This window comes from Gorilla gorilla, chromosome 7 (genome assembly GCF_029281585.2).
Source record: "Gorilla gorilla gorilla isolate KB3781 chromosome 7, NHGRI_mGorGor1-v2.1_pri, whole genome shotgun sequence".
NCBI classification, from domain to species: domain Eukaryota; kingdom Metazoa; phylum Chordata; class Mammalia; order Primates; family Hominidae; genus Gorilla; species Gorilla gorilla.
Window position 1 is genome coordinate 17,056,193 of NC_073231.2, and position 144,179 is coordinate 17,200,371.

Below are 144,179 nucleotides of genomic sequence, written 5' to 3' on the forward strand. Positions count from 1 at the left end.
CTTGATGTATAACACTATTTCATCAGAAGAAGCATGAGATGCTGGTGGAGACGTTTAATTTTAGCCTCTCATTCTTTCCTTTAAGTATGATTCAGCCAATTTGTTTCAGGCTTTTGGCTTCATTTGAGGAAGCAGATGTTTAACCTCCTGTTCCTTGAGCTAGTAATCTCTATAATTAAGAGTTTTGAAAGAATACTGGAAGGGGTACAACCTAGTTCTTGGATAAATTTATATCTGTGCGTGGGAAATGTATTTCCTTCCGATGCTTTAATTGTAATCTGGAGCATCTACAGCATTTGTTTAGCATTTAAATTTTAACAACAAAGCTTCACTTGAAAAAAAAATTGCAGATTCTTGAATGACTTCTTTCCAAGTAATCTTCTATTTTTACTTTTTTTATTTGCAACCTGTGAATTCTTTTGGACAATTTTGAGGTATAAGTGTACATTTACCTAAATGTATAAGTCAGGCTAAGCTCAAAGTGGCTTGGCTCTGCTATATGAATGACAAAACCCTGAAATTTCAGCAGCTTTACTTCTTTAAGAGACAGGGTCTCACTCTGTCACCCAGACTGGAGTGCAGTGGTGCAACCATAGCTCACTGCAGCCTAGAATTCCTGGACTCAATTGATCCTCTTGTCTCAGCCTCCCAAGTAGCTGAGACTACAGACACATGCCACCATGCCAGGCTAATTTTAATTTTTTTTTTTTTGTAGAGAAGGGATCTCCCTGTGCTGCCAGGCTTATCTCAAAGTCCTGGCCTCAAGTGAATCCTCCCATCTTAGCCTCCCAAAGCACTGGGATTATAGGTGTGAGCCACCACCCCCCGCCAAATCTTGGTGGTGTTAAATCAGTAATAGCTTTGCACAAAGTCATTTAGATCAGTTGGCTCTCATTTATTTTATTTTTATTTTATTTTATTTTATTTTATTTTATTTTATTTATTTTTTTGAGTCAGAGTCTCGCTCTGTCACCCAGGCTGGAGTGCAGTGGCGTGATCTTGGCTCACTGCAACCTCCACCTCCTGGGCTCAAGCGATTCTTCTGCCTCAGCCTCCCAAGTAGCTGAGATTACAGGCATGTGCCACCACACCCAGCTAATTTTTGTATTTTTGGTAGACACAGGGTTTCACTATGTTGGCCAGGCTGGTCTCGAACTCCTGACTTCAGGAATCTGCCTGCCTTGGACTCCCAAAGTGCTGGGATTACAGGCGTGAGCCACCATGCTCTCTGGAACACAGGGCCTCCAAGGCCACTGTGGCAGGAGAAGAGAGGATAGAAGGAGTGTATGGGATCTCTTATAGACCAAGACTTAAAGCAACTTTCGTTACTTCTCCCCAGATTCTAATGGGCAGACTTATAGCCAGCTTAACTGCAAAGGAAGCCGGGCATGTAGAAAAGTCAAGGGAGGTGTGGTCAGCATCATCAGCTTCTACGTTAGATAGAAGCATTTAAAATAAGTCTTCAAAATTGAAAAACAAGGGAGGAAGAGGATTATTTTAATAGTGCACCCTTTCTGTTTGCTTGACATGGCTTTGACACTGAATATCAGAAAGGCACTGATTCTTACACAGAACATGTTAAACACTCTCAGGTGGCTACGTGTAGAACAGGCAGTGGGGATGGGCTGAGCCTGAAATACAGTCAAGAGTTATGCATGGCCCCTGTGAAGGGAGAGACAAAAAGAAAACAGGCAGCAAAGTTGGGGTGTGAAAGAGAGAACAATGCTCAAGGGGGACGCACTTCTGAAAAGGACAAGAGTAGTTAGATTTTCAGTTTCAGAAACTCTTTTTCAGGCCGGGTGTGGTGGCTCATGCCTGTAATCCCAGCAGTTTGGGAGGCCTAGGCAGGTGGATCACCTGAGGTCAGGAGTTCAAGACCAGCCTGGCTGACATGGAAAAACCTCATCTTACTAAAAATGCAAAAATGAGCTGGGTGCAGTAATGGGTGCCTGTAATCCCAGCTACTCAGGAGGCTGAGGCAAAAGGATCGCTTGATCCCTGAACCCAGAAGGCGGAGATTGCAGTGAGCCGAGATGGCACCATGGCACTCCAGCCTGGGCAACAGAGCAAGACTCTGTCTCAAAAAAAAAAAAAAAAGAAAAAAGAAACTCTTTTTCACACGTTGATCTTTCCCTCATTCTTATTCCCTAAGATTGCCTCAATATTCCTCACTCTCCATTTCTCTACTTTACCCACTTCTCCTAGTTGGTCACCACCGGAAAAGCAAAAAGAAAAACCTTGAAAATTTAATTCAAGGGGAAAAAAGAGGTAGATGATTAAAGACAAGTTAATGTTACCTCAATTTTTATAAAGGAAAAAGGAATATATCCAGGGACAGATAATTAAGCCTCATGTCCGTGTCCGTCATGAAGGATGCCGAGATGAATGCAATAGAGTCTCTTCCCCAAAGGAGCTCACAGTTGGGTAGGAGGAGGTGAACTGTAACTATTATACAACACGACATGAACATAAGGGCTCTATATGCAAAGCATAAGGGAAGCTTTAAAAGCACGGCAAACATTATCTGCCTGGGAGTGTGGGGGACGTATCACAAAAGTGATATTTGAATGTGTCTCAAAAAATGAGACGGCAGCCCCTACTGGGAAGTGAGGAGCCCCTCTGCCCGGCCAGCCGCCCCGTCCAGGAGGGAGGTGGTGGGGGTCAGCCCGCTGCCCGGCCAGCCGCCCCGTCCGGGAGGTGACGGGCGCCTCTGCCCGGCAGCCCCTACTGGGAAGTGAGGAGCCCCTCTGCCCGGCCACCACCCCGTCTGGGAGGTGTACCCAACAGCTCATTGAGAACGGGCCATGATGACAATGGTGGTTTTGTGGAATAGAAAGGGGGGAAAGGTGGGGAAAAGATTGAGAAATCGGATGGTTGCCGTGTCTGTGTAGAAAGAGGTAGACATGGGAGACTTTTCATTTTGTTCTGTACTAAGAAAAAATTCTTCTTCCTTGGGATCCTGTTGATCTGTGACCCTACCCCCAACCCTGTGCTCTTTGAAAAATGTGCTGTATCCACTCACGGTTGAATGGATTAAGGGCGGTGCAAGATGTGCTTTGTTAAACAGATGCTTGAAGGCAGCATGCTCATTAAGAGCCATCACCACTCCCTAATCTCAAGTACCCAGGGACACAAACACTGCGGAAGGCCGCAGGGTCCTCTGCCTAGGAAAACCAGAGAACTTTGTTCACTTATTTATCTGCTGACCTTCCCTCCACTATTGTCCTGTAACCCTGCCAAATCCCCCTCTGCGAGAAACACCTAAGAATGATCAATAAAAAATAAAAAATAAAAAATAAATAAAATAAAAAAAAAAATGAGATGGGTAAAGTCAGAGAAGTTTCAACTGATACAACTTGGTCTAGAAGGGCGAGCCCAGTTGGATGTGGGAAAATGAGAGGGGCCAAAGCTAGAAATGTAGGCTGGGACTAGACTAGAGTGTGCAGGTCCCCAAAAGCCAAATTAAGATATTTGAATATTATTGGGCAAATGATAGAAAGCCATCACAGGTATTAAATTAAGGTAAGGAGAATGATTCTACAGGAAGTTTCCCAAAATGGTGTTTGTAGGACAGTGTCCCTTCCCAGTGCTCTGGTCAGTATGGTTTAGGAAACATGTCATAACGGGTTGCCTTCTCGGAAACTCATAAGAACATTAATGAGCATCGATATACATTTGAGAATTTTTGAAATAAAGAAATGTGTTAAGCTTAACTCAGTATGTACAAAATGTAGTTATTAGTCTTTTATTTGTGTGTAACAAATGACCACGTGTTTAGCGGCTTAAAATAAAGCCTGTGGCTGGGCATGGTGGCTCATGCCTGTAATCCCAGCACTTTGGGAAGTTTAGGATGGAGGATCACTTGACCCCTGGATTTTGAGACTACCCTGGGCAACATGGTGAAACCTCATCTCTACAAAAAATACAAAAGAGATTTAGCCAAGTGTGGTGGCCCATGCCTGTAGTCCCACCTACTCAGGAGGCTGAGGCTGGAGGATCACTTGGCCCCTGGATATCGAGACTAGCCTGGGCAACATGGTGAAACCCCATCTCTACAAAAAATACAAAAAAGATTTAGCCAGGTGTGGTGGTGCATGCCTGTAGTCCCAGCTACTCAGGAGGCTGAGGCTGGAGGATCAATTGAGCCCAGGAGGTCGAGGCTGCAGTGAGCTGTGATTGTACCAATGCACTCCAGCTTGGGTGACAGAGCAAGACTCTGTCAAAAAAAAAAAAAGCTCTCTTAGTAGCTCACAGTTCTGCAGATCAGAAGTCTGCCACAGCATCATGGGTTTCTCAGCTGGGATTCTCACAAAGTTAAAATCAAGGTGTGGGCCAAGGGGAGTTCGTGTTCCGAGACTCTGGGGGAAAATTCACCACCAAGCCCATTCTCTTTTTTTAATTGTATAAATTTAAGGGGTACAAGTGCAGCTTTGTTACATGATATGTTGCACAGTGGTGAAGTCTGCGATTTTAGTGTAGCCATCATCTGAATAATGTACATTGTACCCACTAGGTAATTTCTCATCCCTCACCCCATCCCACCCTTCCAAGTCTCCAGTGTCTATTCCACACCGGATATCCTTGTGTATACACTGTTTAGCTTCTAAGTGAGAACATTCGGTATTTGACTAGCTGTTTTTGAGTTGTTTCACTTAAGATAATGTGTATATATGTGTATATATATATATATATATATACTCACACACACTGTATATATATGTACGTGTGTGTATATATATATATACCACACTATATATATATTTACCACATTTTCTTTCTTTTATTTTAGATGACATCACCTTATTATCACTGCTCCCTCTCTCCTCCCTCTAGGAGTCCACAATGTCTATTATTCCAGTGCTTATGTCCTTGTGTGCTCAATGTTTAGTTCTCACTTATAAGTAAGAATACATATATATCACTCTTTCCTTTCTTTCTTTCTTTCCTTCTCTCTCTCTCTCTTTCTTTCTTTTTCTTTTTTTTTTTTTTTTTTCTGCAGTTTCACTCTTGTTGACCAGGCTGGAGTGCAATGGCACTATCTCAGCTCACCACAACCTCTGCCTCCCGGGTTCAAGCGATTCTCCTGCCTCAGCCTCCCAAGTAGCTGGGATTACAGGCATGTGCCACCACGCCTGGCTAATTTTGTATTTTTAGTAGAGACGGAGTTTCTCCATGTTGGTCAGGCTGGTCTCCAACCTCCTCCCTCAGGTGATCTGCCTGCCTCAGCCTCCCAAAGTGCTGGGATTACAGGCGTAAGCCACAGAGCCTGGCTGTATTGCATTTTCTTTATCTATTCACGCCTTGATGGACACTTAGGCTGATGCCAAATCTTTTCGATTGTGAATAGTGCCGGAAATCAGTTATTTGATATTGTAGAACTGAAATCTCGATCTACTTGCTGGCTGTCAGCTGGGGGTTGATTTCAGCTCTTAGAGGCCCCTTTCACAGTATGGAGGTTTACGTTCTGGGCTGACCAGAGCATATGTCTCTGTCCTTCCTTCTCTGACCAATGAGGAAAACTTTGCTTGCAAAGCATTCATGTGATTTGGTCAGGTCCACCAGGATAATCTTTCAATCTTAAAGCCAATGGATTTGAGACTTAAATCACATCTGCAAAATCCCTTCACAGCAGTAAGTAGATTAGTATTTGATTGAGAAACCAGGGTTCAGGAATCTTGGAGATCCTTCTTAAAAGTCTGCCTATCTTTTTTTTTTTTTAATGGAAAAACTTTTAGCATATTTCAAAATTTTTAGAGGTTTTAGAGGTGCCCAGTTTAGCAAAAACTGAGTTGATGTTGTAGAAAGAACATTCTGGAGAGGGCAATGGAGGGTGGAGCCATGGGAACATGGAAATCAATTTAAAATCTACTGTGGCTATCAAAATGAGATAAAATTAGCATCTAAATTACAATTTCTTGGAGATAGAATTGATACAACTTGATGAGCAAATAGGTAAAGTAGGCAATTGAAACAGGTTTTTAGCCTAAAAAATTGGGTCAAAAAAATTTGGTGGTACCACAGCAGAAATGAGATCTAGAAGTGGGATTGGCAAAGGGAAGATAATTAGTTTTTCATGTGTTGAGCTTGAGGTCTTGTGTTAGGCCTTTCTTACAATGCTATAAAGAAATACCTGAGACCAGGTAATTTATGAGAAAAGAAGTTTAATTTGCTCATGGTTCTGCAGGTTGTAGAGGAAGCATAATGTTGGCATCTGCTTCTGGGGAGGCCTCAGGAAGCTTTTACTCACGGTGGAAGGTGAAGTACGAACAGGCACTTCCCACAGAGAAAGCAGAAAAGACTATATCTGGCCAGGTGCAGTGGCTTACGTCTGTAATTCCAGCTTTGGGAGGCCAAGGCAGACAGATCACTTGAGGCCAGGAGTTTGAGACCAAGCTGAGCAACATGGTAAAACCCCATCTCTACAATAAATATAAAAATTAGCCAGGACTGATGGTGCACACCTGTAGTCCCAGCTACTGTAGAGGCTGAGGTGGGAGTATCACTTGAACCTGGGAGTTTGAGGCTGCAGTGAGCCATGCACTCCACTGAACTCCAGCCTGGGTGACAGAGCAAGACCCTGACTCAAAACAAAAACAAAAACAAAAAACAAAAAGCCAGATCTCATGAAATCCCTCTCACAAGGGCAGCACCAAGAGGATGGTGCTAAACCATTCAGGAGAAGTCTGCCCCAATGATCTAATCACCTCCCACCAGGCCCCACCACCAACACTGGGGATTTACAATTCAATGTGAGATCAGAGGGAACACACATTCAAACTCTACCAAGTCTGTAGTACAGACAGGAAGAGAAAAGTTTAAACCTCTGAGGAAACAGCGGCTGAGGATATATTTCTGGGAATCATCACAATGGATAAGATTTCCTCAATTTAATGAATAACAGAACGGAATAGGACGAGGATGGAGTGAAAAACAAATTCATTAATATCCAAGCAATGTCAAGTTAAGTCCATATAATCATTTACTTATTAGGGCAGGAGAAGGGTACAGACAAATTTATCTTAATATTAACAAAATATTTCACAGAATATTCCATGATATCCTTACATATAGATGAAAGTGACACAAGGGCTATATTAGTCCACTTTCACACTGCTGATAAAGACATACCCAAGACTGGGCAATTTACAAAAAATAGAAGTTTATTGGACTTAAAGTTTCACATGGCTGGGGAGGCCTCACAATCATGGTGGAAGGCAAGGAGAAGCAAGTCACATCTTTCACAGATGGCAGCAGGCAAAGAGAGAGACAGCTCATGCAGGGGAACTCCTCTTTATGAAATGATCAGATCTCGTGAGACTTATTCACTATTACAAAAACAGGATGGGAAAGACTTTCCCCCATGATGCATTTATCTTCCACCGGGTCCCTCCCACAACTCATGGGAATTATGGGAGCTACAAGATGAGATTTGGGTGGGGACACAGTGCCAAACCATGTCAGGGCTTTGAGAACTACATAAACAACTCTATTCAACAGTGATTATTAATTCTGCATTATCAAAGGAATCAGTGGAAAACAGCCCTGGCCTTGGTGTTGCAGAGTATCTAGGCTTTTCCACCAAAAGGCAGTTCATGTAAGAGATTAAACAAAATACACACACATGGATTTCTTAATAAATGGATAACTAGTTGTATGACATTGAACCAGTCAACCCACTTTCTAGGTCTTTGTGTCTCACCAATATGTATGTTGCATTCAGTGTTCTGAAAAATCCTTTCACTCCAAAAAATTCTAAAGGTTATAAATGACAGGGGGTGGAGTGCCCTCTTGCAAAGCATCACACAGTTCACATCTTTGCTCTGCCTTGTTTAACATTTTTATCTATGATTTAGATAAGTACATCTGTAGCAATTTCATAGTTGAAACAAATCTGAGAGACACAGCTAAGTGACAGATGGCAAAAATCAACATTAAATTGCTGACAGGAATCTGGAGACAAAAACACAAATAGCCAATACTTTGTCTAACTAAAGACGGTTGCTAGAACTTAGAATATATTTTTCAATAAATATAACATGAAAGATTATAATATGGGCTGAGTGTGGTGACTCATGCTTGTTATCCCAGTGCTTTGGGAGGCCAAGGAAGTTGAATTTCATGAGGCCAGGAGTATGAGACCAGCCTAGGCAACACAGCCAAACCTCCTATCTACAAAAAATAAAAACAAAATTAAATTTAAAAGATTGTAATATGGTTTTCAGACCAAGCCCCAAAGTCCTATTTGGTCAATTTCGGAGTTGTGGGTTACCCTAGCTCATGTCTGGTGGGACTCCCATTAGGTTGCAGGTGGGAACCTCAACTCCTTTCCTGAGTTGTCAGTTTCCACCTGCCACTGCTCTCTGACTTACTGTTTTCATGCTCCCAAATCACTTCCTATCTCATTTCTCTATGTATCTTGCCCTCAGAGCAAAATTTTCTTCTACAATGATCTTGACTAGATGCTTTTCTCAAATACTTTATTATTTTTCAAATTTTCAAAATGATCATGCTCATACAATAGAGTTATGCCTTTCATGTTGTGGGTGGAGGGTGGGTTCTAAAGCCAGTGTGTAAAGGTGAAATATCCTGTAGTCAAAACTACCATTGAGAACTCTGTAGGAAGCCACCACATTGAAGAGTGACCTATGGTAATTGTGTAATTCCAGCATAGCTGTTCCTCCATGTTGGAACAGGTCATTGTTTCTTCAGCTAAGCACCAGATGAAATGGTTGGCTTGCATTCAGAGGTCACATTGTACCCCAAAAAGTACACATCTTAAAACCCTAGACTCACACTGAGCACAGCCAGAAGCTCATTCTGTGGGCCACTTGGTTTTCAATTCCCACTTTGTCCTCACCTTTGAGTAGACAATCATTGAGTAGATCGTCACTGGAATGGTTTGAAATCAACATGCGTTTACCCATCTATTTGTCTATTTCAAATGCACCCCTGATGGGATGGCATTGTACCACCAGGAGGTTAGAGAAAGATGGCAGACTGAGCAACCTATCCCTCTAATATAGTTTGGATGTTTCGTCCCCTCCAAATCTCGTGTTGAAATGTGACCGCCAATGTTGGAGGTGGGCCTAGTGGGAAGTGTTTGGGTCATGGGAGCAGACTGCTCAGGAATGCCTTGGTGTGCTCCCCATGGTGGTAATGAGCGAGTTCTTGCTCTATCAGTCACTGCAAGATCTGATTGTTAAAAAGGGCTTGGTAACTCCTCCTCTCTCTCTCTCTCTCTCTCTCTCGCTCCCCCTCTCACCATGTGATATACCTGCTCTGCATTCACCTTCAACCATGAGTAAAAGCTTCCTGAGGCCTCATAAGAAGCCGAGCAGATGCTGGTGCCATGCTTTTACAGCCGACAGAATGGTAAGCATCTTTTCTTTATCAATTACCCAGCCTCAAGTACTTCTTTATAGCAATGCAAAATGGACTCATACACCCACTGCATCTAATTCGCTAGAAATAACATTAAGTACGTATTTTTAATATGCCAGTAAATAAGACTGTATGGTCTCAATTGAACAGAAGTTATGGAAAATGCCTAAAAGAGATGAAATGTTTGACTGGCGGATCATAGCCTAAAACATAAGTAACAGAGCACGGGAGTGGGAGTTGGGTTGCAATGCACCTTGAGCTTAGAGGTGGTGATTGGAGAGCAGGAGAGAGAGGGAGGCAACCATAAACATAACAGTTGGGGCACAGCAAAAAGAGCATCTAGGCCAGGTGGCCACTTCCTGTCTCCCCAGTTGCACCAACCAATACACTACAGAATCATCAGTCCTCATGTCCAGGAGTCCAACTACTGGCTTTGAGACCCAGCAGCACAACCCATACTTTCTTAGCAAACTCTGCAGATAAGCTAGGGTTCAAAAAAACACTAAACTCACCAACCAGGCTAAAAAATAATCAATCATCATCAAATATTTGAGGAAAATGTATACAATGAAATATATACACAACAACATTTTTTTTGACCTGAAAAGTGGCAATTTAAAAATTGAAAACATCTTACATTGATGATGTGGAATAAGAACTTTCTTACAGTATTGGTAGGAGTAATGTTATTATAGCCATTTTTTGCTGGTCATTGAGCAGGGTTTTAAAAATGTTTAAAGGCACATACCCCTTTAACACAGCAATTCCACTTCTTAACAAGAGCGAACTTTTAAAATTATTTTAAACTAGTTCTTTTGTTTTCATTAAAGTGATACCTGTATGTGACAGAAGGAAAAGGAAATCAAGCCATTTAGAAGCTTCTAAAAGGGAAAGTTTAGAATCTCCTCATCTTGTTCCATTCCCCCGAAGGCAGCACTTTCTCCAGTTTCTATTTGACTGTGTTTTTGGTAGTAAATTGTACAACTTAATATATCCATTTATTGATTTTTTGAATGAAAAATTTAGTATCTACTTGAAAGATGAGAAACATACAGTTAGACTACCTTCCACTACCTCTCCCTGCCTCGAATGCCCCATTGCATTGAGAAATTAAAGTGATTAGAATAAGTTCCACGGATATAGCAGCGATTACAGACTCCCAGAGCTATCTGCATTTCAAATGTTTCCATGCAAACTAATTTCCAACCGATAGAAAGAGAAAGAGGAGACAAGTCAAGTAGAATTTTTGAACAGGTGGATGTGCAATGGAGAGGCTCTCCCACTCCAGGCCACCTCCCATCCCTGTCAGAGGGCAGCCCTTCCCTTCTTCCTCCAAACCCCATCATCCGCCTCAAACACAAGGCCGTCCTTTCTGAAATGTTCCCGCTAGCCTGGATGGTATGGTTATTTATGCAATATTTCTAATTTTTCAGCTGGGAACTCTCTTTATGTCAGCCTATCCATTTGCAGAATGTATGAGGAGAGGGCAGGAAAGATTCTCCCTCCTCCATGATCTCTTTAGTAGTTACCACCAATGAACACCTGAAGGTGCTAACCTGCTTCCACTGCATCTATTTTACTGAAATCAAAGCCTGAAAACACCACTGATATTTCAGCCTTCCTCAGGGGTGGGACCTGCCTAGCACTAAAATCTCCCTGTCAGAGAAGGGTGACTCAAGCCCGGCACTCGTCACTGTAATTAGATTTACAAATGAGTGATTGCATTAGAGAGAGTACAAATCTTTTCAATTACCTTGATTTAATCTCTTCTATTAACTTAATAGAAATCTTGGTCAGAGGAATCCACCAGGAATACTATGTCATTTGCTCATTAAAAAATTGCATCACAATAACAAGAAGGCTATGATCCGACGAATGCATACGGCTCCCAAGCACGGCATAGTAATACAGTTTTATTTGTTTCTTTCTACAGATTTAAAAAGGAAGGAAGGAAGGAAGGAAGGAGGGAGGGAGGGAGGGAGGGAGGGGGAGGGAGGGAGGGAGGGAGGGAGGAAGGAAGGAAGGAAGGAAGGAAGGAAGGAAGGAAGGAAGGAAAGAAGGAAGGAAGGGAAGGAAGGGGAAAAGAAACCCAGCTCAATTAAGAGGATTTCTTAGCCATCATTACTATCAATCTATATAATTAAAGTTACGCCTGGCCTAATCCGACTTTTTAATGACAGTGGATTGCAATATAATATCCTAGATGTCTGTGTCTCTTCACTATTCTGATTCTATGGCTCCTACATGGCTATATCCTGGTGGGCCTGTTTGTGAATGCGGAGTTTGATTTATGGGCTGTAGAACATGTTGAGTGGGTTGAGAATTTCCTTACTGAGAAAATACAATCAGACCATGGCCCTTGGTCCAAACTTCTGGACCCTGGACTCAGAGGAGCATGTTATACTTGGTACAGTGATGTATAGGAGGTGGGATAGATAGCCCTAAATACAGGGCCATATTTATAATTTAGTGAAGCATTCTCTGAGGCCACTTTGCTTTCCTGTGAGAAGACAGAAGATTTTGGGGGAGGAGTAATCAGGGTATTCTTCCACAAACAGCTTCAGTCGGCTTCCTGGGATGTTAAAACCTAAACGCAAGAATCGTATTCCAAAGTTGCACACAACTTCAGTGGACTACAAATTTTAGATCCCATATTTAATTTCTTCTTTATGCTTAAATATTTGTTGAATTCTTTCTGCCACAGGTAAGGCACGTGCATTATGGCGGCTAGGAAATTGAATAAGGCAGAAGGTCTATCTCGAAAGGGAGTGTGGAAGGCCTGGCACGGTGGCTCATACCTGTAATCCCAGCATTTTGGGAGGCTGAGGCAGGCGGATCACTTGAGGTCAGGAGTTCGAGACCAGCCTGGCCAACATAGTGAAAACCCGTCTCTACTAAAAATACAAAAATTAGCTGGGTATGGTGGTGTGTGCCTGTAATCCCAGCTACTCGGGAGGCTGAGGCGGGAGAATCGCTTGAACCTGGCAGGCAGAAGTTGCAGTGAGCCAAGATCGCACCACTGCACTCCAGCCTAGGTGAAAGAGGGAGACTCTGTCTAAAAAAAAAACAAACAAAAAAACAAACAAAAAAAAACAAAGCGAGTGTGGAGACAGATCTGAACTAAAGGAAGGGAGCAATATTTGGGATAATTTGGTGGCTGGCAGACATATGCACAGTGATGGCTGAATATGATTTAGCAAGGCAAAATTTCCAAATTGGAACTGTAATAGGTAGGTGCAGCTTTAAAATGAAATCTTAGCATTTGATTCTGAAAGGAGTGTTTTCCCAGATCTGGGGGCTGAATAGCAGATCCAGTAGTGAGGTTAATTTAAAAATCCATTCCAGTGTCTGAGTTACATGTACCTAGTCCTGCTAAGTACTGCCAATCATTTGAATCAATAGCTAACTTCCATCTCTGTCAGTAAGTAAGTGCTTCAAATGTCATAAACTAAGAGCTGCCTGATGAGGACTTCAAAAAAGGGTCTGACCGTCTGGCTGCACCCCTCCAATAAACAGCTTCCATTTCAAGATCCTCACAGACAGATGAGATAAAGGCAATTTAATATGTCCTTGCTGGAAATCATTTGACACAAGCATCTCTCTGAAATTCCTGGAACCATAGACTAATAGACTTAAATATTTTACTGCTGTCAGGTTGGAAGGCTCTTGGAACATTGAGTTTAAGCAAGAAAATTAAGTTTAAGCTTTTTAATCTCTTAGTTATTCTGGGGGAACTGGCTGATAAGGACAGTGAGATAGGCATGAAAATACAACAAAGGAGACTTTTAGATCTTTTCGATTGTGCTTTGATACATCAGCATAGTCCGCTATGTTTGGCTCCCAAGACAACCAGTTTAAATAATCACAGCCCACTTGCTGGTCCTTGTCAACCAGCATGCACTGAACCCTAATATGTGCCTGTCCATGTGCCGACAGGGCAGGGAACACCAGCCAGAGTCAAACTTTGCTTCCTTGGGAATGATTTCCAATTGTGAATTAGCTGTTTTCCATGATCTTAAAACATAAAAAAGATAAAATCAGAAATCGTAATAAATGAGAACTGAAGGTCAGGAAGAGCAAGAACTGATTTCTGGCCAGGTGCAGTGGATCACGCCTGTAATCCCAGCACTTTGGGAGGCCGAGGAGGGAGGATCACTTGAGGCTAGGAGTTCAAGCACAACCTGGATAACATAGTGAGATCCCATCTCTACAAAAAAATAAAAAAATTAACCAGGTGTAGTGGCACGTACCTGTAGTCCCAGCTACTGGGGAGGTTAAGGTGGGAGTTCAAAGTTGCAGTGAGCTAGGATCACACCACTGCACTCCAGCTTGAGTGACAGAGTAAGACCCTGTCTATATATTTTTTAAAGGCCTGATTTTTATTAATCACATACTATGTGTTAGGCACTAAGCCAGGCAGATCACATTTGATATCTCACTGAATCCTTCAAATATCCATAAAGGTAAATAGTCTTACTAACTTGTTGAATGATATAAGAAAAATGTCTTTGTCCTTTAAAGCCCCTCAAATGTTACCTAGGGAGCATAAATTCTGGTCACCTGAGGGTCTGTTTGCTGATCTTGAGATGGGGTGGAAGCATATTACATATTAGAGATGCTAGAGCTGAACTGCCCTGCTTAAGAAAGGCTGAGGGAAATAGAAAGGATTGGAAGAGTAGAGGCAAATCTGCAGGGGAAGAAGAGGCTGTGTGAGGATTCATGCAGGGAGGAACAACAGGCTGGCCACTGAGAAGAGACATTAGGAGGGGAAGTAAATATTTACCGAGTTTTTAAAATAATACCGGGCATGGTAGTTCATGCCTGTAATCCCAGTACTTTGGGAGGCCAAGGCGGACAGATGACTTGAGGTCAGTTGTTCGAGACCAGCCTGGCCAACATGGCAAAACCCCATCTCTACTGAAAATACAAAAATTAGCTGGGCCTGGTGGCGTGCACCTGTAGTCCCAGCTACTCAGAAAGCTGAGGTGGGAGAACTGACCTTCCTAAATCTCCTGTGAGTGCTTCTGATTGGTGGAACCTACATCCGTCCCATCCAGAACCCCAGCTACACAGGAATCCAGGGCATGTGGTTTTCCCTTTCTGGTCTCTGCAGGACTGCGGAGCACTCTAGAAAGAGGCTGGAAAGGATCCTGAGCGCCAGACCTCAGGACTCATTCATTGTCCTCCCCTACTTAACCACACAACAGCCAGAGTCACCCTGTTACACAGTCCTCGCTGGACACCGCCCTGCTCACGGCCCTCCTCAAACAGCGTGCCATCTTGCTGAGAAAAAGATTTCAAGTCCTTAGCAGACTTGATTGACAGCAGGCTCTGCTTCTACTCTCTTTGCTCTTTTTCAGTGGCCACCCTAGCCTTCTGTCATTTCCTGAAACCTGCTAGAACACGCCTGCTTCTAGAACACTTGCTGTTCACTCTGCCTAGAAAGGTTTCTGCCCCAGTGCTCATGTTGCTTGCTGTCCTACTTAGGTTGGGGGGGCGGGCCGGCGGGAAGCTCCGGCATGGCGGGCTGCAGGTCCCGAGCCCTGCCCCGCAGGGAGGCGGCTGAGGCCGGGCGAGAATTCGAGAGCGGCGCGGGCGGGCCGGCAGTGCTGGGGGACCCGGCGCACCCTCCGCAGCTGCTGGCCCGAGTGCTAAGCCCCTCACTGCCCGGGGCCGGCAGTGCCGGCCGGCCGCTCCGAGTGCGGGGCCTGCCGAGCCCGCGCCTACCCGGAACTCGCGCTGGCCCTCAAGCGCCGCGCGCAGCCCCGGTTCCCGCCCGCGCCTCTCCCTCCACACCTCTCCGCTAGCAGAAGGAGCCGGCTCCGGCCTGGGCCAGCCCAGAGTGGGGCCCACACAGCGCAGTGGCGGGCTGAAGGGCTCCTCAAGCGCGGCCAGAGTGGACACCGAGGCCGAGGAGGCGCCGAGAGCGAGTGAGGGCTGCTAGCACGTTGTCACCTCTCAACCTCATCAAAATGTAAGGGTTGCAACTTTGTTTAGTCATACCCAGGACTAAGAACAGGGTTCAGTCCATGGCAGGGGCTCGATATGTATTTTTCAGGAAAAAACATCAAATAAAGTAAAATAGTAAAATCAAAATTCAAGCTTTTCAGTGAAACTTAACATTTTAGATAACTTGAATTTACCTTAGCGAGCTTGTCCGCTTTCCACTGCTTGAAGACCTTTTCTGAATAAGTGGATTATTCAGTCCATCATGATAAGCCCCCGGGTGTGAACTATGAAATGGAGAAATCAGTAATGAAGTAAATGTAATTCAGGTCCACCCTTCCTTATTCTCAATTCTGACCTCCAAAAAGCTCTATCAACTTAAAGTTTAAACAAAATTTTTTTTTTCGGGTAATGTATTATCTTTTTTTTCATGGAATACTGTTTTTACTTGAAAGAACAAATCACAGAAAACTCTTGGCTATTGGGCAGACATTTTCTTTAAAAAAAGGGAAAGAAGTGGTCGGGCGCGGTGGCTCACACCTGTAATCCCAGTCCTTTGGGAGACCGAGGCGGGTGGATCACGAGGTTAGGAGATGGCGATCATCGTGGCTAACACGGTGAAACCCCGTCTCTACTAAAAATACAAAAAAAAAAAAAAAAAATAGCCGCGCGTGATGGCGGGCGCCTTGTAGTCCCAGCTACTCGGGAGGCTGAGGCAGGAGAATGGCGCGAACCCTGGAGGCGGAGCTTGCGCTGAGCAAAGATCGCTCCACTGCACTCCAGCCTGGGCGACAGAGCGAGAGTACGTCTCAATTAAAAAAAAAAAAAAAAAGGGAATGAAGCGGGCCTGTTGCTTCAAAGAAAACAACTGACCGTGTTTATTGCTAATGAGAAGATTTAAGCTTTTGTCAGGTGGGGGGGGGGGTCACATCTGTAATCCCAGCTACTCCGGAAGCTGAGGGCAGGAGCATCACTTGAGGCCAGGAGTTCAAGACCACCCTGAGTAAAGTAGGGAGATCCCATCTCTAATAATAAAATAATAATAATAATAATAATTTAAGCTTTTTAATGAAACTTAAAATTTTGGGTAACTTGGATTTATCATAATGAGCTTGTCAGCTTTTCAATGATTGAAGACTTTTCTAATCAGATCAGTGGTAATATTAATGAATGTGCTATCTTGATTTCGTATAATAAGATGTGTTAATATCTGGAAGATCACCATAACTCAGTGAACCAATGTTTGCCAGATGATCAGTGAATCATGTTACAAAATGCATGAATAAAAGATCTAATTAAAAGTACAAGACAGATCAATGGCTTTTAAAGTATCCAAGTAAAAAAATTTCATTGACAAATTTTCAGATTCAACATTTTAGCTAACCTCTATGAAAATACTACTTATCAAGTTATGGTGCAGTAGCAAAGAAAAATAACCACACTTATCTGAAATGGCTATTAAAACACTCTTTCCTTTTCCAATTCCATACCTGTGTAAGGCTGATTTTTTTCATATACTTCAATCAAAACAACATATCACAGCAGATTGATTGCTGAACCAATATGGGAATCCAGGTCTCTTCTACCAAGCTAAACATTGAAGAGATTTGCAAAAATGTAAAATAATTGCAAAAATGTAAAATAATCTTCTCACTAACACTTTTGTTTTGGGAAATATAGTTATTTTCCTAATACACATACAATACATTTTATCGTTATATTTAATTAGTTAATAAATATTTCTAAATTTTATCAGTTTTAATTTCTTACATGATAAATATTAACTGATATATCCCACATAAGCAAGAGCTCTCTAATGTCTTTATTAATTTTCAAGAATATAAAGGGGTCTTGACACCAAAAGGTTTGAAAACCACAGTTTTAAAGCATCTTACCAAATTAAACTCTACATTTAATGTAAAGGAAATCATAATGTTGATGGTACATTTTATGCAACTCAGCCAAATAATTCTGAAGTTTATTTGGGAAGGAAAATGTTCATGACTAGCTGAAGAAATTCTGAACAAGTAAATCAATGGAAAGAAACATCCCTACTCATAGTAAGCCATCATATAAAACATAAAAAAATAGCAGTTAAAACTTTGTGGAATCGGCCGGGCGCGGTGGCTCACTCCTGTAATCCCAGCACTTTGGGAGGCCGAGGCAGGCAGATCACCTGAGGTTGGGAGTTCGAGACCAGCCTGAGCAACATGGAGAAACCCCGTCTGTACTAAAAATACAAAAAAAAAAAAAAAAAAAAATTATCCAAGCATGGTGGCACGCGCCTGTAATCCCAGCTACTCAGGAGGCTGAGGCAGGAGAATCGCTTGAACCTGAGAGGCGGAGGTTGCAGTGAGCCAAGATGGGGCCATTACAGTTCAGCCTTGGCAACAAGAGCGAAACTCTGTCTCAAAATAAAATAAAACAAAACAAACCTGTGTGGAATCAGTACAAAAGTAGATAAACACATCAATAAAATACATTAAAATGCAGAAATTGATCCTTCAAATATAATTATGAAGACTTATGAAAAGAGGCCTTTAAGTAGGGAAAAGGTTTTACAATAAATGATGTTGAAATAGATTCGGGGCAAAAACAGAATGTCATATGTTGTTTTGGTCAAGGTTCTTAGTTTCAAAAAATAAAATTCCTTCAAACTAGTTTAAGGTAAATGGAACATATTAGAGGGTACGTGGAGTACACAATCCTTGCAGGGAATTCATGAAGAAAAAGATTCCAGTCTTTATTTTAAGGAATGACCAGCAAAACCAAACCACAGAACTAAACAGCCCGAGGAACTGGTGCATATACTACAAAAGGGGAAGCTGCAAAAATCAGAAGTTTCTACCACAGCAGTGACTTCAGAACCACACCACTTCTCAGGAAGCTGCCAAAACAGGAATCCATCTGCCTGATGAGAAGCGGCCACCATAGTTGTTGATTTCAGACCTTGCTACTTCCACCATGACCCAAACCTGCAAAGTGAATGCCCCATGCCCTTTCTTTCTCTCAAAATAACTCAGTTCAAATCAAAGTCTCTTGTGAGAACCTCTGATTGGTAGAATGAGACTCGCATCCCTAAACCCTGGTTCTATGGAAGTCTGGAAGGTCAGAATGGTCATTGAGACATACTGCTTTTATGACATGATCCTTATCTCTCACCATAGCAAAAATAAAGAACAAAGCCATTACACAAAAATGTAGGCAAGCATTTTTATAATCATAGGAAGGAGAAAGATTTCAAAAACAAAATATGAACCCCAGAAGTCACTGTATGAAAAAGATTAATAGCCTTGACTCCCTAAAAAGTGAAAACTTTTAGATGACAAAAGATAAACAAAATTTAAAAGTCTCATAGCTGGGAGAAAATTTAGCAACATTTATAGCAAAAAAAGGAGGGTTTAGAATTAATAAAAAGACCTTACAAATCAGTAAGAAAAAGATATCCAACTCTATGAAATTGGGGAAGTGAAATGAGCAAGCAACGATATTCGACTCTTCTTGCATTGCTAGAAATACCTGAGACTGGATAATTAACAAAGAAAAGTTTTTAATTGGCTCACAGTTCTGCAGGCTTTACAGAAAGCATGGTGCTGACATCTGCTTGGCTTCTGGGGAGCCCTGAGGAAGCTTTTACTAGTGGCGGAAGGTGAAGCAGGAGCAGGCATGTCACATGGCCAGAGCAGGATTAAGAGAGAGAGAGTGGGAGATGCCAGATACTTTAAACCAGATCTTGCGTGAACTCACTCATCACTAAGGGGATAAGCCATTCATGAGGGACACACCCCCATGATCCAGACATCTCCCACTAGTCCCCACCTCTAACACTGGGGATTACATGTCAACATGAGATTTGGAGGGGAACAAATATCCAAAGTATTTCAGTGATATTTAAATAAAAGCTACTTTTTATCCTATTTGTATAAGGATATAGTTGTTTTGCAATTGCACAGAAATCTAGAGGAATAAAACACCCTTAAAAGAGGCTACTTCTGGGAAGGAAAGTGCAAGTGAGGGGAGAAGGAGGTTGTCAAAAGGGCCCTTTCTTTTGTACATCTTCCCTGTTGTTTGAATTTTTACAAAAATATATTTGGGTATTAGCTGTACAGTTAAACTATAAAATCTTATTTTGCTGTCTTTATAATAGTTAGCAATAAACATATATTTTTGCATTTCAGGGTATGGTTGGAGGCCATTTCAGTGCAATAACAACCATGGTGGGCTTTTTCAATGCTTAGATGTATTTTCTGAAATCAGAAGATTGTGTTTATACTTTGGATAATTACAAATTCTTGATAATTAATTCCATGCAATTTTTACCATTTTGCTCATATGATATACATTTCTTGATTTTGTAATTGGGAAATAAATATTTTCTTTATTACATTTTTGAGACCAGGTTTTACTCTGTCACTAGGCTGGAAGGCAGTGGTGCAGTCATACCTCACAGCAACCTCGAACTCCTGGGCTAAAGTGATCCTCCCACCTCAGCCTCCTGAGTGGCTGGGGCTACAAGCACAGGCCACCACCCCAGCTAATTTTTAAATTTTTTGGTAGAAGCAGGGTCTCACTATGTTGCCCAGGCTGGAATGAAACTCTTGGTTCAAGTGATCCTCTTTCTTTGGCTCCCAAAGTGCGGGGATTACAGGCATGAGCCACCGTGCCTGGCCTAGTTTGTTTTCTATTTATAGTACTACTTACTGAGCCTTCAGCAATAGAGTAGGCATCACCAATTGCCATCTCCCTCACTTCTCCCTAAATAATGATATTCAATTTTTCACCTTCATACAAGCATAAATTTGTGACTAATTATAGAAACCATAAGGGAAAAAGAATATACGGAGGGAAAAGTGTCCAAAAACCCTGTCCTTCCTGAAATAATTCAACGGTATTGATTTAGAGCAGTTGAATCATTACCACCCCTTCTGTAAATATATCAGTCAAGACAGAAATAGCTTCTGAGAACTGAGCCTCTTCCTGCTCAGAAGTGCTGTGACTGAAGGTAACAAAAATCATTAAAAACTTGAAATTGCAACAAAAGGAATTTAGATTAAATTTAATGACAAATTTTCCCGCTGTGAAAGTTATTAAATACTTGAAGAATTATAAAACTGTGAACACCTATATTTAAAAAATGCACCTCTCTCAATCATCATTAATAATACTTTAGCCATTCCACAAACATTTGTTGAGTATCTACTATGTTCCAAGTTCTGTGCTTGTCACTGGGAAGTATAAAGATGAATGAGACATGATCCTACACACAGGGAATGTATCAAACCTGTGAGAGAAATGAAATGCACTAATTCATTCATTTGTTGGATAAGTATTGTAAGTGCCAACCATTGGGCATTAGGGATATGATGGTGACCAGCACTCAACTATGGATGTGGAATAAGGGAAGAAAATTCTGTGATGGGTTACAGTGGAGCAAGATTATTTTGCCTGTGATATGAAACAAAGCTTTATGTAAGGGGCATTTGAACTCTCTCATAAGTACAGTTTTAATAGATAAAAATATGGAAAGAGGAAATCTCAGGTTGAGAGAACAGTATGAGGGAAAGGAAGAGAATGTGATAGTAGAGGGTGTGTTGGTATGTACCTGAGGCAGAACTGAAACTCAATACATGATAAACCCAATAGAATGCTAGAGCCTATCACAAACAACCCCTAAATCTCAATGGCTCACATCACAGTCAAATTTAGAATTCAGACTGTGATCTTCTACGTGGAGATTCATGAATCTCTTGGGTCTCTCTTCCTTACTAATTCTACCTGTATTCAGCAGACAAAAAGAGACAGAGAATGAAAGAGCAAGAAAGAGAGATCATGACATAGAGGAGGCTGTACAGAGTGAGGACTAGAACTTGCCATGCATCATTTCTGTCCACATTCTATTGGCCAGAACTAAGTCACATGGATGTGGTCCCACTTAAACACAAAGGAGACTGGGTTATGTAGTCTCCTGAGTGCCCAAGAGGTAACTGAGCCTAGTTTGTTGATCAATTAACGTTATCTCTGCCACAGAGACAATATTATCTATAAAGACCAATTTATTTAAGAGGACTATTGTTTAGTGTTTAAGTAATTTGTATTTAGTTATTGATACATGAAACATGAACAACATTATGTTCGTTGCAAACAACTTTTTTTTAATTTTCTTTTTTTTTTAAGAGACAGGATCTTGATATGTTGCCCAGGCTGGAGTGCAATGGCAATTGACAGGCACAATCATAGCACAGTATAGCCTCAAACTCCTGACTTCAAGAGATCTTCCCACCTCAGCCACCCAAGTAGCTGGATGGAAGCGAATATTGAATAACTATTTTACAAGATGCACTCGACTCTGAAACTGCAATAAATGATATAATTACTGAAGGTGCTTACAATTTAGACAAGGGAGAAGACACACAAGAGTGAGAGAATTACAATATAATATGGCATATTTTAAATGACAATATACAAAGCAACACTTTATATGATTTTAATTTATGATTAATATAATGCTATTCTGAAAAAGAAGCAAAATATATTGTTATTTGGATTTCATTACATAGTTTTAAGGTAGGCTTATCGTATTCTCCAAGCATAGACAAAATATATTGGCCTTTAAAAAATCAGACAGCCGGGCGCGGTGGCTCACGCCTGTAATCCCAGCACTTTGGGAGGCCGAGGCGGGCGGATCACGAGGTCAGGAGATCGAGACCATCCTGGCTAACACGGTGAAACCCCGTCTCTACTAAAAATACAAAAAATTAGCCGGGCGTGGTAGTGGGCGCCTGTAGTCCCAGCTACTCGGGAGGCTGAGGCAGGAGAATGGCGTGAACCCGGGAGGTGGAGCTTGCAGTGAGCCGAGATCGCGCCACTGCACTCCAGCCTGGGCGACAAAGCAAGACTCCGTCTCAAAAAAAAAAAAAAAAAAAATCAGACAAATGCAAATGAAAACTGAAGACCTTGATAAACAGACAGTATTATTTACTCTCTAAGGAAAGATACAATTCACATAGCTGTCAAGGCGATTTAGTCAGTACACCTGAAAAAAGTTACTTGATCTCTTGAAAAGTTAAAAAAAAAAGATTTTGACATTTCATTTGAATCATTTACATTTCTCACATAGAGAAAGTTTACCATAATCATTAAGAATATTGGCATTAGAGTTAGATGCAAATCATTTCAAGTCACAGCCCAGCTGTTTGTTGGCTTGGGGCTAGTTCCTTAACCTCCCTTAACCTTGGTTTCCCCCATTTGTGAAAAAATAGGGATCATAACAATAATAACACTAATGCTTCCTCTGGATCTCCTGAGGATTACATGAGTCAAAGCACCATTGTATTTCGTCCACCACAGGGCACATTATAAATACTTTTTAAATGAAAGATTATGAGAATGTTAAAAATCAATGTTTTGTAGATTATTTAACAACACGATATGTTGCACAACAAATGCAATTTAAAGTAAAAATGAATACAATGTAATCCCAACTTTGATTGACACAGACAGACAGAAAAGAAATGCACCAAAATATTAACAATGATGTTTGTAGGTGGTACAATTATGGATGTTTTTATATTCCGGGTCATACAATTCTGAATCTTCAGAAGTTTAGGGGTAAACATTTGTTTCTTTTATTTGCATCGTATTATTTCTAAAATCCCTTACATCTCTTAAACTTTGTATGCATACATAATTGCTTTATTAACATGATGTGATTCCATCTGTTATTTTCTCCTAAAGACAAGACCTCCCCGAGGAAACTCTTGACTTTGCTCTTGCCTTAGAATAATTGGCCAGCAACATTAAAAATTCATCTGCTGAGAAGCAAATAGGTGTTTTGTTTGTTTGTTTCTAATTTTTTTCTTAGTCAATAGTAAAAACATAACATACCTTTTCAAATCCTCATTTTTTCCCCTTTTTTGTCTAATATTTCCTGGATCCTGAATGAATACATATTGGAATAATTCCAAATAATTTCTAACGTTAAATTTTACTGACATTTAAACATGAAAATTGGAAATATCAAACTCTAGAACCCCAAACCATTGCAGAGTTTCTTTAAAGATGAAGCTAAGGTATACAGAATGCATACATTTATTTGGCTTTATACATTTAGGTATAAATTGCAATCTTGAGAAAAAGTGTTCATTTTTGTTTCCATTTTAAATAGCTTTCTCTCTTGCATGAACATTTCTTTAAACATTTGTTAATTGACAGATAAAATTGTCTGTAGTATATATATAGTAGAATGACTAAATCTAGCGAATTAACATATGCATTATCTCACATAGCTATCATTTTTGTGGTGAGAGCACTTAACATTCACTAACTTAGCATTTTGCAACAATACAAGATGTTATTAACTATGGTCATCATATTTACCATAGATCTCTTGAAGTCATTCTTCCTATCTGACATTTTGTGTTCTTTGACCTATATCCCCACCACCAAATTGCAACAAAAGGAATTTAGATTAAATTCCTTTTTTAGATTCCACGTATGAGTGAGATCACATGTTTTTTGTCTTTCTGTACCTGGCTTATTTCACTGAACACAATACCCTCTAGGTTCATCCATGTTGTCACAAATGGCAGGATTTTCGTCTTCTTTTTTTGAGACAGGGTCTCCCTCTGTTTCCCAGGCTGAAGTGCAGTGGTATGATCACGGCTCACTGCAGCTTCGACCTCCTAGGCTCAAGCAATCCTCCTGCCTCAGCCTCCTGAGCAGCTGGGACTACAGACACACGACCGCACCAGCCTAATTTTGTGTGTACGTGTGTGTGTGTATGTCTGTGTGTGTGTTTCGGTAGAGGCAGAGTTTCACTATGTTGCCCAGGCTGGTCTTGAACTCCTGGGCTCAAGTGATCTGCCCCACCTCGGCCTCCCAAAGTGCTGGGATTACAGGTGTGAGCCTCTGTGCCTGCCTGCCTTTTTTTTTTTTTTTTTTTTTGGCTAAACAGTGTGCATGAACATTTCTTGAATCTTAATTACAAAATTACAAGTTAATCTTTGTGTAAACAAAATTTTCTTTTAACATGTGTTAAGTTTGAATATAGGAAAATTGTGCTTGACATTTTTCTTAAATTGTGTGCTCCAGGTTATGCTGATCCGATCTGTAATCAGATAGAATTGAGAGAAGTGACCTATGTTACCTTACGGTTGCCTGTATACGTCCTGAATAGTAAATGTAGAAAAGGTTTGCTGTGGGGAAAGAAAAGAGCCACTGTCCAAAATCATGGATGAATTCTCTCCTGCAATTAAAAAAGTGATGGGCCATCGGAGAAATGCAAATCAAAACCACAGTGAGATACCATCTCACACCAGTTAGAATGGCTATCATTAAAAAGTCAGGAAACAACAGGTGCTGGAGAGGGTGTGGAGAAATAGGAACACTTTTACACTGTTGGTGGGACTGTAAACTAGTTCAACCATTGTGGAAGACAGTGTGGCGATTCCTCAGAGATCTGGAACTAGAAATACCATGTGACCCAGCCATCCCATTACTGGGTATATACCTAAAGGATTATAAATCATGTCGCTATAAAGACACATGCACACGTATATTTATCACGGCACTATTCACAATAGCAAAGACTTGGAACCAACCCAAATGTCCAACAATGATAGACTGGATTAAGAAAATGTGGCACATATACACCATGGAATACTATTCAGCCATAAACAATGATGAGTTCATGTCCTTTGTAGGGACATGGATGAAGCTGGAAACTATCATTCTGAGCAAACTATCGCAAGGACAGAAAACGAAACACTGCATGTTCTCACTCATAGGTGGGAATTGAACAATGAGAACACGTGGACACAGGAAGCGGAACATCACACACCAGGGCCTGTCCTGGGGTTGGGGGAGTGGGGAGGGATAGCATTAGGACATACACCTAAAGTAAATGATGAGTTAATGGGTGCAGCACAGCAACATGGCACATGGATACATATGTAACAAACCTGCACGTTGTGCACATGTACCCTAGAACTTAAAAGTATAATTTAAAAATAAATAAATAAATAAATAAATAAATAAATAAATAATGGAGGAGCCAAGGAAACTTCCCACCTGTCTGGCCCTGAGCAGTGACTTCAACCTCTGCGCTATTTCACCTGCAATCTTCTCCTGCGAATGGCATTTTCTCCTGTTTTGTTGTTTTTGTTTCCTGATGGTAATTTATTTTTCTTTTAGACAAACTACAAGAAAAAAATAACTTCTCTGACCTTTAGTGGCTGTCTTGACTGCTCAGTTGGATCTTTAAAATGCTTCTAGTCATCTTTCTACTGATAATTGTTATTTGTGGCAACCTCATGGAAGAAGCTAAGGCACAAAATATAATTTTAAAGCGTTTACTTGAGCCAAGATGAGGACAGCTGCCTGAAAGACTCAGACCCAAGTAACTTTGGATATGAGCTTCATTCAACCTTTCTTACAAGCAGGTTTTTAAAGGCAACAAGGCAGACAAGTTGTCAGGAATTCCCATTGGTTTACAGAAATGACAATGATTAGTAATTGCCTATATATTTTTGAACTATAGGATATTAGTTATGGTGTCCAGTGCATGGCATTGTTAGGTTAATTTACAGCTACTTGTGGCGACAGTCAGTCTAGAGCAAGCAGATTCAAGAGATGATTAGCTTAGCTCCAGGGGAGAAGTGGAGCCTGACTGCTGCCTCATTCCCTTGCCTCTCTGGGCCTGATCATTTACAGGAGGCTTGCATTCCTCAGATAAAGTTTCTTTTCTTTCTCATTTGCTTATTCTGTTTCCTTTTCTTCTTTCAAATTAAATGGGAAGAAGAAAGTACAAATTCCAGTTCAACAGGTATGTGCAGTCTTATGCCGAAACTAGGACGCCATTTTCCTGGATTATCCATGAAAACATTTTTTCATGGTCTCCAAGGCGGATTCCCTCTTCTGGTCTCAGCTGGATCCCTCACATAAATTGGATGAAACCAATCTTTGCCATCTCTTTCTCGCGTTACTTATACCTTGACTTGACTCCTATTCCAAACATAACCAGTTTCATCACCAGTACAGAAGGTGACACCATCGGAGCAGGAAAGAGAAATAAGAGCTGCAAAGCCTGTGTTGTGAAAATACTAGGCTCATTCTTTCTCCAAACACCTGAAAAGACTGTGTATTCTGCCATTTCCCAAAGTACATTGTCATATCACATCAAAGAACCCCAGCCCAGGAGGGGACACTGAGGTGTCTGGCACGACTTCCTGTCTGATGTATGGGTACCCTCTACAAACATCACCAGTAAACGAGCTGCCCTCTTCCTATGCCGATCCAGAGACAAAGAGTGGTGCCTCTTGCAAAAGCTCTGCTTTTATGCAGTCCAAACTTTAGAAATCTCTTCCTCTAGTTTAGTCTAAATGTTCTTCCTCGTAACTTGCATTCACTGGTCCAAGTCTGCCCTCTGGAGCATCTCAGAATAAGTCTCCTTCCTCTTCCATCTCACAAGTTCTTCCTAAAATTTCAGATGAATTAAATAGAAGCTTCTACCAACTATTAACTCCACACCCAGTCTTTTGAAATGCAGCTTGGAAAATGGGAAATTTTCCTACTGAACCTTAAGATCATAAATGAATGCAATAAAGAAAGCACCAAATTCCTTCTTTATTTTACAACTCTACAAATCTCTAGGGATGACATGAGCACAGGTGAGTGCACAAGTACACACAATGCACACACACACACACACACAGAGTGACCCTATTTCTCCATTTTTCCTAGAGCTGACTTTCATACAAACCCAAGATTACCATTACGAATAGGTAGATCTAATCAAGACACTTAGCCAGGGAGCCAACATTTGCCTTCACCTAACAAATAGAATGTAAATACAATAGGTAATTTATTTTTGACCTAGACATAAAATAGCTTTTTACAATGGAATGATTTTCACTCCAGATCTAAGCAAAAATGCATTTTCTTTTAAGAATTGTGGGTGATCTCAGTGATTATCTGACTCAACGCTCTCACTTTTTAGATAAGTAACTTAAGGCCCAGAGGTCTTGATTAAGATCAGTGTCACAGAACTCTGGTTATTTGAACTCTGAGAGGAAGGCTGAAGAAGATTAGTATTGTCTTGCTTGCTCTCAGAAGATAAGAGCTGTGCTTTGACAATTGCAAGTAGTTTTCGAACAAAATTTTCTTATGGCACAGCTTTCTGAAACTATTTTACAATGCGTTAACTTCTAGTAACATACATTAGGATCTAATCTTAAGTATTAATTTATTTGAAAATATCTCAAAACTTGTATCCCCCCAAAAGTTAAAAAAATATCTCCACAGAAAAATAAAAACAAACTATCTCAAAATTCACCCTTTATTTTCCCCAGAATCAAATCTCTAGGGATGACACGAGCACAGGTGAGTGCACAAGTACACATAATGCACACACACACACACACACACACACACACACACACAGAGTGACCCTATTTCTCCATTTTTCCTAGAGCTGACTGTCATACAAACCCAAGATTACCATTACTAATAGGTAGATCTCATCAAGACACTTAGCCAGGGAGCCAACATTTTGCCTTCACCTAACGAACAGGATGTAAATACAATAGGTAATTTATTTTTGACATAGACATAAAATAGCTTTTTACAATGAGAATGATGAGGTCATTGTGACTTCTACACTTGAAACAATTGGACTTTCTTGTACTTTTGCACTTGAGAATTTAAAATAATAATAAAAAGAACAAAAGAGTACTATGTTGGTACTGCTCCTCACATATTTGATTGGTAACAGCAGTGATGAAATAGCAATAAAATTTAGGAGACAAGAGTTGTGGCTATAAATAGGGATATGCTTTGCTCGCAAACTGCATAGAATCCCCTTCCCTTTAAAAAATATATAGAAGAGGCCAGGTGCGGTGGCTCATGCCTGTAATCCCAGCGCTTTGGGGGGCCAAAGTGGGTGGATCACCTGAGGTCAGGAGTTTGAAACCAGCCGGACCAACATGGTGAAACCCTGTCTCTACTAAAAATACAAAAAAATTAACCAAGCCTGGTGGCACGCGCCTGTAATTCCAGCTACTTGGGAGGCTGAGGCAGGAGAATCACTCAAACCCGGGAGTCAGAGATTACAGTGAGCCGAGACTGCACCACTGCGCTCCAGCCTGAGGGACAGAGAAAGTCTCCCTCTTTTCATATATATACATGAAAATAAAATTCCATCACCCAGAGAAAATCACTAGTCACGTTTTTGTATGGTTGTCCAGCATTTTCCCCTACATATATGTAAATATACTATATAATGTTAAAATATTGCAGTGAAACTGCTTTTTATTTAACACTGCATTGTATCTCCAGGTCATTAAATTGTCTTCAGTATCATGGCTCTGCATTTTTTGACATGTAGTTGCTCCCTTATTTATATAACACATTCTCTGTTGGAGAAATTTATTGTATTTTTTTGCAGTTTTTCTTTTCCTACCATGACAAATAAGCTCATCTTTTCCAGTCCTTGTTCGTTCAAAGCTGGAAACAAACAACACACACACCCAAATCAGACCTGAGATTCTATGCACAAAAGTGCTTCTTGAAACAAATTATCTAATAGTATTGTAAAAAGAAAAAAAAGAGATAAAATAAGCCAAGTGATATGTGTCACTCAGTGTTCCAGCGAAAAGCTGACTCCAAAAATTACATGATCATAATAGCAGAATGATGAAAGAGCGACAGACAAAAGGTAAGAGCATGAGGATGAAGAGGTAATACTCAAACAGCTTTGGAAATGGAGAGGAAGCTGGCAAATGACACAAGGGACAGCTGGAGGATGAACCAGTTTCCCAAAGGGCAAAAGAAACAATGTTGTTTGACATCTTCAGCAAACATTCCAAGCTGTAAGGAAGAGGGATGATGGGTTTGTGTTGGTGATAACAGCAAAGTATTAAAGCATGCCTAAGAACTTTCACCATAAAGCAACAATTATTCTTGGTAATGCTACCAGGATAACAAGTTTCTACATATTGTCATGCTGGCAAAGCAAATAGGGTGTATTTAGAGATTAGATGCCCCATGGACTTGTGGTCATGGAAACAAAAGCAAACAGCTAACATGGCTATGTGTTGAGGTCAGTATTTGAGGGAACATCCGGTGTGTGTTTTATTCAGTATTGTGTAGTACAGAAAAGATCACACATGTATATGTCAGAAGTAGATGCACATGTTCTTTTGGCTTTTTTTCTTTGTTTTATTCTTTTTTCATTTTTTGTGTTTTTTGTTTGTTTGTTTTGAATTTTTTTTCTTGATGCATATGTTCCTTCAACAGAAACTTATTCAACACTTCCATGTGCAGGGCTCTAGACTAGACTTTGAGGATCTAAGGCTGAATCCTACACAGTCCTCCCTCTGGGAAAGTGATGAAACCTGTGAGCTCTCCTAGCAACTCTGCAGTCTTCCTTCAAGGTATGTGTTGCAATTTGAGGTTGCACATTTTAGTTGTGATATTTGTGATTAGTTGATTAATGTTTGTCATCCCACGAGACTGTAAGTGCCATGAGGGTAGATATCTTATCTGTTTTGCTCCCCATTGCTTTTCTCACAGACTGCTCAGCAATGAATCTTTGTTGAATAAAATAATACTTTATACAAAGGTTAGTGATAAATGTTGTAAGAAGGATCTAGATCAAGAACTGATAAATTCTTAGGACAGAAAGATTAATCTAGACAAAAGCTTTCTGTCTGGAATTATCTTTTATGGAAGAGACAGCCTTGACAATCAGAAGAGCAGATTAAGCAATTAGTGTAATCATCTAGGTGGGAAGTAATGGGACATAAAGAACTAGAATAGAAACAGTAAGAAGGGAGCAGAGTTGATAAATAAAAGCAGTACAGATACAAAATTGTCAGATGGTGGTCACGTATGGGCTATGAAGGGCAAGAAGAAGCAGAGTCTAAGAATGTGCCAGGTGACTGGGAGGACGGAGATTGTAGAAGAAAGAAAAGGGCAGCTGCTTTAGGTGCACGGAGGGCAAAGGACCTCAGGTTCGAATGTGTTGAGGTCACCCTGATGGAGATGTCAAGCAAGATGAGAGCATGGGATCTGCAGGTTTATGAGAAGACCAATTCAGAGAAACAGATTTTTGAGAAATCTACACAGCGTTTTTCCTTGCAGTTAGAAAGGTGGATGAGGTTGTCTAGGGAGATTATATAGAGAGAAAAGCAGAGGACCAAGGACAGGTGCTTGAGAAATGACGAGACTTGGCAGGACTACTTTTTTAAAAGTTCAGGAAGAAAGAGAAGTGGCATTTCTCTTTTTCGTGCATAAAACCCTATGAGAGAAGAAACCATCCTATGCCCAGTGCCAGGAAGTTCCCTATGTACCTTGAGAAGGTCTTCCAGGTTTCACAGGTGTGGAAGATATCAGTTCCTTGGATAAAGGCAGCAGCTACACACTCTCTGGCAGCAAAATGGCTGAAGAACTGAAGGGTTTAGGATTTAGGAGACGGCTACTGGGACTCCAGCCCGTGAACATCCCAAAACGACAAAGGCAGCTCTTCGTTAGCATGTCTGTCTCTAAAATGTGCTGACTAAAAAACAGCTGTGAGCTCTTAGATTCTCAGTCCATTCTGACTGGGTCACTGTGGGGAATCCTTTAAAACCAATGAGGCCATAAAGCTTGAGCTTTGCCTATCCCTGTTGTTGGAATATTTTGTCTCCAGTCTCCTAAAGATCAGTCTGGGAGACTGGAACACACCTCACATTTTCTTCCTGCAATCTGAAGCTAAGCTCACCCGGGTCTACCATTCAGCCTGGTGATGATTCCACTTCCTTATGCATCAAGATGTTATCATGCTAAACTAGCTAAAATCACTAAAAAAAATGGGATGACTTGGAAAGGTGGAGAAAAGAGGGTAAAAATACAGTAATTTTTTTGGTAAGTCTCCATTAAGCTAATAATAGGTAAGCACCCTCAATGGCTAAGAGCCAGTACCTTAGACCAGGTCCTTGAATAAAATAGATGGTCAAGGCTGAAGTGAATGAAATGGTGACATAAGCATCATGCAGCACATTTTGAGGCTTATGGCAACACATGCATATTAATGCAGATATGTGCATTGAGTTCTAAGTGCCAAGGACTGTGATAGCCAATGAGGATAAGTAAAATAATGGTCAAAATCTCTAGGAAAAGAACTTACGTGAATTCCTTACTTAAACGCCATAACTTAAGAGACTTCAGGTGTGCAGTATTTATTACATAAGCTGGAGAAATTTCATGCTTTGCTAGGCAACAGCCTTGTAGTCCACAGGACATGCTAGATAGCTCCTTTGGTTGATTGAATTGGTCACATTTGGAAAGTGTGCAGCCTGTGTATAAGGAAGCATTGGGGCTGCCTTGCTCAGAAAGAGGCAGTGAGTAAGGCAGGCATTCAAGGAATCATGGCCGGCCATCTGCAGCCTTAACAGGTGTATGCCAGACCCAGGGAGTTGACTAATAAAGAAACTGAGTTAACTGAGAAAGGTCATAATAATATTATATAGTACTGTTGCTCCTTGACTTATGATGGGGGTTACATCCTAATAAACCCATTGTAAATGGAAAGTGTTGTAAAATGCATTTAACACACCTAACCTACTGAACATGATAGCTTGGTTTAGCTTACCCTTAAAATGTGCTCAGAACACTTACAATAACCTGCAATTGGGCAAAACCATCTAAGACAAAGCCTATTTTATAATAAAGTGTTGAATATCTCATGTAATTTCTTGAATCCTGTACTAAAAATGAAAGACAATGGTTGTATGAGTTCTAGAAGTATAAATTCTTGTGAATATGCATTGCTTTCAAATCATCATAAAGTTGAAAAATTGTAAATGAACCATCGTAATTCAAGGAACATCTGTATATACAATATATATAATACATTCTGTCATATATAAATATATGTATGTATATAACACATAATACAATAATTTATATTATATAAATATATTAAAATATATAATACATGTGAATATATATTCATATTGCATATATATTTACCTTGCATATGAATATATAATATATAAGTATATAAATTATATGCATGATATAATAATAAAATGTAATGATAAAGAAACTTAGTTAACTAAGCAACATACAGTGAAGTTAAGTGTAACATTAGAAAAAAACAGAAGGCCGGGCACGGTGGCTCACGCCTGTAATCCCATCACTTTGGGAGGCCAAAGCGGGTGGATCACGAGGTCAGGAGATCGAGACCATTCTGGCTAACACGGTGAAACCCCATCTCTACTAAAAATACAAAAACTTAGCCGGGCATGGTGGCAGGCGCCTGTAGTCCCAGCTACTTGGGAGGCTGAGGCAGGAGAATGGCGTGAACCTGGTAGGCGGAGCTTGCAGTGAGCCGAGATCGCACCACTGCACTCCAGCCTGGGTGACAGAGCAAGACTCCGTTTCAAAAACTAACAAACAAAAAACCAGAAAAACACGTGTTCAACGTTTCATAGTTGTCTAATTTCTGTTGAGACTGTGGCCAACACACTTTATAATTCTTCCTCAGAGAAAACGTATTGTTTCTACATAGACTACTTATTAATAACAATCTTATGTGTGGCATCACTGGCCTATTTGTATTGTTTTCTTTTTCTTTTCTTTCTTTCTTTTTTTATATACAAAAATCTCCATTCTAAGAACTCAAGTTAGGAAATGCCATAGGATTGGTTATGACTACCAAGAGTAAAAATCCACTGAAATTTTAAAAAAGCGAAAAACGTTAAACCTCACAAATAATGAGAAAATAATGCAATAAACCCCCATGTGTACATCCAGCATCAGCAACTGTCAATATTTTGACAGTCATTTTTTATCCCTTCCTCCTTTTTGCTGAGATGTGAAAGTGAAATTCTCAGGTACAAAAATAACATAAATGGTTTAAAAGTCTAGCTATGTTTCTCTAGTGTACAAATTTTCTTTACAATACATTTTTCTTTCCTTTCCCACAACCATTACCCAAATTCTACTGGTGGTCACTCAAATGCCGCTTATGATGGCCTCAACTAGAAAAATCTCTTTATTTTTCTACCTGCCTCCGAACAAGAAAGAAGTTGGTAACTCATGTCATAGTTCATAAGTCTCTAGGGATTCTACATGTCTGCTTCAACCAGTCAGTGAACTTTCAGAAAACATATGCAAATATTTTACATTTGTTTATTATATAAGGGGGTTTCAAAGCTTCTATCAACATTTTCATAGGGCCTATTACCTACAAAAGGTTAAGAATCTCTGCCTCTATTATGTCTTGAAAGCATATCAAATATACTTTCTCACTTCCACTCCCTAGTTAATTCTATTTATTTATTTATTTATTTTGAGACAGGGTCTCTGTCACCCAGGCTGGAATGCAGTGGTGCAAGCACAGCTCACTGCAACTTCAAGCTTCTGGGCTCAAGTGACCCTCCTGCCTCAGCCTCCTGAATGGCTGGGATCATAGGCATGCACCACCACGCCCAGCTAATGTTTTGTATTTCTTTCAGAAATGAGGTTTCACTATGTTGCCCAAGCTGGTCTCAAACTCCTGGCCTCAAGCGATCCTCCCACCTCAGCCTCCCAAACTGCTGGAATAACAGGCATGAGCCACCTCACCTAGTCCTTAGCCAATTTTTTATATCTAAATCAGACATTGGACACCACTTCCAGGATGCCTTCCCTGACGATGTCACCTATAACTGATTTCCCTCATGTTTTCCTACAAAAGTTAAGCTAGGTTACTTTCCTGTTTATCACAGTCTTTCAATCACTGGACGAGTATTTACCAGGTCCTACTATTTGCCAGGCACTATCCTATACTTTAGGTATGCTTTGTCTCCTAATGCATTGTTAGAAGAGGACAAGGAACATCACAGTATCCAATACGTCTTCTGTGTCCAAAGACATATTGTAGTTGTAGCTCCAGTGAATGGAAGCAAGGATGAGCTGTTGCATTTCTGTAGCTGGCATTCAGCTCAAGAATACGTAAAACCAGACTCGTGGTTTTTTTTTTTTTTTTCTTTCTTTCTTTCTTTTTGGATGTGAGGCCTTTACAGAAAAAGAAAATGTCAATCTGATTATCCAGGGCATGACGATAAAGAGAAGCCCAAACAAAGGTTTCCCCCACTCCACCCCACCCAATATACTGTGGCACTAGAAAACCATTCCAGAATCAGAAACTATATGCTGATCTCCATTAGCCCTCTTAGCATCTGAAATAGACCAGCGTCTATGTGAGACCTGTAGTTGGGTCCTCACAAATAACCTGTTATAGACCAGCGTCTATGTGAGACCTGTAGTTGGGTCCCCATAAATAACCTGAACTGGAAAAAACAGCTCGACATGAACTCTGCCCCCTACGCTGGGGATCAGGAGCACGAACCTCTATACAAAGGGCGGCAGAGCGGTTACGAAATGTGCTCATTTTTCGTCACTAAGAACGTGCATTTTTAAAGTGCATAGATCCCTGATGATAACGGAGTTGTTTAATAATGGGCGGTTGAAGATACTATTACGTTAGGGACCTGGAAGAAAGTAGTTAACGCTATTGTCACAGAAGCAATGGGGGGAGGAAAGGTTTGTGTCCAGTTTTGGGCAAAAACTTCTAAGTTCCACCCCGCCTTCTGATGGATGCTTTTTTGATGGGGCTCGTTTTGCAAAACTCAACAGATTAGGCGTGTTGTGTAGTGGAATGATTTGGAGCGTCTAAGCCGTGGCACCCTACTTAACCCCCCCATCTCCAGTTATCCCAATGGACCGACCCCAAGGGGGCATTTCCGCCGAAGTCCGGGGCTGTAAAAAATTAAGTGAGAAGAGCCGCGCTAAAGCCAAGCGTCGTCGTCACCCCAGGTACTGCGCTGATGCGCTGCGGGCCGACCAGGTGCGCCCGCCGGGGCGTCTTCTCCTACGCAGGAAGGGCCACGCCGGGAGAGGCAGGCAACAAGGGCAAGGCGGGAGGCCGGAAGGTCACCCTGTCCCCGGCGGGGCGGGCGCGGCCCAGCCTCACTTCCCGGGCACGTTCGGGCGGGGCGATTGCAGGGAACGGGGCGGGGAGGCGACAGTCCCCGGCTCCGCCGCGCGCCAGCCCGCCTTCGCTGCCCGGAGGCGCCGCAGGCCTGGGTTCCCGGACAGCTGAGCCCGAGCGCCGCCTCCCGAAAGGTGAAGGCGGCCCGGGGAGGCGGGGACGGCGACGGGGGCGGGGGCCGCGGGCGGTCTCCCGACGGCTGTCGCGGGGCCAGCCCAAAGCCCCCGATCCTCGGTAGCTGCGCTTCCCGCGCGGGGCGCCGGAGTAGGGCGGGCCAAGCTGGCCTGCGGCCGCGGCGGGACGAAGGGCTAGCGAAGCACCCCCGAGCGGGCCCAGGCGCCGGAGGCCGGGGGGCGCCACGCTGCAACTTCTCTTTGGAAGCCCCGACACGAGCCCCGGCCCGCGCGCGCGCTCCCCCACGGCCACGCGCGCACCCTGCCGCCCGCACCCCCGCGCGCCCTCCGTCTATTTTTTCCTCTTCCTTTCATCCTCACGCTCTAAAATAGGTCAAGGGGTGGAAGTTACACCTGGTGCAGCCCTCGGCTCTGATGCAAAAGCAGCTTTTGCCCCTGGCTGCGGGACAGCGCTGTGACTACTCGCATCGGGAGAGCTGCTGCCATTCGCCACACCGTGCAGAAAGCGCCGGCGACCCGAGCACTGACAATGGTCTGCATAGGGGAGCGGAGAGAAGCTTCTGTTCCGCCCTAGATCCGCTGCCTCGGCGCCCGCCCGCATGGAGGAGGGGGCGCGACAGGTCGTCTAGCGCGTGCCCCGGAGCCCGCGCCCGGGTCTGGCCGCCTGGGTGAGTTCCTGCTCGTCCCCTGCCTTTCCAGTAGCCCGGGGTGGCTGTTTACCTTGCAAACTTAGATACGATCAAAACAGGCGAGACAGCCATGCAGTAAGGGATTACGGGATGTGCTTTGGGTGTGAGATTGGATAAATCAGAATTCAGAGATAAAGGACATGTCTAGTGCCTTAAAGGTTAAAATGGATTCGTATTTTTTCATGGAGTGCACTTGTATCTTTCCCTGGGGAACTGATCTTTAATTAGTAAGAGGCAAAGAACTAAGATAACTTGAGGCCAGAAAGTTTTCAAAGCTCACGATGAAAATACAGTTTAAGAAGGAATGCCAAAATAGGAAGGTAAGGATTTGTATGATATTACTTGCTATGTGTGGGGTTTTTTGTTGTTGTTGTTTGACGGAGTCTCTCTCTGTCACCCAGGCTGGAGTGCAATGGCACGATCTCGGCTCACTGCAACCTCCGCCTCCCGGGTTCAAGCAATTCCCCTGCCTCAGTCTTCTGAGTAGCTGGGATTACAGGCAACCGCCACCATGCCTGGCTAATTTTTGTATTTTTACTAGAGACGGGGTTTCACCATGTTGGTCAGGCTGGTCTCGAACTCCTGACCTCGTGATCCGCCTGCCTCGGCCTCCCAAAGTGCTGGGATTACAGGCGTGAGCCACCGGGCCCGGCTGATTCTTTTCATAGTACTTGGGTTCTTTGTGATAAATGATGTGAGCCCACAATGCTCTATGTAGAAAGAAGATAAGGCTGTAAACGTCTACTTGCAGAGCTTTATGTTAGGTGGTAGGCATGAATTTAAATGTACATTGAAAATTTAGTGTGTAGAAAGAGCTAAAATATATCTATATTGTTTTGAGGTTAAGATTATTGGTAATATTACAGCTAACCATTGGCATTTCACCCTGTTTCAGCAATTAAAAGTGCTATTATTCATGTGACATCTGCAAATGGAAGCCTTTATTTTTCTATTTTTTATTATTTATTTGTTTGTTTGTTTATGTTTGAGATGGAGCCTCACTCTATCGCCTAGGCTGGGGTGCAGTGGTGCGATCTTGGCTCACTACAACCTCCGTCTCCCGAGTTCAACCGATTCTCCTGCCTCAGCCTCCCCAGTAGCTGGGATTACAGGTGCAAACCACCATGCCCAGCTAATTTTTTTGTGTTTTTAGTAGAGAGGGGGATTTCACCTTGTTGGCCAGGCTGGTCTTGAACTCCTGACCTCAAATGATCCACCCACCTTGGAAGCCTTTATCTTTTAGCTAACGAATGGTTAACTTGTTTGAAGTTTGGGGAAGGCAGAGTTAGAACTTTCTCTGTCCTTGATGGCTGGCTGAGAATACAGGGTAAAGAACTGTCCAGTGTTGTGAGTGGTGCCTTAGAGTTGCTCATAGCAAGAAAATCACTTGGGAGGATGGAAGTGGCTCTCAGATGGTCATTGGTTACCTATAACTTATTTAAAGAAGACCTTGAGAAGTTGGGACATATCTTGTCACTGAGGAAATTGTGCCAAAGAACTGCTGCTTTATTAACGCATTTCATCAGATTTGAAAAGAGAGCTCTGTATACACTCTTTTTCTAACTCCAAAGAAATTTTGTTTCTAGAAAGATTCAAATTACCGTAATGATGTTCTTTGGAAATGTGCCTTTTTGCATGTATATCTTAATATGGATAAAGTTCCAAGGTAGTTCAAAGGTTTTAATAAAATTTTACTTACCAGAGTGATGTGAAATTGGGAATACCCTGTGTGAATGGTTAACTCTGCCTTAAATTGGAAGGTCAATGGGAGTGGGGATCTTCCCAGTAAATCTTAAATCTCTGTGTATGTGTATCTCTGACAGCCAAATCTTACTGGAGATTGCAAGGGTTGTAAAGAAGAGACCAGACCTTATAGTATTTCTGATAGGTGGATATGTGGATGCTTAAATGCATTTCACTTGTAAAGAATTTATATGCTCCTTTAGAGAACTAGTCTCCAAAATTTGAAACACATTTATGAAGAATGCTCTATCATTGCTTTGAAGAAGACACAAGCAAGACATATTTGGCACTATACAGGCTCATAATGTTGAGAGCAAAATGCAATTAAATGCCTCTGTTTACTACATGTCACTGTTCTCATTTGTATTTTTAAACAGGAATTGAGTGAAAGCTCTCATTGCAGTTAAGCCCCTGGTATAATGCATTATTGAAATTAGGCTGTCAGCACTTGTCTGTGCAATCTTATGTTTTTACTCGTAGATAAATTAGGAATTCTTCTGAAAAGAATGGCATGAAAGCATTAAGATAACTGGAGAATTCATTTAAGGACAGACTGAAGAGTGATGCCAAATGGCCATTTAAATGTCCTTCAGCTTTTGTGACTCACTTCTTTTGATGCCGTAAAGAAAGTACATTGCATAGAACTCCTAGCTGAGACATCTTCAAAAAGAGTTAACATCATTCATTTTGGATACTCACTTCTCATCCAGAGAAACTTCTAACCACTCAAAGAAGACATTTTAAGAGTTTGAACTAGATCACCTGGATTAAAAAGCCCAGCTCTGAGCCATTTCCTTGTCTGTGAAATGGAGATAATGACACCTCCCCAGGTGGCTGTGGGGAGCAAATGAATAGGTGTAAATGCTGAGTACACAGTTGGCACATTGTGAGCAGTCATAAAGAGGGGTTTATAATAAGAAGTAGGAGTGTGTTGACTAAATATCATCTCCTGGAGGCTGCAGAGAGGTTGCTGCCTAATTGACTCTAGAACTGAGTATTTGAGTCACTGGTTTAATCCCCCATCTGGGTATACTGAATATACTGCTAGTATACTCCTATAGCATAGAGTATAGAATATGCTGTACTCTTAGTAATCAGTGTCCTTTGGGAGCCAGAGGCTGTCACACTTGCATCTCCTCCACCCTAGACAGGCCTTTGACTCAGCTAGGTTAAAGAAGTAACCTGTGGTTGTTTTTAGAGATGATGATGAGGTGGTAGGGGGAGGAGGGCACTTGAGGAGTTTGGTGTATGGTCGTCTTCACACATATGTGTGTTTTTATTTTCTTTGCCTTTCCCTGTTCCCTCCTATCCTCCCTTCTTTTCTCTCTAGGGGTCCCGATCATTATTTCCCAGCCTTTGTTAATATGTCTCGGCATCAACCCTAAGCCCTAAAGGGTTGTTAGTCCTGATTTGGGTAGTCCTGGAAGGTGCAGCCTATGAACTTCTTGTTCTTAAAGGTGTAACTGCGAATGTCAAATAGGCACAACCTTTGCCACTTCCATGGTTCTTCTGGGGTGTTACGTCCCATTTTGCTGTATCGAATGTGCTCATTTCTACCTTCTCTTTCTTCTCTGTTAGGTTACAGATAATGGAAACTATCCTAACTATTTCGAGCAGGAAGGGGTTGAATATGAGAATTAGATGCTCACAAGAAGGTTGGAATGAAGGTTGCAGCTGAAAGTAGAGGAGGGGACCTGGCCTGAGCCTCATGCGTTGGCTCCCAGGCAGCAAGCTTAATGGGCCCCCAGGGTTGCTGCTGTCATTGCTGCAGCCTGGGGGCTGGGAATCAGAACCACCACTAGAACTGCTAACATCAAGGGTGCACCTTTTGGGCTGTGTTCCATTGATCAGAGAGGCAGCTGCAAAATGCCTCTCCACACTAGGAAGCTGGTGACTGAACATTGCTACCAACAACAAAAACAAGAAAGCAAATGTTTTCCTTAGATGCTCTCCACTTTCCTTCTTATGCTGCTCATCTCCCTGGAGGAACACTGTGCCCAGAACCCTAGCTGCAAGGGACTCTGGGAAATGCAGCTTATAGGTTTCTAGCCTCAAAGGTAGAGGGATGCACACTTGAAGGAGATAGGAGTGAATGTTCTGTGACAATCCATCATGCCTAACACATATCTAAAATATATTTCATCCGAGATTTGGCTAGAATATTTATTTTTAAAGTTGGTAGAGGTTGACTTTGGAAAGGTAAGAGGATATGTTGTAAAAATTTTTTAAAGGAGCTAGTTGCTAACCAGTTACCTTTTCAAACAGATGGATGTTATCGTTTTGCAGCTGAAATTGCTGGAAAAAGCATCAAGCAAATGAATAACTAAAAATTACCAAGTGCCTGCCTCTGCATATGGTACTAATTGAATGGAAATAATGTTCCTTAGGTTTGATTTCATAATCAAGGTAAAATATTAGGAAAATGATTTTTTAAAAATTATTTTTCCTTCTCAAAGCCACAGATAGTCTACCCATTTAATGAACCACAATACAAAGGAAGAAAGTAATGTGCTAAGAGAGAAATAATAGCACCTGGCTTGTTAGTTCTTTCATTAGATGAATTATCTGTGTTTTTCCCGAATCTTTGTCTCCCCTGTAACTTTCAGCATGCTCATTTTAAGGATTACAGAAATAGACATGACTTGTTTATTGGAGAATAGCATAAGAGTGTGCTTGAATTCATTTTAATTACTTATTTCATACCCTGGTGCTTGTCAGATTCCTTTTTTTCCAAACTATTGAAGTAGATATAATTGGATCTCTTCTATTTTTAAGCAATAAATTACCAGTTTATTTGCACTCACAAATTACATTAGTACATCAAGGGATGGTCTTGATTATTGAACAAAATTTTGTTATATTTACCTCTGATATTTGGAGTTGGAAAATGAGAGAAAATATTCTTCCAGGGAGTGGATAACAATAAGGTTATGATAGTATGGTACTTTTATTATAAGTGCAGAACAGTAGCTTACTCGAAGAGAAAGTGGTGTATGCTCTCATGGTGAGGTGGAAGATGGAAGTAATTGAAACATGAACATGTTTCTGATTTCAAAGAATATTTGTTGATATTTTTAACAGCAACAAAAAGGTAGCCAAGAGAGGCAAGAAGTAGCAACTGTCTGGGCCCGTGTCTTTGTCTTCTCTGTTCCCTTTAACACAGAGCTGGTGAAGTAGGTGAGCTTGATAAATGTTAGAGAGTTTTAGTGTTTAGAGAAATAATGTGTTTATAAGAAATGAGGACTGGTCTTGGTGCTCTAATCAGTGTTCAGAAAGTAATCAGAAGCCTTTAAAATTTTATCAGAGCCTGTAACATTCCATGGGACATCAAATTTATGATTAGAGTAATTAAAAAAAATACAGGTACATTCTCAATGTTAAGACATTTGCATACAAAGATGGTAATTCAATGACTTAATACAATTATGAAATAGATCTAGGGTGATCAGATGACTTATTGTTCAAGCCAGGACACTTTTGAGAGTGAAGAGGGAATGATTAGTGATTGCCCTGAATACAGAAGCATAAATGGAGACTGCCTCAGCAAACCTAGGGGTGACCAGGACTTAATGGTCACTCAAGATTAAGATGCTAGTATTATAGCTTGATTGCATTAACTGCAACATTGATTTTTAAAAATTGTGATAAAATATGCATAGAATTTTGTATTTTGCATAGAATGAAGTGTACTATTTTAACTGTTTTTTGAGTGTACAGTTCAGTGACATTTATTTTCACATTGTTGTGCAACTATCGCTGCCATCCATCTCCAGAACGTTTTTATCTTCTCAAAGTGGAACTCCATACCCATTAAACCATAACTCCCCATCCCTACTCCTCACAGTACCTTTTTGTTGCTGTTAAAAATATCAATAAGGGATTCCACTTATATAGTATATTAGTCCGTTTTCACCCTGCTGATAAAGACATACCCGAGACTGGGTGATTTATAAAGAAAAAGGTTTTTTGTCCTTTTGTGATTAATTTATTCCATGTAGTATAATATTTTCAAGGTTCATCCATGTTATAGTGTATATCAGAATCTCCTTTCTTTTTAAGGCTGAATAATATCCCATTGTTTACGCCACATTATGCTTATCCATTCAGCTGCAGTTTGGATACATGGCTTGCCTCCACCTTTTGCCTGTTGTGCATAATGCTGCCGTGAACGTGAGTGTACAGATATCTCTTAGAGTCCCTGCTTTCAGTTCTTTTAGGTATGTACCCAAGTATTGGTTTTTAAATGAAGAAATTAAAAATGGAAGGAAAAGAAAAGCATTCTTTTCTTCTGTAAGATATTTCTGATCCTGTTTCTCCAGCATAGTACTGCATCAGATTGGTGCCCAGCTATGCCTCTGTAGGGTTCATCAGAAGAAGCAGGTAATCAAACTACCTGCTGAAAAAAGCACCCGAGATCTTAAATTTCATCTCCATACAAGAAAGGAAGCTAGTTTTTCTGTCACAACTACCATGATGCATTTACCACAGAGGTATGTCTCTAAATGAACAAGGCTAGCATCTAGAACGTCAGAATCTGAACAAAGTGAATGATGGCCTTCAGTAGCACAAAGAACCAGCATGAGATTGAACAAAAGAATTCTCCATGTGACATATACACCATGGAACACTATGCAGCCGTAAAAAAGGATGAGTTCCTGTGCTTTGTGGGGACATGGATGAAGCTGGAAACCATCATTCTCAGCAAACTTTCACAAGGTCAGAAAACCAAACACCACATGTTCTCATTCGTAGGTGGGAATTGAACAATGAGAACACTTGGACACAGGAAGGAGAACATCACACACTGGGGCTTGTCAGGGGTCGGGGGCTGGGGGAGGGATAGCATTAGGAGAAATATCTAATGTAAATGACAAGTTGATGGGTGCAGCAAACCAACATGGCACATGTATACCTATGTAACAAACCTGCATGTTGTGCACATGTACCCTAGAACTTAAAGTATAATAATAATAATAAAAAGAATTCTTCATTTGACCAAGAACATCTTTGTAACACAGGGGACCATGAACTTCCTGGGTGAAAGGGAACAGGTCTAACAACTACAGGTTGAGCATCCCTAACCTGAAAATCCAAAATTTGAAATGCTCCAGTATCCAAAAATTTTTGAGCACTAATATGATATGCCACAAGTGGAAAAATCCCACACCTGACTTCACTTGACAGATTGCGGTCAAAACGCAGTCCAAACTTTGTTTCATGCATACAATTATTTCAAAAGATTGTATAAAATTACCTTCAGCTATGTGTATATAAATCATAAATGTATGTTGTGTTTATGTCCATGCAAATATGCCATAATTGGAAACACTTCTGGTCCCAAGCATTTGTATTTTCCTCTCCTCTCCTTTCCTTTTTCCTTTCTTTTTTTTTTTTTTGACAGAGTCTTGCTCTGTTGCCCAGGCTGGAGTGCACTGGCACCATCATGGCTCATTGGAACCTCAACCTCCTGGGCTCAAATGACCCTCCTGCCTCAGCCGCCCAAGTAGCTGGGACTACAGGTTCACGCCACTACACCTAACTAATTTTGTTTAGTTTTTGAGTATACTAGGTCTCACAAAAAGTCTGCTTTGCCCAGGCTGGTCTTGAACTCCTAGGCTCAAGCGATCCTTCCACCTCAGCTTCCCCAAGTGCTGGGATTACAAACGTGAGCCACCATGCCTGGCCTGGTCCCAAAGGTTTCGGAAAAGGAATACTTAATCTGCTTCTCTTGATTTGGAAGCTGAGATGAAAGGAGACAGGCTACAGCAGAATAGGGAGCTTCCAGGTACCCAGAAAAGTATTCTTCCTTTGGCTGTGGAAGTAGACACCTGAATGCCAGTGTCAAGAACATACGTGCAGCTGATCTCAATTCAGACAATCCCTTTATGGAAGTGGAGACATCAAATTGCAACTCTTCATTGGAAGTTTTAAGTAACACAATTTCCACTGGAGCTTTGCAGTCCTGGAAAGTAATGTCCATGCGTCTGGGACAAATAAGGAGTTGCTGCATTTACTATATGGGAATTGCTCCCCCTGTTTAATTCTCTGAGCCAGTTTTGGCACTCTAAGGAGTCAACAGAGGAAATCTCATTTTTAGTGGCAGCCTTAAGGGAAATAGTTACATTTCAGTCACTAGTAGTAACCAAGCTTAAGAAAATACATCTGCAGAAGCTACCTGACAATCAGAAATGGTAGCTGAGAACCAAACAGGTATTAAGGAGCCTTCAGAAAAATGGAGCCCACGGAGTATCTTACGGCAGCCCAGAATCGACAGTGTTCCCAGGCCTGCTCTCCTTGGACTGTACCTGTATCGGTGAAGACTGAAAAATGAACAGGCAACTCCACACAGAAACCTGCACACAAATGTCTGTAGCCGCTTTGTTCCTAATTGCCAAAAACTGGAAGCAACCAAGATGTCCTTCAATAGGTGAATGGATAAAGAAATTGTAGTATATCCTTACAATGGAATATTATTTAGTGATTAAAAAGAAATGATTTTTCAAGTCACAAAAAGACACGGTGGAACCCTAAATGCATATTACTAAGTAAAAGAAGCCAGTGTGAAGAAGCCTAAATGCTATGTGATTCCAGCTAATTGACATATGGAAAGGCAAAACTCTAGAGACTGTAAAAAGATCAGTGGTTGCCATGGGTTGAGTGTGGGGGTAAGAGAAGAATAGGTTAAACACCAGGGATTTGTAGGGCAATAAAACTAGGCCGGGCCCGGTGGCTCACACCTATAATCCCCGCACTTTGGGAGGCCAAAGTGGGTGGATCACGAGGTCAAGAGATCTAGACCATCCTGGCCAACGTAGTGAAACCTTGTCTCTACTAAAAATACAAAAATTAGCTGGGCGTGGTGGTGCGTGCTTGTAGTCCCAGCTACTCCGGTGGCTGAGGCAGGAGAATCGCTTGAACCCGGGAAGTGGAGGTTGCAGTGAGCCGAGATTGCGCCACTGCACTCCAGCCTGGTGACAGAGTGAGACTCCATCTCAAAACAAACAAACAAACAAAAAACTACTCTGTGTGATATGGTAGTGGTGGATATGTGACATTGTGCATTTGGCAAAACACAAAGAACTGTCTAATACAAAGAATTAATCCTAATACAGCCTATGAATGTTAGTTAATAATAAATATCAATAGTGGTTCATCAGTTGTAACCCAAGTACCACACCAATGCAATATTTTAATTTAAAAACATCATATTTTTTTTAAAGTTAAGAAATCCCTCACTTGATGCTAGCATAGGAGTTGTAGAAAACATTACCTTCGGCCGGGCACGGTGGCTCATGCCTGTAATCCCAGCACTTTGGGAGGCCGAGGTGGGCGGATCATGAGGTCAGGAGATGGAGACCATCTTGGCTAACACAGTGAAACCCCGTCTCTACTAAAAATACACAAAATTAGCTGGGCGTGGTGGTGGGCGCCTGTAGTCCCAGCTACTTGGGAGGCTGAGGCAGGAGAATGGCATGAACCCGGGAGGCGGAGCTTGCAGTGAGCCGAGATCACGCCACTGCACTCCAGCCTGGGTGACAGAGCGAGACTCCATCTCAAAAAAAAAAAAAAAAAAAAAGAAGAAAACGTTACCTTCAGGGATCCAAGTGATGGCAGGTCAAATGGTAGGCTACATAGCTCCAAGTCAAGAGAATTAACAAAACAGAGCAGCTCTGTTGCCTTAATCCCAGAGGAAACATCTAATCAGCTACACTGCACCTTCAGTGCAGACATTTCACCCAGGCTTTTAGCAGGCGAGGAGAATATATTCAATCAGACTTCTCAGCAGACCACTTCCTTGCCATCCAGTTTCATATTGGTTAAAGACTTGGGTCAGAGACCACAGAATCCATTAACAGACACACCTGAAACCAGAGAGAATGCCAGCCCTGAAGCTGCAATGCCAACCATCCACAAGTTTCTCCAACCTTCTACCATTAGTGTTTTGTCCTACATACATGGACTGGATTCTCCATGCTAGCTTTCCTCTGCAGGAAGCTCCTGGGGCTATGCATTGAGTTGGCAGAAATGCAGTCCTTGATATTCTTGCTTTGCTAGGACACCATCATAACTATGGAAAAATGGGCTTCATCATATGCCATTCCCTTCAAAAAGCTGTGTAGACACACCCATACATATACATTATGTGTAGAAACCTACATGCAGAATGTTGAGTTAGATAATTTTAACGATTTTTGTCAGCCAAAATAATTTATGATCTCTTGTCTGATAGTTTATCTACTTGTTAAAATGTGAGCCTTTTAAAATGTGTTGGCAGTATGTGCATACAGAAGATTTTTGTTCTCCTTAAGATGATGTGTTCTGGCATAAAATTTTTTTTTGTTTGTTTTTTGTTTTTTGTTTTTGATAGGGTTCCCCTCTATCACCCAGGCTGGAGTGCAGTGGTGTGATCTTGGCTCATTGCAACCTCTGCCTCCTGGGTTCAAGCGATCCTCGTACCTCAGCCCCCCAAGTAGCTGGGACTACAGGTGTGTGCCACTACACCCAGCTAATTTTTATATTTTTTGTAGAGACGGGGTCTCGCTATGTTGTCCAGGCTGGTCTGGGACTCCTGAGCTCAAGTGATCTGCCCACCTCGCCCTCCCAAAGTACTGAGATTATAGGCATGAGCCACTGCGCCTGGCCAGATTGATGGTTTTATGTGTAGCATACCACTTTAGAATGAAAGTGAATCTTTGAAAAGCAGAACGTACTAGAAATCCTACCACTGGCGCAGCTAACAGCTGACTGACTTCACGCTGTGGCTGTGTTTGTGCTATAGACGAGGTAGGGCTTGTCAACTCAATTGTCAAGTTAAAAACTTGTAGCCACATGATTTGGGGGTTTGAATTCTTCCCAGTCCGCTGAGTATTATGATTTATCCATTAAAGCAGGAAATTCAAGAATAATTGAATAACTAAAAAATGGAGGAAAAATTATGTTATATTTTTACATGGAGCTTTTTATTACAGGTAAATAGTAATCACTAAACCATGTATACTGGCAGCTGGGCGTGGTGGCTCACTCCTGTAATCCCAGCACTTTGGGAGGCCAAGGTGGGCGGTTCATGAGGTCAGGAGTTTGAGACCAGCTGGCCAATATAGTGAAACACCGTCTCTACTTTAAAAATTCAAAAATTAGCCTGGTGTGGTGGCATGCGTCTGTAATCCCCGCTACTCGGGAGGCTGAGGCAGGAGAATCGCTTGAACCTGGGAGGTAGAGGTTGCAGTGAGCCAAGATTGCGCCACTGCACTCCAGCCTGGGAGACAGAGTGAGACTTTGTCACAAAGACAAAACAAAACAGAAAAACACATGTATACTGACAGGACACAGTGGCTCATGCCCGTAATCCTAGTGTTTTGGGAGGCAGAGCCAGGCAGATCGCTTGAGCCCAGGAATTCAAGGCCAGCCTGGGCAACATGGTGAAACCCCGTCTGTACAAAAACAAAAATTAGCCTGGCGGTGGTGGAGTGTGCCTGTAGTTCTAGCTACTCGGGAGGCTGAGCAGAGAGGATTGCTTGAGCCTTGGAGGTCAATGCTGTGATGAGCCATGATTGCACCACTGCACTCCAGCCTGCGCAGCAGAAGAAGACTCTGTCTCAAACAAACAAAAATGTATACAAGTTTTTTAAAACCTTGTGCAATGGCTACTTTCATTTAAGCTGTGCCTGAGTAGCTCCTGTTTTCTGTTTATTTAAACTAGACTGCAGCGTGGCATGATAGATCTGTGGACATGTGGAATCAGTCCATATGGGTTCTAGTCCTTGCTCCTCAAGAAACTAGTGATACTGTTTCCATACTGGTTGATTCCCAAATATTTATAAATGACACCAATCGCATCAGCTTTGGTTTTGTAATCCATTCACTTGTTTTTGACTCTGGTCTTCTCGTACATGAACTGTGTAACTTCTCATTTTCTAACAATTTAGGATGCCCTAAAACAGAGATTTTATGATCAAGGTAGAATATTGGCTTTTCTAAGGAAACTCAAAAAGGCTCGTGTCATTATTGTGACATTAGTTTTGTTATTTTAAAGCTATTTTTCAAAAATATTGTATTTCATCTTTTTGAAAAACATTATTTTACATTTCAATATCATTGACGTGGGGTACATCCTACAGTTGATAATACATCCTCATCTTTCTTGGCAATAAGTAAAATAGTTGTGTATTTTACAGAATAGATGGCCTCCTAGCTTCTGTGAAATGTTTGATAGCCACTTACCAGAACATTTCCATCCTGCCGCAGGAACTTCAGGTCGAATGCTTTGTCTTATATATTTTGTAATTTTAAATTTAGAGCCAGAGTTCTGTATTCCCATTTAATTTGTTTTTTACTTTTAAAGCAGTTTATGATAGAACTCCTTGAGGTTAAAAAATAGTATTTGTAGTTTTTAACTCTAAATAATAGACTGCTTTTTGTTTGTTTTTGCTTGTTCGTTTGTTTTTGAGACGGGGTCTCTCTCTGTCACTCAGGCTGGAGTGCAGTGGCACAATCACAGCTCATTGTAGCCTCAAACTCCCGGGCTCAAGTGATCTTCCCTCCTTATCCTCCTGAGTAACTTGGACTATAAGCATGCCACCACACCAGGCTAATGTTTTTGTTTGTTTGTTTGTAAAGATGGGGTGTCACTATGATGCCTAGGCTGGTCTCAAACTCCTGGCCTCAAATGATCCTCCCACTTCGGCCTCCCAAAGTGCTGGGATTACAGGTGTGAGCCATGTGCTTGGTTCAGAGATAAGACTGTTTTCTTACACACAGGCTTATCTCTGAAAAAACAAACACAGTCATAAAATGGAATATGAAAACCGAAAAAATTAAATTTTCCGAAACAGTCTGGTTTATTCTGGTCACAGACTTAATAACCCCTCCCACTAGGAGAAGTATAATTTGCTGCCACAGGAAAGCTTAAAATGTCAAACACATTCTTATAAAATACAGTGCAAGCTGCCTGCAAATGAGGCCATTCTTTCAACTGGTGTTATTCCCTACTTCAGTGCAGTTTTCATAATTGTGGCACTTACTCAGAACCAAAAGCCTCTGTGTGTGATATAAACATTCAAGCCATATGGCTGAATTGGTTTTTGTAGGTATTAAGCAGGTGTGGATTCGGAGACTCTGGAGGGAACTACAAAATCCAAGCTATTGAGGAGCTCAGTTGGAAAGAAACAGAGCTAGCATCACAGTGAACACAGAGCATAGAGATGGTGGCAGGGAGATTTGGCTTAAAAGTAGAAGGCTGGCAATCAGAAGGCCAACTACTCAAGGGCTTAGCCGGAAGACATGGTGTGGCCAGCCTTCCCCCAGCATCCGGATCCCCATCCAGAACCAAGGTGGCCTGTGAGCTGTCAGTACAGGATGTCACCAAACTCATTAATCCAAAGCTGACCCGCCTGATGACCCGAAAGTCTTTTTCTTCATATTTTTGATAGGATCCCAAAAGGCTTAGTTGTCTGATTTTTTTTTTTTTTAAGCCCAAGGTAGACTACAAGCAGGAAATTAGAAAGTGGAGGAGCTTGTGGAGACAGGCACAATGAGAGTGAGAAGTGGCAGCCGACAGCAAGGTGGGGCAGGCTGGGGCACAGCGACTCACGCCTGTAATCCCAGCATGTGGGGAGACTGAGGCAGGCAGATTGCATGAGCTCAGTAGTTCAAGACCAGCCTGGGCAACATGGCAAAACCCCATCTCTACTAAATATACAAAAATCAGCCAGGTGTGGTGGCGGGCACCTGTAGTTCCAGCTACTTGGGAGGCTGAGGCAGGAGAACCACTTGAACCTGGGAGGCGGAAGTAGTAGTGAGCCAAGATAGTGCCACTGCACCCCAGCCTGGGTGACAGAGCAAGACTCTGTCTCAAAAAGAAAAAAAGAAAAAAAAAAGAAGCACTCCATGGCCAGGCGTGGTGATGTACGCCTATAATCCGAGCACTTTGGGAGACCAAGGTAGAAGGATCACTTGAGCCCAGGAGTTCAAGACCAGCCTGGGCAACATAGTAAGACCCCCCCATCTCTACAGAAAGTAAAAAAAACAGTAGCCTGGCATGGTGGCCGATACCTGTGGTCCCAGCTACTCAGGAGCTACTGCTCTCCAGCCTCGGTGACAGAGTGAGACCTTGTCTCTGTGCTCAGGGTGGGGGCAGGGGGAAGAAATACTCCAAACAAATACAGCCATGTGCCATTTAGTGTGGATGCAGACACTTTGTTAACCCTGGAAAGCATTGCTACTGTATAATACTTTGTCATCTTTATTGATAACCCCTATGTTATCAATAAAGATGTGTTATTTACAAGGTAGACATTGCTGTTCTGTAATACTTTGTCATAATTAGCTCCTATGTTACCAATAAAAAATGTGTTACTTATAGACTATTTAGGTAGACATAAAAGCATGTGTTGGAAAGATTTCCGTGATAATACAGCTATTTCTATTGTTTAGCCATATGGCACAGCATTTATTTAAATTGGTCTAAATTTTTAGTTCAGTGCCCATTTATTTAGCCTGGGACTTCTTTGATTAATACAGGAGATGGCAAGCATGAATACCATCCAATGTATGAGAGTAAGAAGTGGATGCTGTGGGAACTCACAGAGCACCCTCATTTCTAGCACATAGGGTTAGGGGAACCATCCTGTTCAAGATGGGACCTGAGCTTCGTAGGGTTTGTTGAGGAGCTGGGTGCGGGGAAGTCTACAGGCCTTGTTTTCCCAGAGGAGCAAAAAAATAGGCTTTACCACATTCTTATTGCCTTGCTTCCATTTTACAGTGTCCCTTTCCATGTTTACATTATGAGATTATAATCCAAAAGCATTTTAGGGCTAGGTAGTACTCTAGTACTCACCTTCCTTACAGACACCGACAGTGAATACTCCCAAGGTGTGGGAAGGATAGGTAATGACATTCTAGGTATTTTTTAACAGTACACAAAATTCAAATTGAGAAGCAGAAATGTTTTACAAGTTTCATGTCCAAACAAGACATATCTTTAGGATCCTGGGTAAGTCATCTCCTGAATTTGTTCTCTTTCTGAAATATCATCCAAAGATATGCAGAATGTCCAGAAATCTTTGATCAGTTAAGTTAAATACCAGTGGGTTGAACAAAGGCATAGGTAAAAAGTCATCAAAGGTTTTAGGAACAAATGTATTTCATAGGACTAGACAGTGGCACAGCTGAGACTTGACCTTGGGACCATAGGTCTAGAAAAATCCTTTTCTGAGCTACTGCTCCATCCTATAGCTCCCCTACGAAGACTGAACCTCACCAGACCATAACGAAATGGCAGGGATGGTGACAACGATGATTTGTTTACCCCAGAGATTTTTCTTGGGTTAAAGTTGACATTAAAAAGGATGACATTCTCCAGTTACCATATGACCAACTCAGACCCTCTTCAATTAGATTGTTTTTAGCTTTTCTCCACCAATGAACTGATAATTAAATGCATCCTTTCTAATTAAAGCAGCTCCTTAACAATGGCAAAGCCTCCTGAGTTTTCAATTTTTCTTTTTAAGTGAGTAGTCACTTCCATAGCAGAATTATAATTACTCATCCACTTAGAATGTCAGGAGAGTATTAAATACATCTTTATGCATATAGTGATGGTCAGTATGAAAGTGGTCAGTGGGACAAAGCTTAACAAATGGGTTTTGAAGCATTGTTAACAGTTTAATTTTCCCATGTCTTTGGACAGGCTGAAGGTCCTTATTATATAGCTGCTAAAAAAGACAACAGTCTTCTAATTTGTTTACTTATTTACTTTTTGAGACAGGCTCTTGCTCTGTTGCCCAGGCTGGAGTGCAGTGGCACGATCTTGGCTCACTGCAACCTCCGCCTACTGGGCTCTCACCTCAGCCTCCTGAGCAGCTGGGACTACAGGCACACACCACCACACCCAGCTAATTCTTGCATTTTTAGTAGAGATGGGATTTCACCATGTTGCCCAGGCTGGTCTCAAACTCCTGGGCTTAAGCAGTCCACCCATCTCGATCTCTTTAAGTGCTGGGATTACAGATATGAGCCACCACCTGGCCAAAAGTGCTATTTTAAATGAAATACTGTTCAAGTAACAGAAGACATACATTTCAAGGGACTATAAAGTTCTACAGGAGTAAATGACTTTCTGGGCATGTGGCCTGTGTGATGGGGATGAGGTCAAGAAGAGTGAGGAAGCGGGTGGATCTTCCTGGTTTCCGTCCCTTTAATCTAGAAAGCCTCAGGCTTGTTGTTTCGTTGGAATTGCTGCAAAAGGAGACTTCTCCTTTCATAAACAGACATTATCCAGTGACAGACATTTTAGCAATTTCTGGTATATTTGTTGTGAAGAGCTACATAGTTTTAAATAAATTACCAAAATCCCTTAATGCTTTCTAATTGGAGGTCTGCATTTTAGTGGAATGCAATCAGGTTAACTGGAATCTTAAGAGAGTGACATTTGGAGGCATGAGCTGTCAGCCGACAGCCACGTGGACTCCAGGTTCAGCTCCCCACTCTGGGAGGAATCAGTCCTCAGGGTGGGAGGGACAGCCTGAGCAGCTGGCAGTCCAGAAGGCCCCTCCCTGAGTCGCGAGAGTGCACCCCTACCTCTCACAGGAGGTGTGGTCCTGTTTGACAAGGTCAGTTACTAGAAGAGGTGAAGTATGGTGGGTAGAGAGCCATGCTGTTCATTATCTACACAGGCCTGGCCTGACTCACCCCATGGAGAAGCAACACATTTGCAGGCCTTCAGCAGTGGTCACATAAGCCTGCTCTTACACATATTTATATAAAACCGAAAAGTGGGCTGGGTGCGGTGGCTCATGCCTGTAATCCCAGCACTTTGGGAGGGCAAGGCGGGTGGATCACCTGAGGTCAGGAGTTCGAGGCTAGCCTGATCAACATGGTGAAACCCCATCTCTACTAATAATACAAAATATTGGCCGGGCGTGGTAGCATGCACCTGTAATTCTAGCTATTCGGGAGGCTGAGGCAGGAGAATCACTTGGAAGGTGGAGATTGCAGTGAGCTGAGATTGCGCCACTGCACTCCAGCCTAGGCAAGAGAGTGAAACTGTGTCTAAAAACAAACAAACAAACAAACAAAAATACTGAAAGGCCCACCGTCTCTTGATTACACAGGTTTCCATCCATCCTAGTCTCTGGGGCAGTGCTAGCTACCTTTGTGCTCACAGAGGCCTGTAAATCTACCTTCCTATGTTTTTGTATTGTGTATATATATGTAAGTATACATATGGACCCAGTCACTCCTTTGCATCCAAAGGGGATTGGTTCCAGGACCCACTCTACCCCCACACCCCTGTACTAAAATTCGTGGATGCCCAACTCTGTGATATAAAAGGGCATAGTATTTGCATATAACCTGTGTATATTCTCCCATTATTTTAAATCATCTCTAAATTACTTGCAATAACCTAATACAATGTAAGTGCTAAGTAGTTGTAATAATGTATCTCTTATTTGTATTATTTTTTATTTTTTCCTAATATTTTTTCTTTTTTAAAAATTCTCTTTTTATTGTTTCTTTCTTCTTTTTTTAGAGACTGAGTCTCTCTCTATACCGCAGGCTGGAGTGTAGAGTGCACTGGTACAATCATGGCTCATTGCAGCCTCAAGTGCCTGGGCTCCAGGAATCCTCCCACCTAAGCCTCCCAAGTAGCTAGGACTACAGGCCTGCACCACCACACCCAGCTAATGTTTTAATTTTTTTTTTTTTTGTAGACCATGTGTAGGCCACATGGTCTTGCTATGTGGCCCAGGCTGGTCTCAAACTGACCTCAAGCCCTCCTCCCACCTCAGCTTCCCAAAATGCTGGAATTACAGGCATGATTCTGATTTTAAATATGTTTGATACACAGTTGCTCAGATTGGCCCATGTGGAACTCAGAAACAGAAGGCCAACCATGCGTAACGAGGCAGAACTTTTGGAGATCCTTGGTGACCTCATTATTGCTGAATAACCTTTAGCCCCTCTCCTGGTGATAACACCAATACCACTTGGTTTTCTTCCAGGTATGTGCAAAGTGTTTCACTTCTGTGAACAAAAATATATGAAACAAAAAACAAATTTACTTCGTTAGCTTGTAGACATCTGTTATTATTAAACAGACCAGTGTCTTCCTTCACTGTCCGTGAACTTTTGGTCCTGTTTTTTATGTAAGCCTATTTCTCCTCATTTATTCACTCTTATTTTCAAAGTAGCATTTGCCCAACTTTTACATTGTCATGTATTCAGTATTCTCCATCCCAACCTAACAGTGAAGAGAGCACATTATGGCAGGTGCCTTCCTCTTCTTATTGCTCCATGATTCCAATCCACTTTCATGGCTTGGTGCAGGGCCTCTTGATAAACGTGGACTCCGTTGTTCAGATCTAGAGCAGACGCCTTCTGGGCGGTCCTACAGATTTACATCAGTGAAAGAGATGAGCCGGCTGTGCTGACCTTTTTTGAGGCTTGCAATGTATTCAGATGTGTGAGATGGTTAATGCAGCTGTCAATATTAATACTATTCCATGGATTAAGGTCCTAAAAATATCCAGCCAAGTTTAAAAAATATCACTACAGAAAATCACAATTTTATTTGGAACTGGAATTAGGAATTGGCACCAAGGCTTTTTATGACACTTTTGGCTTCCTGTCACTCACTTCATGTGTTTCTAGCCTCTTAGTCTGTACAGGGTAACGCGTTTGGGAACTGTGATAAGAAGAAATTCAAGTCTGCATATTGGCTGCCAATGCTCGAAAGTTCTGTTGTGATTTGGGGGATGTTAAAACACATTTCTCTATGAAGGCTCAGTCTTAAAAGAGGAGAAGCACTTTAGAAAGTATCTGTATTTCTTCATTTTTTGCATTTTTAAATGTTATATCATAGTTGTACATATTTTGGGGTACATGTGCTATTTTGACACATGTATACAATATGTGATGATTAATCTGAGTAATTTGCATACCGTCACCTCAAACATGTATCTTTGCCTTGGGAACATTGCAGTTCTTGTAGCTATTTTGAAATAGACAATAAAGTTTTGTTAACTGTCGTTTCCCTGCTGTATTATCAAATACTGGTATTTCTTTATTTTTCTTTCTTTTTGTTTCCCCTTTTTTCAATTTTTTTCTTTTTTGTTTTGTTTTTCATTTTGATATTTCTTTATTTCTAAGAGGAAAGAGCATGTACCCAGAGAAGCTAAATATTTTGCTCAAGGTCACTTTGCCAGGGAACGGCGGGCCTGGGCCTGTGACCTCAGGGTTCTCCCGGTACAGCATTTTTTCATAATAATGAAATCCTCTGAGTTCTACCTTTGAAGTTTTCTTTGTGAGGTTTAACATATTGTATTGGTGTTCCAATTTCAAATTGTGTATTAGCTGGATTTAAAATGAACTTGTCATTGCAACATCTAGTGCGATATCCAGTATACAGTTGACATTAAAAAGTGTTTTGCTGGTTGAATGACTATCTTGTGGATAACTTGCCCTAATCTGCAAGAAAAAAATGGAGAAACAGTACTGACAAAAACTAGCAAACAAGAAAATGGGGGGCAGGGAAAGCAGAAAATGGATATGGCTAAAAATTTCAGAAAAAGAGAGTTCAGCTACTTATTTTCCTCCAAATATATTTAGATGTGGTTATCGCTTTTACATATTATAAGCATATTTTCATGACCAAAATTACTTTTTTAGTGTTTAAATATTTCCTATTTGTTTGTCCAACAGATATGATTGGGTGCCTGCTTTGGGCCAGGCCATGTTTAGAATGCAGAACATAGCATCGGTGAACCAAAAAAAACCCTGATTTCATGGAATTTATAAATTCACTGGGAGAGACAAGCCATAAATATCTCTAGCCAAATACTGAAAAGGAACTCTTTATTGTTTTCATGTTTTGCACAATAGCGCAAAAATACAGCAGTGTTAGGTAGAGTCTGGGAGGGAAAACCCCATCAGTTATGTTAACAGAAAATTTAATATAAGGAATTGATTAGACAGATATTAGAGGACGAGCAATGCAAAGAGGGAACAAATGAGGCAAGATGGCAAGAACAACAGCAGGAAGCAGCTGCCCCTGTGCTGAGGGGACAAAGAGAAGAGAATGAGCTTCTCAGAACCTAGAAGCTTGGACGAGGTGTCCCCAGAGCTGGGACCCAGACTCCCATGGAGGCGGGCTGGCCGGCTGGTGCGGAGACTTTGAGAGCTCAGAGGAGAGTCCCTGAGGAGTTGGGAGGCAGATCTCTTGGGAGGAGACTTGCTTGTGGGTGAGGTGTCTTTTAGGGGTGTGCAAAAGAGCTAGTCCTGGGAAAGTGAAAGAAACTGGAAACTAACCGACTCCTATTGGAAACAAATGCCGCTGCCAGGGTGAAGGGCTGTTGCTGGCCAACTCTGGCAGGAACAGGAAGCAAACAGAGAGGAGCCGGTCCCCTCTCCCACCCTGTCCTTCCAGGCTCCCTATGGTGTCCCCTGTCAGCAGAGACACTTAGTAAACTAGCAGTGCTGTTTACAGAGTCCCGCCCTCTCCACACAAAGCGGTGTGTAGGAGGGAGTGTTTGGAGGGGAGAGACAATGGCTTGATAACAGGCATGGTCCCAAATACGCTAGGTGACAATGACTCTCATGTTCTGAATGAAGCTAGTTGCTAGACTACCTCAGCAGGACTTGCAGAAGAAATGACTGAAATGTTTTTTATTGTGGTAAAGTATGCATAATATAAAAACGACCATTTAACCATTTTTAATTGTATAACTCAGGGGCGTTAAATACATTAACAGTCTTGTGCAACCATCACTATTATCCATCGTCAGAACTTTTTCATCTTCCTAAAGTGAACCTCCAGGCCATTTAAACACTAAGCCCCTTTTACCCTGACTCCCCAGGCCCTGGCAGCCACCATTCTGCTTTCTGTCTCTATGTAGCTGACTGTTCCAGGAACCTCACGAGTGGAATCATGCAGTGTTTGTCCTTTCATGTCTGGCTTATTTCACTGAGCATAATGTCTTCCAGTTTTATCCGTGTTTGTGGCATGTGTCAGAATCGCATTGCTTTTTAAGGCTGAATAATATGAAATTCGGTTTTGTGACCCTTAGTCCAACACCCAGTTGGACACTGGGGAGAAGATGTATTTAGGAAGATTTTTTTTCGCATGCTCTGGGTGCCCCTTCCCTTGCCAACACATGCGCAGCATCGTGGGAGAAGAGAAGAAGGTATTTCTCCCCATCCTCAAGTCAAGTGACAGGGGCTTCAGGAGGACCACACAGAAAGCTGGATATGTGCCACTGCAGATGAGATCTCAGACACAGTGGTCTGGACCAAGCTATGCCTGAAAAAAATCTAAAGGCTGGTAGAAGCAACCTATGGCAGCAGAGAGTGGGTATTGCTTGGGAAGTAACTGCTACTTTCACTGAAGAGAGAACAAAGGCACTTGTTTTCCTTGGACTAGATGTGGGCCACGAAAGACAGATGGCATTGGCTAGGATCTCCTCTGGAGAGGTGAAGAGATGGCGGGTGAAACATGTTGGAGGTGTAGGGGTGGATGACATGGAACTGTCATAGGCAGCCAGCCGGACGGTGGATTATCCGTTTCAGAAAACTGCCGGTGAAAGGACTTCAGCCATGAGCATCTGCACAGAGCCAGTGAAAGATTCCATGAGATCCACAAAACACTTCATGAATGAGAACAGCCTTTAGTTCCCACCGTGCCCAGAGATCACTGAACTCAGTTCACGCCAGTGCCAGTCGAAAACATTTTGGCCAGATGCGGTGGCTCATACCTGTAATCCTAGTACTTTGGGAGGCTGAGATGGGAGGATCCCTTAAGGCCAGGAGTTTCAGACCAGCCTGAGCATTATAGTGAGATGTCATCTCCAAAAATATATTTGAAAAATTTTTTAAAAAAGCTAGGCATAGTGGCAAGCACTTGTAGTCCCAGCTACTCAAAAGGCTGAGGCGGGAGGATGGCTTGAGCCCAGGAATTCAAGGCTTCAGTGAGTCAAGATCGCACCGATGCACTCCAGCCTGGGTGACAAGCAAGACCCTGTCCCTTAAAAAAAAGAAAAGAAAAGGACTTTTCTGGCTCCCTAACCTCTCCTTGCCGGCTCCCTTCACCACCACCGTGACCCTGTCCCATTAACTACTGAGTTGGGAGTGAAGGATGCAACAAGAGAAGAAACCACCTTTCCCACCGCAAGCTTCTTGATAGCAGCAGGTCCAAGCTGGAGATGAGAAGTTTCAAATGGTGATGAAACGTGGAGCCTGGATTTTACACTGGACGGGGAATCAATTTCAGAAGTGAGAATGTTTTGTGATCTGGAGAGCATTTACTTATTATTGAAATTTATGAAAAATCTGTGGGCCTGCCTGAATTTCATTCAAGGGCAATGGAAGAATGAGCCCCAGCAGAATAAGTTTCCAGGGATATGAAGTCACCTACAAGTCCTGCTCGTTCCAGACAACAGGTTGGCCAATAGATGTTTCGAGTGGCGATGAAGGCTGGAAGCAAAACATGGCAGTCTGGAGTACTGCCTGCGTTGCAGTGAAAGTAATGTTGTGAGGTTGATGAAAAGTAAACGACTGCATTATTTGTAAAATAAAAGCATTTCACTTCTCTTGCATGAAAAGGGACAGGAGGCGGGACAGCAGCAGGCAGGGTTTTGTTTTGTTTTGTTTTTTTTAAAGTAGCTCACTTGGTTACACAGCTTGCTAGGTGCAGCTCTTCACTCCTGAGGTTGACAGGTGTTTTATGATCCCCTAAAAGATCATAAAGCTAAAGTTTTCAGATCAAAGGAAAACCAACAAATAGAGGCAGCATTATTTGTGAAAGAACTTTGCCATAAAGGGAAGCAGGGAAGTTAGGGTTGAGACTGGATCATGGTCTGTGGTCATACCTAAGCAGTTTTTTTTTTTTTTTTTAGTTGAGATATTGAAGTGTATTTTTACACTAATGGGGAAAATCGATGATTGAGAAGAGAGAGAAGAAAATTACAGGAGAGAAGCTGTTAATTGTCCAGAACATAGGATTCCATGTACGGCTAGGAGGGTTTGCATTATAGAAGTACAGATAGTTCATCCTCATCTCTCTTCCTGGAAGAAAGAGTATATGAGAAGAGATACAAATAGATTAGTAGATTTGCTGGTATAAGCCCATGGGAATCAAAGTGGTCCACTCCCCTGAACGATGTACTTGATATAGATAACAAATATTTTGTTGATCATGTAATTGTTGAACATATATAGACTGACCCCAGAATAAAATTTAGAACTTATTAATTGCTCCTTTCTTCTAAAAGTAGCAGGAAAGAAAAAAAAAGCTTTTAAATTGATGCTTCTAGGGGAGGTACAGTGGCTTATGCCTGTAATCCCAGCACTTTGGGAGGCTGAGGCAAGCAGATCACTTGAGGCCAGGAGTTCGAGACCAGCCTGGCCAACATGGCGAAACCCAGTCTCTATTAAAAACACAAAAAATTAGCCGGGTATGGTGGCATGTGTCTGTAATCCCAGCTACTTCAGAAGCTAAGGTCTGAGAATCCTTTGAACCCGTGAGGTGGAGGTAGCAGTGAGCCGAGATGGTGCCACTGCACTCCAGTGTGGGCGACAGAGCAAGACTGTCTCAAAAATAAAAATAAAAATAAAAATAAATAAATTGATGCTTCTAGCTATTTGGGGGCATTCATTCCTTCAATTGATGATAATCCACCACCACCATACTTGCCAGATATGGTGACAGACATTACGGATAAAGAGATGAGACACGTATGGTCATTGTCCATAAAGAGTAAAAGTTGGGGGCAATAAACAAGCATCAACAAATGAATACGATAATATTTTCTTAGTTCTATGTGAGCCATGGTTGCTGATTACACGCAACAGAAACTGACTCGTGATCTTTGGACTGATCAGGAATTTATTGAAATATGAAGGACATAGAAAGCCAGAGAACTAGACTTGGAAAATAAATGTGCCCCAGGGAAGCTCCACCATGCCAAGAGGCTTAGGTACAACAGTCAGTCGGACCAGGAACCAGTGCCACTGGTGAGCTCCTGCTGCCACCCTCGGCACCTGCCCTAGTTCTCCCTTGGGAGGTCTATATATAACAAAGCCACTTTCCCAGCTCCGAAGATTTTCCACATGCAGCTTAACTGAGCCTTTTAGAGACCATTTCACCATCGTAAAAGGCAAGGGATTTTTAGGGGATGAATAAATGGTAGGATTAGTAATAGGGCATTGTTTCTGCTTTACTTTTTTTTTTCACTATAAAGTGAATTTCTTGGTCAGCAGCAACGTTGTGTGAGATACTATATATTAGTTACATTAACATAACATATGGGCCGGGTGCAGTGGCTCGTGCCTATAATCTCAGCACTTTGGGAGGCAGTGGCTCGTGCCTATAATCTCAGCACTTTGGGAGGCAGAAGTGGGCGGATCACTTGAGGTCAGGAGTTTGAGACCAGCCTGGGTAATATGGTAAAACCCCGTCTCTACTAAAAATACAAAAAATAAAAAATAAAATAAAAATAACATATCAGTACAGATTTCTGTAAAAAGTGGCATATTCAAAAGATGTTACTGAAGAGAGTTTAGTAAAAGGCCCGTTCACAAAGTGTCAGCAAGGTTAAGAAAACTAACCAGGGATGGCAAAGCATCCTGGGGTTAGCACTGACAGGATTACCATCCTTAGCCTGAAAGGGAAACGGAAAGACTGGATTCCAGAACTTGGCATAACTTTAACCCCGGGAAAGAGCTGCCCAGCATCAGCTGTGACCTGCAGGCAAAGGACAAAGCCATTGTTCAACCCAGACCTATCTGGGAGGGAGTTGGGGTAATACATAACTTGACCTCTGCTCCTGCTGCCTCCTCCCAAATCCTGCCTATGCCTGCTCATGCCCCAGATGGAGGCCTGAGGGCAAAGAGGCTTCCTTGGAGAGCCTCCTGGAGGTGCTGCTAGCAGATGGTGTTGCAAATAGAAGCATGGTGGGCAAAGAGAAAATTCAAATGCAGATTAAATGTCTACTCTATTGAATCCCTCTCCAGTTGCTGCCCTCTCCAGGTTAGAAGGTGACCCCAGACAATCAGCCTGCTGTCAGACAGATGGCTGATTCCCTTGAAGCTTTGCATAATGCCATGGGCTCAGGGTTTATTACTAATGCTGGTCGATGGAGCACTCAGCAGTGCCAATCACAAGATCAGCCTGGAAAGGAGAGGAATGTGTTACTGTGCACACAGATAGCGGTCAACCTGTTCACGACCCCAGTGGAGCAAGCCCTAGAGTGTCAAGCAAGGAAGTCACCATGACCATCTTATTTTCTTGAGTTAAAAATATTCTTGGCCGGGCGTGGGGGCTCACATCTGTAATCCCAGCACTTTGGGAGGCTGAGGTGGGGGGATCACGAGGTAGAGAGATCGAGACCATCCCGGCCAACATGATGAAACCCCATCTCTACTAAAAATACAAAAATTAGCTGGGCGTGGTGGCACGTGCCTATGATCCCAGCTACTTGGGAGGCTGAGGCAGGAGAATCACTTGAACACGGGAGGCAGAGGTTGCAGTGAGCTGAGATCACACAACTGCATTCCAGCCTTGTGACAGAGCAAGACTCTGTCTCAAAAACAAACAAACAAACAAACAAACTATATTCTTGCAGCTGGGTGCAGTGGCTCATCTCTGTAATCTCAACACTTTGGGAGGCTGGGGCAGGAGGATGTCTTGAGGCCAGGAGTTTGAGACCAGCCTGGGCAATATAGGAAGACCCTATCTCTACAAAAAAAAGGAAAAATATACAAAAACATTAGCCAGGTGCCGTGGCATGTGCCTTTAGTCCCAGCTACTAGGGAGGCTGAGGTGGGAGGACTGCTTGAGCCTGGGAGGTCAAGGCTGCAGTGAGCTGCGATTGTACCACTGCACTCGAGCCTGCATAACAGAGCGAGACCCTGTCTCCAAAAAAAGTAGATGGATAGTGTGGAGTCTTAATTAGGGAAAAGGAGTCAGGCTGACAGGACCAGGGGAAAGTGAAGAGAGAAAGCAAATAAGCTATAGGTCTACCTTTCTTCATGGCCCAGGAATATAGGCCTCCTGAGCAAATAATGTGCATAACTCACAAACTTCTTGCTCATCATCAAACACTTCGATTTATCATCAAGATCCTTGGCTGACAGAAGAATGCAGGTGAGCTCCCTGCTACCTTGGCATTATCGATCAGCCCAAGAACCATTCTATAAAATCTCCAGCAAGCCTTTGTTTCCTGGCAGTCAGCTCCTCTTCTGCTAATTGTGCCCACTGCAACCTGGCAACATATTTTCCAACTTTCTCTAATAAATCTGCTTTTGTTTAGCTACAACTGTCTTGGTAAATTTGTTTACCCCTGCATTACTGGCCCAGACAGTTGCTGCTAACCCGTGACAGAGAGATAGACAGATGATAGATAGATAGATAGATAGATAGATAGATAGATAGATAGATAGATAGATAGATTCTTGCACTATGAGCAATTCTGAGAAGTTCATTTATATGACTCTTCTCCAGATTGTTTCTGTGTCACTAACCAGCCAATATAGTAGCCACTGCAGGGCATGAAACAGGCCTACTTGCTACACCTTAGTTATCTTTAACCAAGAAATACACAGCATCTCAACCCTGGTCAGGCCACCACTGAGTCCAGGTTTTGATTTGACAGATGAGCAAGCTCCTAGAACCGCATTCAGTCGCCCAGGTTGGCACGTGGAGTCCAGACTCCCTGGTAAGCTCACCCATGTTAATAAACTCAATATAGTCTATAATTACATTTCTCTCTCTTTGGCAGTCACCTGCAGAATCCGTATGTGTGGATACTTACCCCAGATCTTTGCCTTCTAAATTCAATGGGCTGTAAATCTTCTGGTGTGTAAACCTTCTGCGTTTGACTTTGTAATATTTTTTCTCTGGAACATGCAGGAAAGTGGCCAGTTACAGACTTGGGGACAGTGAGAAGGGGAGGGAACGTGGTGGTGTGGAATGGGCTGAGCTCTCTCCCTCTTACAGGAAACTCCCTCTGGCGGGGGAATGGCAGGCCTATGAGGAAGTAAGTGTTGTCCTTTTCAGGAGAGTGACCTAGTGCTGCATCCAAAAATTCTCATTCCTGTTCTCAGGGCCCAGTTTTGACCCCTGCAGTCAATGCCCTGACTTTCGCGTAAAATATGTGGGGAGGCTGTGAATTCAAGTAATTTGGCAGCCTATAGATTCTCACTAACCTAGAGTTTATATTTCAGCTGCCTTAGCACTACAGCTTCAAGAGATAAGAGAATCAAGCCTGTGTCGAGTTAAGAATTAAATGGGAGGTTGCAGTGAGCCAATATCATGCCATTGCACTCCAGCCTGGGCGACAGGATAAGACTCCATCTCAAAATAAAAAAAATAAAAAAATAAAAGGTTTGTGTTTCTTTTTTCTTAAGCTCATTCAAATGCCTTCCTGCCTTCTTGAATTCCTCATGCCCTTGGTAGCATTCTCCAGTGAGAACAATGTTAACTCCCAAAGCCTTGCCCTACTTGGGTACCTAATTCCTGCAACTACAGGTGATTAGTTAAATGAGCTTTCTGCTACCGTACACCATTGGTTGTCAGAGTCCCATTCTGGACTTAATGATGTTTTTCAGAATCTTCGTATTTATTTCGGAATGGCCGGAACAATGACCAACACATTTTTTAAAATTTAGTTAAAATTGTGAATTGCAGGCAACAGAAAGGAATTCTGGATATCTTAAGCAGAGAAAACATTTTCTGGAATACAGTGGGGACTGTACAGAATCAAGAGAAGCTCGGCTGGAAAATGGGTTTGAACCCTGATCGTCTGAGAAGGACAAGGGCCCCTTTTAGTGAGAGTGATGTGGCCAGGACACTGTCACCCCACCTGTGCCTTTGAATGACTCGCTTTGCATTCAGAGTCCAGGATGAGAGTTCATGGTTGATTGAATCTAGGTCATAGGGCCAGGCATCTATATTTGTTTCCTGGGGCTGCTGTAATAAATGACCACAAACTGGGTGGCTGAAAACAACAGAAATGTATTCTCTTGCAGCTCAGGAGGCAGGACGTCCTAAATCAAGTTGTCAGCGGGGCCCTGATCCCTTTGAATTCTCCACAGGAAAATTCCTCCTTGCCTCCTCCAGTTCCCGGTGGGCCCAGGCACTCTTTGGCTTGTGCTGGTGTAACTCCAATCTCTGCCTTCTGTCTTCTCTCCTGTCTGTTGTAAGGACACTTGTCATTGGCATGTAGGGTCCACCCAGATAACCCAGGATGATCTCGCCTTGAAATCTTTAATTACATCTATAAACCCTTTTTTCCAAATAAGGTCATATTCCCAGGTTCCAGAGGTTAGGATGTGGGCATATCATGGTGTGACTACACCATCTCATGGGACGGGGAGTGGGAAAAGCTCCCTGCTTCCGTGTCTATGGTGAGAGGCAAGGTTCTGCATCCCCCCAGCACTGCACACTACAGAGTTGAGTAGAAAATGCCGTGAGATATTAAAGCCAAAATAAACCAAGATTGCAACCACAGCACTAGTGTCAAAGCCTACCATATAATACAGCAGAGGTATAAGAGAGCACAGGAGAGGAATCCTACATGGGAGACAAGAAAAGCTTCGTGACACAAGCTGAACCTTCAAAGATACTTGGGTGTGTTAGGTGGTGTAGAGGAGAAAGGAAATTCCAGACAGAGAGGGAACAGACAAGCAAAAAGCATGAAGATATCAAATGTCCAAAGCATTCAGGGAATTTCAAGCCCGGATGGAAGAGCAGTGGCACTAGATAAGGAGCTTGTGCTGGAATATAAATCCACGAAGTCACTATGCGAATTCTTTTTTGTTTGTTTGTTTGTGTTTCTTTGATCACTGCAAGAGTTTCTCCATGATAGAAGCAACACATTGATTTAGATAAGGAGCTTGTGCTGGAATATAAATCCACGAAGTCACTATGCGGATTCCTTTTTTTGTTGTGTTGTTTTTTTGTTTGTTTGTTTCTTTGATCACTGCAAGAGTTTCTCCATAATAGAAGCAACACATTGATTTAGAAAAGGAGCTTGTGCTGGAATATAAATCCACGAAGTCACTCTGCGGATTCCTTTTTCTTTGATTTCTTTGATCACTGCAAGTTTCTCCATGATAGAAGCAACACATTGATTTACATTCTGGTGCAAAATCCTCCTCTCGTTGTCACAGAGAAGTCATTGGCTGGCTACTTCAAATGGCGCTGGCAGAGCACAGGGTGTGAATTGGGGGTGGGACATCATGAGCGAAGATGCAGATCAGATTGTGGGGGGCTTTAGGTGACATGCTCAGGTATTTGGACTTTCTCTTTAGAGCTGGAGAGTGATACAATGGTGACACAGAGGGTGACTGTTGGGACTTGAGTGTGACGGCACGGAGCATGTGAGATTGGAGACCATTATATTATCTGTTTCCCCAAACTCAGTTCTTTATTCCAGTGTTGGTTTATTTTTCCTTTCCTTTCTTTCTTTTCTTTTCTTTCTTTTTTTTTTTTTTTATAGAAACGGGGTCTCACTCTATTGCCCAGGCTGGAGTGCAGTGTTGTGATCATACCTCACTGCAGCCTCAACCTCCTGGGCTCAAGTGATCATCCAGCCTCAGTCTCCTGAGTAGCTAGGACTATAGGCATGCACCACCACACCCGGCTATTTTTCAATCTTTTGTAGAGACAAGAGTCTCATTAAGTTGCCCAGGCTTATCTCAAACATCTGGCCTCAAGTGATCCTCCTGCCTCAGCCTCCCAAAGCCAGTGTTGGGAGGTGACAACATTTTAATCAATCTGTAGTGAAATGAGAAAATTAAACATGATATAGTCAGTTCTTCAAAAATTCTGTTCAATTTCAAAGGACTCTCCTTTGGTTTGAAATCATGACCTGCTAAATTTTATGAGGGTAAAATTGTCCATTTGTCTGTGAAATTATGGTAATAGTAAATAATAAGCTTTACAATATCTGTATCTATCTATTATATCTATCTGTCTACATACCTATCCATGTCTTTGCCCTCAAGTAAAAAATCAGCTGGTCCCTCTAGTTCTCCAATTGTCCCTTTGAGATTTTTCTGGACTGTGCAATCTGCAAGAGTGGGAAATCCTGGACCAGGTGAGGACTTAACCCCAGGCAGAGGTGATAGGGAAGGGGCAGGGGTACTCACAAGAGGGATATGACGGAGCTGGAATCCACACCATGAGATCCTTGACAGACCAGATTCTACTATGCTTTGCATACACATGGACTCTGTCTGCAATTCAAATACATAATCAGGGTCAGACACTGTGGCTCATGCCTGTAATCCCAGCAGTTTGGGATGCCGAGGTAGGTGGATCACTTGAGATCAGGAGTTCAAGACAAGCCTGGACAACATTGTGAAACCCCGTCTCTACTAAAAATACAAAAATTAGCTGGGTGCAGTGGCACATGCTTGTAATCCCAGCTACTCAGGAGGCTGAGGTGGGAACATCACTGGAACCCAAGAGGCGGAGGTTGCAGTGAGCCAAGATCGTACTACTATACTCCAGCCTGGGTGACAGAGTGAGACTCCATCAAAAAAAAAAGAATCACAATCAGAGTTTATTTAGTTTATTTTTTTAGTACAGGTTGGATATTTCTAGTCTGAAATTCCAAATCTGAAATGCTCAAAAATTTGAAACTTTTTGATTGACCACATGATGCCACAAGTGGAAGTCACGCCTGACTTCATGTGACTGGTTGCAGTCAAAACACAGCCACAGGACACATGGTTTCTTCAGCTTCTCCAAGGGACAAAAGGCCCTTCCACCCCTCTTCGGATGCTGTCTATGTTTTCCTCCCATGCCCAGATTTCCCCACGCGAGCACGCTAACAAAGTGTAATAAAATGGAATGTGTTCAGGCACCAACGACGGGTTCCCCACGATACCCCACATGGGGCCAAGAGCTGCGTGCATTACTCAGTGTGGTCTTTTGCTTATTTCCTGCTCTGTGGTGTAAAGATATTGTTGAAAATGTCAAAAAGACGTGCAGATACCCCTATGAGTAACACTGATGAGAAAAAGGAAGCATTTATGTAGTAGTGATGATGAAGATGACATTGTCAACACAGCAGAAAAAGTGCCTGTCGATGGCGTGGTGAAAAGGTGCGATGGGCTTATTGAAGGACTAGAGCAGTGTGCAGCCAGAACACAAGAAAGCATGTCAGTTTATAAAATCGAAGAGAGAGTTCCAAGACAAAAAAAAAAATTCTTAATGAGGCAGGTGACTCTGGAGGAAATATTTTTTAAAAGCCATCTAGCAGGCTGGGTGCAGTGGCTCATGCCTGTAATCCCAGCACTTTGGGTGGCTGAGGAGGGCAGATTACCTGAGGTCAGGAGTTTGAGACCAGCCTGACCAACACGGTGAAATCCCATCTCTACTAAAATTACAGAAATTAGCTGGGCGTTGTGGCAGTTGCCTGTAATCTCAGCTGCTCAGGAGGCTGAGGCAGGAGAATTGCTTGAATCCAGGAGGCGGAGGTAGCAGTGAGCCAAGATGGTGTCACTGCACTATAGCCTGGGCAACAGAGCAAGACTCTGTCTCAAAATAATAATAAAACCCTTCTAGCAGAATGTCTCCTCATCCCTAGAGGCCCCTCTTTTTGGTCCCTCAACTGCTTCTGATGTTGCTTCTTGCCTTGAAAAATAAAATACAGGGTACAGTAGCCTTTTAATCAAAACACAGCATTGCAGATGGAGACAGAAAGCCTGCTCTTATTTGTTGCTGTTAACAGCTGACACAGGTATTTCATGCTGTGCTGCTTGGCTACCCTGAGCACTTTTTTTTTTAAACTGTATTAATGATATGTCATATTTTTACTGTTAAGTATTTAAGTCTGAATAAGTATATGAACATGATTGCTTATCAGAAGCATATAAATTTAGAGTCAGGAATGATGGTGAGGTCACACAACCGCAGATTGTCCACATGGGTGGCTGAGATAGTGACGCCTTTTCTTTTTGATGGTTCAGTGTACACAAATTTTGCTTCATGCACAAAATTATTAAAAATGTGGTATAAAATTACCCTCAGGCTATGTATATAAGGTATTATGAAACATCCATGAATTTTGTGTTTAGACTTGGGTCTCATCTCTAAGAAATGTCATTCTGTCTATGCAAATCTTCTAAAATCCAAAATTCGAAACACTTCTGGTCCCAAGCACTTCGGTTAAGGGATATTCAAACTGTAATAACCCCATGAGTGCCTCTTTGGGAGCAATTGTGTTACACTAGTATATAATTCATCGTCACATTTCCCCTTAATTCAGCCTTAGAAAAATCATTAGGTGACTTATAGCTTTATGGTTGAAAACCATGATCTTCATTTAAAAGCTCTTTGTTGAGCAACCTTTTTTCAGTAAAATGACTTTGGGATTACTTGTCCTCTATCCTGCCTAAACCTTCTTTCCTGGGAGAAAAAGAGGATGAGTAATACACATTCCACTCCTTCTCTGGAAGTGCCTTTCATATGTAATAGCAGAGCAGTCTTCTTCCACGCTACTATTTTGGGGGACCTATTGTTTTTATCTCAACACAAACTGAGAGCTGTTTTTGTCAAACTGACACCAGCAGCCAATGCCTAGGGGAAGCCGGGCGCTATATTTTCATTTTTCTTCACTCTCATGTTTGATTTTCTTGTTCATTTCTGACATTCTCTCATCTACAAAATCAAAATGAATTGTAATATAGTTGCAATGAACATGGCCTTGTCAATGCCTGTGGAGGGATGGCCTTTGGTAACTGATCTCATAACCAATATTAAGCTGTGAGCTCTCTTTTCCTAATTTTTACATTATCCTCTTACAACCACCCCCCTCAACACACACACACACACACACACACACACTCACACTCCCCACCCAGATGTTATCATGTTCATTTCCCCTATTTCGTTTTGGGGGCTAATATCCTACTCTTAGTGAACAGTCCATTTAGACACATACTCCTTGACATTTTTCGAGAAAAACAAAGTGCTCTCAGGGAGTATTTGATCTCTTTCCGCTAAGATAAACGCCCCTCACGTTGTTGACTTTCTTTCAACATGTTTATCGGGGGTAACTTTCTAGTCCCTGATGGGATTCCAGAGAGGATCGTATTCTCCCGGTGCAACATATTTTGTTGTTTTGAAGCTCTGAATTTGTTCTGCTCATAGGATTTCAAGGAGAGATGCCAGCTGTTCCTTTCCTTAGTATTTCCATTGTAATCTCTCTGGTGTATCATTAAGGAGTTCTGTGTAGAGGAGAAAATATTTATGAGGCTGTTTTACTGGCTTCATTATTCAAAGGGAGTTGGAACCAGAGTCAAAGTGTCACCCCAATCTAGAAAAGCTAATATTGCTTGCTGTCTATACTTTTGTATCCACCCGTCATATACTTACCCCTGGCTGTGCTTATTCTGTGTTACTCCTGAATTAGTCTGTAGCTTTGAGACAGTAGGGACCACTCATCTTTGTTTGTCTTACAGCTACCAAAGCATCTGTTGCCTAGTAGGTGCTTAGTCAACATTTCTCAAATCAAATTTAGTTATAGTAGAGCTCTATCATACATGGCTAGCCTCTCCTCTAATGCTAACATCTGTGGGACTTAACAGTTTGTGATCCTTCCTCCTCTAGTATCATTTCTTTTCTTACTGTGTGTATTCTCTTTTGATTTAATATACTCTAATGTCCCTAATGGGCTATGTACTAGAATAATGATTTTTTTTTAATTTAATTTTTTTGAGCTGTCACCCAGGCTGGAGTGCTGTGGCGTGATCTTGGCTCACTGCAACCTCCGCCTCCCAGGTTCAAATGGATTCTCCTGCCTCAGCCTCCTGAGTAACTGGGATTACAGGCAGGTGTTACCGCACCCGGCTAATTTTTGTAATTTTAGTAGAGACGGGGTTTCACCATGTTGGACAAGCTGGTCTTAAACTCCTGACCTCAGGTGATCTGTCTATCCCGGCCTCCCAAAGTGCTGGGATTAGAGGCATGAGCCACTGTGCCCAGTCAATGATGATGTTTAAATGAAGTTCTCCTGAGATTCATGACCATCTAAGTTTGTTGTCCTTCAGTTACCACACAGACAGTATGCCCAAGTCTAAAACCTACACCTCCTATCGCATTTCCTCTGATGGTGAACCACTGTACTGTCTACCCTGGGGCCATCCTTCTTTTCTGTTCTCCACGTGTTTATACAGTAGACATTCATTGAACATTGTAAAAATACCAAAAAAGATGCAGAGATCATAAGACATATTGCCCCTGTCTAGAAAGTGCTGCCGTCAATTATGGAACATATGTTCACACAGCTCATACTGTAATATAAAATACAAGGCATTGCTGACCATTATGACATTTCAAAATCAGTTACCAGTATCTAGACCTTCTTATATCCTATTTCCCGCAAATGCATACATCTTAAGTAAACTAATTTGGATGTATTCACATGCATTACGAAGGAAGGGTTTATTAGAGTTTATATATGGCCATTACTAAAGTTTCCTTTGCTTTACCTTGTATTCTTTCTTCTTCCTTATTTTAGGATAGTAGTGGTACATTGTACTGTATCAGGCTTATTATCAGAGCTTCATCTTCAGCATGTTCCCTGCCTTAACTCTGCATGAGTCACCAGGTCCTATTAATTTGGTTCTTTCTCCTTAATATCCCTTCATTTTAATCCTTTCTAAGCATTATTAATATCATTCTTTGCTAACATATTTAACCAAGTTCTTTCTCTGTCTTCATTGTGGACCCATCCATGCAGTGTCAGTCTACACTACTGCCAGAGGCAATTTCTAAAACCGAGATCAACTTTTGTCATTCTTCTTGTTGAAATAATTCAGTGGTTCCCCATTATGTTCAGAAGCTGGACTAGGTCCTATATGATCTGACTTCTACCCTCTCTTCCAGCCTCTTATTTCACCATTTGCTTCCTTGCCTTCCTTTCTCCTCGCCATCTGTATAGTTAAGAGTGCGAACACTAGGGTCAAATTATCTGGGTTCAAATCCTGGCTCTGCCACTTACTAGCTATGTAACTTTGGGAAAGTCACTTAGGTCCTCCTTCTTATCTGTAAAATGGAAGAACTAGTAGTTCCTATTTTATATAGTTATTGGGAAGAGTCAACGTGTCAAATGCTTACAACATGGCCTGGCCCATAGCAAATAATTAATACAGACACTTCTCCACTTATGATGGGGTTACATCCCAATAAACCCATTATAAGTTGAAAATATTATAAATCAAAAATGCACTTAGGCCTGGTGCAGTGGCTGACTTCTGTAATCCCAGCATTTCAGGAGGCCAAGGCAGGAGGATTGTTTGAGCCCAGGAGTTTGAGACCAGCCTGGGGAACGTAGGGAGACCCCATTTCTACAAAAATCACAAAATTAGCAGGATGTGATGGCACACTCCTATAGTCCCAGATACTTGGGGGTGCTGAAGCAGGATGGTCGTTTGCACCTGGGAGGTCAAGGCTGCAGTGAGCTGTGATGGTGCCACTGCACTCCAGCCTGGGCAACATAATGAATACCCTGTCTCAAAAAAAAATGCATTTAATACAACTAACCCACAGAACATCATAGCTTACCTCCCTAGCCTACCTTAAACGTGCTCAGAATATTTACATTAGCCGAAAGCTGGGCAAAATCACCTGGCAAAAAGGAACACTGTCGAATCTCAGTTGTCTACATTCATGATGGTGTGCCAACTGGGAGATGTGGCTCTCTGTGGCTTCCCAGCATTGTGAGAGAGGATCCCACCGCATGTCATTAGCCTGGAAAAAAGATCAGAATTCAAAATTCAAAGCACAATTATTACTGAATGTATATCACTTTCACACCATCATAAAGTCAAACCTTCATAAGTCTGGGACCATCTGTATATATTTCTGTGCGTATGTTCCTGTTATTTCTGTTGTTATTCATTTATTGGCTTTGTGTCTTTCTTTTTGCATATGCTGTTTCATATGCCTGGAATCACCCACTTCTCCTTTTCACCTTGCTGACCCCACTCATCTTTCGAACTTCACTTTAGGTGTCAGCCCCTTGAGGGAGCCTTCACTCCCCCTTCCCACTCCAGGCTGGATCAGTCGCCTATGTGTTCCTTTAGCACCGGTGCACACCCACATCATAACATTCTTCACACCAGATAAGGGGTATTGACATTGTGATTTTGAACACTGTAAGTGACCTAAAGGTCCATGGTGTTTAATAATTTGCAATAACACAAAATGATTATTTTATAAAGATTGTATGAATATATGATTACAGTATTAGTCCATTCTCAGGCTTCTAATAAAGACATACCTGAGACTGTAATTTATAAAGGAAAGAGGTTTAATTGACTCACAGTTCAGCATGGCTGGGGAGGCCTCAGGAAACTTACAATCATGAGTGGAAGGGGAAGCAAACATATCCTTCTTCACATGGCGGCAGCAAGGAGAAGTGCCAAGCAAAAGGGAAAAAATTCCCTTATAAAACCATCAGATCTCTTGAGAACTCACTCACTATCATGAGAACAGCATGGGGGTAACCACCCCTATGATTCAATTACCTCCCACCAGTTCCCTCCCACGATACATGGGGATTATGGGAACTGCAATTCAAGATGAGATTTGGGTGGGGACACAGCCAAACCATATCAATTCTATTATTTTGTAGATGATTATATCAAATAATCTTGATTCTTGGTATTAAATAAGGCAAGGCATGAGTTTGGGGAATCACATTAGCTCAGGATGTATCCATCCCAGAAGTAAAGTTCTACTGCACTTTAGTTTTCTATTTATTTGTATGCTTCAGATATTAAATTCTGGGGTCCTGAATGGGGTAAGAGCTGTTTTATCTGTATCCCTAGTGCCTTACATCTGCCAGAGATTCAGTTAACATTTGCTGAAAAGATGAATGTGTATTTTTAATTTAATACAGAAAATTATTATTTTTTTTTTTCAAAAATCTGGCTTTGCCCCTGAGCCATGGTTTGAGGTGCTGACCCTCTTCCCAGGAAAATACACGCATGGCTCATTTCAGAAGGTTTAAGGTACAGACCTTGCCCTAGAAGATGGCCTCCTGTTTAGTCAAAGGGAAGAGAAGAAGAAATGTGTTTCTTTCAATACTAAATACGACTGATTTAATAAAAAGACTCAATTGGAATTCAACTCCTTTTAGATATATACGACCCCATTCTATCTTTGCCCAACAACTTCTTGGAGAAGGTGATATGATTCATGCACTTTAGACACAGGCAAATTTGGATCCTAATTTAGGAAAATGAAGCAAAATCAGTCATATTTGTAGGTGTTTTGGGTGCCTGATTTGGGCATATAGACAAGCCTCCTGCCTAGGTAGCACACATATGCCTCCTACTTCTACACTAGCTACAGTTCCTCTTCTCATTGGTACTCTTACTGACGGGGGCATTGAAGACTTTGCCTTTGGTGGCTTATCTGAGGGGTCTAACACATTTAGGCACAAATGCCTGAAGGAAAGGCGCATAGACAACCACATTGTCTGACGACAGTCGACTGCCCAGGTCAGAGCCTGGCAGGGTAAGTCTGAATGGAGAGTCTTTAGCTTCACCCTGTCATAGGGACTCAGTTAGCAAACATCATCTCTCTTATAATTAAGGCAGGCTCTAAAATTGCATGAGGAAAGATAAGATGCTTTGGTAGCTCTTTCAAAATACTTCTTAAACGCACTTCTAAAAAGTTAGCTTCTGTGGCTCTCAATGGCACAGATCATGTGCCTACATATGAGTTAAAATCTATAGGCAAGTTCTGAAGACTAGAGAGAAGTTTTCCAAAGCATCCAGATCATTGATTCTTAAATAGGGGCCAGGACTAGGGTGGGGCTGGTGTAGGGGAATGTTGGGGGAGGCCACATGCATCTCTGAGTAGGAAACTCACACGCACCCTGCCATCGTGAGAATCACTGGGTGTAATAAGAAGTACAGTCTGTGGCAGTGTGGTGAACACACAAGTGATAAGGAAACTAGGAAAAATGGTTGCCCGTTGGGACTTAGATTATGGTCCATTCACCCCACTTGCAGACAAGCAATTAGGGTCCAAGGTGTTATAGGATGGGCTTTTCCTATCACATCAGGCATCTCTCGAGATCTCATTGTATATCACGAGACCTCTATATTACAAAGTGGTTTTTGGTGCATTATTTTTTTAATAACTAAAAGCCTTTTGATGGGTTTCATGACAAACTCTTATGAAGAAGAAAAATGTGAACAATGATGAATAACTACAAGTACTTATCAAAGTGACAAGAAAGTAGCTGATAATATGGAAAATATTGAGTAGTCCAATTCTACTGGAATGATTTAGTACAATTTAGTAATATTGTCTTAGGTACTATTTATTTAATTAAGCCCCTGGAATCAGAGATGACTCTCAATGTTAGCAATTTTCCCAGGAACAAGATGAAATCGTTCAATTTAATTTTAGGAGAAAGTATTGTATCTTTTATAGAAAGCTTAGGAATTGATTTATTGGCCTATTGATTTGAACTGCTCTTATAATTCCGGCACACTCAACATATTAACAATTCTTTCTAATCCCTACTTGGCTGGGTAATTTATGCATAGGTCAGGAAGTCAGACTGGGCTGTAGCTGGTTCCATATACTTACCATGTGAAATGACATTTAGTATTTGTTTTCTTCCTGATAGGGCCTGTGCTTCCTTCAGAGACTCACACAAGTGGTTTATCATGAGAAGGACCGCACTATTTAATTTCACTCCTACAAGTTTTCATTTACGTTACACATTGAGAAAGTTATGAGAAGCAACTGTCACTCTCTGGAGGTGGAGACTGCCGTGATTCACAAAGACAAGAGGTAATTTTCCTGTAATCACAGGATGACTCAGGTTAGTAGCTTTCAGCCCTTCTGCAACTCACATACCATGAGGTGTTTTTAGCAATGTGCATATTTAGTGAACCTAATTCTTCCCAATCCCTATAATTTTAAATTTATGACAATGTGATATAAAGTAAGTTGCAATTTATTTTTGCATGAGGTGGAAAACAGTATTTGAAAGTAGTTGTACAGGGTATGTAAAAATTATAAGAACATATTTAGCATTTTTAGAAAGCAAAATACTTTTGTAGGACTTAAACATATTTTTAAATGAGATTTTTATCACACAAAAGTTTACAATATCATTTGTACTTGGAAATGATATATAGATGTTAAGTGTGAAGTTGCATGTATTAAAAAGTAAAATGAAAAAGCTATGCATTTTGTAATTAGGTCTTTTTTATAATGTAAGTTGTCTTTTAACTGTTCGGACCGACTTGCATTTTCACTTTAGAATTGTAGTTTAAGTGTGTCTTTGAAATTTAAAGCAGAATTTTATGCTCTCTCTTTTTTAATTCTGTGTCTTCTGTGGCATTTATAATAGGAGAGCCATTTCCAATATTTATATTTCTTTTTAGTTATGAAAAAGTGACCATCGTATGCCTAGATTGTACCTATAATACAGACCTGGCTGGGCGCATTGGCTCATGCCTGTAATTCCAGCACTTTGGGAGGTGGAGGCAGGTGGATCACCTGAGGTCAGGAGTTCAAGACCAGCCTGGCCAACATGGTGACCCCGTCTCTACTAAAAATGCACAACTTAGCCAGGCGTGGTGGTGGGCGCCTGTAATCCCAACTACTCGGGAGTCTGGGTTAGGAGAATTGCTTGAACCCAGGAGGTGGAGGTTGCAGCAAGCCGAGATTGCGCCACTGCACTCCAGGCTGGGCAACAAGAGCAAGACTCTGTCTCAAAAACAACAATAACAACAACAGACCTCTGGGGCAGCAAATCAGAAAACACAAAATAAAACTGGAAAAGCTCAGTCTTGCTTTCCTCCAAGTGCCCATTGACTCACAGCTGGCTCTTTAGGATTTATAACCAAAGAGTCAAGGACCAACTTGTACAGAGTAAAGTATTGTTGTTTTGCAGAGGGAGCTAAGAAACAGCTCCTTGATTCATTGGCTCTACAATTAATTATTGGGTGATGCTCTGTGTTCTGCACTATCCTAGGCTCTATAATGTACAGATGAGACATAGATAGAGATATATAAAAACATCACATTTCCATCTCTGCCGTCCAAAAACTTATAATCTATTTGGGAACATATACAGAGTTGAGAGTTCATGACAGTATCCGGAAAAATGCCCTAAGAGTGATAGAGATAATAAATTTGCTGTGTATAGAAGTCCTGGGGCTGGGCACAGTGGCTCACACCTGTAATTCTAGCTCTTCGGGAGGCCTGGGTAGACAGTGCAGTGGTTCCCCATCAGAGGAAATGCAATAGGAGGTGTAGGTTTTAGACTTGGGCATATTGTCTCTGTGGTATCTGAAGGACAACAAACTTAGATGGTCATGAAACTCAGGAGAACTTCATTTAAACAGCATCATTGAGTGGGCACAGTGGCTCATGCTTGCAATCCCAGCACTTTGAGAGGCCGGGATAGGCAGATCACCTGAGCTCAGGAGTTTGAGACCAGCCTGGACAACATGGTGAAAACCCATCTCTACTAAAATACAAGAAAAGAAAAAAAAAAGCTAGGTGTGACAGCGTGCACCTGTGGTCCTGTGGTCCCAGCTACTCAGGAGGCTGAGGCAGGAGAATTGCTTGAATCTGGGAGGCAGAGGTTGCAGTGAGCAGAGATCGTGCCACTGCACTCCAGCCTAGGAGATAGAGCAAGACTCCATCTCCAAAAAGTAAAAACTAAAAATAAGTCCTGGAATGGATGATTTTTATCTGTAGTTACCCATAAATCATTTATGCAGGAGGAAGAAACTGTGCTAGACTTTGCAGACCAGTAGATTTTGGCAGGAAGAAGTGATAGGAGAGCATTGCCGGTAAGAAAGAATAGACTGCTGGCTTCAGCAAAGACCTGAATAAGGTCCTGAGCAAGTCCCTCTCGGGAAAAAGTGAGTAGATTTGTGTGGATACAGCTGAGAGTTTGAGGTACTGTCATTGCAGGATATAAGACTGCAAAGTGGACTGGACCAGGTCAAGGAGGGTTTTCATGACAGACTGAGGAGTGCAGGTGCTATCCCGTAGGCAGCAGAGGTCCCCTGAAGGGCTTTCAAGAAGGAGTGAATATTATCCAATGAGGTTGTATAGAAAAATTAACCCTGCACTGCCATGAAATAGAGATTCTAACCAACTTTCCTTGAATTCATAGAAGGAAAATCATGAATTGTAGCCAGCAAAACAGGAATGGCACATGTGCTATGTGGTTTACGCAGTTACCTTTTACTATAGGAATGTATTGTGTCTCCAGCCAAGTGGACATTAACAGAGAAGGTTGTGTTGCCAACTCCCATCTTTATGAATATATTAGAGGGGATAGATGTGGGGGGTGCAGAGACAGCAAGAGGAACAGACAGACCAGTTAGACTAGCTGAGATACTAGGGGACGGCAGTACAAACAGAAAGACAGAAAGGGGGCAAATGTGCCAGCACTGTGACAACTTTGATCTTCTAGGCTGGCATTCCAATAGCACATTGCTATCTCAGCAGATTATTTTGCTCCAATCAGAGTCCCTTCATCCATTTGTGATGAGTCCTGTTGGCAACCCTAGTGGCCATGGTACATCTCTTTCACTGTGGCCCCCACTGGGGTACATGCTGTGGTTGTGAAGAAGCATTCAAGTTTGTAATACTTTAGTCCTTTGGCTATACATGTCAAAATCAACTAAAGCAAGAAGGAGGATTTGTTGGGAGTGCCTAAGTAGCTGGCACAATAAAAGGAACTGCTGCAAACTAAACCTTGGGAAAGTTACAACTTGGGATGAGGCATGAGGATCTTTTCTTCAGGGCTGAGCCATCAGCAGTTCTGCTCCAACCTCTTGTCAATTTCCCGGGCGAGGGAGAATAACTGTCCGAGATTGGATCATGTGCCCACTCCACTGCCGCTGTCAATGTGCCTGGCAGGCCCCAGTGACACTTGGAGTCTGAGAGAGGTGCAGTTCCCCAAAGGAACAGAGGATAAACAGAGGCTTTTAAAAGTATTTTAATGTCTAAAACGTCTGCGACTGCAAATAGTGGTCCTATGTGTGTGCATGGTCTCAGGCTTGGGAACGGATCAGATATTCCCCAGAATCTTAGATCTCCAAAATTACTTTTCACTGCTACCTCTGATGGACCCTCTGCTCTTTCAAACTAATGTTTTGAAAAAAATAAAACTTTTTTATTTTTTAAGAAGTTACTGATATTGACTAGAAGGTATTGACTAGGCAATACCTTCATGCCTGCATGCCTCTAGCTGCATGGATTAAGTGTCTTTTCTCTTTCTCCCTTTCCTTTCTTCCCTTCGGTAGCGCTCAGCTCTTCAAACACATCAGGTGCCCGGAGGTGACTTAATTTATGCGTCTTAGCTATGTTGGAATTGTCAAGTTTGCTACTTTCCCTGAAAAGCAGGCTAAGAGGACCTTAAAAGCAGAGTGGATTGTCCACCTTTGGGGAACCCTTGAATTGATTCTTCTTGCAAGTGCAATTTAAATGACAAGAGACGAACATTTTCTTTTTTTTATTTGAGACGGAGTTTCGCTCCTGTTGCCCCGGCTGGAGTGCAGTGGCGCGATCTCGACTCACTGCAACCTCCGCCTTTCGGGTTCAAGCAATTCCTCTGCCTCAGCCTCCTGAGTAGCTAGGATTATAGGCATGCACCACCATGCCCGGCTAATTTTTGTATTTTTAGTAGAGACGGGGTTTCTCCATGTAGGTCAGGCTGATCTCGAACTCTAGACCTCAGGTGATCCACTCGCCTCGGCCTCCCAAAGTGCTGGGATTACAGGCGTGAGCCACCGCGCCTGGCTGAAAAGAACATTTTCAAATCTTGCCTACGCTTCTAGGCTGAGTTCCAAGGCGCAGCTCCCGACTTCTCATGCATTCATTTGAAGATCTGTCAGTTTACACACACAGAGGGCTCACTGAAAATTTCCCTTTTTAATAATTTCCTAATACTCTGGAAATGAACATAATAAACTGCAACACAATACAACTCTAGACTTTCTAGAGCAAGAATTGTTAACCTTTGACATTATTTTGGGTTTTAGTTTCTTAACACAAAGCTTCAAGCAAGTTTCAGCTGCAGTTAGAAGCAGTCAAAATGTAATTTCCATTAGTGATAAATGTGTAAAAAGTTATATGAGCAATTGATATTTGATTATATAAATCTAGTTTGAGTGCTAATTGGAGTAGATATAAACTAATTTATACAAAATTATATATTTTTTACCCTTTCTTCTCTCTGTTCTTTATACATATTAAGTCATAGCTCTTAGCTGTTTGTCTGCTTTCCTTAGTCTCCATTTCTGGCTTTCTTTGCACTAACATATATGAACCGCATGATAATCATTCAATACATATATTAATTTCCCCGTTTCTTCTCCTTGCACTTCCCCTGGTTTCTTTCTTCTTTTCCTTGTCATTCTGTCTTGATCCTTTTCTTGATTTTTATAAAGAAAACTTTACTGATACATATGTTTGTCTTCTTTGTGTTGTTTTTGTTCTGGGTTTGGTTTTTTGGGAGGGAACACTGATTCTTCTATTAGTCGTGTGTGTTTCGGGAGATTAACCATCCAGATACCAATTAGGCCCAAGTCATTATTGTCTTAGGTTCTAAGGCTTTTAAATATTATAACATTTTTCAGAAAGATTTTATTCTCTGCAGACGAAAAAGCTCAGCAGATTTTTCCAATAACTGCACATATAAAGAGCCACATAAACAGTAGACTAAATATTACAGATGATCCACATGAGAGTAATAAATGAGGACACTAGTTTGTCTATATATTTTTCATAAGGTACTGAAATAACTGAGAATTGTCTTAACGAGTAACAGTAACCATGAAACAGCAAGATAATTAGAGAATGAAGGTAAGCAGCAATAGCAACCACCTGCTGCTACAAGCTGAGGATCATGTAGCCTCCTTCCTGGACCTTTACACAATTTATATTCCCATCTATTTATTGAGATCAGTAATCCTCATACATTATTATAGTTGTGCTACTTGGAAGGTGTGGCTGGCACAATTCATCCTTAATTTCATTTTGAGTTATTGAGTAAAGCTATTCAATGTGTAATAAGATCACAAATATAAGGTAGGTAAAATGAATTTCCTTCCTCTCATCATACTGATGAGTCACTTACCTGCTGCCCTAACTGAAACAACTTCTTTACTGGGAGCAAATGGACTCTATTCTTGGCTGGTTACTGGATAATCTGGCATTGGACATTATCTCATTTAAGTTACTTATTTCTTCAGTTAGATTTCTTCTGAGCCAAAACTCTCTCAGCAGTTTCTGTATATACTATGACATAATCTTATTGAATGGGGATACTGCTTTGACATTTCACCTGATCTTTGAACCCAGTGATCTCCAGTTTCTAGCTGCCCGGAAGGCACTGACTGGATGGCATTCATCCCTCATGGGAATGGCAGAATACAGATGAGAGAGGATACTCTGCTCAGTTTGAAGTTCTAACGTGGTTTAAAGTACGTAAGAAGGCTATTGCCTCAAAGCAAAAGGGGGTTTTAATTGAAATATACATGGACCAAAGTGCATATATCATAAATGTACAAATAAATGTACGAATTTTTCATAACCTGAGCGCCCTCATGTAACCCGAGCCCAGATCAAGAAACAGAACATTATCAGCACCCCAGGACCACCTCCCGACCCCCAGTGCTCCCTGCCAGCTGCTACCCCAGGCAGCCTCTATCCCACTTCTAATGGCCCACATTTGTTTTATCTGTTTTTGTACCTTCTTTATTTTATTTTATTTTATTTTATTTTTTATTTTCTTTGATCTATCTATGGGCTCATGTTTTTGTACTTTCCATAAACGGAATCCAACAGTGTGTATTCTTTTGTGGACTTCCCTTTTAATATGACATTTATGGAATTTATATCATTTGGATGTTTGTCCCCTCCAAATCTCATGTTAAAATGTGACACCCAATGTTGGAGGTGGGGACCATTGGGAGGTGTTCGGGTTATGGGGGCGGATCCCTCAGGAATGGCTTGGCATCCTCCTTATGGTAATGGGTGAGTTCTTGCTCTATCAGTTCACATGAGAGCTGGTTGTTTAAAGGAGCCTGGCATCTCCTCCCCTCTCTCTTGCTCCCTGTCTGACCTTGTGACACACGTGCTCCTCAGTCACCTTCCACCATGAGTAACAGCTTCCTGAGGCCTCACCAGGATCCAAGCAGATGCTGGTGCCATGCTTGTACAGCCTGCAGAACCATGAACCAAATAAACTGCTTGTCCTTATAAATTACCCAGGCTCAGGAATTCCTTTACAGCAACACAAAATGGACTAATATAGGGATTGATCCATATTGTTGCATATGGTTGCAAACTTTCATTCTTTTAACTCTGGTAGCATTTCATTCTATGAATATACCACAATTTATTTGATCATTTTACTGATGATGGTCACATGTGCAGTTTCCAGATTTGTGCTACTTCGAAGAGTGCTTCTTTGGATATTCTAGCATATGTCTTTTGGTGAATACGGGTGTCCATTTCTTTTGGATATATGTATATACCTTTAAGAGTGGGGTTGCTGGGCCATAGGCTATGCATATGTTTAGCTTTAGTTGTTGCTGTCAGGCGGTTTTCCAAACAGATTGAAACAATTCACATTTCTTCCAGTGGTGTATTAGAACTTACTGATTCCATGTTTTCACCAACACTAGATATTCTTTGTGTTTTTCATTTTAGCCATTCTTTTGTATAGGTGGTGGGATCCCATTGTGGGTTAAATTTGCAGTTCCCTGATACTAGTGAAGTTAAGCCCCTTTGTGTGTGTTTCCTGCCCGTCTCCTGACCATTATGAAGTGTCTGTTAAAGTCTCTCGTCCATTTTTCAATTGTGTTGTCTTCTATTACTTTGTGATTTGTAAGAATTGTTTATATTCTGGATACTACTCACTTGTCAGCTGTATGTACTATGAATACTTCTTCACACTCTGGGTTGAATTTTCCCTCTCTTCATGGTGTCTTCATTTTAATATAGTCTGCTTTATTTTTCCTCTTATGGTTAGCACTTTATATGACCCTTTGTAAGAAATTTTAACTTACTCCAAGGTCATGAGGATGTTCTGTGTTTTCCTTTAAAAGCTTTATTGTTCTATATGATAGAAGGAGGTTTTAATTCATAAATGTATGTCAGTGTTTGGAGACAGAACTGTTCTAAAGCCACGTGTGTTTTCCATAGAGCTAAAACATAGAGGACTCACTACAGGCAAAAGTGTGGTACAGAAAGAAACTCAAGATAGAGGTAATAGAAGTTCCCATCACAAACAAATGAGAAATCCCTTCTGATGACAGGGCTAAGTGCTTATAGCCTATTACCCTGGTCTCTGTGCTAACTTCTTAGGAGGAGCAGGTATAAAAAGCACCGTCTTGAGGACATTTAGTTATAGCACCTCCTCCCTGGTGACAAGGAGCCACTCTTGGGGACAAAACAAAGCCTTCTTTCTCAGAGTTCACTAGACTTCTGTGGGTCAAGTACAGAGTCTCATCTCCTTGATGAGACAGTAGAAAAACCTTTTCCCTGGAAGCCTTTTCAGTTCCTCGGAATATTTTTACTATTTGCCTCTGGGTGTGAATATGTGCGTAGCTTTCCAGTGATCATTAAGAAGTTGGAAAAACTTGGGAAAAAACTTTTTTACTTTTATTTGTCGACACATCAAATACTCAAAGTTGCCTTTGAAATTGTGGCTGTTGGATATATATGTTAATGTCCACCTCTCTATCCCTGTTTCTTTACCCAGAAACATGGCATTAAGAAAGATTGTTCAGGGGCTGGGCGCAGTGGCTCACGCCTGTAATCCTAGCACTTTGGTAGGCCAAGGCGGGTGGATCATGAGGTCAGATGTTCAAGACCAGCCTGACCAACAGGGTGAAACCCCGTCTTTAGTAAAAATACAAAAATTAGCCAGGCATGGTGGTACGTGCCTGTAATTCCACCTACTCAGGAGGCTGAGGCAGGAGAATCGCTTGAACCTGGGAGGCGGAGGTTGCAGTGAGCCAAGATCATGCCATCGCACTCCAGCCTGGGTGACAGAGGGAGACTCCATCTCAAAAAAAAAAAAAAAAAAAGAAAAAAAAAGAAAGATTTTTCAGGGTGGGAGAAGATGGGAGGGGTGATTTATTGGGGGAAGGATATGTTCATTATCTTGAGTGTCTTGATGGTTTCACACATACATACACACATACGCACACACATATGTATGTAAAAACATCAAATTATATACTTTAAATATATGCAGTTTGTTATATGTCAATTATTCCTAAATAAAACTGTTAAAATGTGATTTAAAAATTTAAAAGAAATATTGTTTAATTGGCTAGAGTTCCATCATTCATGAATTCACTAAACGTATTTAGACCTATTACATTTAGGGCCAGTGCTAGATATTATGGGCTAACCAAAGATGTGTATGAAATCTTGTTTCTTTTTTAGAAGTTCAGAATCTAGTAGAAATACTTAAGCCATTATAATACTTTACAGCACATGACATATTTCAAGTGCTGTGGAATTAGGGAGTGTGGAGGTTATATTTCTTTGAGAAGGTGGAGAAGACTGTAGGTAGAAGTTGCCACTTGGCTCACAATAGTAAGTTCAAAAAAGTAGGATGCAAAACTGTGTCCAGTTTTCTCTCAATTTTATTATAATATATCTCTACTAGAAAGAAAACTTTTAATCTTTATGAAGAAAAAAGGGGGAAACTTATATGGTAACAAGTTGTCATCTAATAAAAACTGATGTATACTTTTTACTTTTTCATGATCTAGATATTCTGCAGTTCATATGACGAACTGAGCTTTTTATTCCTTTTGGTGGGTGGAATTAGAATACCCATGATATCTCTCCATCAAGAGTTCTGAGGGACCCAGGCTGATGCCTCCAGGACAAGGAACATTTCATTGCAGAGATAAGGGATAGGGAACTTGGAAAGCAACACAGTGGGGTAATCCTCATCTTTTCAGATGACATTTATGCCATAGCAAGTCACATAGGGTTTACCTGAATTCAAGTAGGTAGAAAAATGTTAGCCTAATCACATGCCCAGGGCAGGAAAACTAAACATTTGTGACTTCTCAGTAGAACCCTGTTGCTAGTAGCAGGAGCTGCCAATGTCCTTCTCTTTGTTTTTCTACCCTTTGGAAACATGCCAGGCCACTAACTCTCCTGTTAGTTTTCTGTCACTTTCTGTCCTCTCTTCCTTCCTCCAAGAAATAAATGCTAGAAATAGGCAGAGTTTGTGGGGCAAGGGAAGGAACAAAGATGATTCAATGTCTGAGATCTCCTCTTCTGTGCCTACATCAACTTCCCCCAGCAAAGTTAGTTGTATCTTCGTCTACTCAGTCTCATTTATGTTTTTGTCATCACATTTACGATTTCTTTTGATTACTAGCATTCAATTTTGGGGGTTTGTTTTAAGGTTGCATCGTAAGCTTTACAAGTTGCTTGAAAAGTAGCAATAAAGGTAAGATATTACAACACTATGTGTCAGCATCCTTGCACGCTAGTTATTTAAAGTGTAAAATAATCATTTCAAAATATTAATTAAAAAAGCAGTTTCCCTGCCTTAGGAAAGGTGTGGTTGTAAGAAACAGAAATGAGTTCAAGTGAATAATATTTCAGGGCTAGAACAGGGTATGGATTTGAGATTCAAGGTTAGGAAATGAAGTACCTCAGGACGCAAGGCTGGTACTCTAAAATGAACAGGTTTCTTGGAGATGAGTGACCCTGAGCCCCTGTCTAGAGCCTACATAGGGACTAGAACTAGAATATCATCTGCTAGACTTCCCCAGTCCTTCTGCCTTTCCCCCCACCATGTTATGAAGCATCACGGAATCTCATCTTGTTTTTCTTTCCCTACAGCTACATTTATTTTGCAGAAAAATATTCTTTTGCTTCATCCATATGTGCATGGCTAAAAATGGACTCCCTAACACAGACTCCAAGTGATCACAACCAACCACTTGTGGTCATCTGACTACGTAGGTCTTTTAGTTCAAATTCTCAAGACTGGGTCAGTCTCACCCATGGACTGGTTCCCTGTAGGTCTGGTTTTCAACCTGGGTCCACTCAGTGAGGTGGGGATCCCTGGAAAGAGGAGGCACAAGGCTCAGAAGCAGGTTCTCTTGGATCGACAGTGATGAGCAACTCTGATGCGCATCCTTCTGACTTCCTAGTTAAAACGTTTACCGTCTCATACTTTTAGTTTTTTTGTAAACCATCTTAGAAGTTATGATTTGTAGATAACATACTTCACTAAAACTACATGAATGAAAAAGGATGCTCAGGAAAAATGCTTTGTTTTGGGGACATTCTTAAATTGGAAAACACTAAATTAACATTTCCAAAGTGTCTTCTGCAGAATATTATTTCCTAAAAAGACAAGAGGTGTTTAAAGACAGAAAGAGTATTATAGACCCAATAATTCTGAGAAAAAAGCCAGATTTTTGAAACATCAACCGGGACTGTTTTCTCCAAGATTTTTCAAAACTCATAGTGTGCTGGTGTGCATTTTGAATCTCAAAGGAGGGACACAATGTGAGGCTTTAAATACTGACTTTTTATGTGGATTATTTTATGGGTCTGGAATTTGACAGCACACAGATTAGGAATCCTGGCTAATCCAAACCCTTTATCTCTCGCTTCATCTGGAAACCCGTGCTCTTGTTTTAGTAGTAGTCTTATTAGCTTAGTCACACTTTCAAACTCACAAGGAATTTGCTTATATACATAAAATTCATGTGGAAACTATTGTAGGAAATTTAAATCCGCAGCATTTAAAATTTAAATCTGCAGTGTTTATAAAGTTAACTGTAAAATATCAGAAAAACAAAATAGATTCATATTACTTATACACTTAAAAATAACTCTCTTTTAGGTTACTCGATGGTAGTAGAGGCCATAGAAAACTTAGGGGAAGATCTCAGGGGGTGCTGTTCAGATACTACAAATTCTGAGCTTGAAATTGAAGTCATTTTTAAATTGCATATTGCAAGGAACCCAGTTTATGTCGGTTACCACTTAACATTTCCAAGTGCAATAAAGAAAAACTTACTTGTTCTAGTGTTCTCTAAATCATATTGCTTGATTGATTCCTTGAGAAAGGGGAAATGTAAATAGAGTAAAATCTACTGAGATTTTGATTTAAATGAAAAGCACACAGTGTTTCTGTTTTTCTCTTGTGTGGGCAGTTATAGCCAGCCATATGTTTACTTTGTAAATTTCAGTTGAAGGTGCAACATAAGCTGTTTCAGTTTGGGTGGAAGTTTAGTCAGACCTCACAAATTAGATTTATACTCAGTTAGGAGTTTGCTAGGATTTTTTGCAAGGGCTGTGGGTAGGTTCATACTGATTAAAGACAACCTATTACATTTTAAGAGTAAATCCTGAATATCCCTTCCTTGAAACGGAAGGAATGATGGAATTATATTATCATCATTTGGTGATACTTGTAGTAATAACTGGGGCAAGAATCATTGGTAGATGCTAAAACTGGTGGGTGAGCAAATAAGAAACAATATTTGCATACTCTCAAAGTCTCTCTCCATACAGGGAAGACACCATCTTACCCAAGTACTTCCCACTTCCCAGGATAGGGGTAGAGGTGCGGGGACAGAGGCTGTCCAGGGACAGTATCTTCTCTCCAGTTACACTCCCATCTGCCAGTTTGCAGGTGTAGTGTCCCCTCCCTTCCCCAGCTCCTCGGGGTGATCACTCCCTCTGCTAACCAAAGCCAATACTACCCTCTGTACTCAGAGCCAGATTCCATTCTCATTATGTGTATTTATTTGATCATTTGCTGGGGGTCTGCTGTGTCGTAAGTGCTGGGGACTCAGTATTAAATAAGACAAGTCCTTGTTCTCCAGAGTCTTCCAGCAGACTCTGCCAGAGAAAAATATCTTATCTAAATTCAACAATTACAGGACTATGTGATCCCTGTAGAGGTATGCATGGGATGCAATAGCTGATAGCCATCAGTAGGGCCAAATGGGTTCTTAAATGATTGAAAATACTTTCATACTGATAGGTAAAAGCCACAACCCGAGCCCCTGGCCACTTCCCTGGGATACCACTCACTCACATGACAAAATAGAATAGAATAATTCCAGGGTTAAGCCCAAAACGGGACCTGCTCTTGTGCTTTTCTTACTCCTTTCCTGTTGCCCTTATCCTGCCTGGAAGGTCAGGGAAGCCTTCCTGGAGGAGATGATGCCTTTTCCAAGAATGACTAGAATTTAGCCAGGTAAAGCATAGCATATGTTCAGGCCCCTGGATGAGAGGGAATGTGCCACCACTGAGAAACAATGGGTCATTGGGTATTATGGCTAATGCTGAGGAAAGATGGTGAGAAATAACCCTTAAGAGGTCGGGTGAGGCCAGATCGGAAAGAGCCTTATGTGCCCACCTAAGCCAGCTGAACCCAATGGGACAAGCTATAAAATGCCTCTGAAGAAGTTGAAGGTAAGAACTGAGGAGGGTAGCGTGGAGCAAGATGGCCAAATGGAAGGCTCCACTGATGGTGTGTCCCCACTCCGCCACCCTCCCCACAAGGACCAGAGTTAACACACAAAAAAAGCATCTACATAAGAACCAAAAATCAGGAGAGCGCTCACAGTGCCTGGTTTTGACTTCATATCACTAAAGGAAGCACAAAAGAGGGTGAGCAAGACAGTCTTGATATGCCCATGCCATCCCTCCTCCAACCCCCTGGCAGTAGCCATCTGCATGCAGAGAGAATCTGTGCTTAGGGGAGGGAGAATGCTGCATTTGTGAAACACTGCATCGAACTCAGTGCTGCCCTGTCACAGTAGAAAGCAAAGCCATGTGGCTGAACTCAGCTGACAGCTGCCCACAGAGGGAGCATTTAAACCAGCCCTAGCCAGAGGGGAATTGCTGGTCCCAGCAGTCTGAACTTGAGTTCCCGCAGGCCTCACCACTGTAGGCTAAAGGGCTCTGGGGTACTAAATACACTTGAAAGGCAGTGTAGGCCCCAAGGACTGCAGCTCCTAGGTGAGTCCTCCTGCTGAACTGGCCTCAGAGCCCGTGGACTAGGTGGGGAGGAGGGAACGCCACTACTGAGACACCAGCTAGGGCTGCTAAGGAAGTGCTTGCACCACCCTGCTCCCAACCCAGGCTGCACAGCTCCTGGCTCCAAAAGAGCCCTTCCTTCTGCTTGAGGAGAGGAGAGGGAAGAATAAAGAGGACTTTGTCTTGTATTTTGGATACCAGTTCAGCTGCGGTAGGATAGGGCCCAGGCAGAGTCCTGAGGCCCTCTGTTCAGGCCCTACCCCCCAGATGATATTTCTAGACACACTCTGGGCCAGAAGGCAACCTGCTGTCTTGAAGGGAAGGACCTAGTCCTGGCAGGACCCATCACCTTCTGACTAAAGAGCCCTTGGGCCCTGAATAACCAGCAGTGATAGCCAAGTAGTACGCTGTGGGCCTTGGGTGAGACTCTGAGTCTTGCTGGCTCCAGATGCGACTTAGCACATTCCCAGCTGTGGTGGCTATGGGGCAAGACTCCTGCTTAAGAAAAGTGGAGGGACAAGGAAAAGGGACTTTGCCTTGCACCTTAGGTACCAGCTCAGCCACAGTGGGGAAGGGGTCTTTGGAAAGGGGAGGGAAGAGTGGGAAGGGTTGCATCTCATGGCTTGAGTGCCAGCTCAGCCACAGTACACTAGAACACCAAGTAGACTTCTAAGGTTTTTGACTGCAGTCCCTGGCTCACAGACAGCACCTCTAGACCTGCTCACGGCCTGGGGGAACTTGCTACAGAGGTTACCGTGAGCCGAGATCATGCCACTGCACTCCAGCCTGGGCGATACAGAGAGACTCCATCTCAAAAAAAAAAAAAAAAAAAAAAGAAATCCTGTGATTTGCAATAACATGGATGGAACTGGAGGTCATTATGTTAGCTGAAACCAGTCAGGCACAGAAAGACAGGCTTCATATGCTCTCACTTATTTGTGGGAGCTAAAAATTAAAATAATTGAACTCATGGTTATAGAGAGTAGAAGGATGGTTACGAGAGGCTGCAAAGGGTAGCAGGGAGGTGGGAGGGAAGTGGAGATTGTTAATGAGTACAAAAAAACAGAATAAGACCTAGTATTTGCTAGGACAACAGGGTGACTATAGTAAAAAAATAATTTATTTGTACATTTTTAAATGACTAAAAGAGTATATTGGATTGTTTGTAACATAAAGGATAAATGCTCGAGGTGATGAACACCCCATTCTCCCTCATGTGATTATTACACCTTGCATGCCTGTATCAAAACATCTCATGTACTCCGTAAATATATACACCTACTATGTACCCGCAAAAATTAAAAATAAATAAATAAGAAGCAACACAACCAGTCCTATATTTTACAAAAATAATTATGACGTAATTGAAATTGGGAAAAGCATTGAATGACAAGAGAACTGTTTTGCCAGCTGTTGAAGTAATTCAGTAAAGAAATGGGCACCTATACTAAAATAAAAGCAGTACTGATATAGAGACATGGCTGGAACCCAAATACTAAAAAGGGAGCATTAATAGGGCTTTGTTATCGGGTTGAAATGGTGAGCTACCTGTTATGAAATTTTGAAATCTATTTAGCATCAGATACAATGGTCTTATCCAAAGTAAACCATTTGGTAAGAATTTTGGCTATGCTTCCAAAATTAAGAATTCATCTTGTACAGGAACTTATTACACAATAATTAGCTCTTTCTCAAACCATTGTTTTCCTTAACATAGCAGGTAAAAACCATGCATTTGCTAGTCTTTTGGCAACTATGGCGAGGTTATAGTGAAGGTATTGTTCTTTGCAGCTTATAAGAAAGTGTGCAAACAGCATGACTTTTGCAGTTGTAGGCTCCAGATTTTAGGAAATCTGCATCATCCATCAGCCATCTATGGTGCATAGGCTGACCTGCATGCCTTGGGTTGGTCCTGTTTTCTCCAGGATGGATCATGAAGCCGCCCAGCTGGAGAAGCAGCATGTGCACAATGTGTACGAGAGCACAGCCCCTTACTTCAGCGACCTGCAGAGCAAAGCCTGGCCTCGTGTCCGCCAGTTCCTGCAAGAGCAGAAGCCAGGCAGCCTCATCGCTGACATAGGTAACCAGGCAGCCTCATCGCTGACATAGGTAACCAGGCAGCCTCATCGCTGACATAGGTAACCAGGCAGCCTCATCGCTGACATAGGTAACCAGGCAGCCTCATCGCTGACATAGGTAACCAGGCAGCCTCATTGCTGTCATAGGTAACCCAGCACTGGGCCGTGTAGCATGAAATACCTTCCATTGAGCCTTTGCTTTTCTGGTTGATTTTTGTTCTAATAGGAATCCTGAAATTGCACCCTTGGCATGCCAGTACCTAGTATATTCATTTTACAGCAGAAACTCGAGACAGTCAAGTCAGCAGCAAGTAAAAAACTTTCTCAAACTTTTTTTTTTTTTTTTTGAGATGGAGTTTCACTCTTGTCAGCCAGATTGGAGTGCAGTGGTGCAATCTCAGCTTGCTGCAAACTCCGCCTCCTGGGTTCAACTGATTCTCCTGCCTCAGCCTCCCAAATAGCTATGATTACAGGCACCAGCCACCATGCCCAGCTAATTTTTGTATTTTTAGTAGAAACGGAGTTTTGCCATGTTGGCCAGCCTGGTCTCAAACTCCTGACCTCAGATGATCCATCTGTCTCGGCTTCCCAAAGTGCTGGGATTACAGGCTTGAGCCACCGTGCCTGGCCTCAAACTTTACCTTTAGACAGTGGCTTTTCAGGGCCTTTGTGTACATCCTCCACCAAAACGGACCTGACTTTGATTGACTAAATCAGGATGGAAATGATGGCTTGTGAAACTAACCGTTGTAAATTTAAAGATATTCACATTTGCCAAATGTGTTCTCCGCTGGTGGCTCACTTTGAGTGGCTCACATGCCTTCTATAGAATTGTGGGATTATGGAAGAGGTCCAGTAATATCTTATGAATCTCATGGGTCCTTTCCTTTAATTATTCTATAGGTGTTTCATTATAGGAGCGCATCTTTAATTAGACAGTATTTTAATAATAACTTATTTGTCTGGAGGACGTTGGTTCAGTATCCTCGTAAATCAAGAACTGGTAAACCGCAGCTTAGTAGATCTAGGACTAAGACTTAAGATGTGGTTGGAATCTCACTCAAGGCCTACCCACCTAAAACTGCGTTCTAGCAATTGCATGCTGACTGCACCCATGAGTTGTAAGTCTGTAGTTGCAAAGTGTGTCTAGTTTGATATTCATTCTAAATACTGGTAAGAGAAACAGACATACCAGAACTTGTGGCTTGCTGAAGACGGTATGAGTAATGTGGAATCTGGGGAAGGGGTGCATGTCACATGGAAATTGGGAGTCTTTGAAAAATATCTCTATCATGTAAATTAAAAAATAATAAATCTAGTTTCAGAACGTGCAGTGACTTTGGAGCTCTTACCACGTATAATCTAAGTAAGCCACGCACCAGGATCTTAAAATCAGTGGGGGAAAGGAACTATTCAGTAAATGGCTTTGGGATAATGACATATATAATCAGAGAGTTTCTTTCTCACACCTTACATCAAATTCCAAATGAAGCAAAGATTTAAGTATAAGAAAACGAGCTCATTAAAGGACTAAATGACTAGATTGTTATTTAAAATATTCTCAGAGGCAAAATGCCTATATATGATACACATACAAAAAGAAATCATAAAAGAATATACAGTTGATTGCCATTATTCACAGTACTTACATTTCATATATGTATCATAAACATTGAATTAGCAAATACTGAATCATTGTTTTTAGGGGAAATATTGGATTAGGCTCCTGTAAGCTTCGAGTCACAACATTTTTGTCAATTTACCAATGTATAAGCTTGTTGCATATGTGTTTCTGTTTAAAGACACCTTGTTTACTATATATCATTATTTCATAAACATTGGGCTCACGGCCAACACACTATAACTCTTTCATGAACAAAGCTTATCTAACACATATATTTTGTCCATCAGAGACATCCCAGCCTTCTTATGTTCAGGAACACTAGACAGCATTTCAGCCCCAGGCTTAGGCCATTTGAAACAGCAAAATCACCAGTAAAAACTGTACAAATGGAGAAATTGTGGCCCTAAATAGATTATGGAAAGGACACTTGATTATGGTATGGGAGCTGAAAAAAGGAGGCTGGGTATGTGGGTCTCAGGTGACTCAAATATTTTGCTGCACTGTGAGTATTTAAGTCTAATAATGACCATGCAAGGCTGTAGCATTGACGTTGGGGTTACAAATAAATTTCAGCGGGTAGATTAACTGCAAATATGGAAGCTGTAATTTATGAGGATTAACTATATTGACAGATAACTTTGACCCTATAAAAATGGAAAAGTTCCACAAGACAAAAATCTAGACAGACATACAATTCAAGTCAAAAGACCAAAATCAAACTAAGTAAAAATATCTGCAACACATGTCATAGAAATCTAGATAATTTTTTTTTTTTTGAGACGGAGTCTTGCTCTGTTGCCCAGGCTGGAGTGCAGGGGCGCCATCTCGGCTCACTGCAAGCTCCACCTCCCTGGTTCACGCCATTCTCCTGCCTCAGCCTCCCGAGTAGCTGGGACTACAGGTGTCCGCCACCATGCCCGGCTAATTTTTTGTATTTTTAGTAGAGACGGGGTTTCACCGTGTTAGCCAGGATGGTCTCGTTCTCCCGACCTCGTGATCCACCCACCGTAGCCTCCCAAAGTGCTGGGATTACAGGCGTGAGCCACCGCGCCCGGCCGGTAATTTTTTTAATCTACTAAGCATTCTTCAATATCACTGTAAAAAAAGACCAGCATCCTGTCATTTGCGACAACACGGAGGAACCTGGAAGATATTATGCTAGGTGAAATCAGCCAGGCACAGAAAGACAAACACCCAGTGATCTCACTTATACATGGGATCTGAAACAGCAGGACTCATACAAGGAGAGATTAAAATGATGGTTACCTGGGGCTGGGGTGTAGAAGCGGGTGGGGTAGGTGTAGGAAATGGTAAGATGTTGGTTAAAAGGCTCAGAGTATCAAACAGAAGGAATTAAATTCAAAAGAAAAAAAAGGGAAAACTACCAACAAGTCACAAGAAAAATAGGGAAAGGATGTGAACAAATGGTTCAAAATATGTAAAAGTATTTTAATAGGTAACCCACTTATACGGTTCAGCAACAAAGTACAAAAGAATGCGTAGTGTAAAATCTTCTCCCATCCCAGTCCCTGGCGCCAAGCAACCCACACCAGAGGCCTCTGATGCTGTTAGCTTCTTGTATGATCTTTTTGAGATGTTTTATGTAAAAATAAGCGTATTTGTGCCTGTGAGTGTGTGATGGGTAATTTCCCTTTTTTGATTACACTAATGGTAGTATACTATAAAAACAATTATAATTATACACCTAGGTTTTGTTATACTTTTAATATATTGAGGAAATCACTCCATATTTATATTTATTATAGAGCTACCCAGTATTAAACCTGCCTAGCATTCTATGCTAATAGTGCCATATTAACATTTAATATATGTTGTTTGCTGTATTTTGCCACTACAAATTACACTACAAATAGGTCAGGCGCGGTATCTCACACGTGTAATCCTAGCACTTTGGGAGGTGAGGCGGGCAGATCTTTCAGCTCAGGAGATCGAGACCAGCCTGGAAAACATGGTGAAACCCCATCTCTACAAAAAATACAACAACAGTGAAAATAATTAGCTGAGCATGGTGGCACGTGCCTGTAGTCTCAGCTACTTGGGAGGCTGAGGTAGGAGGACAGCTTGAGTCTGGGAGGCAGAGGTTGCAGTGAGCCGAGATGGTGCCGCTGCATTCTAGGCTGGGTGACACAGTGAGACCCTATCTCAAAAAAAAAAAAAAAAAAAGTCTCACAAATAATATTCTTTAAATACCTCTGTGCAAATCAACAACTACATCTATAGTAAATATCTTTTTGCCAATTTGTATCTTTTGAATTTTGTACTATATACATTTTTTAAACTATTCAATAAATATGGTCATATTTTCATTCCAAAATGAAAGATTCATTTTAATGAAATTGAAGTTAAAGAAGAAAGAAATGAAAAAGAAAGAAGTTCAAAGGGATGAGGAGAAGAAAAGACAGATGGTAATATGACTGTCCTCTAAAGGAAATGGTCTCTGTTGCTAGGTTTTTCCACTTAGCTAAAGTCCTCAGCTGTTTGATGAATAGACAATAGTTTGGATTAAAAAATATTTAAAATTCTTTTATCGTTCAAATTCAAGATTTAAACATGAAGGCCATTAGAAATGAATAGGGGCAAATCAAGGGTTCTAGGGCACTGGAATCATGTCAGGAGAAAAGACCTCTGTTTCCTTCTTATTACAAAATGCTCTGAACAGGCCCTCCTCATTCTAAAGATGTATGAGTCTGATTTTATTAATATCATTGAAGTAACTTTCCCTTTCATTTCTCCTAAAGTATCCCTCGAGCCATTGAAAAAACAAATGAATTGCAAGGTTATTTTTCTTAAAATAGGCCCATCGTCTTTTGAAATACACAGGATTTTAATTTTAAAATACTTTGTGAATTATATTTTCCCCATGATTGCCTTCAAACATTGGGTACTTTTTCTCATAATCATTATTGGGAACCGTGTGGCTACGAGATCAAAGAAATAATATCATAGAAATAATATGGTCACATTTACGTAGAAATAATAATCCTGGAATTGTTTTCTTTTTTTTTTTTTTTGAGACAAAATCTAACTCTGTCATCACCTAGGCTGGAGTGCGGTGATGCTACCCCAGCTCACTGCAAACTCCATCTCCTGAATTTAAGTGACTTTTTTCTGCCTCAGCCTCCTGAGTAACTGGGATTACAGGTACCTGCCACCACACCCAGCTAATTTTTGTATTTTTAGTAAAGAGGGGTTTCACCGTGTTGGCCAGGCTGGTCTCGAACTCCTGCCCTCAAGTGATCCACCCACCACGGCCTCCCAAAGTGCTAGGATTACAGGCATGAGCCACCGCGCCAGACCCCAAATTTTATTTTTTATTTGTACATTCTCCACCGTCTCAGCTGGCATTAATGAATCTTAAGTTTGCTTTTATTGTATCATAATTTTGAAAGTGCCTAGTAAGGAGGGGTTATTACTGTCCTGATGTATTTCAGAAGCAGCAAACTAATCATCTTTGAATAGTGGTAGATATCTTTTCAGGTAGAAAAATTTTATCAGTAATTCCAGTAAGTACAAATACAGGCTCTAATGATTTCTTTTAATATTTCTGGAAAGTAATTAGATTATATATCTGTGATAGAATATAATACTAAGTATTAGATTGTAGAAGGCTTTGTTTGAAGGTGGTTATTCATTCATGTTACTACCTTCCTCAATCATAACATCAGTAAGACCTCAATGATCTAAATCTTTGGGCTTTGTAAATCCTGAATTACTTAGGTCTCTGCTACTGGAAAGTGAATATCAAAAATTGTCTATTTAAGAAAAAAAGTAGTTTTTATAATCTGAGTTGTATACTGGACCCATAGAGATCATTTTAAATGTAGCAATGAATAGAGATTGGATAAAAACAATGTTAAAAATTCTTTTCTAATTCAAGTTCAAATTTTAAAAATTTGAAAGGCATGTTTTAGTGTATAAATAATAGAAAAGTTGTTGACAGTTGTTTGTTTTGCAGTCAGCAAGTGGTAAGAATCTTTGGAGAGACAACAGGAGGATAAAGGCCGTAACATGCGTATATACAAAATGAAGCATGAATGTGAGCTTAGAGGCTAAACGTGGTCTCTGGGATACTAGAACTATCTTTCTTGCCTTGGACCAGCTAATGTGCCTTGGTTGCGCCAGTGTACTGAGCCCTGTGGACATTACCTCATTAAATATTCAATAAATGTTATTTTTTTCCTATTGCCTTTCTCTCTTCTATGTGAGAATCTGTAAGTATTCACTGAAGGCTTTTCTTTTGCTTTTGTGAATACCTTCACACCATGTTGTATTCTGTCTTGGTTAGTTAAAAAAAAAAAAAAAGTTGGCCAGACACAGTGGTTTGCACCTGTAATCCCAGCACTTTGGGAGGCCGAGGCAGGCGGATCACCTGAGGTTGGGAGTTCGAGACCAACCTGACCAACTTGGAGAAACCCATCTCTACTAAAAATACAAAATTATCCGGTCATGGTGGCACGCGCCTATGATCCCACCTACACGGGAGGCTAAGGCAAGAGAATTGCTTGAACCCGTGAGGCGGAGGTTGCAGTGAACCGAGACTGCGCCACTGCACTCCAGCCTGGGTGACTGAGGGAGACTCTGTCTCAAAAAAAATAAATAAATAAAAGGTTAATTATATTTCTTGTTATGAGACAAATGAACTATTTCACACTTTCCATTGAGGATAGCATGTAACGCAGGTTTTTCTCTTATAGGTTGTGGGACTGGAAAATATCTTAAAGTAAACAGCCAGGTACATACCGTGGGCTGTGACTACTGTGGGCCACTGGTAGAGATTGCCCGGAATAGAGGATGTGAAGCCATGGTATGTGACAACCTTAATCTCCCCTTTAGGGATGAGGGCTTCGATGCCATCATCTCCATAGGAGGTAAGGCAGCCGGATCACACATTCACCCTTTGCCGTGAGAATAATTGACCTGGTTTAGTCCGTTCTCATGACTCAACATCCGTTCTGTGTAGAAATGTCAATGTAATTTATTTTATCTAATTTTAAAAAATTGTTTCAACTACTTGAGTGATTTGACTTAACTCCAAAATGTATTTATGGCACATATGATTGTTTTAACTATTTAAACCTTCAACTTGTTATTGCAGTTTTTTTATGATTCATTCCAATTTCTTTTGAGTAAGAAAGGATTAGAGGAATCTTACTCATTGAAAATAGCACTTCATTATATTTAAATGAAGCCAGATTAATCCAAAGCAAAGTAGATTTTTAGAAGTTACATTACCATTTTTTAGGCCAAAATAGTGGCCTTTGTTAACAGAGAATTCTAGGGCTAACACACCAAATGTCACCTGGACCAATCTGCCACTCACTGGTACTCAAGTTCGTGGAGAAGATAAGTCCCATCTGCTCTTGGATTGCATTGTTTTTATAATGCCACTCTGCTCATTTACTGCCAGAGATCGTTCATGAGTCTAGGGAATGTGTTTCTCATATCCTCCCAACAAGTGTGACCAGAAAACACACACACCAAAAAATGGGGGGAAAAATCCATGCCTGAAATACATGCAGGTAAGGAATACATGACATCTGCCATATTTAAATATGCAGGGAAACTTGATATTTAATGGAATCCTATGACAAGGTTTTTTTTGTTTGTTTGTTTTGCAAAGGAAAAATATTTTGCAAAGCAAATTACTTGTCCCAATATACTCTTAAAAATCAACCTATTTGGCCAGGTGCAGTGGCTCATGCCTGTAATCCCAGCCTTTTGGGAGGCCAAAGTGGGTGGATCATGAGGTCAGGAGATCGAGACCAGCCTGGCCAACATGTGAAACCCCATCTCTACTAAAAATACAAAAATTAGCCGGGCATGGTACAAGCGCCTGTAGTCCCAGCTACTCAGGAGGCTGAGGCAGGAGAATCGCTTGAACCTGGAAGGCGGAGGTTGCAGTGAGCTGAGATCACGCCACTGCACTCCAGCCTGGATGACAAGAGTGAGACTCATCTCAAAAAAATTAAAAAAAAAAAACTATTTGAATAACAAGTTTTATCCAAGAAAGATGATCTTTTATAAAATGGAGTTATTCATAACAAAATTGCAGAATAAGATGATTTGCTCTTTTCCTAAAATAGATGAAAGATTGATTTATCCAACATTAGGTGGGGACTATTTCTTCGTATGGTGAGGGGAGGCAGACCTGGAAGCCATAACCTTGGAACTAGTAAGGACTGGCAAGAGATGGTTGCCATGGAAACTTGCTCTCTGATAGTCTCATTTGCAGTTGAAACTGTTAGATCCATTTTGGTTGTAAGCATTAAGAGGATTGTCTTAGCCTTTGCAGCCTGCTATAGCAAAATACCATAGACTTCGTTTAAACAACAGACATTTATTTCTCACCGTTCTGGAGGCTGGACATCTGAGATCAGGGTGCCAGCAGGGTAAGGTTCTGGTGGGGACCCTCCTACCAGCTTGCAGATGGCTTAATTCTTGCTGTATCATCACGTGAAATGCGGCAGGAGACTGGAAGGAGAAGGGAGAAAGAGAGAGATAGAGCAAGCTCTCTGGTCTCTTCTTATAAATAGGCCATTAAGCCCATAATGGGGGCCCACTCCCACAACTTCATCTAAACCTCCTAAAGTTCTGCCTCCTAATACCTTCATACTGGGGGTTAGGGCTTCGACATATCTGTCTTGGAGGCCACAAACATTCAGTCTATAACCCGGAGAAAACCTTTTTGAATTAAGCAACACTATACAATGCTTTGAATCTTTAGTGGAAAAAGGTTTCGGCTTGGTCATTCCACTTAACTAGAAATTGGAGAAAGGTCAAAGAAATGGGCCGGGTGCGGTGACTCATGCCTGTAATCCTAGCACTTTGGGAGGCCAAGGTGGGTGGATCACAAGGTCAGGAGTTCAAGACCAGCCTGGCCAAGATGGTGAAACCCCGTCTCTACTAAAAATACAAAAATTAGCCAGGCATGGTGGTGAGCACTTATAATCCCACTACTTGGGAAGCTGAAGCAGGGACTTGCTTGAACCCAGAAGGAAGAGGTTGCAGTGAGCCAAGATGATGCCACTGCACTCCAGTCTAAGCAACAGAGTGAGACTCCATCTCAAATAAATAAATAAATAAATAAATAAAATAAAATAAAAAGTCAAAGAAATCTGTGGACTCCTTGGTCTTCGTTTGTCTACACTCATTTTATTTCTTATTTTTTTAACTATTTAAACCTTCAAATTGTTATTGGATTTTTTTAATGATTCAAGAATTTTTTATTTTTTATTTTTCGAGACAATTTTTTTTTAGATGTCTTGTTACATCTTGATATTTTATCATTTGTTGTCATTTAACTTTTCAAGTGTACATGGCTCGCCTCTCTAACCTTCAGCATTTAGAATCCGCAGGTTTAGCGTAAAGTGAGACCAATTTTTTTATTGGTCTCACTCTTATCACCCTGGCTGGAGTGCAGTGGCAGCCTTGACCTCCTGGGCTCAGGTTATCCTCCTGCCTCAGCCTCCCAAGTAGCTGGGACTACAGGCACACATCACCATGCCTGGCTAATTTTTTCTAATTTTTTTGTAGAGATGGGGTTGCCATATTGTCCAGGCTGGTCCTGAAGTCCAGGGCTCAACCAGTCCACCTGCCTTGGCCTCCCAAAGTGTTGTGATTACAGGCATGAACCACCACGCCCAGGCTAAATTCCTTGTAGTCTTTAAGGCCACCTATATCCAGACCATGCCACTGAGACACTGGTGAAGGAAGGGGATATAGACCACCTTTCCTATGCTTGGGAAACACTCCATGCATATCTGGCTAAGTCTCGTATTTTCAGTTTACATCTCATGCCTTGCCCTCAGAGAAAATGGAGGACACCTAGTTACCATCTTCGAATTAAAAATGCTTCCTTGAGTGGAAAACAGCACACGTTTTTATGATCTGTAACTATGAATTAATGTGATGTGGTTATTTTCAGTTCGATTTCACATTTAAGACTATATTATGGTAGCCAGGCATGGTGATGGGCACCTGAAGTCCCAGCTACTTTGGGAGGCTGGGGTGAGAGGATCGTTTGAGTTCAGGAGTTTGAGTCCAGCCTGGGCAACATAATGAGACCTTGTCCCTAAAAATCATATGTATATATATATATATATGATATATATATACATATAACACATATATAAGGGACCCTGTACCTGAAAATCATATATATATAAACATATATAAATATAAATGTGAAATATATATTTTTATATATAAAATATAAATGTGAAATATATATATATAAATATATTTGTGTGTTTATATAACTAGATGAGGCATAAGAGAGATAGTCTATTGAAATTTCTCATATATGACATATATAAGGACCTATATTATGAGAAATATATATAAATATATAAATATAAATATATATAAAAGGAAGTATACTATGAGAAATTTCAATAGACTGTCTCTCTTATGTCCCTATATATTTACTTCTCTTTTTAAAGTTCTTATGTTGGCACTTCCTGCTTAACAGGAAGAAATATATACGTATATATATATTTGCTTTTCCACATCTTTTAATAATAATGTGAGCTTAGCATCATACCTGGTTATGCCTTCATTTTATTGGCATATTAGAAAAAGAAACATTGTTGTACTTACCTTTGGAATAGTCTGATAAACATCCTAGGGAAAAGTGGTGGCGCATTAACATAGGAGCAATCAACAAGGCCCTTCAGGCTAGTGCTTCTCAACTGGGGGTTACGTTGCTCCTTCCCCCTTTCCCCAGGGGACATGAGCAATGTCTGGAGACATTTTTAATTGTCACAACTGGATGTGTGTATGTGTGTATGTGTAATGTCATCTAGTAAGTGGGCCCCCACAATAAAGAATTATCCAGTTTGGGAGACTGAGGCAGGCGGATCACAAGGTCAGGAGTTTGAGACCAGCCTGGCCAATATGGTGAAACCCCATCTGTACTAAAAATAGAAAATTAGCCGGGTATAGTAGTGCATGCCTGTAATCTCAGCTACTCAGGAGGCTGAGGTAGAAGAATTGCTTGAACCCAGGAGGCAGAGGTTGCAGTGAACCAGGTCACACCACTGCACTCCAGCCTGGGTGACAGAGCAAGACTGCGTCTCAAAAAAAACCCGAATTATCTAGCCCAAAATGTCAATAGTACTGATGTTTAAAAAAAATCTGCTTTATGCTAAACCTGCAGATTCTGAATGCTGAAGTTTAGAGAGCCGAGGCATGTGCACTTGAAAAGTTAAATGTCAACAAATGATGAAATATCAAGATGTAACAAGACGTTCAAGGAGATCATGTGTAACTTCTCATCTGAATCTGGAATCCAGTAATTGAATTCAACCTACCTACTGTCTGAGCTCTCAGCAGGAAAATACTGCTTTAGGATGCATATATTGAGTACTACTTTTGCCTTTAAGTTGTGATTATGATTTTTTAAACAAAAGGGACTTTAAAAAATTCAACATAGTTTCCAGACATTGATATTTTGGATAAATATATTCTCACTTCCCATTTTAGATACATTTACAATGTTTCTTAATAGAACATGTATGTGTATGCATGTCTAATACATTTAATATGTAATGAAGTAATCATTTGTAGGCTTTTTTTTTTTTTTTTTTTTTTTTTGAGACAGGGTCTTACTCTGTCACCCAGGTTGGAGTACAGTGGCATGATCTTGACTCACTTCAACCTCTGCCTCCTGGGCTCTAGTGATTCTCTCACATCAGTTTCCTGAGTAACTTGGACCATAGACACACACCACCACGCCCAGCTAATTTTTTTTATTTTTTTATTTTTTGGTAGAGATGGGGTTTCACTATGTTGCCCAGGCTGGTCTTGAACTCCTGAGCTCAAGTGATCCGCCCACCTCAACCCCTCAAAGTGCTGGAATTACAGGTGTGAGCCACCATCCGCGGCCAGCTATTTTTTTCTTAAGAACATTTGGCTTAAAGGCTGTTACTTATTACACTTTAAATATAAATATAAAACATAATATGAAAGACTGATGTTCCTGGGTGAAATTATGCTGTTACATCTGATAAGAAAGGAATGGTCACTTAAGCATTAATAAATGAATAAATAAGGACTTTCTTAAAAAAAAAAAAAAACTTGGCCAGGCGTGGTGGTTCACGCCTGTAATCCCAGCAGTTTGGGAGGCTGAGGCAGGAGGATGGCTTGAGCCCAGGAGTTCGATACCAGCCTGGGCAACAAGGCAAAACTCCATCTCTACAAAAAATACAAAAATTAGCTGGGTGTGGTGATATATACCTGTGGTCCCAGCTACTCAGGAGGCTGAGAGAGGAGAATCACCTGAACTCAGAAGGCAGAGGCTGCAGCAAGCTGAGATGGGGCCACGACATCCTGGGTGACAGAGCAAGACCCTGTCTCAAAAACAACAACAACAACAACAACAAAGAAAAAAACCTACTTTGAAGCCCAATCAAATTCTGAATGTTGATGTATGAGTCTACTGAAAACAGACCATTTTATTAAAATAGTCCCGTTTTAATGGTTTTTTGTCTTATACCACCCCCCAAAAAATAGTCAATTATCATTATCTACAGTAGTCATGTTCTATAAAGTCTCTGTGAACACTGAATTAATAAATTCAGTGGAATATAGAATCCCAAGAGGCATACAGCGGTTTCTGTGAGCCTCTGATCACAACATTTTTGTCAGCTGAACAACATATTGTCTTGTTTTATGTGTGTTTCTGTTTAAAGACAGTTTATTTCATTTTAAACTCATACCAACAGCACTGCAACTCATGCCTGAACCTAGTTATCTAACTCGTATTTTCTCCATAAGGTGCATCACAGTCTTCCAAGGCTTAGGAACACTAAATAATACCTCAACACTATGTTTGGAGGCGATTTCAAATAGCAAAATCAGCAACAAGAAGCACAAACGTGCAGAAAATGTGGCACAAAATAGATCACAAAAAGAACCCTTGTTTACAGTATTAGAGTTGAAATAAGAAGAAAGAACATTGCTTTGTTTCATCTCAGCTGGGAACATGTGCACTGAGAGGCTCAAGTTGCCCCTCTGCATTCGTCAGTGAATGACCATGAAAGTCTGGGAGTATTGATTTGGGGGATTACAATTTGGGGAGTATTGATTTGGGGGCGATTTGTTATCAAGTGGGCAAATTCGCAAATACAGAATCCATGAATAATGAAGATGGATTGTATTTAGAAAATACACCCATAGAAGACGCTCTAAAGTGAATTAGGTGCAAGTTATGGGAGATATATACATAAGGGAGATACATTTATATGTGTGTGTATATATATATATTTGAGACAGCGTCTCACTCTGTTGGCCAGACTGGACTGCAGTGGCATGATCATGGCCCACTGCAAACTCGACCTCCCTAGCTCAAATGATCCTCCCACTTCAGCCTCCTGAGTAGCTGGAACTACAGGCACACACCACTGCACCCAGTTAATTTTTTTATACTTTTTGTAGAGATGGGGTTTTGCCATGTTGCCCAGGCTGGTCTCAAACTCCTGGCCTCAAGTGTTCCACCCACCTCAGCCTCCCAAAGTGCTGGGATTACTGGCATGAGCCACTGCACACAGCACGGGAGATATTAATGGCCCTTAGTAACCGTGGATAAATGTGAGCATTAGCAGTGGATTGAGTCTTTCTCAGTCCTGACTGCTATACCTCCTTAGCTCAGTAATCAGGACTCTACTTCTAGAAAGGTATGCTTTCAAATGAGCCATATTAAAGGACTCTTCTTTTCGGGAGTGGGTGGCGGCCGTCGGAGGCCAGGAGGATAGAGTGATTGTTTAAAGATCGCAAAACTAGTTACCGAAAGTTCTAGCAGAATGAAATACACTGGTGTGTTGTTCTTCAAACCCATTTCACCCTCACACCTCTGGCTTTCTTACATTACTGCATGGCAGAGATACCAAGGTTTGTGTGCTATTGCTAGGAATGAAAACTTGATTGCTAACGATACAAAATGTATCTGTTGAGTGATATTTCTTTACTAGTTTGATCTGTACACAACCCCATTTTTGATATTTAATATGTCTCTGTGGCAGGTAAACTACAAAGATTAGTTTGCCTAAAATCACCACTAACAGTTGGATTATTTTGACCCTTAGAGCAACCCTCTCAGGCTCTGTCTCTGCCCTCACAGCTCATATCAAAACAAGAATCTTCCAATTTTGCTTGAGATTAATTTCCTCACTGATATATTGGTGCGTCTGTGTAGGGAAAAATAATTTGAAGTTTTCTCTTGACACAATACTGTGATTATACTCCCTCAAGAACTAACAGACTAGCACTTTTATTGGCAGATAAAATTATGCCTAATAACACACTTATGACTTGATAAAGGCAGTCTTACTTGAAGCTCATTTCGACTTTGCAGGAATTGGAAGTAAAATGATGACGTATACATTGATTTTTTAAATAGACACAACTATTTTATATCTTATTATAAGCAACCAATTGGACTTGGGGTGAGCTGCTGATCTTTGCATTATCTAGACAGAGAAACAATCTTTAACATATTTCTGTACTTCTCAGCTATTACTTTAGGAGTACAAATTATTCATTAAAACAATGAATTACCTCATAGAATTCAAAGGGAACATTTAATATCTCTTTCAAATTTTAGTAATTCACATTGACCATCCTTCTGGTTAAAAAAATCCATAGTATTTTGGAACTGGAAGATACTTTATGGATTTATGGACTCTAGACTTCTTATTATAGAGGAAGAAACTTAAAATCTGTAGAACTTAAATATCTTGCCCAAGATCAGCCACCTAATATTAAAGTACAGGAGCCAAAGCTAAAATTTATGTTTCTCCTAAAATCAGGCCTGTGTTATTTCTGTCATCATCATTGCCATGGAGGAAATAAGAAGGTTTCATTAGATGTCAAAATTTCATCCTTGTTATATGGTAAACACCAGTGTATACGTGTGTGGGTTTATGTGTGTGCATACACACTGAGATCTAGTTTTTGTCTTTTTCAGTCATACATCATTTTTCTACAAAACAAAGAAGAATCAGAGCAATAAAAGAAATGGCCAGGGTCTTAGTTCCTGGAGGCCAACTGATGATTTACGTTTGGGCAATGGAACAAAAGAACCGTCGCTTTGAGAAGCAAGACGTGCTTGTTCCATGGAACAGGGCCCTGTGTTCCCAGCTCTTCTCAGAGTCCAGCCAGTCTGGGAGGAAGAGGCAGTGTGGATACCCAGAAAGAGGCCATCCCTACCATCCTCCTTGCTCTGAGTGTAGCTGTTCTGTTTGTTTTAAAGAGCAGTGTGGTTCAAAACGGTCCCACAGCGTGGACTATGAACCTGCTATGGCAAGAACCTGTTTTGCAAATATTTCTAAGGAAGGCGAGGAAGAATATGGATTTTACAGCACATTAGGAAAATCGTTTCGTTCCTGGTTTTTCTCCAGATCTTTGGATGAATCGACTCTGAGGAAGCAAATTGAAAGAGTAAGACCCTTGAAAAACACAGAAGTTTGGGCCAATAGCACTGTAACAGTCCAGCCTTCCAGACACTCTAGTCTAGACTTTGATCACCAAGAGCCATTTTCAACAAAAGAGCAAAGCTTAGATGAGGAAGTGTTTGTGGAATCTTCTTCTGGAAAACACTTGGAGTGGCTGAGGGCACCAGGCACTCTGAAACATTTAAATGGAGACCATCAAGGGGAAATGAGGAGAAATGGAGGGGGAAATTTTCTGGATAGCACTAATACCGGTGTGAATTGTGTGGATGCAGGTAACTTAGAAGATGATGATCCTTCTGCTAGTAAAATATTGAGAAGGATTTCTGCAGTCGATTCCACAGATTTCAACCCAGATGATACAATGTCTGTCGAAGATCCACAGACTGATGTTTTGGACTCCACAGCCTTTATGCGCTACTACCATGTGTTTCGAGAAGGGGAGCTCTGCAGTCTGCTCAAGGAGAATGTGTCAGAGCTCCGTATCCTGAGTTCTGGGAATGATCATGGTAACTGGTGTATCATTGCAGAGAAAAAGGGAAGTTGTGATTGATTGCATCCTTTTAGACAACTCCTCCAAAAGATGAACCACATTTTTTTCTCTTGGTTTGATATGGTTACCTGAATTTGCATTCAGTGTTATTTGTTAATCCATTTACGCTTTGGTCTGCAGAGACTATTAATTATTTGGTTGTTTTTGTTTTCATGTTTGAATAAGCACAGATTCTGGCATTGAAAGCACTTGACAAAGGGTATTTGTGCTTAAATGTTAATATAAAAGATCTGAAGAAGCAACAGAAAGTGCCCTTCAGTACAGCTCAGACTTTTTTTTAACCCCAGAGAGATAAAATACATGTATAGCGTTTTTCAGTATTACACATCGATTTAAAAAGATTAAGCTGTTAAATAATCTTTTCAAACGGTATTTTTATAAAGTGAGGGGATAATTTCTGGTTCTCAGGTTATAACTGAGAGCAGTGTGCAAGATAATAGGTAAATTTGATCCATTGCACAGATATACTTTGAACCATGTGATGAGTTATCTTGTTGCCAAGGCCTTGCTTCTACTTAAAGTTTTCAGAAAACTGAGTGACAGTGGAGAGAACCAGGAAGTGTTACAAGGACTTTACTAAATTATAAGCAAACTTGCTTCAAAATAAGTTGACATGTGATAATGAGGTTTTCAATGTAGCCCAGGAGGTTTTTAAAGGCACTGTTAGGCTGAGCATGGTGGCTCACGCCTGTAATCCCAGCACTTTGGGAGGCCGAGGCAGAAGGATCACTTGAACCCAGGAGTTCAAGAATAGCCCGGGCAACGTAGCAAGACCCCATCTCTATAAAAATTAGCAAGATGTGGTGGTGCATGCCTATCATCCAAGCTACTCAAGAGACTGAGGCAGGAGGATCATGTGAGCCCAGGAATTCAAGGCTGCAGTGAACTATGATTGCATCACTGCACTGCAGCCTGGGCAACATAGCAAGACTCTGTCTCAAAATAATAATAATAATAAAGGCATTGTTAGCTTGTAAGGAGTGGAGTATGTAGGTAGTAGGAGTTATATGCAAGTACCCAAGTGGTATTCTTCCAATCTTATTAGAAGCATGAATATTCAAGATTGATATTACTATTGCTTATTAGCAAGATTGTTATCAATCATGCTTATTAGAAGGATGAATATCCAAGACCAAGATTGACTAATGATGAGTCTGCATCAAGAACTAGGCATTTCTTCTGAGTTGACGGACTCTTTAGGAAAGGAGAATCTAGGTGAAGCACTGCTTTTAGCTCTGAGAATGAACAAATTAAGGTACAGCATAGTTAGCCTTGGTAGAGGTATGACTTGGATTTGCTGTATCCTTTAAAATAGTATCTGGGCATTTATTTTATTGAAGGTGACTACATTTTATTAGTTATATTAGGAATTTAGGTAGAATCAACTTCTACTGATTAAAGGTTGTATTTCTGTCACTTTGTAGAGAAACGAATAGACTGGACACTGTGTGGTCACTGTTTAGATTTGCCCATGGGTCTGTTTAAATCTATGTCATGGATCCTGAGACACAAATATAATTAAGACAGGTCTAGAGACAGGAGAAGCAGAAATAAGTTGACCCAGGAGTACAGTCTCAAGTAGTTCATTAATGAGAAAATTGACATCTGACAAGAGACTTTTTACTTTATGCTGGATGAAAATCCAAATCTTGTTTTATTTTTTCCACTAAAAGTGACTAAAATAATAACGAATTTCATTTGTTCTTGGGTTCTTTTTTCCTTTAATGATTGAGCTATAACTTAAAATAATGATGTTACTTTTGAACAAACTTAAAGAAATATTTTTAAAGCGTATCTGAAAACGATTGATGTTTATAACTCTCTTTTGGCTTCAAAATAAGATTGTGTTATCACCATTTTGGTAGATGAGGTTGTCTGGTGAAAATGATGCATATGAGTTGTACTGTTCAGTGTACATCCTGCAGTAGTGGATGATTGAAAACATATACAAGTGGAGTATAAATTAAAAATTAATTTGGTTTCTTCTTTTTTTTTTTTTTTTTTTTTGAGACAGAGTCTCCCTCTGTCGCCCAGGCTGGAGTGCACTGGCGTGATCTCGGCTCACTGCAAGCTCCACCTCCCGGGTTCACGCCATTCTCCTGCCTCAGCCTCCCAAGTAGCTGGGACTACAGGCACCCACCACGACGCCCGGCTGTTTTTTTGTATTTTTAGTAGAGACGGGGTTTCACCGTGTTAGCCAGGGTGGTCTCGATCTCCTGACGTCATGATCCACCCGCCTCGGCCCCCCAAAGTGCTGGGATTACAGGCGTGAGCCACCGCGCCCGGCCTGTTTATTTCTTAATTCAGGACACTAAACCATGACTGCAAGGGGTTTTCTTGGTAAAAAGAAAAGATTCTCAGAGTCATAATGTTCTTACAACTTGGGCTTGACGGCCTTTGAATTATGAATGGATTGTTCCTCTCTCTGAAGTCTATTGTCACATGGGTTTTTAATCCTGGCCTTGCTGCTAGAAATCTGTGCTTGAAGTCCTCTCTTTCTGCTGGTAGCCTACCACTTGGTGGAACTCAGTTTACCAGACTTTTTAGCCTTTGAGCTAAACTGTCTGAGCAACCTCTTAGATGTGCACACACCACTTTGTATGAAAGTGTTCTCTAGAACGGTTCTTTGGAGAGAAATATTTTCATGTAAGTTTGACAGGGGTGTAAATAAAGCATGGTGACTAATAAGTCTTTTACTCTTCATCTAATGAACATAAGAATCTATGCATCCAGATATTATTTTGTGTACAAATATGTAACTTAGTGATTGATAATCTCTCTTTGGGGTAGTCACGTGGAAAGCTCTTTTAAATTTAACTTGTGCCTTTGGATTTTTTTTTAAAAGCCATTGAAGAGCAAAACTAATGTAAACGTCTTGATCATTTAAAAAGATTGCTTGTCCTCAAAAGGAAACACAAGTCATCAGTGAGTGTAAACGTAGACAGTTGATTTGTGAATGCTGTCGGCCTCAACTTGCTTGATGATAGATTCTACTGACCTAGCTGGAGTAATTTGATCACTTACTTCCTTATTAATACTAGATCATACAGTGTCTTTCTTATTCCTTCTTCTTTACTTACTGGCATCAGCACAGAGTCCCACTATCTGAAATAGAAGGGAGAGTTTGGGGGGTCATTGGAGGAGTCTTAAAACCTTGGTTGGCAGCTGGGTGCGATGACTCACACCTGTACTCCTAGCACTTCAGGAGGCTGAGGTGGGTGGATCAACCGAGGTCAGGAGTTTGAGACCAGCCTGACCAACATGGTGAAACCCCGTCTTTATTAAATACAAAAAATTAGCCAGGTTGGTGGCGCATGGCTCTAATCCCAGCTACTTGGGAGGCTGAGGCAGGAGAATCGCTTGAACCTGGGAGGCGGAGGTTGCAGTGAGCCGAGATTGTGCCATTGCACTCCAACCTGGGCAACAGGAGTGAAACTCCATCTCAAACAAAACAAAACTTTGTTGGCTTCCTGATGCCTCACTGTCTATTTGAGGAATTCCACGGAATCTTCAAAGGATTTGGGGGAAAGCACATTAACATGGACAAAGGATGGAATCAAAATAATGTTATAGTGAGAACCATTCAAGCACGTATTTAAATTTTTTCCAATTGCCAGTATAGTGATGATATGACACCAGCATATCAAAGTAACTAACAAACTAGCTACACAAACGTCTTGGAGTTTGGTTTAGTTCTGTTTTCTCATCACAGATCTCCGTGCAGAATATTGCTAATTCTTATTTCTCGTTTGCCTTTCTATTTCCTTCCAAATTCTACATGCCAGTAATTCCTCTGTCTTTTAAGTGACCATCAATTCAATAGGCAAAAATTTGGAGTAATCCAGAGAAAAAACCATCCAAATATAAACCAGCTAGGAACATGAATGCCCCTGAATATTAATAGCCAAAAAAAAAAACACTGGTGGATTTTAAATTAAATTAATACATATATACGAGTTTGGAGGAGAACAGAAGTTCTAACTCAGTAGTTGAACTTGGCGGGGGAGGGCACAGGTTAAATATGAGCTGTGAGCCCCCAGTTTTGGAGGAAGGAGGAAATGGGAACCAACCACCAGCCAAGCAGCTGCAGTCTAAGAAAAACAAATTAGGGCAGGCCTCAGCATCTCTTTCCTATTACATAGAAAATCTGAAATGAGAATAGCTGTGAACTTTTCTAAATATGCAACATTCAACTATCGCAAGGACAAAAAACCAAACACCGCATGTTCTCACTCATAAGTGGGAATTGAACAATGAGAATACATGGACACAGGAAGGGGAACATCACACACTGGGGCCTGTTGTGACTCCGCTGAGGGAGTTCCTCTTGCCCTCTACCCCCGGGGCTTGTATATAGATTATAAATATATAAGGGGGAAAGGGGTGGGGGGGAGGGGTTGTGAGGCTGGGGCCTCACTTCCCCTCCTTCCCCTTCCCGTGGTCCCCTGTCCCAGGGGCTGTTTGTTAAAAAAGAGTAATAAAGGATTTTTTTTAAAAAAAAGCCACGTTCATTAATTTACATGCAGTCCTCACCACAGCCCTCCACGGTAAGTATACTTATTGTTCCCATTTTGCAGATGAGGAAAACTGAGGCAGAAAGAAATTAAATTGCTTAAGGTTACACACATAGTAGGTATCACACATTTAGTTAGAGGCAGAGCTGGGATTCAAACCCAGGTCTGGCTTCTAGTCTCTGCTCTTAACCACAACACCATATACTCCCACCCCTGGGCCCAGCTCATGTGCTTGGCAGAGTATTAGAGCCTTTCAAGGTAAGTGTGATTATCCCCTTTCCAAATGAGCTTTGGAAAAGTTTAAGCAAAGATTACACAGCTAGACAATAATTCAATAATAGTCTCTTACATATTTTCCCTTTTATCTTTCTTTCATTTGTAAATCTGTTTTGATTTGATTTGAATTAAAAAATAGTTCTTGGTTGCAAAATATTCTGGGACCACTTTTCTCCAACTCTTCAACCTTTCAACAATTATATTACTGTTTTCCCATTTTATAAGTAAGGCAACTGAGGACTATTCAGATATTTCATTCACTCCATTTGTTTACTAAGCCCTGCTGTGTGCTGGATACACAATCTGCTGTGTGCTGGATACATATGATTCAAGGTAATGATTATCTGGCATCTTGAAGGTACCCAGAATATTAGAATTAACTGACCCAAAGGTGCCAAGCTGAATCATTCTTCGTATTCCCTGTGTGCCTATTACCAAGTTATATTGTTTAGTTTGAGAAAAACAACAAACAACCCTCCCTTAGAGAATCATGATGCATATTAGCATATTTAAGGACTACCCTAAAGCTTGGACTTAATCTAGCTTGCCCTAGACGTATTAACATCCTGTAGCGCAAGGGTTCTGTGGGATATATTTCAGAAAATAATATGTCTTACAGAATAAATGCAGACTCCTTTGGATGGCATTCATGCCCTTCATAAACTAACTCTGAATTATTTTTCAGTCTCATTTCCTGCAGTTGCACCCGATTTTTTCTGTTCTGCAATCTGCTATTTTAGACAAAGCTTTCGTAAGAAATTACATAATGACAAGTAATTCCCACATTCCCTAGATATATACTTGGATTTCAAATGCCATAATTGTAATCTTTCTCCAAAGAAAAATGCACGATACAGGCTTCATTCCATCAAGAGGCATATGAGGTAAGCGTTATTATACACCCATCCAGCAGATGGGAAAACCACGGAAGTGGGAGGGAATCAGAGAAGCATTAACAGACTCTCAACCAACCGTAATGCTTAACTCCTCTTGTTCCAATCTTAACTCAAAATTATGATTATTTTGATTATTTGATGATTGTTTTGATAGTATAAACTCCATATCTGCAACCTCAGTTATCTACAACACTGAAGTGCAAACATTTAAAAAGAACTCTCACCAAACAAGGATTGAAATTGTATTGCAAATGAAAGAGCTCAGCATGACAGCACAATCAGAAACTGAAAAGAGTTGATAGAAGATTCTAGCTGAATTGTCCTATTTTTAACTCCCCAGGGATCCTACGGTCTATGACACGTTAACAGGGGTGTGAATCATTTCAGTTACATCACATACTCTGTCCTCTTGTGATGTGGGTCTTCCCCAGTTGATTATACACAGATAATCAATGACTTTATTTGGGAGGGATTGGAGCTATGGAATAATCTATCTTACCAATCTGATGGACCATTTGTAAGAGCTGTTTGTCAAATTGGATCTTCATTTGACAAATAAATACTAGAGCTGCAGAAAGTAAAGTTTACTCCAACCCAATTAATCATTAATACATCCAAAGGAAAAATACATTTTCTCCACATGGAATATTGATTTTTCTATGAATATTACCTCCACATTGAAAAATGAGTGAGTCACTGCAGTTAAGCCAGTGTACCTTGAAGTTGAATTCCCTGAAGAAGGTACAATTATATTTACATTCCCTTAGCAAGAATTTGGCTAAGTGATAAGCACTTTTCTCTTTTCTTTTTTCTTTTTTTTTTTTTTTTTTTTTTTTTTTGAGACAGTGTCTCACTCTGTCGCCCAGGCTGGAGTGCAGTAGTGCAGTCTCAGCTCACTGCAACCTCTGCCTCCCAGGTTTAAGCAATTCTCGTGCCTCAGCCTCCTGAATAGCTGGGATTACAGGAACATGCCACTACTCCTGGCTAATTTTTGTATTTTTTTTTTTTAAGTAAAGACGAACTTTCACCATGTTGGCCAGGCTGGTCTTGAAGTCCTGACTTCTTACGAGCTAATCATACCACTTCTAACTAGATTTTCTATTAATGTACAAGGAGGGACTCCACTACTAAAGTTTGTTTTACTTCTCTGGTTATTTACACAAAACGCTGGCAATACATTAAGGCTCACTAATGTGGACCTAAGTGAATTTCTGAGAGGCTTTGAATATGTATGTGCAAACTGTCCTATTTTCTTTATATGCTCTCTTAAATATGTATGTATGTAAATATATATATAACACACATATATATATATTCCTAGACATCTAGTGTTTGCTGTCATTAGTGACCAAGAAAAAGTAGTTCTTTTGTGCACGCATGAAAACATCAAATTAGCAATTACCATAGAAATGTATTTCATTGAATAAATAGGTTTTGTTTGTTTGTTTGTTTCAGGGAAATTTGAAACAATTATTAGATGTTATTGTGCCTCTTCTTGTGTTGATACGTGTATTTGGGTCAAAAGTGCAAAAACTTTTTTCTACTATATACAGTTATTTTGACTTTTCCCAGGGGAAGCTAGCAATAGTTTTAAAAGCACAAATTGATGTAAAATATTTTGATTTTTATAATAATGCGAAGTAGTTTTATTTGCATTAATCAGTAATGTTCAGGATCTTTTTGAAGTAAGTATATTTTAAATGGTGTAATTTGTGTGTTTATGATATGTATTCAATTATTTAAGTATCAGTGTATTTTTAAAAAATGTTTCCAGGTGAACAAAAGTTTGCTTTTCTTCACCATTCTGTGCAGGACAAGCATTATTCAGTTCACACAGTCAGCTCTCACTACACTTCAACAGAACGGGGCAAGTTCGTATTTGAATTCTGTTTTATTTATCTAAGGGAAGCAAAATTAACCACTTAATAATAGATTATCTTTAATGGTTATTAAAAGAATGTTATTGACCAAAAAGACATATTTTGAGATTAATAAAGATGTATTAGATTATCCAAAAGTGGATGCGTGCAAATGTGGTCCTAATCTAGAAAGGATGTCATTTTTGTATGTTGCTTGGGAGGTAGGGAAGTTTGTTCTCTTTCCTGACCTGCTCCATCTGCAGCTTGTCAGCTCATTACCAGCATGGGGGTGTGAAGCAAGGGAGGATTTGTGCCCACCCTGCTGTGGCTCTCATGCCACTCAGAGGGGATGCAATCTTGCAGCAGATGGTGCCCTGGCATGGGGCAGCTTGACGGCTCCTCACCTGTGATGGAAGAAGATACTCCATCTCCCCGAGCATCAGATTGGCCCTCAGGAGGCTGCTTGAAAGACAAAAATGATGACAAATAAAATACACTCTGTGCTGACCTTTTGACAAGAATCAGTGAGACCTCAGTCCTGTGCTTCGTACTCTGCCAGAAACCTCCCAGTTTAAAAACATTGCTAGTTATTGTCTTTAGAAGCCATCCCTTCTTCCATCTTCATGCTCCTTTTCTATTTTTGAAATATCTAAGCATAAATTTAGCTTTAAAATGATATACTTAACAGATGTATAGTGGGTTTTACAGTTTTCTCAATGGGTGAAATCAGAAGGAAAGTGTCAACGTCAGAACACTTCACTCCCCACCCCATCCCGGATGCAGGGCACAGAAGATAATCCCCATGCAAGTGCACGTGTGTGCAAGGAAAAGCAGCAGATGCTTGGGATACCAGAAACCTTGGGAGCCAATGACTCCGAGAAGGAGTGACTTGCAAAGCCAAGAACCAGATCCATATGCTTCTTTCTGCATTCCTCCACACACACCTGTGTTTGCATTCCTCCAGGTAGCTGTCCTATGCATCCATCCAGATCTTTGTCACACTGCAGCCCACTCAGGTCCCATCATCAAAGAAATGCCCCGATCCCACAGCTCCGCATTGATCTTCTCCTCCTTCACCATACGCCCTTTGCATTTAGGGTATTTTACAGCACTACTCGTTTTACACCTTTACAATTTAGCAATTAAAAAACCATTCTGCATCATCCACAATTTTTTCCCTTATGTCTGTACCAATTTTTTGTTAAGAGAGATAGTTGACTAAGGCCATTCCAGCTCCAGTCACTTTTTCACCTAGCACAGTCATCCCTCCAGATCCCTGGGATCCACCTCTGTAGATTCAAGCAATATTTGAAGAAAGGAGATTGTGTCTGTGCTAACACGTACAGACATTTTCTCTTGTCATTATTCCTTAAACAATAGAGTATAACAACCATTTACACTGTGTGATGTATTATAAGGAACCTGAATATGATATAATGTATAAGGGAGGATGTCTGTCAGTAATATGCAAATGCTATGCATCATTTTTATTTCTGGGACTTGAGCATCCATGGATTTGGTATCCGAGGGCGTCCTGGAACCAAACCCCACGGATATTGAGGGACCACAGTATTTTTATCCTCCATGTCACCCCATCCCTGACCTCCAGAAACAAACAACCATTTGCCATTTTAAAGGACCTACTCTAAATGAGCAAGAGAAGAGCTCTCCCGCCCACCACCGACTCCATCCCTGTTTTCAGCATTGTAGGGAGGAAGAGTCCCCGCCCTGACTGATGGCTCTCAGCTCCTGGGATCAGCTGGCAATGGAGGGTCATGTCCCGGATTCACTGACTTCTTGCATCGTAAGGCTCCTCTTAGGAGACAACCTTTCCTCTCAGGCCCTTAGGTTCAAGTCCCCTCTCTCAGCCTTCTCTGAGACCTCAGGTGTGAAGAATATGTTTTTATTTATTTGCTGGATTTTTGTATGAATACTGATGAAAACTAATCATGTGGGCTTAAGTCCTCAGGGTTAATCGTCCAAGTGTAAAAACGGAAACCACCACTGAACGATATCTGACCATCAGCTACAAGTTTTTCTTTCTCTTGCAAAGAAACAGTTCATAATAACTGAAAATGAAGGGCATGGTAAGCTGAGATAGAGATATCCCTTGCTTCCCAACACCCCACTCCTGAAAAATCAGGGAAGGCAGGCCTCTGTTAGAGCTCTTTTGCTCCAGAAGAGAACTCACAGCCACTTTGAAGTGAACCCCATCCATCTTTGAGAGGCCAGAGCCCTCAAAGTGTTTGCCCAGGGAGGATGCTGCATTGAGGGGAGGGTGGGAACAGCCCCACTAGCCAGCAACTGTTTGCAGCAGTGAACTTGAGCCCCCCAGACGCTGCCCAGCAGTGGAAGAAACCTGACTTGGAATAGCCCCAGATGTGGCGCCGAGCCTGAGCACTGGCCTGCCTGACTGGGAAGCTTGGCGAAGATTCCTGTGTTCAATGCTTGGCATGGAGTGAGTGGAGCTGCCACCTTCAAACTGCATGGGGGGCCACTTCCACAGGCCTGGTTCTTGCTGCTTGGGAGATCACTGTCCCCACCCCAGAGGCAACTTAAATTTCTCGTTAAAAGAAATGTAGTTGGACCCCAAAGTTCCACGAAATAAGATGACTCCAGGAGAAGTTGATTGTTAGGGTGTCTAACTCAACCCTATACTCCTTTGTTTGGCTAAGGAAGGAACTTCAGTGTGATGGATAAAGTCACCTGCACACCTCACACAGGAAGAACTCTCCTGCTTCAAGGGGTAAGAAGCTGTCCTGAAGTAACCCTCACCCAGGCCATCTTGTGAGCTCTCGGCCCTCAAAGGAGGCGATCTGTGAAGAACTAGAGTTTTTCACTAACATATCATCTTGGGACTCAAAATATGTAACCACCCCGAGAAAGGAACAGAAAACACAGAAGAGAAAGAGCTTGCTTCGCTATCGTTTTAAAGACTTCAATTTTAAAAACTGCCATTTCTTTGCATTTTTTTGTTCAACAATTTCTGAACAATTCCTACAGGCAAGGGACTTTCCAGGTGCTGTTGGAGATTTTATGGGAAAAAAATTCAGTGTCTGATCTTGGAGAATTTAAAATTGGCAGGACAGAGAAGATGGGCACAGTTCTCTCTTTCTAGAATATTATCCCACTCCTCAGTTGGCCTGACTCTCTAGAATATTATTCCACTCCTCAGTTGGCCTGACTTAATCATGCTTCCATCTCAGCTTCAATGTGCCTTTCTGAGGTAAGCCTTTGGGGCCCCTGCCCCTAATACAGAAGAGACACTAAGTTATTTTCCTGCTCTGTGGTCCCAGAGTTATGTGAATTTCCTTTTGAAATTCATCACGCATATTTATTTATTTATTTATTTAAGCATATTTCTCTATCAGAGTATACCTGTCAGCATGGCAGGGATTTGTCTGCCTCTTTCTCTTTCACTGTAGTACCCACAGTACCCGGCATAGTGCTGGCGCTGTTTGGGGTGCCCGGTAAACTTGTGTGAATGAATTTTTACCTGGCTCTGAAAGAGGGTGCTCAGAAGTGGCAGTGAACGCTGGGACCCTAGGAAAGGAAGACGGTTATCGTAAAGGAGGTGACACAAGGCTGGACCTCACAAGATGAAATCTCAGTAGGGCAGGAGGGCAGGGAATTTGGACAATGAGAAGAAGCAAAGCTCAGAGTAAATTAAGTAAATTGATGATGATGATGACAATGATAGTACCATTTATCATGTGGTCACTTTATGCCAGGAACTCTCATATTCGTAGCATCGTTTACTTATTACACCAACCATGAGGGGTAGGTACCACTGAGCCCCATCTATTGATATGAAAACCAGGGTTCATAGAGGTAAGTTCCTTGCCACAGTCCTATGGATGGAAAGTAAAGATACTGAGCTTTGCATTTGGACTTAGACCTAGAGTTGTTCAAACCCTAGTTCTGCTCAGTCCACGGAAAAGCGGGTTTTTTGAGGGCAGTACAAGTAGAGGAAAGTCGAGAAGCGGGTTGCAGTTTGATTCTTAGGGGCCAAGAATGCCACCGGGGGATTTAGACTTCAACCTAATTACACGTATTTATTTCTTCAAATGCTAGTGAGCCTTTGAACGTTTTTGTGCATATGCTTTGGAAAAATTCCTCTGGAAAAGAGAGAAGGTGAGGGAGGGAAGGGCAGGGTCTGAGAGTTGAGGAGTCTGCAGCAGGAGGTTGGGAGACACAGTACGGAGCTAGGACAGCAGGTCTAGAAATGAAACTAGGACACGTCCAGACCTCAGGTGGAATTAACTAGAATCTGGTTAGAGAGCCAGAAAGAACAAAGAGAAAAAATACCTCCCAAGTTCCCACCTGGCTGCCCAGGAGGCTGTAATGTGCTTAACAAATAAAGCATGCCCTTTAACAAACACAGGAGCGGGGAGGTGTCTGCAGGGAGGCCTACAGACAAAACGTGGAACGAGGCTGCCCTCTTCTGGAGAATAAAAGCCGGAAGCTGAATCAAAGTCCTCATCTGCCCAGTATTATAATAATAATGTATTATTATTATTATTATTATTATTATTATTATTATTATTATTATTTTCAGAGACAGGGTCTTGCTGTGTTGCTCAGGCTGGCGTGCAATGATGCAATCATAGCTCACTGTAACATCGATCTCCTGGGCTCAAGCGATCCTCCTGGCTTAGCCTCCTGAGTAGTTGGGACTACATATGTGTGCCACTGCACCCAGCTATTTTGTTTCTTTGTAGAGAGGAGGTCTCACTAGGTCACCTAGGCTGGTCTCAAACTCCTGGCTTCAAGCGATGCTCCCAACTTGGCCTCCCAAAGTGCTGGGATTACAGGTGTAAGCCATCTCACCCGGCCATCAGCACGTTTAACTATATATCCTTTTATATATTTAAATATATATCTTATATATATACATATACCTCCATACAGGACCGACTGATGTTGAGTTGATACTAACTAGTCAACTAACAAACAACTGGTAACTAACAACTTGGTAACCAGGTAGGAATTCGGACAAATCTGGTTGTTTGTGGAGAACAAGGGTCTGTCAAACAAGTTGTTACATTTTCTAATGCATCCTATTTCAGACTCAGAAGCAGTTTATATTTTACACGGTCTCTCTCTCTGTAATTCCTTCAGACTTATCAAGCACAGGAGAAAACCTAGGTAAAAAATAGATAATAAAACACTCAAGAATATCTCAAATAAAAAAAAGTGTTATAATATCAAATGTTGTTGCAGATGTGGAACAAGATGTGGAAAAATTTGAAACTCCACTAATAGGAGATATCGCAAAGCCAGACAGCAAGGACAGAGAGAGTGAGACAGAGCTGAGCTAAAAGTCCAATGTAAGACAGTACGCCAAGACCCAGCAGTTCCACTGCCAGTGTAGACCACATAAAAAGAGTTCTATGTTACCAAAAGATATGTACATGTATATTCCTAGCAGTACTTTTCATTATAGCCCATACCTGGAAATTATCGAATTATCCATCAATAGTAGAATGGACAAGTGTATTTATATAAGTGTATTCATATAACTTAATGTAATACAGCTATGGGAATTTACTCCTACCCTGAACAGCAAAAGTACATGTCACAAGCATAACTTAAGTGAAAGAAGCCAAACCAAAAATCACATATATCATTCCATTCACAAATTTCAAAAACTGGCAAAATTTTTGTATGGCGATGGAAGGCAGAATAACAGCTCCTCAGGATATGGGCTGGGTAATGTTCTGCTCCCAAATCTAATTGTGGATACAGGGGTGGGTCACTGTGTGGATACATGGGTGTGTCACTGTGTGAATTCAGGAGTACACACTTTGATATGTGAGCTTTTGTGTTTGTATAATATATATTTTATATATATATATATATATATTTTTTTTTTTTTTTAAGAGACCGGGTCTTGCTCTGTCTCCCAGGCTGTAATGCAGCCCAGAACTCCTAGGCTCAAGGGATTCTCCCAAGAAAGCCTTCTGAGTAGCTGGAGTAGCTGGGACTATAGGCATACACCACCACACCTGGTGGTATATTCAACTTTAAATAAGTGAAGTGGCTGGGTGTGGTGGCTCATACCTGTAATCCCAGGACTTTGAAAGGCTGAGGCTGGAGGATTGCTTGAAGTGAAGAGTTCAAGACCAGTCTGGGTAACATAGTGAGACTCCATCTCTAAAACATTTTTTTAAATAAAATGTACTTAAAATTTAGCAAAGAATTCACTTGCAAGTTCTAAGTTGAAAAGACAGGAGTAAAAAGGTAATAGACAATTTAGAATATATGGATATATGTCATTTGGTACTTTAATATATATTATTGTTTTTTAATTATTTAATAGTCCATGAAAAGATTAAATTCCATGAAGATAAGAACTGCACCTCATTCATCTTTATAGCCTCTGGATGCCCAGTGTACATGATAAAGTAGCTATTCAGAAAATATGTATTTAAAAAATTTTTAAATGTTCTGTTTTAGCAAAGTTCTCTAAACTAAATATAGTGATTGAATAAGTAAATTTCTACAATAAAAAATTAGACAATAAAGACAAAAGGCATTTCTGGGCTTATATTGGACAAAATAGCAGCAAGAATAGAGGCAAATTACTCTGTTTCTGTTACCTTAGGATGAAAAGAATTTGCTTGGATTTATCCAAAATCTTTTTTCTCATCCAAATATGAAAATATAGTGAGGTAAATTTTCAGCAATGACATTGTATTAGTCCATTTTCATGCTGCTGATAGAGGCATACCCAAGACATGACCATTTACAAAAAAAAAAAAAGAGGTTTAATGGACTTACAGTTCTACATGCCTGGGGAGGCCTCACAATCATGATGGAAGGTGAAAGGCACGTCTCACATGGCAGCAGACAAGAGAAGAGAATGAGAACCAAGTGAAAGGGGTTTCTCTTTATAAAACCATCAGATCTTGTGAGACTTATTCACTACCATGAGAACAGTATGGGGGAACCACCCTATGATTCAATTATCTCCCACTGGGCCCCTCCCACAACATGAAGGAATTATGGGAGCTACCATTCAAGGTGAGATTTGGGTGGGGCCACAGTTAAACCATATCAGACATATTATCTATTGCAACATAACAAATTACGCCCCAAACTTAGGGCTTAAAACCACATACATTTTTTTTTTCTTCAGTTTCTGAGACTTAGGGATCTGGAAGTGACTTAGCGGGGGTTTCTGACTCTGGGTCTCCCAAGATGTTGGCTGGGGCTGCAGTCATCTGAAGGCTTGACTGGGCCTGGAAGATCCACTCTTCAAAAGGCTCACTCACAAGGCTCTGGGCTGGAGGCTACTCACAACTCTCCCCAGAGCAGATCATCCAAGAGAAAGAGTAAGCCAGAAGACACCATCACTTTTATGTCCTAGTCTCTGACATCACACACAATCACTTCTACATTCTATCTCTACAAACGAGTCACTAAGACCAGCCCAAATTGAGGTGGAGGGGAATTAGGTACCATCTTTTGAAAGGAATGTTAAATAATCTGTGGACATATTTTAAATCATCACAGTCCACCACCTGGCCACAAATTATTTCTATTTCTCCCACATGTGAAATACTCTCATTCCTCTCAACTCCTCCCAAAAGTCTCAAACTTGTACAAGATGTCCAGGTTTGAAGTCCAGGATGTAATTATTTAAATCAGATCCCAATACAGAGAAGTCTTTTCAGGTGTAGTTCTGCAGTTCTTTTTTTTTTTTTTTTTTTGAGTTGAGACAGAGTTTCACTCTGTTGCCTAGGCTGGAGTGCAGTGGTGCAATCTCAGCTTACTTGTAGCCTTGACCCCTGGACTCAAGCAATCCTCCTGCTTCAGCCTCCCAAGTAGCTGGGACTACAGGCACACACCACAATGGCTGGCTAATTTTTAAAATTTTTTTTTGTGGTGATGGGGTTTCACCATGTTTCCCAGGTTGTTCTCAAACTTTTGGGCTCAAGCAGTCATCCTGCCTCGGCCTATTAAAGTGTTTGGATTATAGGCATAAGCCACCATGCCTGACCAGGTGTAGTTCTTTAAGAATATATATTCAAGTAGAGTTCCTGTCTGTCTGAAGTCTTGTGGACTAAAAAGACAAGTTATCTGCAATGTCTATCAATTATCTATCACCGTGTAACTAACTACCCCCAAAACTCTGTGGTTTAAAACAACATTTATCTCAGTTTCTGTGGGTCAGGAGTTTGGTGGTTTTGCTGGGTGTGTCTGACTCAGTGTTATTTCACAGTGTTGGAGTCAATGTGGGATGCAGTCATCTGAAGGCCTGATTGGGGCTGGAGGATCTGCTTCTAAAAATCCCTCACCAGCATGGTTGTTGGCTGGTGGCCTCTGATCCTTACCATGTGGACCTCTCCCTGGGTTGCTTAAATCTTCTCACAACACACAGTCGGTTTCCTCCAGAGGAAGTGATCCAAGAGGAAGCCAGCAACATGGAAGCCATGATGTACTTTATGACCTAACTTTGTCACATGCCATCACCTCTGCTGTGTTCTATTGGTTACTCAGAACAACCCTGATATGATACAATAGAGGACTAGGCAAGAGCGTCAATCCAGGAATTTAGGGCTCACAGGCACCATCTTGGAGACAAGCTAGCACACTCGTAAAGCTAGAAGCTGAACCCAGGAGCACCAACAGAAGCTGTAGATTCTGGTGATGTCTCAAACACTTTTCCTGTGATCTTGATACAGTAACAAAATTTCTGGGTACCCTGAAAATGGAAATAATAAGTTTCTACCAGATGAATGATTAGTTGATGATGATCACTTTGAAGTAAGATGAGCCTGGCCATGTAAATCCAGCAACGTGTTCTTGGAAAAAACCACTGCCCTTCTCTAGGCCTTGGTTGCCTCAGCTTCAAAAAGTGTATAGTAATAGCTGCTTTGGGCCAGGCGCAGTGGCTCACGCCTGAATCCCGGCACTTTGGGAGGCCGAGGTGGGCAGATCACAAGGTCAGGAGTTCTAGACCAGCCTGGCCAATATGGTGAAACCCCATCTCTACTAAAAATACAAAAATTTGCCAGGCGTGATGGCGTGCACCTGTAGTCCCAGCTACTCAGGAGGCTGAGGCAGAAGAATCACTTGAACCCAGGAGGCAGAAGTTGCCATGAACTGAGATTGTGCCACTGCACTCCAGCCTGGGCGACAGAGTGAGACTCTGTCTTAAAAATAATAATAATAATAGCTGCTTTGGTCAGTTCTTATAGGGGTTCAAGATTACATATGTAAGATACCTAGCAATTATTAAGCAATTGATAAATGGTAACTATTTTAAAGAATATTGCATATAAGCTGGGGGCGGTGGCTCATGCCTATAATTCCAGCACTTTGGGAGGCCGAGAAGGGCAGATCACGAGGTCAGGAGATCAAGACCGTCCTGGCTAACACGGTGAAACCCCATCTCTACTAAAAACACAAAAAATTAGCCAAGCGTGGTGGCACGCACCTGTAGTCCCAGCTACTTGGGAAGCTGAGGCAGGAGAATGGTGTGAACCCAGGAGGTGGAGCTTGCAGTCAGCCAAGATCCCGCCACTGCACTCCAGTCTGGGCGACAGTGCAACACTCCGTCTCAAAAAAAAAAAAGAAAAAAAGACTATTGCATGTTTTGTGATATTGCATGGTAACCATCTGAGTTGATAGATGTATTTCAGTTTTTGGAAATAAATATTTAAATTAGTAAAAGGGTAAACCTTTCTCATTTAATACCTGGTATACCATATTTCATAAAACTAAGAAAATAGAAAAAAAATCCATTGCCCTACAACTCTAATGTAATGTCATCACTGCCTTTCCTTCCAGCCTTCTTCTCCATGCATTTCCCATAACTGAAGTCAGAGTGTATATAAAAGTTTGCTTTTTGCTTCTTTCTCTTTATATCTTAATATAGAAATGTCTTACAAAGTTTGACACAGACACTTGCCCCAGTGTGTCATACTCAGAGCAATGACCCACGGGTTCTAATGGGAGGTGAGCATTGGAGAAGGAAGGGAAATTCCATAGGTCAGTAAGGCTGCATCAGGATCAGCTGAAGTTCTGACAGCAGATCTCATGGAGAAAATCAAAGGCTAACTAGGGGAAACAGTAGGAGTCACTAAGAGATTCCGGAAGTTGTGTAGGGATGAAAGTTGCTTAACTACTCTCTGACTCAGTTCATCTTCTATACATCAAAGATGTTACATGCCCCTATCTTTATAGGGCTGCTGGGAGGATTCATCAAGTTTCTGCATGTAAAGTTACCGGCACAAAGTAAAGTTGTTGCTATTAAAATGGTAAGATGTGGCTGGGCGCTGTGGCTCATGCCTGTAATCCCAGCACTTTGGGAAGCCGAGGCGGTGGAAAACGAGGTCAGGAGTTCAAGATAAGCCTGGCCAATATGGTGACACCCCATCTCTACCAAAAAGACAAAATTAGCCAGGCGTGGTGGCGGGCGCTACTCGGGAGGCTGGGGCAGGAGGGTTGTGTGAGCCCGGGAAGCAGAGGTTGCGGTGAGCTGAGATAATGCCACTGCACTCCAGCCTGGGCAACAGAGTCAGACTCTGTCTCAAAAAACAAAAAACAAGAAACAAAAAAAAACAAAAAAATGGTAAGATGCAATGCATCTGGGTCAAGGATTTTCTCAAGAGTTCAGCAGCCTAAGAATTCTCAATAGACTTCTGAAACATATAATTTATGCCCTAAAATTTTGATGACTAATATCTATGACAGAGTAAAGCCTGTCTGGATATCAAGTCAGTGTGGGTTTGATCATTTATTTCAACCATTGGAAAGAAACCCCAATGCCTCCAGGAGCCAGGTGGGTGACCTAAGGGTGGGATGGCAGGAGGGGTGTACCACCTAGAGAGCACAAGCCCTCCTCAAAAGAGAAGCTGTTACTGACTTCGTTATTGCCCTATGTAAGTGTGGACCAGGCTTGCTGTTTGACATCTACAGTGCATTATTTCAATATTCATCAGGTTTAATGCACTATGCCACATAAGCGAGGTGATGCTACTAGGATATTTTTTGGAAATTTACACACACACAAGTCTGCTAAAATAGTTAGGTCTAAGGATTCCTAGCTCCGGGAGAAGGGTTACATTTTCTGCCTTATCTCCGGCTATTGGGGTTATTTGAATTATTTAACCTTGACCTGTTGTACTAGTCCATTCCCACACTACTAATAAAGACATACCTGAGACTGGGTAATTTATAGAGGAAAAAGGTTTAATTGACTCACAGTTCTGCATGGCTGGGGAGGCCTCAGGAAACTTACAATTATGGTGGAAGGGGAAGCAAACACATCCTTCTTCACGTGGCAGCAGCAAGGAGAAGAATGAAAGCTGAGAGAACAGGAAAGCCCCTTATAAAACCATCAGATCTCATGAGAACTCACTATCATGAGAATAGCATGGGGTTAACCACCCCCATGATTCAATTACCTCCCACCGGGTCCCTCCTGATTCACATGGGGATTATGAGAACTACAATTTAAGATGAAATTTAGGTGGGGACACAGCCAAACCATATCACCTGTACTTAATTTATATAATAAAATACATTTAATTTATAAATTATGTTAAAAGTACACACTGAAACCTGAAAGGTTTCAACAAGTCCTATATAGAGCAAAGAAACCCAATTAACAGTAATCAGCCCCTTGTTTCTCATAATATTTCACTCAAAATCTTTATTTTCCATATAAAATGTATGAACACCTTACACAGCACTCTTTGGGAAAGGATGCCCAACTTTTAAAAGGAAGACCCAAACAAACCGGTCAACAGGAACAGAGTGCTGCTGTGGTGCCATGCCCGAGACACCTGCCAATAGTCCTCTGCCACTCGCCGTCCTGGCGTCAGCATCTGGGACATGGTAATTACACTCGACAGCCTGTCACTCCACCTCTCCTCATTCCTCAGCTCACAGAAAAGAGATCTGTGAAACACCAGCTCTGGTCTCTGCAAATATTTGTTTCCCCCTGGCTCCCTGGAAAATGCATTTTTAAAACTGTTCCTACAATTGCAGTATGGCAGCTGCTTTATTAGTATGTGAAGATAGAGCAATGATGTGGCTTGGATACTTGACATTTTGTATTGTTGGAAAGTGGCAAACTGCACTGAGCTGTAAATGCACTGTAAATGCTGTTGTGCTGAATTATAAAGACAATTAGCATATTTCTTCCTTGTTTCTCGTTTATCTTTTCGTTTGTAAACATGGAAAGCAGAGTGCGATAAGCTTTACACCCCTTATCTGTAAAATGAGCTCAGTGATACTCATCTTACAGAGTTTTGTAAACCAGAATTTTAAAAATGTTAAACTACCTAAGAGAATACAAAAAACATAGCAGCATCCAATAAATGACAATTCTTACTATTTCTTCCACAGCTCCTGTTAATATTAAACTCTTGGAGGGTGGAAGAAAGCATGGACGTAAAGCACATGCAATCACTAGAGGAAATCAGAACACTGCAATGTTTGAGGTTCTTTGAAAGTTTTTAAAGCGTTGTAAGGGTCCTTAGACACGATCTTTTACAGATGAGAACAAGATGAAGTGAGATTGATAAAAATTAATAAATTTCCCCATGTTTTGCACAGGAGCATAAATAACCAGCAGACAACATCTGGATTCCATACTAAGAACACAAACATCTCACTACAGAGTTACAAACTGAACATGCCTCATGCCTACAGTGCACACACCTATCAATCTTAGCTTTGCATGGTCCCAAAGATTCTGTAACTTTCACAGATTTGCATGTTTAATAACAAATTTGAATGTTTGGGCTACTGAGTCATCTGCTGCGAATGTCACCAGTCGTTTGTTTAAGTTTCTGCGTGTATTTCAGTCAACAGGTTTTCTTCATTAAGCACGGTGTTGTCTGTCCATCGGGCAGCAAAGCATCAGCGCATCCTACCACCAGATGGCACTAGACCCACTTGTGGAGGCTCTGGGGGCGCCATCAGCGTGGGACTAGAAGCTGATGAAAAACGAGAAGTTTCATTTCCGGGTTCCATTTAAACGTTCATACTGGGCAATAAAAGCAGATGAAATAGATATGCCATTATCCTGCATATATACATTTATATTTTATTGTGTATATATATAGAGAGAGAGAGAGAGAGAGAGAGACAGAGAGAGAGAGAGAGAGAGAGACGGAGTCTCACTCCGTCATCCAGGCTGGAGTGCACTGGCAGGATTTCAACTCACTGCAACCTCTGCCTCCAGGTTCAATCGATTCTCCTGCCTCAGCCTCCTAAGTGGCTGGGATTACAGGAGCGTGCCACCACACCCGGCTAAATTTTGTATTTTTAGTAGAGACGGGGTTTTACCATGTTGGTCGGGCTAGTCTCGAACTCCTGACCTTGTGATCCGCCCGCCTTGGCCTCCCAAAGTGCTGGGATTGCAGGCGTGAGCCACCGCGCCTGGCCTATCCTGCATATTTAAAGTTAATTGTGTTTAATAAAAATAGAGCAGAGATAGAGAAGTGACTGCCAGCCCAGCAGCTCTGAGCTATCTCATATAAGGCTTAGGAGGGAATCCTGACTCACAGTCCAATCTCCAAGCTCTAGACATCTCACCAACAAAACAGGAAGCCAACACATTCTGGATCTTCTTTCCAAGATAAAGTCGACCATTCGTAATATTTTTTTCAGAGACAACGGAAGCTGAAAAATAAGAGCTGAGAAAGGAAGAACTTTTCTATAAGAACTTAAATCCAAAAGGCTATGGGATAGTAATGGAAAGTGGAGGAGAACAAAAAAGGCCTGGAAAGTAAAACCAGGAGGAAAAACAAACGTTTTAGAACAGCCAAGTGTGGGGAGTTGGAAAGTGAAGCTTTGAGTAGAAACCAGAGTTACAAAATTTCAGAGCTGAAAGCGGCCTTATAAGGAAGCAGAATTGGGCCCAAGGAATAATATTTGCCAAAAACCACGCAGGCAATTAGTGGCAGACAAGAGAGGACCTTCATTTTTGCTAACCAGGGCTCTTTCCACTGAAACATGTGGCACTCTCAATATCTAACTAAAAACCTTTCACAAAATCCAAGTAAACACAGAGAAACATCCTCTCTTCTATCTCCACTGCTTTCTCTGTCCACACGTGCACATGTGCACACGCAGCCACCATTATAACAATACAGGAAATTGAAGGAAGCCATCTGAAACTTCAACGTCGGGCACAGCCGCCACAGATAACATATCAAATGCAAGGCTGGAAATCAGCACTGTTCACATTCACACAGGAAGCCCGACTCAAGCTGTTTGACCGTATTTAGTAATCAGTTCCATACTCACAAAAGAATGCCAGAACAAAAACAGACGGAAAAGAAAAAAAAAGTAAATCCAACCATCCTTTTCCTTTGGAAGAGGACTTATACCAAGAAGTTTAAAGAGAGGCCCAGCTGGTTTATAGAATTCTGCAGGAAATTTGGGGACCTCTGTGATGCCATTGTCTTCACCGGCCCAGGAAAGTAGCCGTACCAAGGCAGTTATGGGGATAATTCAAACAAATCAAAGCCATATTTTACCTCAATTGTGCTTATACTTTAGGTGAAAGTATTCTGGACCTAAATATTTCTAATAATCATCAGATGCATCCTGGTCTCATGGGGAATGCTGAGAAAACCTATGGGGCTATTATCCACTTACTAGCTCTGTAACCTTGGGCAACTTAACTGTTCTGAGCCTCTTCCTTCTTCTATCAAAATGAGATTGATTAACTATTGCCTTCCAGAATAGTTCTGAGGTGAAAATGAGAGTCAAGTTCTGTGCTCGCTTCAGCAGCACATATACTAAAATTGGAACGATACAGAGAAGATCAGCATGGCCCCTGCGCAAGGATGACACGCAAATTCATGAAGCGTTCCATATTTTTTTCTTAATAAAGCCTCTTTTCTACATATGAAAAAAAAAGAGTCAATGTTCTATGGCACGAAGACACACCAGTAAATATTAGCCATTTCTTTCAGATATAGATAGATAGATAGATAGATAGATAGATAGATAGATAGATAAATAGATAGTTTTTTTTTTTCCTGAGACAGGGTCTCCTTCTGTCACCCTGGCTGGCATGCAGTGGCAGAATCATGGCTCACAGGAGCCTTAGTCTCCCTGGGCTCAGGTGGTCCTCCCACCTCAGCCTCCCAAGTAGCTGGGACTGCAGGTACGCCACCACACATGGCTAATTTTTGTATTTTTTGTAGAGATGAGGTTTCACCATGTTGCCCAGGCTGATCTTGAACTCCTGGAGTCGAACAATCCATCTGTCTCGGTCTCCCAAAGTGTTGGCTGTAACAGGCATGAGCCGCCGTGCCCGGCCCCATTTAATTGTTCTATTTTGTTTAATTTGTGTGGACTTGGGCATCAATGAGAAAAGTGAGAAGAAAATGCCTCATTTATTGTGGAGCCACTGGTGAGTTCTCTTAGGCCTAATCTACATCTGAGGTTCTCAAATATTTTGGTCTCAGAACCCACCTACTTTCTTAAAAATTGAGGATTCCAAATGGCTTTTTAAGTCTGGGTTATTGATATTTACTGTATTCACAAATAATACTCAGCGTTGGGCGTGGTAGCTCACGCCTGTAATCCCAGCACTATGGGAAGCCGAGATGGGCAGATCACTTGAGGTCAGGAGTTCGAGACCAGCCTGGCCAACATGGAGAAACTCTATCTCTACTAAAACTAAAAAAATTAGCTGGGCATGGTGGTGCACGTTTGTAATCCCGCCTAGTTGGGAGGCTGAGGCAGGAGAATCACTTAAACCTGGGAGGTGAGGTTGCAGTGAGCTGAGATCATGCCACCACACTCTAGCCTGGGTGACAGTGAGACTGCACCTCAAAATAAAATAAATAAAATAACAATACTGAGAAAGTCTTAAATTATTTATTCATATAAAAGTAAAAGTAATGTATTACATGTTAATATAAATAACACAGTTTATGAAAAATGTATTTTCCAAAACAAAACAAAAATGTAGTGAGGAGAGTGATGTCATTTACAGTTTACAGATCTCTTTAATGTTTAGCTTAATAGAAAACAGCTGGATTCTCATATCCACTCTGCTTCTACACTGAGCCTGTTGTAATAACTTGTTTTAGTGGAAGTTCATGAAGACAAATAAAGCTCTGTGTATGGGATAAATATTTTAATAGCTTTTTCAGGTATTGGTGCTTACGGTGTGATACTGTACCTAAGTTCAGTAAGTACTAGTTTCTTAGAAGTTAATATCAGGATGGAATCTGCAACCTTAACAATGGAGTTTTCTGCAACCTTAACAATGGAGTTTTCTGCAACCTTAACAATGGAGTTTTTCCTCTTTTATAGGAAATCCATTGATTTATTTTGCACTTTGAATACATTTTATATCTGCATCATTTTGTAACATTTGGAAGATACTGGTTCACTGAGTTATACAGATCTTCCAATTTCAATATATTTTATTATACAACATCAAAAATATTTTTAACAATATTACCACCAATCTCATCAGAACAGTCTCTGTAAGGAAGCTGTCAAGCTCACTGGGATAGACATAAATTTTCTACAGTTCTTATTTTCTCTCGAGTTCAAATTTTATCTTTGGCACCAAATACTCTGTTATTTTACTTGAGGTGACAATCTCACGTTATTCATTTTTGAGGAAGCATTTATGAAATATTTAAGTCTAAAATAACCATAGTTTGTCTTACATAATTTAAAGCAAAAACAGTGTTCCATGAAAAAAAAAAAAAGGTTAGGTTAACTCACAATTCAATTACCAAGTGTTTTTTTTCTCAAGAAAACTAATATACCTCACTGTTCAGCAGAACTGCTTTTGTGCCTTTCCCGTGTGGTCACACAGAATATTAAATGGGTATGAACATAAAGGTCAAGGCTTAATGAAATTAATTAGTACTGATGTATCAAGGACATTCGTAAGTGAAACTGCCATTCATCTTACTATAAGTATGTGGTAATAATTTGGTGCCACGCTAAAATGACAGCAGTTTTACCCCCTTTTGCTTTGTAAAATATATATATTTTTATTTTTTTGGTGCTCTACATGCTCAGAAAACTATATTAATGAACTACACAAATGACCCCTGAAAGTACAGTCTTTGCTTTTGCGCCATCAGTGGAAACGTAAAGATAGTGAAAAAGGCAAATAGTATCCTAATATTATTATAAAAGTAGTTTTGACCTTACAAACTCCCTGGAATGGTCTCAGGGATACCACCCCACAGTCATCCGAGGCACACTTTGAGAACCACTGCTCTCAGCTCCTTTTTATACCTTCACACTCCTGTTTCCTCAGCTCTGCAGCTCCTGGTGGCCTTTGTCCACTCTAAGTTCCCCTACTGCAGCATTCAGTAGAGTTGTATTTCTTTAAGTTCTCTGATTTAAAATTTACTATATCCTGGCAGGATGTGGTGGCTCACACCTGTAATCCGAGCACTTTGGAAGGCAGAGGTGGGAGGATTGCATGAGCTCAGGAGTTCGAGACCAGCCTGGGAAAAATAGCAAGACCCTGTCTCTACAAAACAGAAACAAAAATGAGAATTAGCCGGGCATGGTGGTGTGAGACTGTAATCCCAGCTACTCCGGTGGGTGAGATGGTAGGATCACCTGAGCCCGGGAGATGGAGGCTGCAGTGAGCCATGAATGCACCACTGCACTCCAGTCTAGGTGACAGACTGAGATCTTGTCTCAAAAATAAATAAATGAACAAAAAATAAAATAGAATGTATTATATCCTCTATTCACAACAACAAAAAAATTTATTGAGTACCTAATATGTGCCAAAGACTGTTCAAAGCATTGAAAATACAGAAGTCAACGAGATAACCACGGTCACTGGTCTCGTGGACTTTCTATTCTAGCGGGAGAAAATAGACAGTAAACTTGTAAGTGAATTAACATACAAGGTAATTGGTAACTTCCAACAATGTTAAGTGCTGTGATAACCATACAAATAAACCGATGCGACTGAGCATGAGGGGATGAGCCAGTAGCCAGGCGGCCCCAACCCAATAGGTGTCACGTTTGTGTATCCGGCATGCATAACAGTACATCGTAAGTGGGATGACTGAAGATTCCAGTAAGAATCTGTCTACCATAGAATTGCAATAGCTCTGGAAAGCTGGGGAAGATGAAGAGGACAAAAAGCAAGGTTGCTTGTGTTTGAAAGGGGTGCTCCTGGCCAGGGGCAGTGGCTCATACCTGTAATCCCAGCACTTTGGGAGGCTGAGGCGGGCGAATCACTTGAGGTCAGGAGTTTGAGGCCAGCCTGGCCAACATGGTGAAATCCTGTCTCTATTAAAAATACGAAAATTAGCCAGGTGTGGTGGCAGGTGCCTGCAATCCCAGCTACTCAGGAGGCTGAGGCAGAAGAATCGCTTGAACCCAAGAGGCAGATGTTGCACTGAGCCAAGATCGTGTCACTGCACTCCAGCCTGGGAGAGTGTGAGAGATTCCATCTCAAAAAAAAAAGAAAAGAAAAAAGAAAGGGCTCTGGGTAGAATGAAGCCTGGCCAGTCTCCCAGGGGGAAGAGCAAGTTTCTGGGAGGAAATCACTTAAGGAAAGCTGAGTCCAGGACAAGAAGCCACTCTGTCCTGCTGGGGGCCAACGTGGGATGCTGATGCTCCTAGCTGCTACTTGTTCTGCCTCAGGATGGTGGCAGAAGGGGGCAAGGATGGAACTGGGTTGTTTGTAATGTGAAGTTTCCATTATCCTGATGGAAATACCCAACTTACACTGACACTCAGGAGCTGGCTATTATTCCTGCTTTGGGGCATTCCAGAGCTGCTTCTAGGACATACTAATATTTTTCATCTGTACCAGTATTCACCTAACCTGGGTATCTAGGGCAAAACCAGACAAAAGACAGTAAAAAATAGGCTGGGCATGGTGGCTCATGCCTGTAATCCCAGCACTTTGGGAGACCAAGACAGGAAGATCGCTTAAGGCCAGGAGTTCGAGACCAGCCTGGGAAACATAGTGAGACCCCATATCTATTAAAAACATTTTTAAAATTAGCCAGGTAAGGCCAGGCGCAGTGGCTCACGCCTGTAATCCCAGCACTTTGGGAGGCCGAGGTGGGCAGATCACTTGAGGTCAGGAGTCAAGACCAGCTTGGTCAACATGGTGAATGAAACCCTGTCTCTAAAAAAAATAAATAAAAATAAAAATAAAAATTAGCTAAGCCTGGTGGCACATACCTGTAGTCTCAGCTACTCAGGAGGCTGATGCAGGAGAATTGCTTGAATCTAGGAGGTGGAGGTTGCAGTGAGGCGAGACTGCACCACTGTACTGCAGCCTGGGTGACAGAGCGAGACTTCGTCTCAAAAAATAAAATAAAATGAATAAAAATTAGCCAGGTGTGGGCCAGGCGTGGTGGTTCACACCTGTAATCCCAGCACTTTGGGAGGCCAAGGAGGGCAGATCACAAGGTCAAGAGATCCAGACCATCCTGGCTAACACGGTGAAACCCCGTCTCTACTAAAAATACAAAAAATTAGCTGAGTGTGGTGGCGGGCACCTGTAATCCTAGCTACTCGGGAGGCTGAGGCAGGAGAATGGCGTGAACCCAGGAGGCGGAGCTTGCAGTGAGCCGAGATTGCGCCACTGCACTCCAGCCTGGGCGACAGAGAGAGACTCCATCTCAAAAAAAAAAAAAAAAAAAAAATTAGCCAGGTGTGGTGGCTAATTTGAAAAGCACTTTGCCATTGAGGAAATAAATATGATTCTATTCACTCGAGAAAGTTTCCCTGGAATTAATTCCTTCCTTGTTTTCCTCTCTCCTTTATTCTAGCAAGATGCTGCTGTTGTTCATGCTGAAGGAATGTGTCTTCTGCAGTAGGGCGGCATCTTCCGGGCAAGCTTCTGGTGTTTTTCTGTGATGCAGCTGCTCTCTCCAGTCCTGGGACATGGGCTATGAGCCTTTCACTCCGCCTTTCCCTATGATCTTTTCTCTGGGAGTTAATGCTCTTCTCCATGCTTCACTGAGGAGCCACGATCTGGTTTCATGGATTTCACGCTTTTCTCTTAAGTATGAATTATTGTAACCCCAACAGAGGCACATTTGATCCCTTTCACAGGTCATTTCTCTCTTAGCCACTTCGTGTTTTCCAGAAGACATGTCCTGGAGTGGCTGCAGGTCTCTGTGCAGAACTGCACTGTAGACACATCATGTGCACCCTACTTCAAATATGGAAAAATCTCCCTGCTACAGAAATGCGCACCCAAAGGCATCCATGCAATCCCCTCCATCAATTAGTTAATAACATACTCCCCCTTCTCATTAAATCAGAAAATTCTTGAAGGCAAGCCTATTGTTTCGTCTCGTATCCCTACAGTCCCAGCCTTTGGAGAAGGTTGATGCTTATGTTGTAAGAACATTAGAAAATTTGCTTAGAAAGACTATTGCACAGTAGTGTTATTTGTTTGTTTGTTTTTTTAAATTTTATCTTTAGAGACGGGCTCACTCTGTTACCCAGGTTGGAGTGCAGTGGCATGACCACAGCTCACTACATCTCAACCTCCTGGGCTCAAGTGATCCTCCTGCCTCAGCCTCCCAAATAGCTGGGACTACAGGCATGCACCACCACCCCTGGATAATTTGGCTCTGGTGTCCAGGTTGGGACTCGAGCAATCCTCCTGCCTCAGCCTCCCAAAGTCCTGAGATTATAGGCATAAGCCACTACAGTCAGCCTCTGTGGTCTTCATGTTGTCCCCAGAGAGAGCTGTGAGTGGGTGATAAGGGTGGTGGGAGAATGGATTTTTCTCTAATCTCTATTTCAAGAGCAATAGTACTTCTGTTCTAACCACCCCTCCCCCAGTCACATAATTTATTATATGGTCCCATTTTAGCCTGGCTTCTAAAGTGTTTAAAGCCAAATTTATAATCCCCGCATAGCAGCTTTGGGATCTCATCACAAGTATCTTGGGAATAATAGCCTGAAGGGCTTCATCATATTTTTCCCAGCTTCAATATCCTTTTGTCCTGCCTTCCACACCTTCATCATATTTTTCCCAGCTTCAATATCCTTTTGTCCTGCCTTCCACACCTTCATCATTGTTGTTTTGTCTTCGCTCTTCAATTTTTACATGTATCTTGGATACATTTTGTCTCCTAAAAACAGATTCTCACATAAACTTTAACAGTTGGTCCTGCATCTCTATCACAGGGACATTTTTCACCTTAAAAAAGAAATTACAGGAATCATCCCAAGCCTTCACTTTGGACTCTGGGGAACATCACAAGGGAACAACACAGTTGAATCAGAAAAAAGCAAATCAGAATCGCAAGAGAGCCTCTAGGTTTTCACAGCTGCCTAACCTAGTTCTAACACCACCAGCATGCGCTCTAAATAATGCATGAGGAATCAGCCTTGCCAGTCTGCTGATTGAATTAGTATGGGGGCGGGTGGTAGCTAAGGGTGGGGGCACTAGCAGGAAATTACAGAGAAGATAAGGAAGGCAGAATAGTTTTCCTTTGTTCATTCTTCAAAAAGCCCTCTACTCTACAGTAAATGCACGTATCGCAAAGTAAAACTAGGAAAACGAGGGTGCATTCTAGCTGGTCGCTTTATCTGATTCATCCTAAATTCTAGCTTTGTGTCCCAGCTTTTCAATTCCTACTTCCAGTTCTCTTTGCTTTCTGCAAATGTGATTCACCTCTTAGCTACTTGAAACAGAGCTTGCTTTTTGGCTCATCGAGTCTTCTCAACCCCGTAGTTTGAGCGTCTCCTTTTATCCTTAGAGAACCCTGTTAAGCCACTGGCTCCATCACCCATGGCTGAACCAGGAGCTAGTGGTCATCATGGAAGAGGGAAAGAGGACGGCAATCAGGAAAATGTAATCAAAAAGCTGTTCTTGTTTAAAAGCAACATTAAGTGAATTCAAAGAAAGTTGTGTGTGTGTCCCAAACCTTAATTGTTCAAATATTTTCCTTCAATGTTTCCTTTTTATTTTGTTTGGTTTCTTATAATGGAGCTCATGGAGAAGTGAATAGGAGCTGAAATCCTAACCAATATATAATTTCCGTTATGTAATATCAGCTCATTTTTTAAGACAAAAAATTTATCCTGTTTCGTAGCCATCCACACAGGATCTCCATGGAAGAGACTAAGCACTGATAATATTAGACAGAAAAATGCTGAGATTGCACATTTCAGCTATTTTTCTTTGGCTCTACACAGGCAAAGAACGCATCCAGAGGGCTTTACTGAGAACATTCACTGCACCGACATTGTTTACTAAAGGAAGCTGACTGTAGCAGTTGCTGGTGAGGAAAAGGATACTTTCCTCAGCTTAATTCCCAGAATACAGAGTGTGAGTGTGTGGGAGAAATCCAAGTGAACTTGAGGAACACATGGCATTCACACTGTGAGGACAACAGATGGGACGTGTCAGCAATAAACTGCCTAAGTTTGGTGAGGCTATTTCCTAAGAGGAGCAGTGTGGCACAGTGGGAAGAATAGTAAATTCAAAGGGTTTAATTTTGGTTTTGGCTTATGGTGCTTTGAAATTGTCACACCAGAAGCCGAATGTGTCAGGAAAACCACTTATTCCCAAGCAATGTTATGAATTACATGGCTGTGAACCAAACAATTGCTCTGGTTTAGAGTCTAGTAAGTGGATGTTGAACCTGTCAAAAGGCCTAAAAGCCAGGTCTGAACCACTTGTACATCCCACGCGGCCCTTTCTATGGTGATTAGTGAAGGCTCTCCAGATAAAGAGAGCTAATGAAAGAGATTTATTTTGAAGAATCTGCTCATGCGATTGTGGGGGTTGGCAAGTCCAAAATCTGCAAGGCAGGCCAGCAGAATGGAAATTCCAGAAGAAGCCGCTATTGCAGTCTTGAGTCTGAATGCAGCCTGGAGGCAGAATCCCTTCCTCTTTAGGGGAGCTCAGTTATTTTTCTTACAGCCCTCAAATGATTGAACGAGGTCCACACACATTATAAAGGGTAATCTGTTTTATTCAAAGCCTACTGGCTTATATGTTAACCATTTCTTTTAAAATATCTTTACAGCAACATCTAGACTGATGTTTGACCAAACAACTGGGTGCTATAACCTGGCCACGTTGACACATAAAATTAACCATCACACATAATTAAGTGCTCAAGAAACTGATGTGATTTGATATCCCAAGACAGACATATTTCTGAGACACTATTTCTTTTTTTTTTTTTTTTTTTTTTTTTTTGAGACGGAGTCTCGCTCTGTCGCCCAGGCTGGAGTGCAGTGGCGCGATCTCGGCTCACTGCAAGCTCCGCCTCCTGGGTTCACGCCATTCTCCTGCCTCTGAGACACTATTTCTTCAGCTGAACAATGTAGAGATTAGACTTTATTATTCCAACTCTGATAGTCAAAGGGCAAAATTTAAGTCTTGAGAATATGAGAGACACTGCAACTTCTGGTCTCCTCAGATGAGTTGAAGAGTTTCCTTTTTTAAACAGATTTTCTTAAAATAGTGGTAAAATATGCATAACATATAATGTAACATGTTAACCATACAGTTCAGTGACATTAAGTACATTTCCATTGTTGTGCAACCATCACCACAATCTACCTCCAGAACTTTTTCAACAACCCAAGCCAAACCAACTCTGAAATCATTAAACAGTAACTCTCCATCCTCCCTTTCCCTTAGCCTTGGCAACGACCATTCTACTTTCTGACTCTATGAATTTGACTACTAGGTAGCTCATATAAGAAAAATCATACAATATCTGTCATTTTGCATCCTGCATATTTCATTTAACATAATGCCTTCAAGTTTCATCTATGTTACTGCATGTGTCCGAATTTCACTCATTTCTAAGCCTGAATAATATATCATTGTATGTACATACCACTTTTTTTGTTCATTCCTCTGTCAGTGGACACTTGGGTTGTTTCAAATTTAGAATAATTCAATTCAATTCAATTCAATTCAATTGGGTTGTTTGGTTACAGAGAATAAAGACATTATAAATATTAGTATACAAATATCTGTTGGAGTCTCTGCTTTCAGTTCTTTGGAGTAAATGCCCAGAAGTGCAATTGCTGGATTATATGGTAACTCTATGTTTAATTTTTTGAGAAACCACCATACTGTTTTCCACAATGGCTGCAACACTTTACATTATCATCAGCAGTACACAAGGGTTCTGATTTCTCCACATCCTCACTAATACTGGTTACTTTTTTTTTTAAAATTTTTTAGAATGGCCATCCTAATGAGTGTGAAGTTGCATCTCATTGTGGTTTTGATTTGCATTACCTAATAATTAGTAATGTTAAGCATCTTTTCTTGTGTTTATCACCTATTTGAATATCTTCTTTGGAGGAATGTCTCTGTGTCCTTTGCTTACTTTTAAAGGAATCTTTGAATATTATTTTTATCTTTGGGAATGTCTCTATAAAATATTTTACCCAGTCCACGTATACTGAATGCCAATAATTTCTACAATAAAAATGCATTTCTAGCAAATCAAACCTACAATGGGATACCACCTCACACCCATTAGATGGCTACTATCAAAAACCGGAAAGTAAGAATTGTTGGTGATGATGGGGAGAAACAGGAACCCTTGTGCACTTTTTTTTTTTTTTTTGAGGCGGAGTCTTGGTCTGTCACCCAGGCTGGAGTGCAGTGGCGCTATCTCGGCTCACTGCAAGCTCCGCCTCTCGGGTTTGAGCCATTCTCCTGCCTCAGCCTCCCGTGTAGCTGGGACTACAGGCACCTGCCACCACACCCAGCTAATTTTTTGTATTGTTTTAGTAGAGATGGGGTTTCACCATGTTAGCCAGGATGGTCTCGATCTCCTGACCTCGTGATCCACCCACCTCAGCCTCCCAAAGTGCTGGGATTACAGGCGTGAGCCACCACACCCAGCCCCTTGTGCACTATTGATAGCAATGTAAAACAATGCAGACTTTCTAGAAAACAGGTTGATGGTTACTCAAAAAATTAAAGATAGGCTGGGCATGGTGGCTCACTCCTGTAATCCCAGCACTTTGGGAGGCTGAGGCGGGTGGATCATGAGGTCAAGAGATTGAGACCATCCTGGCCAATATGGTGAAACCCTGTCTTTACTAAAAATACAAAAATTAGCTTGGCATGATGGCGTGCACCTGTAGTCCCAGTTACTCGGGCAGCTGAGGCAGGAGAATCGCTTGAACCCAGGAAGACAGAGGTTGCAGTGAGCCGCGATTGTGCCACTGCACTCCAGCCTGGTGATAGAGCAAGACTCCATCTTAAAAAAAATATTAAAAAACAGAATTAACATACCATCCAGCAATTCCACTTTTGGGTATATATCCAAAGAAACTAAAACAAGAGCCTCAAATAGATATTTGTACACCCCTGTTCATAGAAATATTATTCACAATAGCTAAAAGGAAGAAACAACCTGAATGTCCATTAATGGATGAATGGATAAACACAATGTGGTATATCCATACAATGGAACATTATTCAGTCTTAAAAAGGAAGGAGCTTCAGACACATGATACAACATGAATGAACCTTGAGGACATTATGCTAAGTAAAATGTGCTAGTCACAAAAAGGCAAATATGGCATAATCCTGTTTATATGAGATACCTAGTGTAGAGTAACTTACAGAGACAAAAGCAGAATAGTGGTCCCCAGATAATTCGGGAGGAAGAAATGGGGAGTTAGTTTTGCAAGATGAAAAGAGTTCTAGAGACTTGTTGCTCAACAGTCTGAATGTACCTAACACTACTGAACTTTGCCCTTAAAAATGATTAAGATAGGCCCAGTGCAGTGGCTCACGCCTGTAATCCCAGCACTTTGGGAGGCCGAGGCAGGTGGATCATGAGGTCAGGAGATCGAGACCATCCTGGCTAACACAGTGAAACCCCGTCCCTACTAAAAAATACTAAAAAATACAAAAAGTTAGCTGGGCGTGGTGGCAGTTGCCTGTAGTCCCAGCTACTCGGGAGGCTGAGGCAGGAGAATGGCGTGAACCCGAGAGGGAGAGCTTGCAGTGAGCCGAGATAGCGCCACTTCACTCCAGCCTGCACAACAGAGCAAGACTCCGTCCAAAAAAAAAAAAATGATTAAGATGGTAAATTTGATATTACGTGTATTTTACCACAATTAAAAATAAAATTAAAAATATTTTATATTTTCATTTTGCTTCATCTAATAATATCAAGTGAACATCTTTTCACGTCAATGAACATATTTCTACATTATTATTTTAGTGGATACATAATGTTCTATTTCATTATTGCATAACTTATTCAATGAGATTGCCATTTTTGTAAATTTACACTTTCTACAAAGCTAATATCACGAAGAAGCTGTAATTAACATTGCTGCGAGCTACAGCTTTGCCAACTGTGCAACTATTTCCTTAGAATAAATTCCTAGAACGGAAATGCTAGGTCAAATACGTCCAGAATCTGACCACATTTTATAATCTACCTTGCTATGCCCCTACCCCCAAATAGCCACACTGCTCTCCCACTTGCTACCTACAGGCTGATACCCATGGTCATCATGGGTGGCCTTCCCTGACCACCCTTTGCAACTAAAATGCTCTCCTCCCACCCAACACACAGTTGCTGTCCGCATCTCTGCTTGTTCTCCACAGCACTGATCATTCTATAATAAGCTACCCCCACTTCTTATTTATCGTGTTTACTGTCTGTCTTCCTCCTCTCCAGGATGTCAGCTCCATGAGGGTCAGGCTTCCTCTTTCGACTCCATCCCCATCCCCCAGCACTCAAGTGTTCTTCAAGCATCCCTTAAACATTCCAACAGTAAGACCCAGTTCCTGTTTTGAAGGAATTAATGAGCCACTGGGGGAAACCGACCTCAGACAACAGAGTAAATAATGCTATATTCCAGATATGCACAAGGCACTGGAGAAAGCATCGAGGAAGCAATGACAGAGGAGGTGACATCTGAGCAGAGCCCTGATGGGTCAGTCTGGGAACAGGAGAGAGGCAGTAACCCTACATGGGCACATTTTGATGTGTGTGGACCATGGGCTGGGGTGGAGGGTGGGCAACGGTTGTGGCCAGATTGTAAATAGTGTTGAGTGTTGAGGGGCATGTGAAAGAGCTTTAGCTTTTTTTTTCATTTTTTTTTTTTTTTTTTTTTTGAGAGAGGGTCTGTCTCTGTCATCCAGGCTGGAATGCAGTGGTGGGATCATAGCTCACTGCAGCCTCAAACTCCTGGAAGAGCCTTAATTTTAACCTGTAACATTCACGTTAAATTTCAACCTGTCACAATCAAACTGTCCCCTAGGGCTTCACCACTGCCAGGCCACCTGATGATGGCAAGGTGTAGAAGAAGATTAAATTGGGTTCTAATCTCCACTCCAGCACACCCCTGTTTGAGACAGGGCAGCCCAGCATGAGCTGGGTTACACACTGTGCTTCTGATGGGTCCTTCCTTGGAAGGCTGTGCTCAATGGCTGGAATTTTGAAAACCATCTCTGCTGGCAATGAAAGCTGCTGCCTTATAGAATGACCAAGGCCAGCACTTTGGGAGGCTGAGATGGGGGGATCATTTGAAACCAGCAGTTTGAGACCAGCCGAGGCAACACAGAGAGACCTTTTCTCTATAAAATAAACAAACAAAATTAGTCTGGTATCGTGGCTGGTGCCCATAATCCCAGCTAGGGAGATTGAAGTGGGAGAGTCACTTGATGCCAAGGAGGTCAGGGCTGCAGTGAACCATGATTGCACCCTACACTCCAGCCTAGGTAACAGAGCAAGAACTTGTCTCAAAATAATAATAATAATTAATAATAATAATAATAATAATAATAACCAAGTGGGATCTTCTCCTTTCTCCTCGCAGGAGGGCAGGGCCCTTTTACAACCTGTAAAAGTGTGTAGGTTTTCTGGAAAAGATTGAATTGCAGTGGGTATAGAAACCAACCTTGGGCTTTGGGGAGGGCTCAAACCTTGTCAAGGCTCGGCAAGAGAGAACACTGCTGCCTTCCACATGATAGCAAGTCACCCTTCCCGGCAGCACACCTGAGATCAGCTCCTGTTGCAATCCCTGTGTCCCAAGAGGTAAAGCAATTCACTAAAACACACACACTCAGTTAGCAGAACAGGTGACGTCAGCTTTCCAACTCTGACGCTTTTGATGGGTTGTTTAAAGTCCTAAAAAACCCACTAAGATGAAAATAGTGGAAGTGAGGCTGAGGTGGGAGGATCATTTGAGCCCAGGAGTTCGAGGTTGCAGTGAGCCATGATCATGCCACTGCACTCCAACCTGGGCAACAGAGTGAGACGCTGTCTCAAAACAAACAAAAAATGTAGAACTGCAGAAGCGAGGGTACAGAACCTGCAACCTGGGTGGAGGGGTAAGAGGAGAGGGCAGGGAGGGGCATGGGGCAGGGAAGGTCGTGGAGGACTCGTAGACCATTGGATTTTGGCCAAATCTATTTTCTTTTTCTTTTTGTTTTCTTTCTTTCTTTCTTTCTTTCTTTCTTTTTTTTGAGACGTAGTCTCGCTCTGTCGCCCAGGCTGGAGTGCAGTGGCGCGATCTCGGCTCACTGCAAGCTCCGCCTCCCGGGTTCACGCCATTCTCCTGCCTCAGCTTCCTGAGTAGCTGGGATTACAGGCGCCCACCACCACGCCCAGCTAATTTTTCTATTTTTAGTAGAGACAGGGTTTCACCATGTTAGCCAGGATGGTCTCGATCTCCTCACCTTGTGATCCATCTGCCTCGGCCTCCCAAAGTGCTGGGATTACAGGCGTGAGCCACCGCACCAGGCCTGCCAAATCTATTTTCTTATCTGCAAAACAAGAGAGAAACTATGCTGTCTGGGCACCCTGTTACCGTCTCACTGTGACATTTCTTTGTCTTTGAAAAGTGTAACGCATACAAGTGTGCCAGATTCCCATTTTCTATCAATTTCTAGAAAGTTGTGACTAAGGTTATGAGAAACCTGGATCATACCCAGGTAATAAAATGCTGACCTCGGGAGTCACGCAGTCCTCAGGTGGAGCAGAACGACCTGGCCTGGCTTGTGGAGACTCGCGGCTATGTGACTGCCCACTCACGATGCCCCTTGCTGCCCTGGGATGTGCCCCTGCTGGGCTGGATTGGCCCAGCCACCGGGCAGCGCGAGTCCCCGGCCTCCAGCGCCCCACAGGCTCCTAAGAGCCTCGGGTTCCCCATCATAGACAAAGGATTTGGATGAGCCCTCTGAGGTCCCGTCCAGGTCTCAGGTCTGAGGCTATGGCTTTAAGAATATTGCATTTTACTCTGCAAAAAAAAAATTAATGACACCATGTCTGAAAAGTGCCATGAATTCCTTGGGATAGAGGTGATTAGTTAATTTTGTCACCCACGGTTTCTGTAATCCAATAACATGGCAATACTCAGGCTGGGCTTGGTGGCTCATGCCTGTAGTCCCAGTATTTTGGGAGACGGAGGCAGGCAGATTGCTTGAGCTCAGGAGTTCAAGGCTGCAGTGAGCTATGACTGCACCACTGTGCTCTAGCCTGGGCAACATAGTGAGACCCCATCTCTGCAAAAATTTAAAATCTTAGCTGGGCATAGGCCGGGTGCGGTGGCTCACGCCTGTAATCCCAGCACTTTGGGAGGTTGAGGCAGGTGGATCACTGGGTCAGGAGACCGAGACCATCCTGGCTAACATGGTGAAACCCCGTCTCTACTAAAAAACACAAAAAATTAGCCAGGCATGGTGGCAGGCGCCTGTAATCCCAGCTACTCGGGAGGCTGAGGCAGGAGAATGGCATGAACCCAGGAGGCGGAGCTTGCAGTGAGCCAAGATCATGCCACTGTACTCCAGCCTGGGCGACAGAGCGAGACTCTGTCTCAAAAAAAAAGAAAACTTAGCTGGGCATAATGGTACACGTCTGTAGTCCCAGTTATTCGGGAGGCTGAGGCAGGAGGCTTGCTCGAGCCTGGGAGGTTGAGGCTGCAGTAAGCCCTGATATTGCACCACTACATTGCAGCCTGGCCCACAGGGCAAGACTGTCTAAAAAAAAAATTCCTACATGGTTTACAGATCACTTTAAGTGATCGGATAGGCAGGGATCTGACCCACTGTTTCAATTTTACAGATGAGGAAATTAGCGTTGTTTCTTATAATATGAATCCTCGTTATTACGGAAAGTAATCCATTTTGAATGAAAACACAAATTGCCAGGAAAAAATGGCTGAGAGAATCTCTTCTTGGGCAACTTTCAAGGAATGCTCCCGATCTAACCTTAAAAGGAAAGGGCAAAGCAATGTTATCTTTTAGGTCAGAAAAATAAACAGACTTTTCTGTTTTCTTCCCTCTTTTGTAAGCAGTGACACTTGAGAAGTTTCTCACCAGCAGGTTTCTGCCCAAGCCTGAGAATTATCTGAATGACATGAGCCTAAACAAGGGTGGGGACAATCTGAGGACGCCTCCCTGGTGCTCTAAACAGCATGTTGTGAGTGGATGGAAATGAAGGTTACAGTTTTTAGGGAAAAATCTTCCTGCTCATTTTTTGATGACATTGCATCATATCCCTGACCCCTGAAAATGTTGAGAAGGGTAGAAAAGGATGAGATTTGTCGGTATCCGCTTGCTTTCCGCATGAGTTGGATGATTTCCAAGGAACCTCAGGGGTCAAATTTCTTAACTGGAAAGGGGTGGGACTGGCGAAGGCGCAATCAGGAGTCCCATCTGCAAAGCCTACTCTTGCTGTGTGGTTTAAGCTGCATTATAGCCCTGGGAGATTCACAGGTGTCTTTCTCTGCCTTCTGTAGGAGGCTCAGTAAAGTTGCCTCAAGTCAAACATTTAAGGAGTGATACGTGGCCCTGCAAGGTGCCTCACACCTGTAATCCCAGCACTTTGGAACACTGAGGTGGGAGGATCACTTGTGGCCGATTCAAGACCAGCCTAGGCAACATAGGGAGAGCCTGTCTCTACCCAAAAAGAAAAAAAAAAAAAGTTTAAACAGATTAGCCAGGTGTGATTAGTTTGTTTAAACTTAAACAAATTAGCTGC

At 41.6% G+C, this 144,179-nt stretch overlaps 1 protein-coding gene and 1 non-coding gene across 7 annotated transcripts; both read left to right on the forward strand.

Moving 5' to 3' along the window:
• The first annotated feature begins 36,030 nt into the window (after nt 1-36,030).
• Nucleotides 36,031-113,402, forward strand: TRMT9B (tRNA methyltransferase 9B (putative)). 6 transcript variants are annotated; one of them, XM_063709067.1, is made up of 7 exons: nt 36,031-36,143; nt 39,486-53,908; nt 55,608-63,282; nt 74,561-74,727; nt 89,886-90,040; nt 96,378-96,551; nt 104,648-113,402. In XM_063709067.1, exons 4-7 carry the CDS (start codon nt 74,669-74,671, stop codon nt 105,682-105,684), a joined length of 1,425 nt encoding a protein of 474 aa, XP_063565137.1. In that variant the 5' UTR covers nt 36,031-36,143; nt 39,486-53,908; nt 55,608-63,282; nt 74,561-74,668; the 3' UTR covers nt 105,685-113,402. The 6 variants fall into 6 exon arrangements, with proteins under 6 accessions (XP_063565137.1, XP_063565138.1, XP_018888320.1 ...); XM_063709068.1 differs by lacking the exons at nt 36,031-36,143; nt 39,486-53,908; nt 55,608-63,282 and having other exon boundaries at nt 74,668-74,758; XM_019032775.4 differs by lacking the exons at nt 36,031-36,143; nt 39,486-53,908; nt 55,608-63,282; nt 89,886-90,040 and having other exon boundaries at nt 74,675-74,758.
• Nucleotides 113,403-127,973: 14,571 nt separating this feature from the next.
• LOC115935749 (U6 spliceosomal RNA) lies at nt 127,974-128,080 on the forward strand. Its single transcript, XR_004071352.1, has one exon. It is a non-coding gene; the product is annotated as a U6 spliceosomal RNA (small nuclear RNA).
• Nucleotides 128,081-144,179: the final 16,099 nt, after the last annotated feature.

Bases quoted from the DNA above. Each gene is read 5' to 3' on its own strand.
- TRMT9B (XM_063709067.1), top strand. From the start codon at position 74,669: ATGAGAAGCAACTGTCACTCTCTGGAGGTGGAGACTGCCGTGATTCAC. The intron at 74,728-89,885 runs GTAATTTTCCTG...TGTTTTCTCCAG, and splicing joins GTGATTCACAAAGACAAGAG to GATGGATCATGAAGCCGCCC. The intron at 90,041-96,377 runs GTAACCAGGCAG...TTTCTCTTATAG, and splicing joins CAGCCTCATCGCTGACATAG to GTTGTGGGACTGGAAAATAT.